General features: G+C 42.3%; 1 protein-coding gene and 4 pseudogenes across 6 annotated transcripts, besides 5 other annotated features; 3 read left to right on the plus strand and 2 right to left on the minus strand.

Annotated features, from left to right (window-relative positions):
• Positions 1–49449: 49449 nt before the first annotated feature.
• Positions 49450–78245, minus strand: ZNF724 (zinc finger protein 724). Of its 4 annotated transcripts, NM_001355406.2 has the most exons (5): positions 78091–78245; positions 70440–70561; positions 60018–60144; positions 59117–59212; positions 49450–51869 (listed from the first exon to the last, which is right to left on the minus strand). In NM_001355406.2, exons 3-5 carry the CDS (start codon positions 60127–60129, stop codon positions 50236–50238), a joined length of 1842 nt encoding a protein of 613 aa, NP_001342335.1. In that variant the 5' UTR covers positions 60130–60144; positions 70440–70561; positions 78091–78245; the 3' UTR covers positions 49450–50235. The 4 variants fall into 4 exon arrangements, with proteins under 4 accessions (NP_001342335.1, NP_001342333.1, NP_001342334.1 ...); NM_001355404.2 differs by lacking the exon at positions 70440–70561; NM_001355405.2 differs by lacking the exon at positions 60018–60144.
• BNIP3P38 (BCL2 interacting protein 3 pseudogene 38) lies at positions 64169–64702 on the plus strand (annotated as a pseudogene).
• Positions 69325–69525: a silencer, noted in NCBI's record as "peak3415 fragment used in MPRA reporter construct". NCBI's record gives its function as "represses an SCP1 promoter by STARR-seq MPRAs in K562 erythroleukemia cells {active_cell/tissue: K562}" and the evidence as "EXISTENCE:reporter gene assay evidence [ECO:0000049][PMID:32103011]".
• Positions 77866–78155: an enhancer, noted in NCBI's record as "active region_14391". NCBI's record gives its function as "activates an Ori minimal core promoter by ATAC-STARR-seq in GM12878 lymphoblastoid cells {active_cell/tissue: GM12878}" and the evidence as "EXISTENCE:reporter gene assay evidence [ECO:0000049][PMID:35858748]".
• Positions 78286–78345: a silencer, noted in NCBI's record as "silent region_10459". NCBI's record gives its function as "represses an Ori minimal core promoter by ATAC-STARR-seq in GM12878 lymphoblastoid cells {active_cell/tissue: GM12878}" and the evidence as "EXISTENCE:reporter gene assay evidence [ECO:0000049][PMID:35858748]".
• On the minus strand, positions 82904–102102 carry IPO5P1 (importin 5 pseudogene 1; annotated as a pseudogene). Of its 2 annotated transcripts, NR_103741.1 has the most exons (5): positions 101927–102102; positions 98069–98143; positions 89471–89595; positions 88715–88785; positions 82904–87967 (listed from the first exon to the last, which is right to left on the minus strand). The product of NR_103741.1 is annotated as an importin 5 pseudogene 1, transcript variant 1 (transcript). The 2 variants fall into 2 exon arrangements; NR_103742.1 differs by lacking the exon at positions 98069–98143.
• Positions 101577–101796: a silencer, noted in NCBI's record as "silent region_10460". NCBI's record gives its function as "represses an Ori minimal core promoter by ATAC-STARR-seq in GM12878 lymphoblastoid cells {active_cell/tissue: GM12878}" and the evidence as "EXISTENCE:reporter gene assay evidence [ECO:0000049][PMID:35858748]".
• Positions 102107–102166: a silencer, noted in NCBI's record as "silent region_10461". NCBI's record gives its function as "represses an Ori minimal core promoter by ATAC-STARR-seq in GM12878 lymphoblastoid cells {active_cell/tissue: GM12878}" and the evidence as "EXISTENCE:reporter gene assay evidence [ECO:0000049][PMID:35858748]".
• VN1R90P (vomeronasal 1 receptor 90 pseudogene) lies at positions 116465–117209 on the plus strand (annotated as a pseudogene).
• On the plus strand, positions 117980–118868 carry VN1R91P (vomeronasal 1 receptor 91 pseudogene; annotated as a pseudogene).

Here is a 119917-nt window from a genome sequence, read left to right on the forward strand (position 1 = left end):
AGCATGACCATAAACCACAAATAACATCTCTGACCAGATACTCTCCAAACCCCTCTATAACCAGAAACAAGCCAGCCCTGAGATAACCTCCCCCCTGGCTGGAGAGATGTCAGCCCCAAAATAACCTCCCCTCTGACCAGAGACATTCTAACCCCGCCATAAACTTCTCCCCCACACAGAAACATTTCAAACCTGTGATAAGCTGTCTCACCTTGAACGCTTAAATAATCTTAGTCTGTAAGAGAAAGTGCTCCTGAACAAAACCAGCCAGAAGCCCCTCTCAGACCTGTCTTTGACTGTTGAGCTGCTTTTCATGTTTCTTTCCTCTTTCTTTAACTCTTACAGTGACTAATATAAATTATTAAAATAGGTTAGGAACATTTTTTTGGCTCTCCCTCTCCCTCTCCCTCTCCTTCTCCCGACGGTCTCCCTCTCCCTCTCTTTCCACGGTCTCCCTCTGATGCCAAGCTGAAGCTGGACTGTACTGCTGCCATCTCGGCTCACTGCAACCTCCCTGCCTGATTCTCCTGCCTCAGCCTGCCGAGTGCCTGCGATTGCAGGCGCGTGCCGCCACGCCTGACTGGTTTTCGTATTTTTTGGTGGAGACGGGGTTTCGTGTGTTGGCCGGGCTGGTTTCCTGCTCCTAACCACGAGTGATCTGCCAGCCTCGGCCTCCTGAGGTGCCGGGATTGCAGACGGAGTCTTGTTCACTCAGTGCTCAATGGTGCCCAGGCTAGAGTGCAGTGGCGTGATCTCGGCTGGCTACAACCTCCACCTCCCAGCCGCCTGCCTTGGCCTCCCAAAGTGCCGAGATTGCAGCCTCTGCCTGGCCGCCACCCCGTCTGGGAAGTGAGGAGCGTCTCTGCCTGGCCGCCCATGGTCTGGGATGTGAGGAGCCCCTCTGCCTGGCTGCCCAGTCTGGAAAGTGAGGAGCACCTCTTCCCGGCTGCCATCCCATCTAGGAAGTGAGGAGCGTCTCTGCCCGGCTGCCCATCGTCTGAGATGTGGGGAGCGCCTCTGCCCTGCCGCCCCGTCTGGGATGTGAGGAGCATCTCTGCCCGGCTGCCCTGTGTGAGAAGTGAGGAGACCCTCTGCCTGGCAACCGCCCTGTCTGAGAAGTGAGGAGCCCCTCCGCCCAGCAGCTGCCCCGTCTGAGAAGTGAGGAGCCCCTCCACCCGGCAGCCACCCCGTCTGGGAAGTGAGGAGCGTCTCCACCCGGCAGCCACCCCGTCCGGGAGGGAGGTGGGGGGGTCAGCCCCCCGCCCGGCCAGCCGCCCCATCTGGGAGGTGAGGGGCGCCTCTGCCCGGCCGCCCCTACTGGGAAGTGGGGAGCCCCTCTGCCCGGCCACCACCCCATCTGGGAGGTGTACCCAACAGCTCATTGAGAACGGGCCATGATGACAATGGCGGTTTTGTGGAATAGAAAGGCGGGAAAGGTGGGGAAAAGATTGAGAAATCGGATGGTTGCCGTGTCTGTGTAGAAAGAGGTAGACATGGGAGACTTTTCATTTTGTTCTGTACTAAGAAAAATTCTTCTGCCTTGGGATGCTGTTGATCTATGACCTTACCCCCAACCCTGTGCTCTCTGAAACATGTGCTGTGTCCACTCAGGGTTAAATGGATTAAGGGCGGTGCAAGATGTGCTTTGTTAAACAGATGCTTGAAGGCAGCATGCTCGTTAAGAGTCATCACCACTCCCTAATCTCAAGTACCCAGGGACACAAACACTGCGGAAGGCCGCAGGGTCCTCTGCCTAGGAAAACCAGAGACCTTTGTTCACTTGTTTATCTGCTGACTTTCCCTCCACTATTGTCCTGTGACCCTGCCAAATCCCCCTCTGTGAGAAACACCCAAGAATGATCAATAAAAAGAAAAAAAAGAAAAAAAGAACTTTCCAACTATAAAAAATAAATAAATAAATAAATAAAAAATAAAAAAAAGAACTTTTTTTGTACAACATATAATCCTGAGAAGACAATCAAAACTTTATGTACATTTTGGCTACCTGAAGGGCCATCTAAACATTTATACAGAAACATTTATTTAACTGTCACTGTGTTTTTTGTTTCTTGTTTGAGATGGAGTCTCACTTTGTCACCCAGGCTAGAGTGCAGTGGTGCAATCTCAGCTCACTGCAACCTCTGCATCTCCAGTTCAAGTGATTCTCCTGTCTCAGCTTCCTGAGTAGCTGAGATTACTAGTGCATGCTACCATTCCCAGCTAGTTTTTGTATTTTTAGTAGAGACAGAGTTTCACCATCTTTGCCAGGCTGGTCTCGACTCAAGTTCTGCCAGGCCAAACTCCACCCACCTCAGCCTCCCAAAATGCTGGGATTACAGGCGTGAGCCACCATGCCTGGCCAATTGTTACTTTTAATGCATGTCTTCTGTTAGTATAAAAGCTTTCTCATGCAAGAAGTTTGATGTTACAACAATAGCTAAAAGAATATTAGAAAATATGTTTTCCTCATGGAACATTTCTGAAAAAGTCTCATAGGATAAAGATACTCATTTCACTAGACAAGTCGTAAAACTGTTAAATAAGGCATTAAAGATACAATATTATTGAGCAAAACTAAATTGACTGGATTGCCTTTGTAGTTGCAGATTGATGACAATCAGATCTATTAAGAGTGGAAAAAATGTGTTGACCCTTCTAAAATAGTTACTGGAAAGCCTATGCATGTAATAATAGAACCTCATGTATCTTCTGCTACTGAAGTCTATTATTACTAAATGCAGCAAGTCCTTAATCCATTATGACAAAGCATATTTTCACAAGGTAAATAAAGCTTTGCTTTTTTTTTTACAGTCTCACTCTGGCACCCAGGGTGCAGTGGCATGATCTCGACTAACTGCATCTTCCACCTCCCAGGTTCAGTGATTCTCATTCCTCAGCCTCCAGAGTAGCTGGGATTACATACATGCACCACCACTCCTGTCTATTTTTTGTATTTTTAGTAGAGACAGGGTTTCTCCATGTTGGCCAGGCTAGGCTGGTTTCAAACTCCTGGCCTCCAGGGATCCACCCACCTTGGCCACCAAAAGTGCAGGGATTATAGTCATGAGCCACTACACCTGGCCACTACTTACTCAGGGTAGTAAAACCTTTTATAATCTAAAATCAAGACATTGAGTCTGCTTGCCATCTACACTGCAGCAAGACTTGGACCCTTGAAATTTGGGTTTATAATGTCACAACTCAGAAGAACCCCTCTAAACTCTTGCGATTGTATACCCTTTGGAGATCTTAAGGGAAAGCTAACCAGAGAAGTTTATCTTTAAAAACAAATGGCAACTTTGATATAGATAGCTTTTTTTACAAGATCAAAAATGAAGACATGTCTGCTATTATGACACTCTTAGTTGACAAATTTTTTTCTCATGGCTCCACAAACAACAGAAATCAAAAAGAAATCTCTCATGTGCACTCATGGGGGTATTCTTTTATATGTAGAGAATTTTGCAGCCAGCTTTACATATGAGGTTTCTTACCCACATTAAGAAAGAAATTTTAATGAGACATTTGCTGCCTCATAATATCAGAAACAAAATATTGGTCTACTGCTCTTAACCTACTTCATAACTTAAAGGGAACTTCTTCAGAATAGGTTAAAGAGCATTGCCAAGGGCCATTCGACTTCTGAATGGGCATTGTTTGTTAGGTTCTCCCCACACCCCGCATGGAGTAGAGTAAATGAGGCAATGATTAGAAATGTATTTTCCATAATAGGCTCTATAACAGATTTTACTGCAAAGGCTATGGTTATACAATAGACTTTAAATTTTCTTACTAAAGTTTTGCTAAATAATAGAATTTCTCTAAATTACTGAATAAACAGAAAAGTATCTGTGCAGTTGCTAATATTTGTAGTTGCACATGGAGAAATACATTAGGTACTACATAGATTAAATTGCAGGGGATTAATAAAGAGGCTGCTTTGTTTAAATGAATAGAACATTTATCTAACTAATTATTTGATCTATTTAATTTTAGTTGGTTTGTTCATGGGGACCCTGGCTAAAAACATACTTCAAACTCTTGGTGTTATCCTCTTTATAGTAAAAATGGTAGTTTCTCTGCCACACTCTATTCTCTCAAAAGTTATAAATGTTTGAATGCAGTCATCTGTACAATATCAGATGGTCTATGTTTAACTGGAATGAAAAAACCTCAAAGGCACATACGACCATGAGGACACCATAACCTATGAATGACATGGTATAAAAAAAAAAAAAAACTCAAAATAATGAAAACTGAGAGTGGCACTACGGCCCTGAATTTTGGTCACACTCTTACCTACATGAGAACTTAACCAAAATGGGAGGAGGGGATATCTAAAATAAAATTACTGGAGGCCTTCATTCTGAACTAAGCTTGTGCACTAGGCACAGAGCAAACCAAAATGGAGTCACTTATGCTAAATGTGATGTAATCAAACTTAAAATTTAAGAAAATAGATTCTAAAACAGGCCAAGTTTTGTTTTCTGTAAACAGCAGATGTAAACACAAGGAGGTCCCCTCTATTGTAATTATTTAAAAAAATAATAACCTGAAGTCGTTGTTTCCACTTAAAAAACCCACAGTTCTGGTATTTCACAGTGGAATTTGAGACTAAATAAGTACATTTTTGATGGTGACAGAGAAATATCAATGTCTAAAGTTTGGATCTGTTTCTCAAAATTGAGAAAATAACTAAAAAAGAGAAAATGTTAATTATAGCCTAATGCTGCCCCCTTTCATGTTTAATTTTGGTCAATAGGTCATTTTGTACACAGTATACTAAAACCACACCGTATATGTAAGTAGACTGTAACCCATTCTTGTACCTGTCAGGCCTCTGAGCCCAAGCTAAGCCATCATAACCCCTGTGACCTGCACGTATACATCCAGATGTCCTGGAGTAACTGAAGAACCACAAAAGATGACATTCCACCATTGTGATTTGTGCCTGTTCCACCCCAACTAATCAACTGACCTTGTGACATTCTCCCCTGGACAATGAGTCTCATGATCTCCCAACCCTGCACCCTGTGACCCCCGCCCCTGCTCACAAGATATAACCACCTTTAACTGTAATTTTCCACTACCTACCCAAATCCTATAAAACTGCCCCACGCCTATCTCCCTTTGCTGACTCTCTTTTTGGACTCAGCCCACTTGTACCCAAGTGAAATAAACAGCCTTGTTGCTCACACAAAGCCTGTTGGTGGACTCTGTTCACACGAACTCATGTGACATTTGGTGTTGAAGACCTGGGACAGGGGGACTCCTTTGGGAGACTGGTCCCCTGTCCTCACCCTCACTCCATGAGGAGTTCCACCTATTACCTCAAGTCCTCAGACCAACCCAGGGAACATCTCACCAATTTTAAATCGGGTAAGCGGCCTCTTTTTATTCTCTTCTCCAACCTCTCTCACTATCCCTCCACCCTTCAACCCCTCCCTTCCTTAATTTCGGTTCCTTTCCCTTTCTGGTAGAGACAGAGGAGACATGTTTTATCTGCGAACTCAAAACACTGGCGCCCGTCATGGAGTCGGAAAGATAGTCTTCCCTTGGTGTCTAATTACTGAGGGGGCGCTTGCCTGATTATTCACCCACATTCCAGAGGTGTCTGATCACCTCAGGGACTCCTGCCTTGATCCTTCACCTTGGTGGCAAGTACCACCTCCCTTACAATTTGACTTCCTCTTTTCCTAATTGAATACACTTTATTTCCTTCTCCTGCCTAATTGCCCTGGCCAGAACTTCCAACACTATGTTGAATAAGAGTGGTGAGACAGGGCATCCCTGTCTTGTGCCAGTTTTCAAAGGGAATGCTTCCGGTTTTTGCCCATTCAGTATGATATTGGCTGTGGGTTTGTCATAAATAGCTCTTATTACTTTGAGATACATCCCATCAATACCTAATTTATTGAGAGTTTTTAGCATGAAGGGCTGTTGAATTTTGTCAAAGGCCTTTTCTGCATCTATTGAGATAATCATGTGGTTTTTGTCTTTGGTTCTGCTTATATGCTGGATTACGTTTATTGATTTGCATATGTTGAACCAGCCTTGCATCCCAGGGATGAAGCCCACTTGATCATGGTGGATAAGCTTTTTGATGTGCTGCTGGATTGGGTTTGCCAGTATTTTATTGAGGATTTTTGCATCGATGTTCATCAGGGATATTGGTCTAAAATTGTCTTTTTTTGTTGTGCTTCTGTCAGGCTTTGGTATCAGGATGATGCCGGCCTCATAAAATGAGTTAGGGAGGATTCCCTCTTTTTCTATTGATGGGAATAGTTTCAGAAGGAATGGTACCAGCAACTCCTTGTACCTCAGGTAGAATTCAGCTGTGAATCCATCTAGTCCTGGACTTTTTTTGGTTGGTAAGCTATTAATTATTGCCTCAATTTCAGAGCCTGTTATTGGTCTATTCAGGGATTCAACTTCTTCCTCGTTTAGTCTTGGGAGGGTGTATGTGTCCAGGAATTTATCCATTTCTTCTAGATTTTTTAGTTTATTTACATACAGGTGTTTATAGTATTCTCTGATGGTAGTTTGTATTTCTGTGGGATGGGTGGTGTTATCCCCTTTGTCATTTTTTATTGTGTCTATTTGATTCTTCTCTCTTTTCTTCTTTATTAGTCTTGCTAGGGACAACATTCTTTTATGCAGTCCTTTTCAGTTATCCCCACCTTCCCAGTTGCCTTATGAGGTTGAGACGTTTTAACAAAATTATCTGCTACACTGACTATTCCTGTACTGCAGCCCATCTCATTGCTGCTCTTCTCCCCAACTCAAAGCCTCCTTCATGTCTTCCTCTTGTATCACCCCCACCTTAACCCACAAGTGTGGGACACCTCTACTCCCTCTCTGGCAACAAATCACACACCCATTACTATCCCATTAAAACCTAATCACACTTACCCCACTCAATGCCAGTATCCCATCCCACAACAGACTTTGAAGGGACTAAAGCCTGTCCAGAATCTTCACCTTATCAACAAAATTGTCTTTCCTATCCACCTGGTGGTGCCAAACCCATATACTCTCCTATCCTCAATACCTCCCTCCACAACCCATTATTCTGTTCTGGATCTCAAAGATGCTTTCTTTATTACTCCTTTACACCCTTCATCCCAGCCTCTTTTCACTTTCACTTGGACTGGCCCTGACACCCATCGGTCTCAGCAACTTACCTGGGCTGTACCGCTGCAAGGCTTCAGGCACAGCCCCCATTACTTCAGTCAAGCCTTTCTTCATGATTTACTTTCTTTCCATCCATCTGCTTCTCACCTTATTCAATATTTTGATGACCTTCTACTTTATAGCCCCTCCTGCGAATGGTCTCAACAAGACACCCTCCTGCTCCTTCAACATTTATTCTCCAAGGGATATTGGGTATTCCCCTCCAAAGCTCAAATTTCTTCTCCATCTGTTACCTACCTCAGCATAATTCTTCATGAGAACACGTGTGCTCTCCCTGCCAATTGTGTCCAGCTGATCTCTCAAACCCCAGCCCCTTCTACAAAGCAACAACTCCTTTCCTTCCTGGGCATAGTTGTATACTTTCACCTTTGGATACCTGGTTTTGCCATCCTAACAAAGCTGTTGTACCTGAGCGAGTTAGAGAAAATGTCACACTTTGAGATGAATTAAGAGTCCATTTATTTAGCCAGCGGCCAACAGATGGCTAATGCTCAAAATTCTCTCAGCCCTGAAGAAGGGGCTAGATTTTCTTTTATACTTTGGTTTAGAAAGGGGAGGGGGCTCTAGTTAAAACAATTTTACAGAAATAAAGTAGGCAAAAAGTTAAAAGGATAAATGGTTACAGGAAAGTAAGCAGTTCCAGGTGCAGGGGCTTTAAGACTATTACAAGGTGATAGACCCAGGGCTTTGGGCGTTATCAATGGGACGAATTCCTGGGAATTGTGGATATAGCTTGCCACAGTATCTTATCAGTTAATTGCATTCTTGGATGTGCTGGGAGTCAGCTTGCACAAGTTAAGTCCTTGAGGAAGGGGGTGCCAGTGAAAGAGCCAAGATGGAGTATGTCTGGCTCTCTTAGCAAAGGGAGAGTCAATTCAGGTGGAAAAAGGCTAGGTGATTAAAGGAAAAGGGAGAGTCTAAAAACAGTGTTAGTAAAAACAAGGTTGGGCATTACATTCCTCACTTGTGTTTTTGGGGAATCAAATCGTTGATTCCTCAGTTATAGCAAGGGGGTTATACTGAGTCTTAAGATACATAAGTTTGACAGAAGCTATGCATTGTTTTACAAAATGAAGAAACTAATTTAATATGCAAGGCCCAAAAATTAGACTTAATAATAGGATGGGGAGGGGTCCGGCTAACTTAGTGATTAGAGTAGTTATCCCTGGGTTCTAGTTGAACATGCTTTGATACTAGGGGATGTTATTTTCTCATTTTTGTTGGTGCCTATCTAGATTTTCTCACACCTTTTGGAGTGTATCTTTTATGACTAAGAATGGTGGAGGAACAGTTAAATCAACTTTGTCAGGGTGTTTCTGGAACATAAGGTTACTTAGATCAGTTAAAGGCCTAATTGACTTAGGTGGGCTCTATGAGACTAAAATTTTCTTTTGGATGGTGAACATAGTTCTAACATCGAATCCTGGGATATAAAGTCTTAATCTTTATGACATGCCATAATACTATTGAACTGAATTAGGGTCATGAACTGTTATAGTAAGAGGATTACAATTTTTTTAGTACATGATTTAGGACAAGAAGCTTTAGTTATGGAATGAAGATCTGGTTGATCCTCTAGAGTAGGTGGCTAAAGTTACACATGTCTAATCAGGGCAGAAAAACTGATAAGTATATTGACAGCTAGCGTCAGGGTGATTTCTAGGACAGAGGTAAAAGTCAACATTTTGGAGTCTTTTTTTCTGCACTTTTGGAGCTTCTACATCTAGTTTGGCTCTTGGAGCGCTTAAATCTTGCTGCAAGGTCAACACTTCCTGCTCCTGGGACTGGCAGATTGTGTTGCTCTTCATGGGTACCGGCTGGCTCTGGGAAGAGTACACATAAATCAACTGCAAAGGAGACTTCTTTGGAGGTACCAGCCTTCTAAGTGGTGTTTGCAAATACACGTCCTGTTGTGAAAGAGGTGAGGAGAAAGGAGTAGGAAGATACAGAGGATTTAAAGGGCAAAAACAAACAAGTGAGGTAGATAAAAAGAATTAACCTAATGGCTTCACTTGACTTAGGCACAGTTTTAAGGGGCCTGACCTAGGCCTGGAGACCTATGTTTCTAGTTGGGCTGTGTTGGTCTTTTTGATGCAGGAGTGATGAATCTAAGCAGGAGTACCATCCACCTTCAGAGCCATTGGCATCGTGAGGATAGTGGTGTGAGGTCTTTTCTAAGCAGGAGTGAGTCCTTCTTTTTGGAACTTTTTAACAAACACTAGGTCTCCTGGCTGGAACAAATGGCAGGAACCTGTCTGGTCAGGAATTGGATTGGGATGGGCTCCTCGAACAAGTGGCAGGATGATATCTTGTACTTGTTGGAGAGACTGTAGGTACTGTAATAAATTAGCTTGTGATATTTCTGCCAATTGGGCATCTCTTAGCTTAGGCAACATAGTCAGTGCCTTCCTATACATGACTTCAAAAAGTGAGAACCTAGCCTAGTAAGGGGTGCATCTTACTTTAAGTAGGGCTAAAAGAAGGAGACTTACCTAATTTTCACCGGTTTTTAAGATTAATTTTGTAAGAGTGTTTTTTAGGGTGTGGTTCATGCGTTCTACTTACCTAGAGCTCTGGGGTCGATAGGCACCATGGAGCTTCCATTGAATGTTAAACACCTTACTGACCGACTGAGCTATGGACGAGGTGAAGGCCGGTCCATTATCAGACCTTATGGCAGCAGGCAGCCTATGTCAAGGGATGATTTCATTGAGTAAAAACTATTGCGCTGGCAGTTTCGTTTTTGGTAGCAAATGCCTCAGTGCATCCGGAGAAGGTGTCTGCTAGTACTAGAAGGTATCTGTACTTATCCTGGCGTGGTTTTACTTCTGTAAAGCCGATTTCATACTTTTCTTCTGGTGAGTTTTCTCAGAGATGGTGGCCTGGGCTGGGATTAGGACCTTGCTTGGCATTTACCTGGGCGTAGGTTGTGCACCGGAGAGCTGCTTGATCTGTTAGGCTTTGAAGACAGGGCATTCTTCTTTGTTTTTGATAGCCTTTCCTGCTGAGGTGAGTAGCCTGCACTCCTGGTAGATGGCTCCATGAACATGCACAGTAGCAAAGGCGTACCTGCTGTCAGTGTAAACGTTAATATCCTTACCCCATCGGAGAACCTGAGTGAGGGCGATCAATTCAGCTTTTTGCGCTGACGTGTTTGCTGGTAAAGCCTGAGCCTACGACACATTTGTCTCCGTGGTAACAGCTGCACCGGCCTTTCGTACTCCCTGCTCGAGAAAGCTGCTACCGTCTGTGAACACAGTGGCGTCCGCCTTCTCTAGGGCCACATCTTGAAGGTCAAGTCGGCCAGTTTCAGTAGTTTCTAACAGTTCCTGACAGTCATGAATAGTAGCTGGATTTAAACACCTTGTGGGAGAGAAAGTCAAACGAGGCTGATCTAACAGTAAACTCTGATACTGCAGGATGCGAGCATTTGACATCTATTCACCAGAAGCACTTTAAAGTAAAGTCTCTACAGCATGAGGAGCCGTAAGAGTTAAATTTTGGCCTAGAATCAACTTATCAGCCGCTTGGACTAGGCTTGCTGTAGCCGCTACAGCTCGCAGATGACTTGGCTATCCGGAGGCCACAGGATCCAGTCTCTTAGATAAATAGGCCACTGGGCATCTCCAGAGTCTTAAAGTCTGTAGTCTTAAGCTTTTTTAGCAACTTCCTGGCTTTCATGGACAAACAGGTGAAACGGCTTTGAGATATTAGGGAGGGCTAAAGCAGGGGCTTCAGTTAATGTCTTTTTCAGGTTTTGAAAAGTCTGTTCTTTTGTGTCTGTCCAAATTAATGGGCCATTTCATCCTGTACTTCTTGGATAGCCACTATTAAGATTTTTGTTTGTCTTTTGAATGCTTTATCAGTGGCCTTTTCAGCTGCCTGTGTTGCTTATTTCTGTTTTTCAAACTCTCGATTGTCAAAAACCTTTTGGGCTATTTCTAAAAGCTGACTGATATTCATTCCAGCAAATCCTTCCAGTTTTTGGAGTTTTCTTTTTAATATCTGGGGCTGCCTGAGCCACAAATGCTAAATTAGGAGGACGGCTATTTTCGGGGGCCGTTGGGTCAAAAGCTGTGTAAATCCGATAAGCCTCCTGGAGGCGCTCTAAAAACGCTCCTGGTGACTCATCGGGCCTCTGGACGACTTCAGTCACCTTAGATAAGTTTATGGGTTTCTGAGCAGCTCCTTTAATACCCGCTAGGGGATACCAGTGGAAATTGTCTAAAGCTTTCCCTCCACTTGAGGAATTTGGGTCTTAATTAGGCCGGGTAGAGGGGAAACCCTCCTCCAGGAGGTCTCTAGCTTCCTCCTCTGGCTATTGGCTGATGTGAGGTTGACAATCATCCTAGGTGGGCCGATGTGTCTGGAGTATGGACTCCATCAGTGAGGTCAAAGCCTGGGGCTTTTCAGAGAAGGGAGGATTATGGGTTTTCTAATTATACAAGTCAGAATTAGAAAGAAGGGACATAAACTAAGAAGGGGGCTGAGCGCTTGTCACCTGGAGGGACTTGTGCCTCTCTTAGTGGTAGTAGAGGGGCTACTTCCTCCTGCTGTGGCTTCAGTTGAGGGGCAATGGGTGGTGAGCCTACAGGAGGTGTCGTCGAGAAGACATGGGATGACCTTAAGGGAGCAGGCTGGTTGTAAGGCGGTGCGACTTGGTGAGGGAGACTCTCCTCTTCTTCAGAGGGAGGCAGTACAGGGGGAGCCAACCAGCCGAGGGTCGAGGCAAAAACGTGGTCTGGCTCAGGAGGACTTTGGAGGTAGAATTATTAATGGCGCATGAATGGAGCCATGGAAGAGGGCTCCTGACCAAACTCAGCCATTGATCAATGTGATCAGGGTGGCTGGGAGTTTCGGTAACAACCTGCCACACAGCTTGAACAATTGTAGGATTCAGTGACCTTTCAGGGGGCCACCTAACTCTAAACTTTGGCTATTCTATCTTGCAGAGTGTCCAGAGCTTGCCTTTTTTAAGGCAGACTGCATAATCTTTGGAAAAACTGAGAAAAATTCTGTAGCATACATTGGAGAGGGCTCTAACTTTTACAAGGCCGGGAGGAAGTGTTTCTTTTTTTTCTTTTCTTTTTTTTTTTTTTTTAAAAAGGCAATTTAACAGAATTTGAGCAGAGATATCAGATCTAACATGGACAGAGACACTCACTCCCTGGGGGGCTGGAGTATCGGAAAAACAGAATTAACATAACTAGAAAGAACAGAAAAACTACAACAGCTAATACTACTTGTCACATTGCTGTAGCTTTAAGATTGAGGGAAGGGGACTAGAGGCTAGTCTGAGGTCTCCTGGGTTGGTTGGATCTAGGCGTTCTCCTCCTTTTTCTTCTAGACCTGTACCTTAAATACCTTTGATGTCTCCACAACTCAAAGGCAAATAGCTCAAATTCAGCTCTTTCTTTTAAGGGTTCAAGGAGTGAGAGCAGAGCCAAGTCCTGGAAATGCTGAACTTGTTGTCACACCAGAAAATGAGATGTGCAGCATAGGGGGCAGGGATGAGGAGGAAAAGGACCACTCAGATCATCCTTAAGATGAGAGAGTAGCCACAGAGGAACAGAGTAGGAATCTAAACGAAGTAAAGCAGTACGGGCATAGGTTTCCTTAGACAGTGTTCTATTTAAGAGCACAGGAAAAGTTACAGAATGACAAAAGAGGTTAGCAAGGAAATCTGCAGGGTGGCTATTTTGAACCTACTACAAATTTAATCTAGAGGAGGTCTAATCACTTGGATGTGGGGTATGACAATCTAAATGCCTACAACCTCCATGGTGCCAGAAATCTTAATCTGATGAATGTTCTTCACACTTGTTCCTGTAACAACACTTGACTTGCCTCTGGCAGAAAAGACAGGACTGTGGTGGCCAGCCTAAATGATTGATGAGAAACTTAACCTCTTGTGACAAAAAATCAGCACTAAGGACCTTGAAGAAGTTTTTACCTAGACGTCTTGGGCAATACTTACATCTTGACATGCAAAACCTTGACGACTACTAAACAAGACAATAGACACTGAACAAAACAATAAACATAAAACAAACAATTGACTTTAGGGCATGTAAACAGTTATAACAGTTTTCCTATTTATTTTTTATTAGACAGACAAGGGGAGGGGGTCCTGTGATGGGATCATTCAGATGTCTGCCTGGCCTCTCTTGCTGAGGGGACTTGGGCTCCTGTTATAATTGGCAGGCCGGTGTAAACCTCTGGCTCGGATCGAGCTATGCCTGATGCTGCCTTAAGCCTTATGAGGTCACCACGGAACTGCAGGTGAGGACCCACTCAAACTCCATAGCTTTTGCTGTGGAGCTACAAACTGGAAGACAAACGCAAGCCCTTGTCTTCCCCACTCACTCACCATTCACACAGAGTTTATAACAATTTTTTTCTCTTTTCTTTTTTTCCTTCTTGGAGATTCTCCAAGAAACTTGAACAAGAGAAAGACGAGAGATGAAAAAAGAGAGAGAGAGACTGGTCTGCCAGAAACTAAGGTTCAGTTCCCCAGCATCCTGGGACGTGAACTCAGTCAAGGGAGGGCCCCCATCAGGACCACTTCCTACCTAAACCAAGACACAAAGGCACCTACGAGAAAACCAAGGCTCAACCTTTTAGCATCCTGGAGTAACGGGCTGAGTCAAAAGAGGGACGCCTTTGTCAGGGCTGCTTCCTTCTTACCAGAATCGAAGTCAAATCTGACCTACCTGAACCTGGGGTCAGAAGCTGAGGACTCAGATGTTGAATTTTAGGGCACCCACACGGTAGTTGATCCGCTCTCCTCCGGAAGACAGTCACCCTTCAGGGACCTGAAAAAAATTTTTCAGGTGGCACCTCCCCCTATAAGCCAGCCATCTGTCCTGGGGAGCCCAGAGCGAGAAAGGCTCTCGCCCAGTGGCGTTAATATCTCACTGGGGCCTCCAAATCTTGTACCTGAGTAAGTTAGAGAAAACACCACACTTTGAGAAGAATTAAGAGTCCGTTTATTTAGCCAGCGGCCAAGAGACAGCTAACGCTCAAAATTCTCTTGGCCCTGAAGAAGGGGCTAGATTTTCTTTTATACTTTGGTTTAGAAAGGGGAGGGGGTTCTAGTTAAAACAATTTTACAGAAATAAAGTAGGCAAAAAGTTAAAAGGATAAATGGTTACAGGAAAGTAAGCAGTTCCAGGTGCAGGGGCTTTAAGACTATTACAAAGTGATAGACTCGGGGCTTTGGGCGTTATCAATCAGATGAATTCCTGGGAATTGCGGACATAGCTTGCCACAGTATCTTATCAGTTAATTGCATTATTGGATGTGCTGGGAGTCAGCCTGCACAAGTTAAGTCCTTGAGGAAGGGGCTGCCAGTGAAAGAGCCAAGATGGAGTCTGTCTGGCTCTCTTAGCTAAAGTAGAGTCAATTCAGGTATAAACAAGGCTAAGTGATTAAAGGAAAAAGGAGAATCTAAAAACAAGGTTAGTAAAAACAAAGTTAGGCATTACAAAACCATTATATAAACTCACAAATGGAAACCTAGCTGACCTCAAAGATCCCAAATCCTTTCCCCACTCCTCTTTCCGTTCCTTGAAAACAGCTCTAGAGATTGCTCCCACACTAGCTCTCCCTGACTCATCCCAACATTTTTTATTACACACAGCCAAAGTGCAGAGCTGTGCAGTCAGAATTCTTACACAAGGACCAGGACTGCATCCTGTAGGCTTTTTGTCGAAACAACTTGACCTTACTGTTTTAGGCTGTCTTTCATGTCTGCATGCAGTGGCTGTTGCCACTCTAATACTTTTAGAGGCCCTCAAAATCACAAACTATGCTCAACTCACTCTCTACAGTTCTCATAACTTCCAAAATCTATTTTCTTACACTTATTGCATATACTTTCTGCCCCCCCCCCACCCCCTACCCCAGCTCCTTCAGCTGTACTCACTCTTTGTTGAGTCCTACAATTACCATTGTTCCTGGCCCAGACTTCAATCCGGCCTCCCACATTATTCCTGATACCACACCTGACCCCCATGACTGTCTCTCTCTGATCCACCTGGCATTAACTCCATTTCCCCATATTTCCTTCTTTCCTGTTCCTCACCCTGATCACATTTTGTTTATTAATGGCAGTTCCACCAGGCCTAATCACCACTCACCAGCAAAAGCAGGCTATGCTATAGTATCTTCCACATTTATCATTGAAGCTACTGCTCTGCCCCACCTCCACTACCTCTCAGCAAGCCAAACTCATTACCTTAATTCAAGCCCTCACTCTTGCAAAAGGACTGCATGTGAATATTTATATTGATTCTAAATATGCCTTTCATATCCTGCACCACCATGCTGTTATATGGGTTGGAAGAGGTTTCCTCACTATGCGAAGGTCCTACATCATTAATGCATCTTTCATAATAACACTTCCAAAGGAAGATGGAGTCCTTCACTGCAAAGGCCATCAAAGGGCCTCAGACCCCATTGCTCAAGGCAACAATTATGCTGATAAGACAGCTAAGGAAGCAGCCAGTATTCCTACTTCTGTCCCTCATGGCCAGTTTTTCTCCTTCTCATCTGTCATTCCTACTTACTCTCCCACTGAAGTTTCCACCTATCAATCCCTCCCCACTCAAGGCAAATGGTTCTTGGACCAAGGAAAATATCTCCTTCCAGCATCACAGGCCCATTCTATTCTGTCTGTCATCATTTCTTTCTTTTTTTTTTTTTTTTTTTTTTTGAGATGGAGTCTCGCTCTGTCACCTAGGCTGGAGTTCAGTGGCACGATCTCAGCTCATTGCAAGCTCCACCTCCGGGGTTCATGCCATTCTCCTGCCTCAGCCTCCCAAGTAGCTGGGACTACAGGTGCCTGCCACCATGCCTGGCTAAGTGATTCTCCTGCCTGAGCCTCTCAAGTAGCTGGGATTACAGGCATGCACCACAGGTTGTAGAGTTTGAGGGGTCAGATTCTTAACAAGAACTGATTGTTCAGCTATGGTGTCTTCATATGGCTGGGAATCTGAAGTAGGCAAGAGAAGATTAGCAGCCTGGCAAATTTCCTGTCTAGCTTGCTAGAGGATTGGAACATAGACGCCTAGAGGGCTGGTGTCTGGGATGAGGTCGGGGCCAAGCAAGAAAGTGCATCCATATAAAAGTTCAAATGGACTGTACCCTTTAGCATCTCAAGGACAGGCTCTAATTCTGAGAAGGGCAAGAGGTAAAAGTACTGTCCATTCTGTTTTAAGTTGGTGGCTGAGCTTGGTGAGGTGTGTCTTTAAAAGACCATTAGTCCGTTCTACCTTTCCAGAGGATTGAGGACGGTAAGAGGTATGAAGGTTCCACTGAATATCAAGAGCCTGAGAAACTACTGGGGTGATTTGACTAATAAAGGCCTGTCCCTTTTCAGACTGTATAGAGGTGGGAAGGCCAAACCAAGGAACTATGTCTGACAGAAGGGAAGAAATGACGGCAGTGGCCTTCTCAGACCCTGTGGGAAAGGCCTCTACCCATCCAGTGAAAGTGTCTACCCAGACCATAAGGTATTTTAGTTTCCTGACTCAGGGCATGTGAGTAAAGTCAATTTGCCAGTCCTGGGCAGGGGCAAATCCCAAGCTTGATGTGTAGGGAAGGGAGAGGGCCTGAACAATCCCTGAGAGTAGTAGAATAGCAGATGGAACACTGAGAAGTGATTTCCTTGAGGATAGCAATTTCAATTGCTCTTTTTTATTCGTGGCCAGGCATGGTGGCTCATGCCTGTAATCCCAGCACTTTGGGAGGCTAAGGCGGGCAGATCATGAGATCAGGAGATCGAGACCATCCTGACTAACATGGTGAAACCCCATCTCTACTAAAAATGCAAAAAAAATGGCGTGAACCTGGGAGGCGGAGCTTGCAGTGAGCCGAGATCATGCCACTGCACTCCAGCCTAGGCGACAGAGAGAGACTCCATCTAAAAAAATATTAAAAAAAAAAGACATTGTAGCCAACAAATACATGCAATGATTATATTTTGATTAAAAACATAATCTTTTAAAAGGAGCAATTATTTTTTATTCAATGAATCTTTGATACAGTCACTTTAAATTCTTAGGTGTTAAGCCTATAAATGTTCAATGGCTTAGGTAATGTCTTATACTGCATATCCTACATGCTAATCACTGTGACTATCAGATTCTCTTTTGTTCATAGCATTTTTTAAATATAATATTTTGTTTTTCTTATTAAAATTTATTTTTCTGTCATGCCTAAATCTTGATAAAAATAAAGAGGATGGGTTTGCCTGATTTATTCCAAAGTCAAATAGCAGTTTTGCTTTTTTCTTTTTAGTCAGTAACTCATTTGTTTCACACAATAAACATGAGAATTAAATAATTCAATTATAGTTATATCCTCATGCTAACAATGGAGAAATATTTGAGTTATTTTTTGATAGGGCTAAAATCTTATTTTATATTTTTATTACAGATTATTTCATGTCAAGTGACTAGAATATGAATTTTAATAATATACTATGAAATTAGAAAATGTGATAGTCACAGATTATGGAAGTACAGTGAAGAAATAGATTATATTAAGAGGTGATTTATTATATCTATAATAAAATGGAGTATATAAATAGCCATATAACAAGTAAAGTAAAAAGGTTACTTAAAATGTTTTTACATAAAAAGCTCAGTGTCAAGTTGCTTAAATTTTAAATTTTACCAACACTTAATGAAAAGTTGATACCAATTTCCCACAAAAACTGTGAGCAATAGAAGAGGTAACATTTCCCAATTCATCTATTAGCCAGGATTACCATGACCCCGAAACCAGACAAAAGAATCAGAAATAATGAAGACTATGGAACAACGTCCCATATAAATATAGATGCAGAAATTTTCAGAAACACTAGCAAATTAAATCCAGCAACATATGAAAATGAGTTCATACCATGAACAGGTAATATTTTTTCACAAATTTAGTGTTGACTTAATATTTAAAAAATCAACTAACATATTACAAAATAGTAATTACTCACAGGTTTTGTCCTGGTCGCTTCACCTGTGCAGGACCCAAGAATCTGCTCTGCTCTTGTTGCTCTAAGAAGCCAGGTGCTTAACCATGAGAACCAGGAGAAAGAAAGCTGAGGGAGCCAGAAGAGGAAGCGAGCTACAGAAAGAGGGGTGACAGGACCTCCAGGCGCAGGGTGCTTCGGGCAGGGAGGCGGGCAGGGCTGGCGGCTGCCTGGGTCAGGTAGCATGAGGTGGATCTGAGGGTACTCACGGACAGGATGTTCCAGCAACGAAAAGAGCAGAAGCTCCAGCTTTTAGTTGCATGGCCATTACCACGACCAAACAATGGGAAAAGGACTGACTCTCCAACAAATGGCACCAGAGAACTTCATGTTTAAATTAAAAAAAAAAAAAACAAAACTTGGGTCTGGGCGCGGTGGCTCACGCCTGTGATCCTAGCACTTTGGGAGGCCGAGGCGGGCGGAACACTGGAGATCAGGAGTTCGAGACCAACCTGACCAACATGACGAAAACCCTGTCTCTACTAAAAATACAACATTAGCTGGGCGTGGTGGCAAGTACCTGTAATCCCAGCTACTCGGGAGGCTGAGTCAGGCGAATCGCTTGAACCCAGGAGGCAGAAGTTGCAGTGAGCCGAGATCGTGCCACTGCACTGCAGCCTGGGTAACAGAGCAAGACTCTGTCTCAAAACAAAAAAACAAAAACCTTGGACCCTTTTTTTTTTGCATATTATACAAAAAATGTCTATGTATGCAAAGCAGAAACTGGAAGTAACATTTGCATACTCATGTTGATAATCATATTATTCACAAAACCAAAACTTGGAAGCTTCTTAAATGATTTTTGATGTATAATTTTTTTTTTTTAAATTGAAACAGGGTCTCACTCTGTCGTCCAAGTTGAAGTGCAGCGGCGCCATCTCGGCTCACTGCAACCTCCGCCTCCGGGGTTCAAGTGATTCTCCTGCCTCAGCCTCTGGAGTAGCTGGGATTACAGGCGTGTGCCGCCACACCCGGATAATTTTTGTAATTTTAGTAGAGACGGGGTTTCACCATGTTGGCCAGGCTGGTCTGGAACTCCCGACCTCAGGTGATCTGCCCACCTCTGCCTTCCAAAGTGCTGGGGATTACAGGCTTGAGCTCTCACACCGAGCCGTATAAATGGATTTTTAAAATGGCATATACATGCGATGGAATATAATTATACCTTATAAAAGGAAATTACGTCACATGCTACAATGAAGATAAACCTTTAGGGCCAGTGTGGTGGCTCACTCGTGTAATTCAGTTTGAGAGGGTGAGGCAAAAAAATGTTTTGAGCACAGGAGTTTATGACTAGCCGGGCAACACACACACACGCACGCACACACACACACACACACACACACACACACAAAGGATAAACCTTTAGGACATTATGTTAAGTGAATTATGCCAGGAACAAAATAACAAAGAGCATATAATTTGATTTACATGAGATATCTTCAGTAGTCAAATTAATAAAAATTGAAAGTAGAATGGTGCTTGTCAACAACTGGGGTAGGGGGTAAAAGGGGAAGTTCTTGCTTAATGGGTTTGAATTTTGAGTTTTACTTTTGCAAAATGTAAAAGTTCTAAAGGTCTTTTGCATAACTTTTTTTTTTTTTTGATACTGAGTCTTGCTATGTCGCCCAGGCTGGAGTGCAGTAGCATGATATCGGCTCACTGCAACCTCCACCTCCCGGGTTCAAGCAATTCTCCTGCCTCAGCCTCCTGAGTAGCGGAAATTACAGGCACCTGCCACCATGCCTGGCTAATTTTTTTATTGCATAACAATTTTAATACACTTAATACTACTAAACTATAAACTTCATGGTCAAATATATGTAATAACATTTTAAAAAGCATAATTATTAAAAGTATACAATTTTTAATTAAATAGGATTGACTTTGCATCTTCTTTGCTTTATGATTATGTAAAAGTTTTACTTCCATTATCATGCCAATTTTCTACCTTCTCTTTCTTTTTTTTTTTTTGTTTTTTTGAGATGGAGTCTCACTCTGTCCCCCAGGCTGAAGTGCAGAGGCATGATCTCAGCTCACTGGAAACTTTGCCTCCCGGGTTCAAGCAATTCTCCTGCCTCAGCCTCCAAGTAGTTGGGACTACAGGCACGTGCCACCATGCCCGGCTAATTTTTGTATTTTTAGTAAAGACGGGGTTTCACCATATTGGCCAGGCTGGTCTCGAGCTCCTGACCTTGTGATCCATCCTCCTAGGCCTCCCAAAGTGCCACCAATCCCGGCCATTCTACCTTCTCTTTCTAATCCTACTGAGATTTTCTTAACTCTTTTCTATTCTTGCATAATTAATAAATTCAATGCATTTCTCTGAGATTTATTGTAACAATGAAATTTTTACTTTTACTTTTTTTTTTTCTTGAGACGGAGTCTCGCTCTGTCGCCCAGGCTGGAGTGCAGTGGTGCAATCTCGGCTCACTGCAAGCTCCGCCTCCCGGGTTCACGCCATTCTCCTGCCTCAGCCTCCCGAGTAGCTGGGACCACAGGTGCCCGCCACCACGCCCGGCTAATTTTTTGTATTTTTAGTAGAGATGGGGTTTCCATGTTAGCCAGGATGGTCTCGATCTCCTGACCTCGTGATCCACCCGCCTTGGCCTCCCAAAGTGCTGGGATTACAGGTGTGAGCCACGGCGCCCAGCTAAGATTTGTTTCTTGTTCATAGAATTGTTACACAGATTAACTGCATTTTTACTAGTTTTTGTCTTTATTCCAAAATCCAGGCTGGTGAAGCGGCTTCTCTCTACATTTTACTGATTTTCATGGCTTAGAGAAAAGAAGCAGTTGGCCGGGCGCAGACGCTCACGCCTGCAATCCCAGCATTTTGGGAGGCTGAGGAGGGCAGATCCCGAGGTCAGGAGTTCAAGACCAGCCTGGCCAACATGGTGAAACACCATCTCTAGTAAAGATACAAAAAATTAGCCGAGCATGGTGGCGTGTGCCTGTAGTCCCAGCTACTTGGAAGGCTGAGGCATGAGAATTGCTTGAACCTGGGAGGTGGAGGTTGCAGTGAGGTGAGATGGCACCACTGCACTCCAGCCTGGGTGACAGGGTGAGACTCCATCTCAAAAAAATAAATAAATAAATAAAAAGAAGCGGTCAACCACACATTGACTCTTAAAATTTATGCTCAGAAGGGACACACCTTACTTTAGTCTATTTTCACTGGCCAAATAAAGTTAAATAGCCAAGTCTGATGTCTATGGGGTAAGAAAATATAATTCTCTTGGGAGGGTCATCAAATATCAGGAAACAATAATACAACTTACCACAAAACCTTCCTACTCAGCTGAATATTAAATTATAATATAGTCATTCATAAACAAAGGAACTTTGCATTTAATACTATTTATTAGTAATAATATTTAATATCTATTGTTTGCTTATTTTCTGCTAGAATCAATGATATGCATTTTATTTTTTTAATTTTTTTAGATAGGGTCTCACTCTTTTATCCAGGCTGGAGGGCAGTGGTGTAATCACAGCTCATGGCAGTCTCAATCTCTTGCTGAAATGATCCTCCCACCTCAGCTTCCTAGGTAGCTGAGATTACAGGCATGCACCACTGCACCTGGCTAATTTGTTTCATTTTTTTTTTTTGGACAGATGGGGTGTAGCTATGTTGCCCAGGATGCTATCCAACTCCTTTGCTCCAGCAGTCTACCTGTCTTGGCCTATCAGTGCTGGCATAGGCTGCTGTGCCCAGCCAATGATAAGTGGGTTTTTTTTTGTTTGTTTTTGTTTTGTTTTGTGTTGTTTTGAGACGGAGTCTCGCTCTGTGGCCCAGGCTGGAGTGCAGTGGCATGATCTTGGCTCACTGCAACCTCTGCCTCCCGGGTTCAAGTGATTCTTCTGCCTCAGACTCCCGAGTAGCTGGGACTACAGGTGCCCGTCACCACACCTGGCTAATTTTTGTATTTTTAGTAGAGACCAGGTTTCACCATATTGGCCAGGCTGGTCTCGAACTCCTGACCTCCAGTGATCTGCCTGCCTCGGCCTCCCAAAGTGCTGGGATTACAGGCATGAGCCACTACACCTGGCCCATCATAAGTATTTTATATGTGCTATTTCATTTAAATGTAAGAGGCTGGTATATAATTATCCCTATTTTAAAGATGAAGCTAGTAAAATGTAGTGAAGTTTTGAGTTGCATAAATAATGAAGTAGAGCTGCCTCTAATCCTTAGTAAATTGCCATACGCACACTAATAGTAACAATGTGTCAGTTTATAAATGCGCATGAAGTTGTACCCAAAGCTACTGATATTTTTCTTTACTAATTTGGATTATCCTTGGAGCTGCCATGAATAAAATATCCATCTAGAGCCCACAAGAGAGCAGCACATCTGAGAACAAACATGAAAACAATGAAGCAGCCACTTTTAGTGAGCTCAGCAGAACCATGGGTTCAAACTCTACTGACCATACTTATAAACCATCCAGGGCTCCAGGACAACTAAAACTGTGGCTTCTAATAATGGAGAACCACCTATGACATTTAAGGTGTGACTTTTTAAAACTGAAAAGAACAAATATGATTACTGCTAACGTTTTTATTCTGTTTATTTGACTTTGAGGATGAATGAGTAGATGTAAGAGAGGGCAATGATATGTCTTAATAGTCTTCTGAAGTAATAAATAATTTGATTTGGTCTGTCAGAAGTCTATTGGCTACTACCAAACAAACCACAGTTATCCCGCGTTCAAGCGATTCTCCTGCCTCAGCCTCCTAAGTAGCTGGGACTACAGGCGCCTGGCTAATTTTTTGTATTTTTAGTGGAGACGGGGTTTCACCATGTTGTCCAGGATTGTCTTGATCACCTGACCTCATGATCCGCCTGCCTCGGCTGGCGTGAGCCACCGCGCCTGGTTGGCTGGAGTGCAGTGGCGCGATCTCAGCTCACTGCAACCTGCGCCTCCTGCGTTCAAGCGATTCTCCTGCCTCAGCCTCCCGAGTAGTTGGGATTACAGGTGCGCAACGCCACGCACAGATACTTTTTTTTTGTATTTTTAGTAGAGACGGGGTTTCACCATGATGGCCGGGATGGTCTCGATCACTTGACCTCGTGATCCGCCTGCCTCGGCCTCCCAAAGTGCTGGGATCACATGTGAGCCACCGTGCCTAGCCCAACAGCATCATTTTTATCTAAAGCTGTAGTTCAGCAAATGCTATAAGGTGAATAATTAAATATTATTTACTACAGACCCAAGCAGTCTACTATGATTTTATTACCCTTTAATACAAATTTATTTCTTGAATTAAATAATTATTTCTCTATTTTAGTTGTATTTTCTTTGTGTCTGTTGCTAAGTTTTGCTGAAATACTACCATTTTACTTAAACTTGCCCCACAGTTTTTTATTTGTTTAAAAAACTTCAAAAAAAATATTGTAAACATGACAGCTTGCATTGGTAGTCCCAGCTACTCAGGAGGCTGAGGAAGGATAATTTCTTGAACCCGGGCAGTGGAGGTTTCAGTGAGCTGAGATGTCGCCATTGCACTCCAGCCTGGGCAGCAAGAGTGAAACTCCATCTCAAACTAAAAAAAAAAAAAAAAAAAAAGAAAAAGAAAAATGTAGAATTCAATATGCTAAAACAACTTTTTTATATCAAATATATACATCATATTGATGGTTGTCTGATACGAATATTAAGTGTTCTGTATTAGATTTTGCAAAATATATAATTTTTTTGCACGAGTCATGAGCAAAAGCCCAACTATTCAAATGGCCATAAAAAATGATTTTTTTGAAAAATAATATATGATTTTAAAAAGTTTGGGCCGGGCGTGGTACCTCGCACCTGTAATCTCAGCACTTTTAGAGGCCGAGATGAGCCGATCACCTGAGGTCAGGAGTTCAAGACCGGCCTGGCCAACATGGTGAAGCCCTGTCTCTACTAAAAATAGAAAAATTAGCCAGGCGCTGTAGCATGTGCCTGTAATTGCAACTACTCGGGAGGCTGAGGCAGCAGAGTTGCTTGAACCCAGGAGGTGGAGGTTGCAGTGATCCAAGGTCGTACCACTGCACTCCAGCCTGGGCAACAGAGAGAGACTCCATCTCAAAAAATAAATAAATAAATAAATAAATAAATAAATAAATAATAAAGAGCAAAACACCATCTCAAAAAAAGAAAATTACCATTCTCTGCTCTTTTTTTTTGGTTCGTTTTTTGGGTTTGTTTGTTTGTTTTGAGACAGAATCTCTCTCTGTTACTCAGGCTGGAGTGCAGTGGCACAATCTCAGCTCACTGCAACCTCCACCTCCCGGGTTCAAGCAATTCTCCTGCCTCGGCCTCCCGAGTAGCTGGGATTACAGCCATGTGCCACGACACCTGGCTAATTTTTGTATTTTTAGTAGAGACAGGGTTTCACCATGTTGGCCAGGCTGGCCTCGAACTTCTGACCTTGTGATCCACCCACCTCGGCCTCCCAAAGTGCTGGGATTACAGGCGTGAGCCACCACGCCTGGCCAACGGTTTTCTTTTTTACAGATGAGGGTTTGCTACATTGCCTAGGCTGTTCTCAAAGTCATTGGCTCAAGCAATGAGGCTCCTGCCTCAGCCTCCCAAAATGCTCGCTGTAATATTTAATAATACTTATATGAGTCAAGTGTGCTGGCTCATGCCTGTAATCTCAACACTTTGGAGGCTGAGGGGAAAAAATAGTTTGAGTTCAGGAGATTAAGACGAGTCTTGGCAACATCGTGAAACCTCATCTCGACTACAAATAAAAAAATAGTAAGTGGACATGGTGATACATACTACAGTACTAGCTACTTGAGAGGCTTATGTGGAAAGACCCCTTGAGCCCTGGAGATCGAGGTTGCAGTGAGCTATAATCACACCACTGCACTCCAGCCTGGGCAACAGAGTGAGACTCTATCTCAAAAATACTTATAGACAGAATGCATTTATATAATTTTGTTATTCACTGTATTGGATTAACTTATAAACAAAAAATATAATACAGTCAAAGGCGGAATCATCCCTTTCTAGTCTTTCTTTTGCCTTTCATGTTAGCTCCTCACTCCCAAAGCAACCCAGCCTGTAGGGCTAGATGTTGCCATGCTGCCAACTGTTTACATTCTTACTCTGATACCACATTAGCTTTTCTGAGCATATCTCTCAGAGAAGAATTTTGCTTTATATTTGTGTATGTAAGAGACTATAAGGTTGGCTTTCTTACTACTTCTTTTTCAATGATTAAAAACAAATCCTGGGGCCGGGCGCGGTGGCTCACGCTTGTAATCCCAGCACTTTGGGAGGCCGAGGCAGGCGGATCACGAGGTCAGGAGATCGAGACCACGGTGAAACCCCGTCTCTACTAAAAATACAAAAAATTAGCCGGGCGTGGTGGCGGGCGCCTGTAGTCCCAGCTACTCGGGAGGCTGAGGCAGGAGAATGGCGTGAACCCGGGAGGCGGAGCTTGCAGTGAGCCAAGATCACGCCACTGCACTCCAGCCTGGGTGACAGAACGAGACTCCGTCTCAAAAAAAATAAAAATAAAATAAAATAAAAAAACAAAAAAAAAAACAAATCCTGGGCCAGACGCAGTGGCTCACGGCTGTAATCCCGGTACTTTGGGAGGCCGAGGTGAGTGGATCACCCGAGATCAGGAGGTCAAGACCAGCCTTGCCAACATGGTAAAACCCCGTCTCTACTAAAAATACAAAAATTAGCCAGGCGTGGTTGGTGGCCGGCACCTGTAATCCCAGCTACTTGGCAGGAGAATTGGTTGAACCCGGGAGGAGGAGGTTGCAGTGAGCCCAGATCGCACCATTGTGCTCCAGACTAGGTGACAAGAGTGAGACTCTGTTTCACAAACAAACACACAAACAAACAAACACACAAAATCTTGGCTGCTGGCAACCAGGCACAGCCAAGTAAGGTGAGGGCAGAAAGCAGATACTTGCAATCCATGGTGCATCAGCTTTTTTAACATATTTTTTCTCCCCAACTACATAGAAAATATCCTAAGTGATCTCATGCATCTTTGAATCCAAACATCTCATTTTTTGCCTTATCCATATTACAAACGTATTCACAATTTATAATGCATAATCAATCTATTGGAAAATATTCAAAACAAATGCATTCTCTTCATGGAACCAAGTAGTACACCTGAATTAAAATTTGTATTGAGAATTATTAGTATAATAATTTTTTAAAAAATTATTAAGTACTTTTAGATGTTTAGCACTTGGAAAATATTATAAAAACCCTCTCAAAATTAACCTGGGACTCCAAAAGACATGTATGGTCCAAACAGTTCTTTTCTTCACAACACCGAGGAATGGCATACAAGGCTGTCTCCAAGAGGTCACATCTCTTCCAGACCTTAACGAACCTTAAAAATAATTTTTCATGTGCAGTGACTAGCAAGAAATCAAAGATGACAAAGCTCACAATAAATAAGACAGTGTGAAATACACCAGAAAAAAAATAACTGAAGCAAATTTGCAAAGACATCTAATATTAGAATTATCAGATACGAAAATATTAAAAACAACTACGCCTACCATATTACAAGAAGATAAAGTATTGGCAGGAAAAAAAATATTAAAAGTTTTAAAAATAACTAAGTTGTGGCTGGGCGCGGTGGCTCACATCTGTAATTCCAGCACTTCGGTAGGCTGAGGTGGATCACCTGAGATCAGGGGTTCAAAACCAGCCTGGCCAACATGATAAAACCTCATCTCAGGCCGGGCATGGTGGCTCACGCCTGTAATCCCAGCACTTTGGGAGGCCAAGGCAGGCGGATCACGAGGTCAGGAGATCGAGACCATCCTAGCTAACACGGTGAAACCCCGTCTCTACTAAAAATACAAAAAAAAATTAGCCGGGCGTGGTGGCGGGTGCCTGTAGTCCCAGCTATTTGGGAAACTGAAGCAGGAGAATTGCTTGAACCTGGGAGGCAGAGGTTGCAGTGAGCCAAGATTGCGCCACTGCACTCCAGCCTGGGGAACAAGTGTGAAACTCCATCTCAAATAAAATAAAATGACCAAGTTGTAGAATGAATAATACAATAACTAAAATGAAAAACTCGCTAGTCACATTTGAACTTATGTGCACAAGACAGAACCAGTAAACTAGATGCTAGATCAGAAGAAATTAACACATAGGCAACAAATGTCAGTCTCAGAAAACTTTTCTGGTAAGTTTTCCAGACATTCAAAATTTAAAACTGAAAAGCATAATGTTGATATTATTTAGCCTCTTCCAAAAAATAGAGTAAGTAAAAAACCCTGCATAACTTAATTCCTGAGTTAATACCAAAGCTTGACAGAAACAAAATGAGAGCAACTATAGACAATCTCATTAAGACAAATAGAAAAAAATGTTAAAGCAATTGCTAACAAACTAAATTTTGCTCTGTAAAAAATAAATAAAACCATAAGTAAGTTTGGTACAGTATAAGTTGAAATTGTAAAATCTACATGTCTATATATAATAGGCACAGAAAAAGAGTTTGGTAAAAACTTTTTAGCAAACTAGAAATAAAAGAAAATTTCATTTTATTTTCTAAATATACAAGGTATCTAAAATAAACTACAGCAAATGTAAATGTACAACTATTGAAAGCTTGTCTTTTGATGTCATAAACATGATAATGATGCTGCTGTCGACGTTTTTATTAAACATTGCATGTATGGCTCCAGCCAACAAAATAAAATGAGAAATTAGTATTACAATTATATTGGCAAAGCAGAACTAGTCAATAAACTAGTACCTAAACAACTGTTCTACCTAGGTAGATTGCATCTCTGCAAAGCAACTCACACAAAAATTGTTCACATAGATCGAGGATTTAAAACTTTTGGGAGAAAATAGAGGATAACATTGTTTTTATTAAAGGAGGAGACCACCCCTCATATTGTCTTATGCCCAATTTCTGCCTCCAAAGAAAGAAGAAGTAAAAACTAAAAGGCAGAAATGAAATCCACAGGCAGACAGCCCGGCGCCATGCCCTGGGCCTGGTTAAAGATTGACCCCTGACCTAACCGGTTATGTTATCTATAGATTCCAGACATTGTATGGAAAAGCATTGTGAAAATCCCTGTCCTGTTCTGTTCCGTTCTGATTACCGGTGCATGCAGCCCCCAGTCATGTACCCCCTGCTTGCTCAATCGATCAGGACCCCCTCACGTGGACCCCCTTAGAGTTGTAAGCCCTTAAAAGCGACAGGAATTGCTCACTCAGGGAGCTCGGTTTTTGGAGACGTGAGTCTTGCTGAAGCTCCTGGCCAAATAAAGCCCTTCCTTCTTTAACTCGGTGTCTGAGGGGTTTTGTCTGCGGCTTGTCCTGCTACATTATAACTGTGGGGTAAAAAGACTTATTAAACATATAGAAATAGTGCATAGGCTGGGCACAGTTGCTGATGCCTGTAATATCAGCACTTTGTGAGCTCCAGGTGGGTGGATTACTTCTGGTCAGAAGTTCAAGACCAGCCAGGCCAAAATGGTGAAACCCCATCTCTACTAAAAACACAAAAATTAGCGAAGTGTGGTGGCACATGTCTGTAGTCTCAGTTACTACTCAGAAGGCTGAGGCATGAGCATCACTTGAAGCAGGAAAGCAGAGGTTGCAGTGAGCTGAGATTGTGCCATTGCACTCCACCCTGAGCGACAGAGTGAGACTTCGTCTCAAAAAAAAAAAAAGCATGAAAATATGTATAAATTAGACTATATCAATTTTAAGAATGTTTAATTATCAAAATCTTATAAAAACATGTTTTAGTAAAAATAGTGGAAAAAGCACATAGTGGAAAATGTTTTAAAAACACCTATTACAGGCTGGGCCCAGTGGCTCACACCTGTAATCCCAGCACTTTGGGAGGCCGAGGCGGGTGGATCACCTGAGGTCAGGAGTTCAAGACCAGCCTGGCCAATATAGTGAAACCCCATCTCTACTAAAAATACAAAAACTTAGCAGGCGTGGTAGTGGGAGTCTGTAGTCCCAGCTACTCGGGAGGTTGAGGCAGGAGAATCGCTTGAACCCAGGAAGCGGAGGTTGCAGTGAGCCAAGATCGTGCCACTGCACTCCAGCCTGAGCGACAGAGCGAGCCTCCATCTAAAAAAAAAACAAAACAAACATGTTAAAAATATCAGCATTTAGAAAATATATATTACAGAATATGTGTGCATAAACAAGGAAATGACAAACATTTAAAATAGGACAGATGGCAAATCTTAAAACAAGAACTTATAAAAATTGCTAACTCTATTAGTAAGCATGGAAATGCTAATTGAAACTACAAATGATACACTTTCTTTTTTTTTTTTTTTTTTTGAGACGGAGTCTTGTTCTGTCTCCCAGGCTGGAGTGCAGTGGCGTGATCTCGGCTCACTACAACCTCTGCCTCCTGGGTTCATGCCTTTCTCCTGCCTCAGCCTCCCGAGTAGCTGGACTACAGGCGCCGGCCACCATGTCTGGCTAATTTTTTTTTTTTTTTTTTTTTTTTTTTTTTGAGACGGAGTCTCGCTCTGTCACCCAGGCTGGAGTGCAATGGCGCAATCTCGGCTCACTGCAAGCTCCGCCTCCCGGGTTCACGCCATTCTCCTGCCTCAGCCTCCCGAGTAGCTGGGACTACAGGCGCCCGCCACCACGCCCGGCTAATTTTTTGTATTTTTAGTAGAGATGGGGTTTCACCGTGTTAGCTAGGATGGTCTCGATTTCCTGACCTCGTGATCTGCCCCCCTCGGCCTCCCAAAGTACTGGGATTACAGGCGTGAGCCACTGCGCCCGGCCAAATTTTTTATATTTTTAGTAGAGACGGGGGTTTCACCATGTTAGCCAGGATGGTCTCGATCTCCTGACCTCGTGATCCGCCCACCTCGGCCTCCCAAAGTGCTGAGATTACAGGCTTGAGCCACCGCGCCCGGCAGATACACCTTTCTAATTTACCATTTTGTCAAATAATTATGTCTAGTAGTTTTAAGAGTTGATAAAAATGTGAAGTAATTCAAATATCCACTGGCAATAGACGTGGTTTATAAATTGATGTATGTTTGCATTATGCAACAGTAAAAATACAGAACTAAAGGCCGGGCACGGTGGCTCACTCCTGTAATCCCAGCACTTTGGGAGACCAAGGCAGGCAGATCACGAGGTCAAGAGATCGAGACCATCCTGGCCAACATGGTGAAACCCCGTCTCTACTAAAAATACAAAACTTAGCTGGGCGTGGTGGCACGCACCTGTAATCCCAGCTACTCGGGAGGCTGAGGTAGGAGAATCGCTTAAACCCGGGAAGCGAAGGTTGCAGGGAGCGGAGATTGCCACTGCACTCCAGTCTGGGCAACAGAGCCAGACTCTGTCTCAAAAAAAAAAAAAAAAAAAAAAGAGACCTATAGCTATGCAAAGCAACATGAAAAAATAGAAAAACAACATAAATAAGCAAGTCACAGATGAAAAGTTATGCTAGAATATACATACAGGCAAAAAATAGGCAACACTGAAATGTATATTGTTTATACTTAAAATTGCATAAAGTAAATGGTAACAGAGGCCGGGCGCGGTGGCTCATGCCTGTAATCCCAGCACTATGGGAGGCCGAGGCAGGCGGATCACCAGGTCAGGAGATCAGTACCATCCTGGCTAATATGATGAAACCCCATCTCTACTAAAAATACAAAAAACATTAGCCGGGCGTGGTGGCACGCGCCTGTAATCCCAGCTACTCCGGAGGCTGAGGCAGGAGAATTGCTTGAACCCGGGAGGCGGAGGTTGCAGTGAGCCGAGATCCCGCCACTGCACTCCCGCCTGGGCGATTTCAAAGCGAGACTCTGTCTCAAAAAAAAAAAAAAAAAAAAAAAAAGGGAAATAACACAAAATTCAGGTAGTGGTCACTTTGGGGTAGGAGGTTAATAGAAGACTATAGAGGTATTGACTTTACAGGAGTGTGTGACGATTTTATGCAGCAAGACTGAAAGTTTTAAAAGAGTAAAGACCAATACTTTTATTTTTTTCATTTTATTTCCTAAGGCTAGCAAAAAGTATGGCACAAAGTGTGTGCTCCACACACATTTCTAGGTTAAATGAATGAATACATCCCCTTTGTAAGCTGTCAAGCTATGCAAACCAAGACTTTATTATTATTAGTTACTATAGATTAGTTTATAGAATCAAATGAAAGGTAATGAACTGTGGGATTCAGAAAGCACTATTGAAAGTTCAATGTTACCCCAGCATTCTTAGGTAAAATAAATTAAAATTTTTAGTTTCTAAATTTGCGACCATTATAATTACATTTAATTTGCCACGTGTAGATGGAACATGAAATCTTACTTCAGGCGAGCATAATTTGAGATGAAAAGGCAAAAAGGAAAAAAATTTAAAAAGAATAAAAACTTGATTGAGTCAAATCTGCAAGTTCTACTTTATACTTAAAAAAAAAATTGTTTCCTTCTCTCCTGACCCAGAGTGAGGCTGGCTGGGGAGCCTGGGTCCCTCTGTCCTTCCCGCGGTGGCAGTGGCTGATCTCTGCTCCGGCGTGAGAGGCGCCGCCCTGCGCTAGGCCGGAGTCTGCCCGGCCCAGCCCCTCCTCACTCCCTTGGACTCTTCACGGTGTCTCCGGGCCCCTGCACAATCCTGAGCGTCCCTCACATGGAAGCCGAGGTGGTAGCAGGAAGCTGGTGGAAGGAACTGGCTCCGCAGGCAGGGAGGTCTCGCCCAGGAAATGCTCTGTTGGCCTCGGCTTCCTGCGCACGCAGCTGGGCCCGGACCCAGGGTTGGAGTCGAGACGTACCCGGGCTGGACGACCCCGGGCGTTGGCGCGCCCGCTGCTGCGGTTCGTGCTGTGCTCGGCTCGGCTGTGGAGGAAGGTTGGATCGAGGCTGGAGGCCAGAAGTGCAGGAGCCGCCTCGCAGGCGGGAGGAGTCGGTAGCCATGGTCTCTGAAAACTGGGCCCTGTAAACAATTTTCAGGCGCCAGGAACAGAAGAACCGGCAGAAACAGCCCTAGAGCTTGAGCCAAATGGACGGACTGTTGGCGCTGCTGAGGGCGAAGGTGCCCAAACTCCTCAAAGTGGAGCAGCAAAGCAACCACCAGAGATGGACAAGAAAAATGAAAAGTCAAAGAAAATTAGCAGAAATCAAAGGCAGTTGCTAAAGCAGTGAGAAACCGTTCACGCCACGATGGAAACCGAGTTGATGAAGGAGTCTGGGAAACGAATCTTTTTTTTTTTGAGACAGAGTCTCACTCTGTCACCCAGGCTGGAGTGCAATGGCGTGGTCTCGGCTCACTGCAACCTCCGCCTCCGGGGTTCAAGCGATTCTCCCGCCTCAGCATCCCGAGTAGCTGGGACTACAGGCGCGTGCCAACACACCCGGCTAATTTTTGTATTTTTAGTAGAGACAGGGTTTCACTATGTTGGCCAGGCCAACATACAGGGCAACTCACTTCTTTGGTTCCTCCAAACTGAGGCCTCACGAAGGCTCAAATATGGAGTGAGAAGGACTCAACAACAGAGCATGCAAAACAAAAAGGATGAGGTAGGATGGTCAGCTCTAAGGCTTAGGGAGTGCCTGGGGGATGCCAACATAATGATTGCAGCTATAAAGCTTACTGGGTAGAAATAAACATAAAAAGCTGAAAACACAATGGCTTGAATTTGGTAAAAAAACAGTCTCTGGAATTGTAGCAGTTGTGCCAAAATAATTGAGCAAGAATGACATGCATCTAAGGATTATTAAGGGGAATGTTTACAAGCACACAAAAATTTGTTCCCAAATCTTATTACAGTGGTAATATTATTTTCCGTAATGACAGTTTCCCCAAGCTAAAGATGCCATAGAGAGACTAAGGCAAGTGCCTAATATGTTGTAGGCAGTTAGTTTCAAAATTTAACAAACTTACAATGATTTTATGAATTCAATTGAACTGTTTCATGTATAAATTTCACTAAAAGGCACTGTCTAGTAGCTATTTCTCTCAGTTTTTCTGGAATTTTTCTGTTTCTTGATTCCAAATCAACCTTACTTGATTCCAAATCAATCTTACTTGAATCCCAGTCATTTCTAAAGCCTCAGATGTAAGAACAGAAAAACAGCAGAAATGAAGCCAAGTTACCGCAAACAGTCCACGTCTAATACATTTGGCTTCCCACATGAACCAAAAACCCCCACAAGCTAAACAACAGTGGGTTTAAAATTCAACCTAAATTCAACAATAGCAGTCACAGCCATATGTAAAAATTAGCAAATCACAATGTAGAAAACTTTAGTCTGTTATTGCATTGTTATTCTTAAATATCTACTATATTTAGACAAGACTTTCAATAAAAAGTACTTATAGCTACCATGTATGAATTAAAACAGCCCTGGGGGAAATAGTATTTTTTATTAATGATGAAGACTGAAGCTCCAAGGATGTAAAATAATTTCTACTAGGCACACAGCTAATGACCCAAATCAAGCTCATATATGTTTGATTTTAAAATTTTTAATGCTCTCACTGTTGACAATGTTGGCAAAACTTTTCAATCATAGTTTCAGTGTTGGTGCTTGGGAATAAATCACAAGTACTACTGAGGGAGGATGGGTAGTCAAGAAAGTGATCATGTCCTTGGGATGCAGCAACCACGGCGATTGCATGGTGACTGTATATTGTCAACACAATAAGTCCCAGCATTTGCTTCGTATTCCAGCTCAATCAAGCAAAGCTCTCTCCAATAGGAAAATTTTCCTGTAAAGAGCATGCACATTTTTATTTTACTTGTCCTCAGACTGACCTGACCTCTTACTCATTATTAATAGTAAAAAACCATGCCCATGGGTAGAGATTTAGAATGTCATCGAGACATGTGACATATGAAGAAGCATGTACAGCCACTGTGTATGTGCTCCAAGAGGAACACCCAGAACATGCTTACTAGTAACACCTCTCCCCTTATAAATAATTGTGTAAGGCTCCCGTAAGTGGAGTCTCCCTAGTTCCTTTCTTTCCTGTCTCATTCTTACAGCCTGTCTTGAATCCCTTTCTTTCAGGGTGTACTGGCTATTCTGCATCTAACTTTTTTTTTTTTTTTTGAGGTGGAGTCATGCTCTGTCGCCCAGGCTGGAGTGCAGTGGCATGAACTCGGCTCACTGCAACCTCCGCCTCCCGGGTTCAAGTGATTCTCCTGCCTCCGCCTCCTGAGTAGTTGGGACTACAGGCGTGTGCCACCACGTCAGGCTAATTTTTTTTTTTTTTTTTTTTTTTTTTTAGTAGAGAAGGTATTTCACCATGTTAGCCAGGCTGGTCCTGAACTCCTGACCTCAAGCAATCTGCCTGCCTCGCCCTCCCAAAGTGCTGGGGTTACAGGTGTGAGCCACCACACCTAGCCTGCACCTAACTTTTAAAAGTCTTTGTTTCGCAATAAATTACCCTATGCTGCATCTCCTTTGTTGTGTGTCTCATGTTTTTTTGTTTTTTAACTTAGAAGACAAAAACTGAGGTCTCACAACAGCCATTAACACTATCGCACTTTGTTTTGTATTTTTTATTATAAACATTTTATTCTCTGATATGTCAACATTCACATTTCAAACAGCCAACTTATATTGAAGTCTACTATATAACAATGCTAAATTGAAAATTTAAATGATCAGGTAGGGCGCGGTGGCTCAGGCCTGTAATCCCAGCACTTTGGGAGGCCGAGGCGGGCGGATCACGAGGTCAGGAGATCGAGACCATCCTGGCTAACATAGTGAAACCCCGTCTCTACTAAAGATAGAAAAAATTAGCCGGGCGTGGTGGTGGGTGCCTATAGTCCCAGCTACTCCGGTGGCTGAGGCAGGAGAATGGCGCGAACCCGGGAGGCGGAGCTTGCAGTGAGTCGAGATTGCGCCACTGCACTCCAGCCTGGGCAACAGAGCGAGACTCCGTTTCAAAAAAAAAGAAAAGAAAATTTAAATGATCACAAAATGATTTGTCATAAAAGCATGTATATTTTACAAGTTTCAGCTTTATCACACTATTCAATTTCTTAAAACAATTTCTGACACAAATAATCAAATATTTAATGATTTGGATTCAATTCCAAAATAATTTACATTCGTTTATTGTTATATGTACTTTTGACAAAGGTGGATTTGAAAACTAAGAAAAAACTAAAGCATGTTCTTATTTTTTTTTTTTTTTTTTTTTTTGAGACGGAGACTCACTCTTGTTGCCCAGGCTGGAGTGCAGTGGGGTAATCTCTGCTCACTGCAACCTCCGCCTCCCAGGTTCAAGCAATTCTCCTGCCTCAGCCTCCTGAGTAGCTGGAATTACAGGCAGACGCCACCACGCCTGGCTGATTTTTGTGTTTTTAGTAGAGACGGGGTTTCACCATGATGGCCAGGCTGGTCTCGAACTCCTGACCTCGTGTTTCACCCGCCTTGGCCTCCCAAAGTGCTGGGATTACAAGTGTGAGCCACCGCGCCCTGCTAAACCATGTTTTTAAAGGTTCAAGGGACTTAAGCTTAGAGACACAAATGCTCTGTAGTAAAATAAATAAAGCCTCATCTTTTTATCAATAATATTTTAATAGTTTTATGTCTGAGCACTTAAGCATCAAGAACACGACTCTGGATGATGTTGAGGGAATACTTAAATGGATAAAATAGAAAGTGATCATCGGAGTCTAATAAGTGATGGATACAGCAACATAATACTTGACAAAACCATTCAGGGTGTGTTTGACAAACACGGTTACATAGGAGCTGCACTGCATGATTAATGTAAAGTGTTTTGTCCCTAACTTTAGTCTTTATTCTCAATCTTACAAATATCACATACTCACATACACAGAATAATTAACTTTTTTTTCCTGGAAGGCAGTGTTTCATCTTTTATTATGTCTGTTTCACATTGCTGTAATGATGCTGTTGAAGTACACTCTTTCACCAGAAGATTACCTGTGTGAATTTGAATAGACTGACACTGGATAGGACCAGCTCAGCACACTCACTTGAACTGTCTTGCTTTTCAGGCAGTTAAAATGCCTTTGAAGAGTGAAAATATACTGACTGCTGATTATGCAGAAAGTTTTACATTAGGCCGGGCGCGGTGGCTCACGCCTGTAATCCCAGCACTTTGGGAGGCCGAGGCGGGTGGATCATGAGGTCAGGAGATCGAGACCATCCTGGCTAACAAGGTGAAACCCCGTCTCTACTAAAAATACAAAAAATTAGCCGGGCGCGGTGGCGGGCGCTTGTAGTCCCAGCTACTCGGGAGGCTGAGGCAGGAGAATGGCGTGAACCCGGGAAGCGGAGCTTGCAGTGAGCCGAGATTGCGCCACTGCAGTCCGCAGTCCGGCCTGGGCGACAGAGCGAGACTCCGTCTCAAAAAAAAAAAAAAAAAAAAAAAAAAAAGAAAGTTTTACATTAAAAAAGCTTGTCAATTGTTTGAAAATTACATCGCATGGCCTACAACTTTTAAAATGTAAAATGCATAAAAATACTGCACAACAAAATAGAAATGATGGAGTTGGCCACAAAGGACAGCCAAATCTGTATATAGCAATATAGAAATGTATCTACTGTCAGAGTGAGGTAACTTGAAGTATTTGAGAGATGTTCTCTAAGAATCTAAAATTAATTTTAGTTTCAGTGTCCATGTTTTTTAAGGATTTTTAATTTTCAAAAAATGTTTAAATGTGTCCATTGTTTTATTCCTAGAAATAAAAACGGAAGGAAAAAAGAGGTATAAAAACAAATGAAATAGAAGGAAGAAAGTGGATTACTCACAATAGCTAAGGTATAGAATCAACCTGTGTCCATCAACCAGTGAATGAATAAAGAAATTATAGTATATTTACCGAATGGAATGATATCCATTTCTTTAAAATAGAAAGCCTTGTTATTTGCAACAACATTGATAAACCTAGAGAACATTATGCTAAGGAAAATAAGGCAGCACAGAATAAAAGTATATCACATGATCTCATTTCTATGTAGAGTGTAAAAAAGTTTAAATTCATAGAAGCAGAAAGTAGAATGATAATTGCCTGGGGCTGGAGGAGATGTTGATCAAAAATAATAGGTCTTGTCTACATCTCTTAAGTTAACAAATAAGTTATTCTCCTCTCAAATTGGATTAACCAGGGAATTCAATCATACACTGAAGAATCAATACTGAAGAAATAACACATTTGTTATAGCAATGATGGTTGTATACCGAAATTTCAGAGGCTTAGCAAAATAATATATTCTCTGCTTAGATCACCATGCCCTGATGGTTTTCTTTTTCTGGTTAAGAGGACGTCTTCATGATCTTTCACGAATAATATTTTCTTTCATCTTCTATCTGCATTCTCCTTTCTTCAGCGAATGGATGAAAAAAAAACGATGCAGAGAAGACACATTTGCATCTTACCCACACATCACTTTTACTATTAGGCAAAGTGGGTAAGCAAAATAGGCATATACATGAATAAAGTGCTTGTGGTAAAATAATCATTTTGTTGATTTCTATGGAGCTCAGGTTATAGATCAAAAGCTACCAAATATAAGCAGAAAAGAGTATTATTTCAAATAAGAATACTGTGAATGACATTATTCTGTCAATAGAAAACCATAACCTTATCCTAATAGTCTCACCTATATTTGTACATCAAATTCTTTTTATTAAAAATTGTATTTCATATAAATATGCAAGTTATATCACCTTTTTTTTTTACCATTTCAATGTCTTCTTCACTCTATGTTAGTGGAAAACAGGCCAGCTGGTCCCAGGAATGATAAAGAGCACTTGTTTGGGTGATACTCCTGTGCCAAACACCGTTATTTGGCCCAAGGTACTGGTTTTCTATTTTTCTCTACATTTAGTAATAAAATAAAATTCTTAGCTAAGAAGACTTGATCTCATTCAAATATGGTTTATGGAATATGGCTGACATTTAAGAGTCTCTGACTTATCTTGAATATTGACTTTTTTATGAATTCAAATTGAGTACTATAAATAATCTTTTACTAAAAGCCTTTGCAGAGTAAGATTAATAAAATTTCTTTATAATATAAAAGGAATATGTTAACCATGCTTCCAGTAATCACTCTGACCACAGCATTCTCAATTTCCAGTATTCACCCTGAGTCACTCAGGGGAAATTGGTATTTGTAAACAGGCAGAATAAGGTGCTGTTGAGTGGAGGTGAACCACACTGCACATAATGCTTTCTACATGCACCTCTTAGGCTCTTAATTTAATTGGACTGTCATTTATATGGCTAGATACCTACTCAACCTAATCATACTATTTTTTAGCAGCTAATGACATGTGTTACCCATTAGTCCTGTACAACTATTTGACTGGCTGAAAAATATTTTGTTAATTTACTTTAAATTGAGAGACTAGATTTGCGATCTTCAATCTTTCAGTGTTAAAGCAAATCAGAGAAGCGCAATGCACATAGAATGCTCCTTCTCTTCCTTTTCCTTTTGTTGTTGTTGTTGTTGTTGTTGAGACGGACTCTCGCGCTGTGCAATGGCGCGATCTCGGCTCACTGCAACCTTTGCCTCCCGGGTTCAAGGGATTCTCCTGCCTCAGCCTCCCGAGTAGCTGGGATTACAGGTGCCTGCCACCACGCCTAATTTTTTAATTTTTTGTAGAGACAGGGTTTCACTATGTTGGCCAGGCTGGTCTTGGACTCCTGACCTCGTGATCTGCCCGCCTAGGCCTCCCAAAGTGCTGGGATTACAGGGGTGATAGAACGCATTTTCCTGCCCAACATACTTCTTCTTTACATAGAATATATTCCATTCAAACTATTTAGCCAGGATTTTAGATTTCAAAAGGTCAAGAACTTAATAATTGAGTGAAGCCAAAATATTGTCTTTGCTTCTTGTTAGCAATCTAGCCATTTCAAAAAGCACAGCAATTATGCCAAGCCATTGAAAGCATGCAGTTAACTTTATCCCATTTCAAAAATTGTTACTTTTATGTTAATTTAAGAGGAACTATCTACATAACTTTACATGCATTCAAGGAATATATATATTTGCTGGATGCAGTAGCTCACACCTGTAATCCCAGCACTTTGGGGGCCGAGGAGGTAGGATCATGAGGTCAGGAGTTCGAGACCAGCCTGGCTGACATGGAAAAGCTCCGTATCTACTAAAACGACAAAAATTATCTGGGCATAATGATGCACCTCTTTAATCCCAGCTACTCAGGAGGCTGAGGCATGAGATTCTCTTGAACCTGAGGCAGAGGTTGCAGTGAGCCAAGATTGCACCACTGCACTCTAGCCTGAGCAACAGAGCAAGACTCTGTCTCAAATAAATTTTCATATTAAGGTATTTAATATTCAATATTGTATGACAGTATAGTGGAATCCTCAAAAATGAGCATAAGTTTATTATTAATAAATTTATTAGGCCAGGTGCAGTGGCTCAAGTCTGTAATCCCAGCACTTTGGGAGGCCGAAGCGGGTGGATCACAAGGTCAGGAGTTCAAGACCAGCCTGGCCAACATGGCGAAACCCTGTCTTTACTAAAAATACAAAAATTAGCTAGGTGTGGTGGCACACCTGTAATCCCAGCTACTCAGGAGGCTGAAGCAGAAGAATCACTTGAGCCTGGTAGGTGGAGGCTGCAGTAAGCTGAGATTGCACCACTGCACTCCAGCCTGGGCAACAGAGTGAGGCTCTGTCTCAAAATACATAAAATAAATCAATCGATAAAATTATTTTTTCAAAGTTTTTCAATTGTTAAAGAATCAGGTATGCTTTTCACGATAAGTTCAATTTTAGGAGGGTACCCACTGGTCTCCATGTTATTTCTGTAATGGATAGTATAAAACTGGGTCACCAGAATTATGCAGACATGCTCATTTAATCAGAATGAGTTCAGCCTTTGTGCTGTATTGGTATCTCAGGAGCTGATCATTCACTACAACTTAGTAAATATTGCTCCATAATCCCAGCAAATTCTTTCAACCACGTTTCCTTTTTTCTCTCATTGATGTGGTCATGTTGTGGTCTCCTCTGTTTATCTTCAGCTATCCCTGATGAGAGGTGATTATTTATTGCATGAATGAGACCCCCTTTTTTTCCTCTTCCTTGGGATCCTCCTGCCCTCCCTACTGGAAGCAACATGTGAGAGGCAGGAATTATGACAATATACAAACATATTTCCTGCCAGGGGACCACTATAAGAAGCTTACAACATGACCCATCTAGAAGTCACTTACTTCCAGGCCAGCAGGGGTGTTTTTCTATGATGTGTCTTTTTCTCTTAAAAGCATCTCTAATTAAGTTTAGTCCAGTCAGGATAATCTCCCTTTTGGTAAACACAAAGTCAAAATAACCTAATTTCATGAGCAATTAATTTCCTACCACAGTAAATCACTTTTTTTTTTTTGAGATGGAGTCTCACTCTGTGGTCCAGGCTGGAGTGCAGTGGCATGATCTCGGCTCACTGCAACCTTCACCTCACAGGTTCAAGTGATTCTCCTGCCTCAGCCTCCAGAGTAGCTGGGATTGCAGGTGCCTTCCACCATGCTTGGCTAATTTTGTATTTTCAGTACAGATGGGGTTTCACCGTGTTGGCCAGGCTGGTCTCGAACTCCTGACCTCAGGTGATCCACCTGTCTCTGCCTCCCAAAGTGTTGGGATTACAGGCGTGAGCCACCGCGCCCAGCCAGTCACACTTTTTTACACTAAAAAGATAACACCGCAGGTATGCAACAGTTGGGAATCCTGGGGATCATCTTCGAATTTTGCTTATCCACCTGAACAGACTTTTCTTTTTTTTGAGATGGAGTTTCACTCTTGTCGCCCAGGTTGGAGTGCAATAGTGTGATATTGGCTCACTGCAACCTCCACCTCTCGGGTTCAAGCGATTCTCCTGCGTCAGCCTCCTGAGTAGCTGGGATTACAGGCGCCCACGACCACACCCGGCGGTTTTGCCACGTTGGCCAGGCTGGTCTCGAACTCCTGACCTCAGGTGATCCACCCGCCTGGGCCTCCCAAACTGCTGGGATTACAGGTGTGAGCCACCACACCCAGACCTGAATAGACTTTTCAAATTCTTTCAGTTGCTTTTGTTATCTAAGTAAACAAAGATATCTGCAAATAATATTAACTACTTCCCAATTTAATTCATTACAAATATCTTTTTTCTGGCTTAATTTCTTCATGTACCATTTTATAGATTCACACACACACATATATAACAATGAAAATGTATCCAATTATTCTATTTTTGTTAATTTGTATTATAAATGAGTATTAAAATAATTCTTTTTTGTTTGAAGGGTTTGTTTGTTATTGTTTTTTTTTTTTTGAGACAGAGTCTCGCCCTGTTCCCCAGGCTGGAATGCAGTGGCGGGATCTCGGCTCACTGCAACGTCCACCTCCTGAGTTCAAGCGATTCTCCTGCCTCAGCCTCCTGGGTAGCTGGGATTACAGGCGCCTGCCACCACACCCGGCTGACTTTTGGGTTTTTAGTAGAGACAGGGTTACACCATGTTGGCCAGGCTGGTCTCAACCTCCTGATCTCAGGTGATCCACCCACCTCGCCCTCCCAAAGTGCTGGGATTATAGGCGTGAGCCACTGCGCCCAGCAACACAGAACTATTTTTATAACATACAAGTCTTTCAACCAATAAATATTTAAATTATCTCTTAAAATGTGGTACAAATACACAATGGAGTACTATTCAGCCTTAGAAAGGGGTAAATCCTGTCATTTGAAATATACATTTGAAGACATTATGCTAGATGGAATAAGCCTGACACAGAAAGACAAATACTGCATAATCTCATTTATATGTAGAATCTAATAAAGTTTAACTCAAAAAAAATAGAAAGTGAAATAATGGTTACCAGAGGCTTGATGTGGTGGGAAGAAATTAGAGTTTTTGATTGAAGGGTACAAAGTTTCAAATAGACAAGGTAAGTAGTTTTTGAGATCTATTTTACAGCAGCGTGACTATAGTAAACCACAATGTAATTGTATTTTAAAATGACTAAGTAAATTTCAAATGTCTTACCACAAAGAATGATAGGTAAGCGAGTTGATAGATGTTATTTAACTCAACTCAATCATTCCATATTACATACATATATTCAAATGTCACATTTTACCCCATAAATTCATTCAACTTTGATTTGCCAATCAAAAATACTATCCATACTTTAAAGAGAAATAAACTTTAAGAAATTTGATGAGAAAAGTGTTCTTTAAAGAGAAATAAACTTTAAGAAATTTGATGAGAAAAGTGTTCATTTTAAAATCTTAGAATACATACTTTTGCATATATATATATTTCAAATGGCTTGCTCCTTTAATGATGTAAGTAAACTTTTTTTTTTTTTTTTGAGACGGAGTCTCACTGTCACCCAGGCTAGAGTTCAGTGGCATGGTCTCTCACTGCAACCTCCGCCTCCCAGGTTCAAGTGATTCTCCTGCCTCAGCCTCCCGAGTAGCTGTGATTACAGGCGCCCGCCATCATGCCCAGCTAATTTTTGTAATTTTAGTAGAAACTGGGTTTCACCATGTTGGCCAGGCTGTTCTTGAGCTCCTGACCTCAGGTGATCCACCTGCCTCGGCCTCCCAAAGTGCTGGGTTTACAGGCATGAGCCACCGTGCCCAGCCGTAAGTAAACTTTTAATATAATGAATAGTCTAAACCCAACACTCAGAAATAAAATGTTTATTTTTAATGTTCAAAATACAATACTATAAAAGACTCTAAAGCAACTGCTTACAGTACCATTATTTCTACGTTTCTAAATAAATTATTCCTTCACTTGTTAGTTATTTGAATATATATTTTAAACTACATTTCAACGTATTAAATCAAATGAACATACGTACTTGGCAATAAAAAATTTATTAAACAGGTAGACAAGAAAACAACTTGCCTTCTTTTCTAATTTTAAAACTGACAAACACTCGGCATTTAGGTGCTTATTTGTCTAGTGTTACTGGAGTGCTAAAGAGAAGTACTCAATGGGAAATCTTTCCGTATTTATATCCATGCTGGGTGTGAATATATGGGAATTTTCCAAGGGTAGTACTATAAACATTCAACTACTATTATATATAGCCCCAGATTGACTGATTAGAATAAACATGGGTTACAAACCACTGATGTGGCCACCTTGTTTTTAGGCTTAACATTGATCATGATCTAACAGAATCAACAAATGAGAGCTATATGCTGGGTGCTCTTCGGGCACCTTTATTTGCATTAATTGCTTTAATTTTACCAAAATCCTAAAGTTGGGGATGCAATCAGTAACCAGCTGACACCGAGTTTCAATCTAACCATTACGCCCAACACCCTGTCACCCAATGCTTGTTTTAAATCCTGACCTAACATTTTGGCTTTAAATTTTTTAATTTAGTAAAAATAAAGATAAATTTACAAACCACTTCTTTTTATCCATAGATAGTATGTAGAACTTAATTTTTGGTTTAAAGTATTCATTACAAAGTCTGAGACAAACACTTCAGTAAGTGAATTATAACATTATTCCTCTTATGACTTAAAAGAACCATTAATTTTACTTTTGAAATAATGAGTGTTTATATTTAAAGTTAAAATGAGCCTATTATTATATAGAAAATTTGTTGTCAGCATGAACCTTGTCATCCACTGAGTGGTCTACAGTTGCTTTCAGAAACACTAATAAGAATACTGTTTCTGATTGAATAATTAAAGAATGTTATGCTTTTTCAGTGACTAAAATAAAATAGATTGAAATTACTGATTAGTAACTTACCATGTGGTTTAAGTGTTATTTAATAAATACATGTGAAGTTTCTCTTAAACTCATTTTAACAAATGACTTCTGTTTTTCACTTCTATTAGAAAAAAGTATTAAAATTTGTTATTACAAGCCTATCAATTTTATTCAGATCTAAATATAGCGCTAATCTTAAAAGATCTGTATGCTTAGGATTATAAAAAGCCTATTCTCCATTCACACATATAAGATAAATAACTGCTTTTCAGTAAACCCAATGGGGCAACTGTGACTCACAATTATAAGCTATTAAAATATTAATACTATCACCTAGATGACACTTTTAGGTATCTGCATGTTCAAGTTGTTTAACTTATAATTCAAAAATAATTTTTTATAAACTATAAAAAATAAAAAGAATTTTATTTCTTAAATATTGTCATTATTTCTAGTTGACTTAACATTCAATTTTAGAGGCTGTGGCTTTAGAAACAAGAAATGTCATGGTTGACTCCACTTTACTTCCTGCCTTATTTCACACAAACACAGCAGCACAAAAAAGGCCAGAAATGCTACAACTTGACTGGAAATACACCAGTACCTTTCTAGGGAGAATATATGTGGGAGCATATTTACTTGAAATTAATGACATCTTTTGTTGAAGTACAGGCTTCTATATGGCAAGTAATAAATACAAAAATTTTACAGGGCAAAAGAGTAAGAGATATACTCTAAAATTACCTTCTAACCCATTATTTCTTTTTTCACTAGCATGGTTGTGACGGAATGAGCATTTGCAGCAGCTTTTTTTTTTTTTTTTTGAGATAGAATCTTGCTCTGTCGACCAGACTGGAGTGCAATGGCATGATCTCAGCTCACTGCAACCTCTGCCTCCCGGGTTCAAGTGATTCTTCTGCCTCAGCCTCCTGAGTAGCTGGATTACAGGCACGTGCCACCACACCCTGCTAATTTTTGTTATTTTTAGTAGAGATGAGGTTTCACCATGTTGGTCAGGCTGGTCTCAAACTCCTGACCTCGTGATCTGCCCGCCTCGGCCTCCCAAAGTGCTGGGATTACAGGTGTGAGCCACGGTGCCCGGCCTGCAGCACAGTCTTAAATAACCTACACTCTCTGCTTCATCATTTTTGAGATATGGCCATAAGACATTTATGATTTTATTAGAAAAAAATGTTTCCTTTTTCTAATTCAGAAATTTAGCAAAATTTCACAGGTGGATCATGAGGTCAGGAGTTTGAGACCAGCCTGACCAACATGGTGAAACCTAGTCTCTACTAAAAATACAAAAATTAGCCGGATGTGGTGGCACGTGCCTGTAGTCCCAGCTACTTAGGAGGCTGAGGCAGAGTGCAATTGTGCCACTGCACTCCAGCCTGAGCAGCAGAGAGACTCCATCTCAAAAAAAAAAAAAAAAAAAAAGAAAATTGAATCTACAATAACTGTAGTAATTATACTTTGAAATAAATTTAACCAAAAAGTGGAAAAACCTGTGCATTATAATCTAAACAATATTGAAGTACAAAATTAAATAATACACAAATGGAAAAATATTACCTATAAATGAATTAGCATTATTATTGTTAAATATCTGTATTACACAAAATAATCTACAGACATAATGCAACCTCTATGAAAATACCAGTGACACACTGGTATAAATTTTAAAACATACATCTAAAATTTATATTGTACCACAGAAGACCCAAAGTAGCCAAAGCAATAAAGAAAAAAAAAAAGTGTGCTTTGGGAGGCCAAGGCGGGTGGATCACGAGGTCAGGAGATTGAAACCATCCTGACTAACACGGTGAAACCCCGTCTCTACTAAAAATACAAAAATTTATCTGGGCGTGGTGTCGGGCGCCTGTAGTCCCAGCTACTCGGGCGGCTGAGGCAGAATGGCGTGAACCTGGGAGGCGGAGCCGATTGTGCCACTGCACTCCAGCCTGGGAGAAAGTGCGAAACTTCGTCTTAAAACAAAAAAACAAAGAACAAAACAAAAAAGGGTGAAGATATCACCCTACCTGACTTTGAAATATACTAAAAAAGCTATATTAGCTAAAACAGTATGGTAATTGAAGAAAAACAGACACATACTCCAATGGAGCAGGAACCAAAAAAAAGACAAGAAACGGCTGATTTGAAGTTACAACTAAGCCCAGCAGTAATATTTATGGCTTATTACGGAGCATCAGTTACGCAGCAAACACTCTCATGTTTCTTTTTTTTTTTTTTGAGAAGGAGTCTCGCTTTGTCACCCAGGCTGGAATGCGGTGGAGCCATCTCAGCTCACTGCAACCTCCGCCTCCTGGGATTAAGCAATTCTCCTGCTGCAGCCTCCCGAATAGCTGAGATTTCAGGCACGTGTCACCACACAGCTAATTTTTGTATTTTTAGTAGAGATGGGGTTGTGCCATGTTTGCCAGGCTGGTCTTGAACTCCTGACCTCAGGTGATCTGCCCACCTTGGCCTCCCAAAGTGCAGGGATTACAAGCATGAGCCACCATACCTGGCCTCACTGCCATGTTTCTTTTGATACATTTATATATATAAACATTCTCATGACTTATGAAACTTCCCTAGTACTTACCTAAAAAAAAAAAAAGACTCAATAAATAAGTAAATTCACTTATGTCATCTATAAAAAGTAAAAGGACAATAACTAAAGAAAAGTAGGCTTATATAGGCATCTGCAACTAAAAGAACAAAATGGAATGTTCTAAATAAAATACATTAATTATGGAATTACTTCTAAAAATTATGTGCACTACTGAATTTTATAAAAAACATTCTTATAATCACGACCAACTCATGTAATGGATACTTCATAAACTATAAAACAAAAAATTATAACAAGAAAATTATAGGTCTGGCATGAGTGCCAGGCAAAGAGTTTGTATGGCGAGATTCTGAACCTTAAGCCATAAGGTTTTACAGTAATGAATTTAATACAAAGCTGAGAGCATAAATTTGCTTTCAGCATTTTTGAGGTTTTTACTAGCTAGCAAATTAATCACCTTATTAAAATGATTTGTTCCGATATTGCTCTATTCTTCTGAAAATAGGTACAAACTCATGCTCATACAAACACACTCACTCCATAATTTTCTTTCCTAAGGTTTAGAGTAATACATGCATATTTTTAACTTTATGTAAATCAAAATTAAAAGTCTGTGTGTTTGCAGGCAGAGAGGCCACATGTTCAAATAAAAATATATAAGAAATTTATTAAAATACGTATTCAAGACTCACAAATGTATGCATTTTATTCATACTTCTAAATAATATAATCATAGAAATTACCCTGTAGTCAATGTCTATTTATTTATTCATTTTGAGACAAAGTCTCGCTCTGCCACCCAGGCTGGAGTGCAGTGGCACGATCTCAGCTCACCACAACCTCCACCTCCCAAGTTCAAGAGATTCTCCTGCCTCAGACTCCTGAGTAACTGGGATTACAGGCACTCACCACCGTGCCTGGCTAACTTTTCTATTTATAGTACAGACACTGTTTCAACATGTTGGCAACGCTGGTCTTGAACTCCTGACCTCAGGTGATCCACCTGTCTCAGCCTCCCAAAGTGCTAGGATTACTGACATGAGCCACGGTGTCCGGCCGTCAGTAACAGTTTAGTTGTACATTTTAAACTAACAAAAAGTGTAAAATTAAATTTTCTGTAATACAAAGGATAAATGCTAGAGGTGAGGCAGTCAGTAACAGTTTAGTCGTACATTTTAAAGTAACAAAAAGTGTAAAATTAAATTTTCTGTAATACAAAGGATAAATGCTAGAGGTGATAGATACCTAATTTACCATGAGGTGATTATTATATATTGTATGTATGTATCAAAATATGCCATATGTGGTTTAAATATATACACATACTATGTACCCAAAAATATTAAGTAAATTTAAATGAGAAAGAAAAAATAAAAACTTAACATACAGGAACAACATTCTTTAACTTCTTTGCAGTTTAAAGCCACTAGCAAAAAAGATTACTACAAATACTACTTTATTATGTTAACAAATAATATATTGTTACCATCTTTTACCTACACTCTAAGGTGGAATGGGTTAAGGTTAGCGGCAAAATAATGCTTCATTGAATGCACAATAGTATTTAACGTGTTAAAAACGTTAAATTAAAAAGTTAAGTCTACACATAATTTCAAAGTTTTAAAATGTACTGGATTGTATCACATAAAAGTACAATTAGTAAAATAATACACTATTAAATTTTAACTAAAATTAAAAATATTTTTCTCTCATAATGTAGAGTATTAAACTGAACACCTACTTCATGCATTGCTCAATATTATAAGTTAATCACAAAGAGCATCCCTACTTAGATTTTCATCATACATCTTACATTTTAATGTCTTTACTCTTTCATAGAAGAGAGAATATATAACGCCCACCTAATAAAAAAGAATCTCTCATATCTTTCATGCAGGAACAATTCATCACATACTTTCACATGTGAATACAATAGGAATAAAGAAACAGCATGAATTTGAGAGTTGAATTACATCATTATTCACGTATTTAAAAAGTCTATAAAATTTTTTCAAGAAAAAAGTATACTTTGGTGGACACAGTGGCTCACGCCTGTAATCCCAGCACTTTGGGAGGCTGAGCCAGGTGGATCACCTGAGGTCAGGGGTTCAAGACAACCTGCCCAATGGCCAAGACCCCATCTCTACTAAAAATACAAAAATTAGCCAGGCATGGTAGCTCATGCCTGTCATCCCAGCTACTTGGGAGGCTGAAGCAGGAGAGTCACTTGAACTGGGAGGCGGAGGCTGCACTCCAACCTGGGTGACAGAGCAAGACTTTGTCTAAAAAAAAAAAAAAAAAAAAAAAAAACAAAAGTAAAGCCTGACCAACATGGTGAAACCGTCTCTACTAAAAATACTAAAAATTAGCAAGGCATGGTGGTGCACGCCTGTAATCCCAGCTACTCAGAAGGCTGAGGCAGGAGAATCACCTGAACCTGGGAGGTGGAGGTTGCAGTGAGCCGAGATAGCACCACTGCACTCCATCCTGCACGATGGGAACAAGACTCCATCTCAAAAAAAAAAAAAAATGTAATTTGAATGTAATAACTCTCCAAAATATCTTATACACTTTTTAAAGTTATATACAAAATATTTATGTACAAACTTCAGTTCTCAATTATTTTCTAAACTCAGCCCTCTGATTTAGTGTACTGTCTGAAGTGTCAGTTCCTTAGATATACCTACTCTGAATTGACATTTACAGACTTAATTTTTTCAAATAATTTTTTATATTACTGCATCTGCAAAAACATATTTTAGTATGAACTCTCTGGTGTTTCCTAGGCTGTAGTTTGTAAAAAAATGTTTTTCCAAATTTACTACCTTTGCAGAGATTTTCTTCAAGATAAATTATCTGATGTTGAAGAAAGCTGGAGCAACTACTTCAGGGTTTTCCTCTAGAACAAAATGTGTAAAATAAGATCTGTAATACAAGTAATGGTACCACAACACTCTTCATATTAGTTTTTTTTTTTCTTTGAGATGGAGTGCAGCTGGAGTGCCCAGGCTGGAGTGTGGTGGCACAAACTCAGCTCACTGCAACCTCTGCCTCCCAGGTTCAAGCGATTCTCCTGTCTCAACCACCGAGTAGCTGGGATTAGTCATGCACTACCACACCCACCTAATTTTTGTATTTTGGGTAGAGATGGAGTTTCACCATGTTGGCCAGGCTGGTCTTGAACTTCTGACCTCAAGTAAACCACCTGCCTTGGCCTCCAAAGTGCTGAAATTACAGGCCTGAGCCACCATGCCCAGCTTACACTCTTGATATTTTAATGCTTGTCTTCAAAATAAATACTCTTCTTCACTTTAAAGGCTTATATTTTCTGAAAAATCTATTGACAGTAATTTCATCTTTAATGCTTCTATTAAGTATGAACTCTCTGATATTGAATAAGATGTGAACAGATATTAATGGCTTCTTCACATTCTTTACATTTGCATAATTTTTCTCAAGTATACATCATTTCCTGTCCAATAAAGTGTCAGCATTGGTTAAAAGTTTTGCCACATTCTTCACACTTGTAGAGGTTTCCTCTACTATATTTTACCTACAATCAAGTATGACAACCATTTAAAGGTGTTTAGAAATATTGAGGTGTTGTCAACTGCACTGTTATATCTTTCAGGTTTGTACGGTTTCTCTCCAGTAATTCTCTTCGTTGGCCAGGATGGTCTCAATCTCTTGATCTTGTGATCCACCCGCCTTGGCCTCCCAAAGTGCTGGGATTACAGGTGTGAGCCACCACGCCTGGTCCATTTTTCTTATTTGTCAGATTTTTCTACAGCATGAATTTTCTTGTGTGTAGTAAGGTTTGAGCATTGGTTAAAAGCTTTGCCACATTCTTTACATTTGTAGGGTTTCTCTCCAGTATGAATTACCTTATGTTTAGTCAGAGTTGAGGACCAATTAAAGGCTTTGCCACATTCTTCACATTTGTAGGGTTTCTCTCCAGTATGAATTATCTTATGTTGAGTAAGGTTTGAGTATTGGTAAAAAGCTTTGCCACATTCTTCACATTTGTAGGGTTTCTCTCCAGCATGAATTATCTTATGTCTAGCAAGTGTCGAGGATTGGTTAAAAGCTTTGCCACATTCTTTACATTTGTAGGGTTTCTCTCCAGTATGAATTTTCTTATGTGTTGTAAGGTGTGAGGATAGGTTAAAAGCTTTGCCACATTCTTCACATTTGTAGGGTTTCTCTCCAGTATGAATTATCCTATGTTCAGTAAGGTTTGAGGACCGCTTAAAAGCTTTGCCACATTCTTTACATTTGTAGGGTTTCTCTCCAGTATGAATTATCTTATGTGTAGTAAGTTGTGAGAACTGGTTAAAGGCTTTGCCACATTCTTCACATTTGTAGGGTTTCTCTCCGGTATGAATTCTTTTATGTGTGGTGAGGTGTGAGGATGTGTTAAAGGCTTTGCCACATTCTTCACATTTGTATGGTTTTTCTCCAGTATGAATTCTCTTATGTTGAGTAAGAGTTGAGGACACGTTAAAGGCTTTGCCACACTCTTCACATTTGTAAGGTTTCTCTCCAGTATGAATTCTCTTATGTTGAGTAAGGGTTGAGGACACATTAAAGGCTTTGCCACATTCTTCACATTTATAAGGTTTATCACCAGTATGAATTCTCTTATGTTTAGTAAGGTTCGAGGATTGGTTAAAAGCTCTGCCACAATGTTCACATATGTAGGGCTTCTCTCCAGCATGAATTATCTTATGTCTAGTAAGGGTTGATGATTGGTTAAAAGCTTTGCCACATTCTTTACATTTGTAGGCATTCTCTCCAGTATGAATTATCTTATGTGTAGTAAGGTGTGAGGATATGTTAAAAGCTTTTCCACATTCTTCACGTTTGTAGGATTTCTCTCCAGTATGAATTATCTTATGTGTGTTAAGGTGTGAGGACTTGTTAAAGGCTATGCCACATTCTTCACATTTGTAGTGTTTTTGTCCTGTATGAATTCTCTTATGTTGAGAAAGGGTTGAGGACACATTAAAGGCCTTGCCACATTCTTCAAGTTTGTAGGAATTGACAGTAGTGTGAATTCTTTTATGTTGAGTTAGGTGTGAAAGAACACAAAATGACTTGCCACATTCTTTACATTTGAAAGGATTCTTTTCAGTCTTATGTCTATTTGAATTTGAAAATTTATGAAAGTCTTTCACATATTTATCACACTGAAATATTTTGCTCTGGGTAGTTGTCAAACACTGGTTAAATCCATTATAACTTCCTTTGTGCACCTTGTACTCATCCACACTTTTATAGCCTTTTTTTAACTGTAAATTGTGATGTCCACATTTTTCATATTTTCTCAGTATTATTCTTTGCAAAGAAGCTTTTATGCTCTGCTCTGGCCGAAGGTCTTGGGCAAAATAACAACACATACCTGAAAGAAATAAAAATAACAACTTACTCCACATACTAGACTCAGATACATATTCTTTACACATCTAACCTACAAAACTATACAAACTACATAAACAAGATTGCATAAGAAGGCCAGGCATGGTAGCTAATGCCTGTACTCCCAGCACGTTGAAAGGCTGAGATGGGCAGATCACCTGAAGTCAGGAGTTTGAGACCAGTCTGGCCAACTGGTGAGACCCATCTTTACTAAAAAATACAAAAAAATTAGCCGGGCATGATAGCATGCACCTGTAATCCCAGCTACTCAGGAGGCTGAGGCAGAAGAATCGCTTGAACCTGAGCGGCAGAAGTTGCAGTGAGCTGATATCACACCAAGGCACTCCACGCTGGAGAACAGAGCAAGACTTTGACTCAAAAAACAAACAAACAAACAAAAAACTGCATAACAAAATACCAAAGACCCTAATTTCCTTATAGACATATAAATATAAGAAAAATACACAGACCAAAATACATTTGTGAAAAATTTATAAATGAGTTAAGTGTGTACAGTGCCCCAGGAGGTGAGTACAATGCAAAGAGCCACAAAGAAAAAGAGAAAAGTCTGTTATATTTACCTAACACAGCTCATCCCTCTCCCCAATATAATATAGTGCCTTTAGAAGTGAACACCCAGCCAGGCAGGGTGGCTCAGGCCTGTAATCCCAACACTTTGGCGTGCCGGGTGGGCCGATCACCTGAGGTCAGGAGTTTGGAACCACCCCGGCCAATATGGCGAAACCCCGTCTCTACTAAAAACACAAAAATTAGCCAGGTGTGGTGGTGGGCACCTGTAGTCCCAGCTACTTGGGAGGCTAAGGCAGGAGAATCGCTTGAACCTGGGAGGCAGATGTTGCAGTGAGCCGAGATCACACCACTGCACTCCAGCCTGGGCAACAGAGCAAGACTCCGTCTCAAACAAAAAAACAAACAAACAACAACAACAAAAAAAAAACCCCACCAAATCTGTTGACAATGCTATGAAAATGAAACTTATGTTGATTGTTGATGGAAACCAAGGATGCAGCCATTATTTTAAAATGTTATGTTTCACACATAATTAAAAATAGAATTATAATTAAATACAGCAATCCCATTTATTAATCTATATCCAAAGTATGCAACACAGGACCTAGAAGAGATATGTAAACATCTATCTTTATTGTACCAGCATTCACAAAAGCCAAAAGGCTGAAGTAACCCAGATGTCTTTTGATTCATAAACGTATCAAAAAATGTGACATATACATACAATGGAATTTTATTCAGCCTTAAAAAAATCGTGGCCGTGCATAGTGGCTCACATTTGTAATCCTAGCACTTTGGGAGGCAGAAGCGGGTGGATCACCTGAGGTCAGGAGTTCCAGACCAGCCCGGGCAACATGGTGAAACCCCATTTCTATAGGATACAAAAAAATTTATCCGGGCATGATGGTGGGTGCCTGTATTCCCCACTACTCAGGAGGCTGAGGTGGCAGAATTGCCTGAACCTGGGAGGCGGAGGTTCCAATGAGCCGAGATAGCACCATTGCACTCCAGCCTGGGCAACAAAGCAAGACTCCGTCTCAAAAAACAAAAAACAAACAAAAACCACTTGTAAAATTCTAAGATAAACTTTGAGAATATTTTATCACCTAAAATAAGACAGTAACAGAATGATGCATACTATATGATTCCACTTATATGAGATATGTTATAAAGAGTCACACTCATAAAAACAAAGTAGAAGAGTGTTTGTCAAGGGCTGAGGAGAGGGGAAAATGGGCAGTTGTTACTTAATGGATATTGAGTTTTCATTTTACAGATGAAAAATTTCTAGAAGTGTTTTGCATAACCAGGTGAATATACTGTCACCCAAGCTGAAATACAGTGGCAAGATTATGGCTTACTGTAGCCTCAAACTCCCAGCCTCAAGTAATCCTACCCCTTCAATTCCCCAAGCTGCTAGGACCACAGGCGCACCCCACCCCATGCCTGGTTATTTTTGAAAAAAATTTTCTAGAGAGAGGGTCTTTTTTTTTTTTTTTTTTTGAGATGGAGTCTCGCTCTGTCCCCCAGGCTGGAGTGCAGTGGCTGAATCTCGGCTCACTGCAAGCTCTACCTCCTGGGTTCACGCCATTCTCCTGCCTCAGCCTCCCAAAAAGCTGGGACTACAGGCGCCCTCCACCATGCCAGGCTAGTTTTTTGTATTTTTAGTAGAGACAAGGTTTCACTGTGTTAGCCACAATGGTCTCGACCTCCTGACCTCGTGATCTGCCCACCTCGGCCTCCCAAAGTGCTGGGATTACAGGCGTGAGCCACCACGCCCAGCCCGAGAGAGGGTCTTTACGGGTGGGCCAGGCTTGTCTCAAACTTTTGGGCTAAAGTGATTCTCTTGTCTTGGCCTCTCAAAATCCTGGAATTACAGATGTGAGCCACCACCATGCATAGTCCTAATATGTACACTTAAATAGATTTAAGATGGTAAATTTTATGTCATCTGTTTTTACAACAATTTTGTAGAAGAAGAACCGAAAAAAGTAAAGAATTATGAATCTTTTCAAAAATTAACTTCAAATAACAAAAGTGATCTGAAAGGAACACAAAGGAAATGTACATTCATTATTAAACACAGTGTAGAAATAAGATTATTTTCACAACTACTCACTTATATAAGACAAAACAACCACTGAAAACAGCTAAGAAAAAATATATACAAGATAGGCCATAACCATAATTAGGGTCATATTTATAAATAAAAAACACACACATATATAATCTGATTGTGATAGACATATAGCTCATTTATTTCTTAATTAAGCCCTATGTTGACTTAAAGTGTACAGAGTTACAAATTGTCTAAAATTTTAATATGTAAGTAAAACCAAAAACACAATAGATTCATTTTAAGAAACCAACACTAAAAAAAACACATAAAGAACTGCAAAATAATAAGGGAAATGTTTACTCAAACTCTGGTAAGCAACATTAATGGACCATTAAAAAAGAATTTGTCTAGATAACTACAATATTTGACTGTAACTGTGTACTCATGGAAGGCAGGTATTATGAATCACTGGCATTAACTATATGGTAGTTAAAATTTCAGAGAAAATGCAGTATAACCATAAATAGAAGACTCTAATGAGAAACTTTTAATAAATAAGCATTATAAAAACTAGAGGTAGTTTTCATGTTTTAAATGTATGTTATTCTTATACAAAATGAAACTGCTGTAATTCAAATTTAGAAGCAGGCCAGGCGTGGTGGCTCACGCCTGTAATCCCAGCACTTTGGGAGGCCAAGGCAGGTGGATCACTTGAGGTCAGGAGTTCGAGACCAGCCTGGCCAACATGATGAAACCCCATCTCTACTAAAAATACAAAAAACTAGCCAGGCGTGGTGGTGCATGTCTGTAATCCCAGCTACTTGGGAGGCTGAGGCAGAAGAATCACTTGAACCCAGGAGGTGGAGGTTGCAGTGAGCCGAGATCATGCCATTGCACTCCAGCCTGGGCAACAGAGTGAGGCTCCATCTCAAAAAAAAAAAAAAACAAAAAAAAACAAGTTAAATTATATTGCTAAATTAAAAAGAAATAAATATATTTTTGCAGAATATAATTAAAGCCTCTGATATATAAAACAAATATTTGGGAATAAATTATGTTTTTATTTAGATATAGTCTGAAGAAAGTGGGTGCAAATCCTGTAATTCCTATTTGCCTGCAGCAAACAAATGTATAAGTAACTATTTTAGTAAATATGGAGTGCCTACTAAGTATCTAATTTACTTCAGGCATAACATTTAAATTCTGACATATGTGTCAATCTAAAATTAATTCTGACATATGTGTCAATCTAAAATTACAGACAAATTTGAAATAGAAAATAGAAAAATGAATAGAGTGACATTAGTTTGACGGAAAAATAAAAGGTGACCTATTTTCTTAACCCGACAGCAAGAAAATTTGTCAGGAATTCCTGACAAAAATGCCTTTATGAGAGAGCCAAGCATCATGTCTCACACCTGTAATGACAGCTATATGGTACACTGAGGTTGGAGAATTTCTTCAGGCCAAAATTTCAAGACCAGCTTGGGGTATATAGCAAGTCCTCATCTCCAAAATAAGTGCCTTTAAGAGAGCTTTAAAGGCCGAGTGTGGTGGCTCACGCCTGTAATTCCAGCACTTTGGGAGGCTGAGACAGGTGGGTCACCTGAGGTCAGGAGTTCGAGACCAGCCTGGCCAACATGGTGAAACACTTTCCCTACTAAAAATACAAAAATTAGCCAGGCGTGGTGGCGCATGCCTGTAATCCCAGCTACTCGGGAGGCTGAGACAGCAGAATTGATCGAACCCAGCCGGGAGGCAGAGGTTGCAGTGAGCCAAGATCGGGCCACTGCACTCCAGCCTGGGTGACAGAGATGAGACTTCGTCTCAAAAAAAAAAAAAAAGGCTGGGCGCAGTGGCTTATGCCTGTAATCTCAGCACTTTGGGGGACTGAGGCGGGTGTCGATCATCTGAGGTCAAGGAATTCGAGACCAGCCTGGCCAACATGGCGAAACCCTGTCTCTACTAAAAATACAAAAATTATCCAGGCATGGCCGGGCACGATGGCTCACACCTGTAATCCCAGCACTTTGGGAGGCTAAGGCGGGAGGATCACCTGAGGTCAGGAGTTTGAGACCAGCTGGCCAACATCGTGAAACCCCGTCTCTACTAAAAATACAAAAATTAGCCAGGTGTGGTAGCATGTACCAGCTGCTTGGGAGGCTGAGGCAGGAGAATCGCTTGAACCTGGGAGGAGGACGTTGCAGTGAGCTGCGATTGAGCCACTGCACTCCAGCCTGGGCGACAGAGCGAGACTCCAAGCCCCACTTCCAAAAAAAAAAAAAAAAATTTTCCGGGCATGGTGGCGCGTGCTTATAATCCCAGCTACTGGGGGGCTGAGGTAGGAGGATCACCTGAACCTGGGAGGCGGAGGTTACAGTGAGTTGAGATGGTGCCACTGCACTCCAGTCTGAGGAACAGAGTGAGACTCCGTCTCAAAAGAAAAAAAAAAAGAGAGATTGAGAGAGAGAGCTTTGAGATCCAGGGAGGGAGTTGTGAAACTCTGATAATGCCCAAGACTGAGGAGCATCCTTTTCAGAAGGCAGGCATTCATTCAGGTGGTAAACTACAGGACCTCTGTTCTTGGCTACAGACTGAAAAATAGCCTACCCAACTTGGTCCCACTGAGAATACTGAACTTACCCCGTAACCATCTCAAACTCCTCCCAGTCACAGTCTGGGAGAGGTCCTGCCCTTCCAGAGGCCTGGAGGAAGACACCCATTTATAGCCATGCAGGCAGGTTTGCAAGACCTTAGCCTTTACTGTGGTCCCTGAAGCAGTTCCATGACTCAGTTCAAGGCCAGTTCTGCCTACACAGAAACCTACACAGTGACCTGGCAAAATCCTCTTTGATACTAAGTGAAAGCCATACTCATTCACATCCTGATGTAAGGCTCACCATATGCAGACCTGACTACAGAAACCTGCCTAGTGTCTGCCCTACAGATCAAAGTCCTGAAGGATATTCAGCCTGTCCAAAAATAAAATGCAAATTACAACTACACAATCCCCTTGTAACAAGGCAACTAAAGGTAAACCCTTGTGCAGACATAGCAGCCTTGTGAGCAACCTACAACCCCTCTTCATTACAAACCCATAGGGCATCCCATTATCCTGGGTGCCCAACAAAAGATCTTTTACCTCCTGTAACCAGTTTATAAAAACTTGAAGAGGTGTTTGTTTCTTGAAATTCACAGACACCAGTGCAAAACTATATTGTGCCCAGTGTCAATGCTTCTATTTTAAAATAGCACTGGAAGTATGTAGCAGAATAATTAGAACAACTTTTAAAAAGCCATTAAAATTGAAGACAAATAGGTAAAAAGTTGCTGTTTGTAGATCATATAATCTCATATATAAAAAATCATACACAGTACATTTAAACAGGTCTAAACTAATTAATATACTCAGTAAATTAGCAAAATATAAAATTAACATACATTTATAAGATACGGTTCCATAAACTTAAACTATCTGATAAAATAAAGGAGGAAAACAATCTTATTGATAATAGCATTAAAATAATAAATTTCTTAGAACAAATTTAACCAAGGATCTAAAAAGCCTTTACAATAAATGATGTATCAATGGAGGAAATTAGAAAAGACACAAATTTTAAAATATTTTGTGTGTATGGATTGAAAGAATAAATATTGTTAAAGTGCCATATTATCCAAAGTGATCTACAGATTTAATAAACTCCCTATCAAAATTCCAGTGGTATTTGTTTTCATAGTAATGAAAAACACAATCATAAAATTTACTTGAAACTTCAATAAACTCTGAATAATGAAAGCAATCTTGAGGAAAAAGAACAAAGGATGAGGACAACGTACTTTATAATTTCAAACTATATTTCAAGACTATAGTATAAAAACAGGAAGGAATGTGCAGAAAAAATGAACAAAAAAAATGAAACAGAAACCACTACTCTCACATATTTCAGACATGATGTAGAAAGAAAACTTAATAGTTTAACACAGAGTTTCTTAAAATTTCACAGATATTTATGTGTCCACCAAAACATTAAAAAAGCAGATTTTGTAGTCTTGTATATGCCAAAAAGGGGACTTTGGTTCTCACTGAAAACTTGAAGAAAGATAACGGAAGGGAAAGTATATTCCTTAGAAAAGTTAGAAGGATAAGACAAAAGATACCCCTATGTAAGAGAAAAAATAAAATAAACTATTTTATTTTCCCAGAAACTATTTTCCTTGGAGCACAACTCCCAAATTGTATTTCTTATTTTTATTCGTTTATTTATTTATTTATCTGAGACGGAGTTTCGCTCTTGTTGCCCAGGCTGCAGTGCAATGGCGCGATCTCAGCTCACCACAACCTCTGCCTCCCAGGTTCAAGCGATTCTCCTGCCTCAGCCTCCCAAGTAGCTGGGACTACAGGCATGCGCCACCACACCCAGCTAATTTTGTATTTTTAGTAAAGACGGGGTTTCTCCATGTTGGTCAGGCTGGTCTCGAACACCCGACCTTAGGTCATCTGCCCGCCTTAGCCTCTCCAAGTGCTGGGATTACAGGCATGAGCCACCACACCTGGCCCCAAATCGTATTTCAAAAACTGACTTTCTCCTTGACATTTGGACCTCTCATCTGTGTCATCTGTCATATTCACTCTCACCTACCTGGGGGTTTGGCCACCATCTCATGTCTCTCCATATTCCAGGGCTCTTTGCCTTGCTCCAGACAGGTGATCAGGTCTGGCTTAGAGACAGCAATACCTGTTTTATTAAAAATAAATAACATGAATGTTGCTCATATTCTTTAAATAATGTGCTCAGTAAAAAGGGTGTAATTAATAGAATACTAAATTAATTACAAAATACAAATTTAAAACAAATTTCTAAATATTTAGACACTATTTTAAATTTGTAGGTCCTTAATTTTACTACTTAGTAGTACTGAATCAAAAACTGGAGATGACAATTAGATTTTAAGGTATAGAAAACAATATTTTATGCCACTAAATTTCTGGAATTACCACTAATTTAGAGTGAAGGATACAGATCAGCTCAGGAATATAAAAAGTCCAGATCACAATGAAACATCTTGAATTTTTTTTTTTCTACATTGACAAATCCCCAAGATTTTCTTTCTCTCCCTTTTTTTTTGAGATGGAGTCTCACTCTGCCACCCAGGCTGGAGTACAGTGGTACGATCTCGGCTCACTGCAACCTCCATCTCCCGGGTTCAAGTGATTCTCCTGCCTCAGCCTCCCAAGTAGCTGGGACTACAGGCGTGCACCACTACACCTGGCTAATTTTTTTATTTTTTTAAGTAGAGGTGGGGTTTCACCATGTTGGCCAGGCTGGTCTTGAACTCCTGACCTCAGGTGATCCACCCGCCTTGGCCACCCAAAGTGCTAGGATTACAGGCATAAGCCACCACGCTTGGCCCCCAAGATTTTCTTAGAAATAGAGATCTGATACTCATTTATGCAAAGATCAATTACCAAAAAACATCCTACAAAAAAACAAACGAAATATTTAGGGTAGATTAGGAATTGTGTATTGAAGTTATTCTCACCCAGGAAGACCAGGTTTCTGTAGTTCTCTAACATCACGTTCCTATATAAATTCTGCTGTGCAGTGTCCAGGCATTGCCACTCCTCCACAGAGAATTCTATGGCCACATCCATAAATGTCAATGGTCCCTGAAAAGTACACACACACATATTTACGAAGTGGCCATGGGCAAAATTTTTAATTTGATTCAAGTTGAAATGAAAGACTAAGGAGTACTCATTCTGACTTATAAAAGTGAATGAAATTATCCAAATGAAGTAATTTTAAAGACAGAAATATTCTCTGATGTACTCTCTAACTCTGAGAAAAGACTAGAATAAGATCCACAACATCAATTTATATATGATACTTTTCTGGATAATAAAATATAAAATTAAGGACATGAACACAGGCATGTACATTCTGGAGTGCTATATTCACACTATAAAGAATGAGTTCTGTTGAGATGAAAGACATGTCGAGTTACAAGGTACATCTCAAATTTTAATGTGTACAATAAACTGGAAATCTTGTTATGCTTTTTTTTTTTTTGCAGAAGATCTGGAATAAAGTCTGAGTTGCTGAATTTTTAATAAGCTCACAAGTAATGCCAATGATTTTGCCCCAAAGAAAAATATTTTATCAAACATCCAACAAGTGAAATAACCTGTTTTTCCCCCCAGTTTTTATGGCCTATAAGAGAGAGATGACAGCCTTCATTTTCCAAAAACAGATATATGCAAAGAAACCCTAAGAAAGAAGAGCAGCTGTCAGATTACATTTGATAATTTATACAAATCAGCTGCACAAAGATACTTAATAATGAAGAAAAAATAATTAACTGTATAGTGAAAAAATCTGTCAGACAGCTCTTTAACCAAGTGAATCATTAGCCTCAACTGCACTAGGACAAATTTTTACGGTGTGCTAAAACACACAGAAGGACACACAGCATCACTGCTGGAATATTGTTCCCAATAAGTAAATTATAGTCTAAATTCAACCATATGGAAACATCAGTTTTATGCAAAGTTCAAGATACAGGTATCTTCTATCTTGATACAGGATATCTTAAGATACAGGAATCTTCTATTCAAGATACCTGTATCTTCTATGTTCTGTAATTTTTAATAGTGATTTTAAGTAGTCTTTCTTTAGCACCCTAGAGAACAGGTATCTCCTGATAATTTTTTTCAGAACTTTCTGAGTAATAAATGCCATCCTGTTTAAATAAGCATTTTCTTAATTCGGTTCTGCATAGGGCTAATAGCAAACACAAATGGAACTTCAACATTACATGTTCTCCATCTTTACTAAGGATCCCAGCTTTTCCCCAATAGTAATCTTGAGTATCCACACTTTTCTAAGTTCAACAGCCACAAAAAGAACACTTTTAATACTGCAGATCATAAATTAATGGTGATAATTTTGCAAGGCATATAAAAAGCCAAAATGTAAAAAATTTAGAGAAGGCTCTGGTATATAGGAAAGAAATATTTTTCTTGATTATCATAAGAATTTTAAAAAGTAGTTAAAACAAACTCATTAGGGAGAAAAAAACACAAGTATAGAAGTCAAGGTTTGCAAGTACTAAACACACAGCATTCCGGAGGCAGGGCGGATACAGCTCTTGATCCGAGACATGTTTAGCTGAAAAAAAAAAAAATGCCACTTTTTCCTCTATCTCCTCCTTCTCTTGGATTTATTTTCAGATGAGATTTTCTGGACAAATTACACCTGCATCTTGAGAAAATGCCACCTGTTTACATGCTACGACCACACCCACAGGCAGAAGGACCAAGACCCTCAGAAAAAGTCCACCCATTTCTGGGTGAATCTTCAGAAAAGATTCAGAAACAATGAAGAGAAAAATAGAAGTTTCTCCTTTCCTGTCCTTAGGTACCCTCCCCACCAAAGACACCAGCAATTTCTGCTACAATAATGGAAATATGGGCCACGCTGCCCTGTCTTTACCAAACCCAAACAGAACAGGCCCTGTGACCATCCTTCAGTGGAAAAGTAAAACTTAACTCTCATGAATGTATCTTGAACCCCTCATAGTTGATTCTGGCCTTACCTTAGAGTCACATGAGGCACTTAATTAAAACAACATAAATGTGTCCACACAAAACAATAAACAGAACCTGTGAAGAAGGCACAAGTAAAGGGATTTCTAATAATTAGCCATGTAATTTGAGTGCCTACACCTAAGTAATCCAAGTTACTTAGAATGGCAAAAACGTCAATTAACTTTTCCACCAACCTAATAGAAGTCCAGCTGATAACCATTTAGCTAAGCATTGCCTTGCAATTTTTTTTTTTTTTAGACGGTGTTTTGCTCTTGTCATCCAGGCTGGAGTGCAATGGCACAATCTCTGCTCACCACAACCTCCACCTCCTGGGTTAAAGAGATTCTCCAGCCTCAGCCTCCCAAGTAGCTGAGATTACAGGCATCTGCCACCATGCCCAGCTAATTTTTGTACTTTTAGTAGAGACGGGATTTTACCATGTTGGACAGGCTGCTCTGGAACTCCTGACATCAGGTGATCCACCCACCTCGGTCTCCCAAAGTGCTGGGATTACAGGCATAAGCCACCACGCCCAGCTGCCTTGTAATATTTAATAAGCTTATAAATCACTTGGTAACTTTGGACCTTCCCTATGTATTTTGATTCTGCAGGTTTTCAAAGGGTTCATGAATGTGCGTTTTAAATAAGTCCCCTGTCAATGCTGATGTTGCTTCTTCTAGGCTCATCATTAGAATTGGTTAGAGAAGCAGGCACAGTACAGAGTCCCTTACACTCAGCACTCTTGTCACAACACAAATACTTCCGGCACAAATGAAGACAACAAATCTCCATCTTTAAGTATCATATTCTTTGCTGGTTCTTTAAAGTTTACAGAGGCAACAGAAAGTAGCAATGCCTGAATAAGTCTGCACTTCGAAAACAACATGTACTATTGAAATGTTTATAAAGCAGGTACTATGTGCTCAAGAGTATGTTACAGAGCACTGTGCTTGGAATAACACATTATGTGATTTAATTCTCATAACAAACTGGGAGTCAGCACAGCTGTTTAATAATTCCCAGGATTTAGATTAAGGCTTAGCATTTTTATTTCATCTTCTGTTTCTCTGTCCTTGGTTTTTTTAAAAAATGTATAGAACACTAAATATAGACAGATGACAGGGATACAGAAAGGAAGAATTTAATGTAGTTTAAAGAAATTTTTATTGTGTTCATATTTACTTGTTTGTGACTTGTGGAGCAACTACTGGATCTGCAGAATAGAAAACAAGTTGCTAAATGTCCCTGCAAGCACTGGTTTAATAGAAAATTTAAAAATTAAGATGCTAAAATACATACTTTATTTTTCCAATTTTATCTGCTTTTGGGTTTCAGAAAATTGTGAGCACCAGCTCTAAAAATTTAACAGACTCACTAGTCAAAACTTCCAATCAGTTCTGTGAGGCCAGACTTCAAGGTGGGGCCAGACCGAAATAAGAAGTAAAATAGCTGATTGCTACCCTGTGAAGTTTGTAGAAATCTGAAGTGACTGGAAGCCTGAGAGGAAAAGGCCCCTCTAGAGTAAAGTTTGGCTGGAACCATATGTGTTCATATCACCTCTAGTAATTCTAGACAGTGTTTGGAAAATATAATTAAAAGAAAAAATTTCTCCAGCCCTAGAGAAACTCCAAAATGATAGAACAGAAAGTAAACTGTTTCATTACACAATTAAACCAGAATGTGACATGCATCACAGTCAATCTTCTTAAGAGATTGCAAAGACAAAAAGACACTCCCATAATTAGTCCACAAGTAAAAGAATTTATAGCACCATGTAATACATGGTTCATCCTAAATTCACCTGGTAATGGGGGAGGTGATCCATGTATGCTAATTGGTTATAATCAATGACAAAATTAACTTTTCACATCCTCATGACAGGAGGTAATTTTGCAACTTAGGGAGTTATCTTTTTGGCTATTTACATTTTAAGCAATCAATGGCTCTGTACTCCCTGAGCACTATACTCTGCTTGCCCTTTCCTGATAGCCAGTGTCCTTTCTTGACTCCTACCACAGGGCTCACAGCTGGCAGCTCACATCTTACACGAACCCCAACTGCCAGAGCAGCACTCCAGTCCCACATCAGGTAATGAAGCCTGAGCCAGCCCTCCTGGCTGAAATTGCACCTTCACGATAATGGGAATGGGAGCAGTGTTTCAGCTTCAGTTTCTATTTATAATAGTGACATGAAAAAAATACTGCTGGATTTTCAGCATCAGTCCGCATAGAGATACCTCTAAGAGTTCTCCCTGTGACAGCCCAACTCATTCATGACACCATGGGATAGTAATAGAGCTTCTGAAACAGACACCCAAAGCATTGGAGAGAAAAATCGCTCTTCATCTTAGTAAAATTATACTCAGTAAAAAAGAAGAACATCTTAAAAAAACACTCAGATTAGATATAAGATTGATCATGTTGGCCAGAAAATGTTCCCCTAAAATAAACGTCTCTCTAAACACCCAAACTGCACAGCTACTCTCAGCATGAGAAGCATGAGCATTATGAAGAAAGGGGACATATTCTCAGCAAAATTTTATAAAGTTTCTCTTTTATCTCTGTTGCTCTCTCGTCTCCTAGCCATTAAATGGAGGATTTATATTGGAATACATCTGACAATTTCCAACAGCTCCTTTTTATTTTTATTTTTTTTTTGAGACAGAGTCTTGCTTTCTCACATATGCTGGAGTGCAGTGGCATGACCTTAGCTCACTGCAATCTCCACCTTCCAAGTTTAAGCGATTCTCCTTCCTCAGTCTCCTGAGTAGCTAGAATTACAGGCACCCACCACCACCCCCCGCTAATTTTTGTATTTTTAGTAGAGACAGGGTTTCACCATATTAGCCAGGCTGGTCTCAAACTCCTGACCTCAAGTGATCTGTCCACCTTGGCCTCCCAAAGTGCTGGGATTACAGAGGTGAGCCACAGCACCCAGCCTTCACCAACGTTTTTTGATGAAGAATCAGAATCTGACTTTGTTTATATAGTAAAATATATTTGAGCTTACAACACAGCTAACTTAAAAGCTATTATATTTCTTGCATGGTCACATCACCCATCACATTTATTTGTACTGTAATAGCAGTATTCGAGTTTAGTAAAATAAAAGATACTGAAATCATGCTTACCTATATCTATTGGGTAAATTAATATGCATGTCAGGCTAATATCTACTGTAACAATTTTGTAGTGAATTTTTTTGGATATTAGATATAAATATCTAAGCATAAATAATTTTAATGTACTAGTAATAATGTAGAATTTTAAAAAATTTTCTGTAACCATAATTTAGTTATAATACTTTATATTTCAAAAGTATGACGAATATTAAAATGACTAAGACATTCATCCAAAATAAATATTGTGGTCTTATATTCATAATATTGTAGAAAATACCGTATAATTTAGGTCGGGCGCAGTGGCTCATGCCCGTAATCCCAGCTACTCAGCCGAGATCACGCCACTGCACTCCAGCATGGGCAACAGAGCAAGAACCCGTCTTAAAAAAAAAAAAAAAAGAAAATACTGTATAATTCACACAAATGCAAGTTGTCTACAAACACTACACATAACCATGCTAATTGTTTTGAAGCAGTAAATAGGAACCAAAGCATAACCAAAGACTCCACTGTTGAGTTTATACACTGAACTGTTCTTTCTTTTGCAGTGTAAGTACTTCAGCCTGCAAATATTGGATAATTACACTGGATAATCAGTTTTTTGTCAAAGAAACTTCCTCTGCATCTTTTAGTCTTTATCATTCTGTATTGCTAAGTTTAATCCTATCTTTGTGCTCCACTTTTTGTGTGCTCTTAAAATGAGCTTTAATCTAGACAAATCTGTATCTACTTTAAGAGACTGAAAACAACAACAACAACAACAACAAAACCTTGTAATCCCAGCACTTTGGGAGGCCGAGGTGGGCGGATCACGAGGTCAGGAGATGGAGACCATCCTGGCTAACACGGTGAAACCCCATCTCTACTAAAAATACAAAAAATTAGCCGCATGTGGTGGTGGGCGCCTGTAGTACCAGCTGCTTGGGAGGCTGAGGCAGGAGAATGGCGTGAACCCGGGAGGCAGAGCTTGCAATGAGCCCAGATCACGCCAATGCACTCCAGCCTGGAAGCGAGACTCCACCTCAAAAAACAAAAAACAAAAAAACCTTTGCCAAAGCAAAAACACTGCAATGGTTCTGAGGTCCTAGATAAAGACAATCCTGAGTCAGAAAGAATGACAAAAGGTTTCTTTAGCTGTAAATATGATTTACATATATTTCAGAAAAGCAGAGAATATCTACATATAAGCAAAATGCTTCAATAAAGAGAGATGAACAAAATATCCTCCCTTTTTATAAGGTAAGAAAATAAAGACTCTTATTTCTAATTTATATTTTCTCCTATAAAAGCCAAATCTCGACCAGGCATGGTAGCTCATGCCTGTAATCTCTGCACTCTACGAGGCCGAGGTGGTTAGATCACTTGAGGTCAGAAGACCAGCCTGGCCATCATGGCGAAACCCTGTCTCTACTAAAAATAAAAAATTAGCCGGGCGTGGTGGCATGCACCTGTAATCCCACTACTCAGGAGGCTGAGGCAGAAGAATCACTTGAACCCAGGAGGCAGAGGTTGCAGTGAGCTGAGATCGTGCCACTGCACTCCAGCCTGGGCGTCAGAGTGAGACTCCATCTCAAAAAACAAAAACAGCTAAATCTCTGGACAAGTTCTTGATCTCTTGGACATCTGAATTTCAGCAGACTGTAGGTTCAGGCATCTAAGGAGTAGCCTTGGGCACACTAAAGAAAAAAGCAGAAGAGAGAAAGGTGTTCTAAAAAAATCCATGAGTGCATATGAATAAAGCAAGTTCTTACGGAGAGCTATGAAGAGAGTTGGATTCTGACACAATAATAGTGGGAGACTACAACACCCCACAGACACTATTACATCATTGAAGCAAAAAAATTAACAAAGATATCAGGACCTAAACTCAACATTTGACCAAATAGTCCTAACTGGCATCTATAGAACTGTCCAACTGAAATCAACATAGTATACATTCTTCTCATCACCACGTCACATACTCTAAAATTGACCACACAATCAGAAATAAAACAATCCTCAGCAAATTCAATTTTCCCAAAGTCATACCAAACACACACTTAGGCCACAGCTTTGTAACGATATAATTCAATACAAAGAAAACCACTTCAAATTATCCAATTACATGGAAATTTAAAAACCTTCACCTGAATGACTTTTGGGTAAATAATAAAATTAAGCAGAAATCAATAAGTTCTTTGAAACAAATAAGAAGAACAAAGATACACAAACCAGAATCGCTACAACACAGCCAAGGCAGTGTTAAGAAGGAAATTTATAGCACTAACTACTCACATCAAAAACTTAGAAATCAATTTAAATACCTAACTCTACTAAAAATACAAAAATTAGCCAGTCATGGGGGCACTCGCCTGTAATCTCAGCTACTCGGGAGGCTGAGGCAGGAGAATCCCTTGAACCCAGGAGACAGAGGTTGCAGCGAGCCAAGATTGTTCCATTGTACTCCAGGCTAGGCAACGCAGCGAGACTGTTTCAATCAATCAATAAAGCAAGAGAAAACCAATTCCCAAGCTAGCAGAAGACAAGAAATAACCAAAATTAGATCTGAACTGAAGGAGATTTAGAAATGAAAAGTCATAGAAAATATCAAGTAATCCAGGAGTTAAATATTTGAAAAAAATTAAGAAGATAAACCGCTAGCAAGATTAGCAAAGAAAGAAGATCCAAATAAGCACAATTAAAAATGACAACAGGGGGCCAGGTGCCGTGACTCATGCCTGTAATCCTAGCACTTTGGAAGGCCAAGGAAGGTGGATCACCTGAGGTCAGGAGTTTGAGACCAACCAGCCTGGTCAACATGGTGAAACCCCCTCTGTACTAAAAATACAAAAATTACCCAGGCGAGGTGGTGCATGCCTGTAGTCCCACCTACCTGGGAGGCTGAGGCAAGCCAATTACTTGAACGCAGGAGGTGGAGGCTGCCTGGGCAACAGAGCGAGACTCTGTCAAAAAAAAAAAAAAAAAAAGATAAGGACAAAACCCAAAAAGGATGAAAACTGAGAATGGCACTAAGGCCCAGAGTTTTGGTCGCACTCTGACCAAAAAATGAGAATGGCACTAAGGCCCAGAGTTTTGGTCGCACTCTGACCAAAAAAGGAGACAGTTTTAAACAAAATTATTGGACGACATTATTCTGGACTGAGCTTGTGCACTAGGTCCAAACAGACAAACCTAACCAAAATGGAGTCACTGATGCTTAAATGTGACATAATGGAACTGAACATTTAAGGAAAGTGGTAGATGCTAAAACAGGCCAGGTTTTGTCTGTCTTTTGTAAACAGCAGATTTAAGCACATAATTGCTTAAACCAGGAAGGCGAAGGTTGCGGTAATCTGAGATCATTCCACCGCACTCCAGCCTAGGTGACAGAGTGGATTCCACCTAAAAAAAAAAAAAAAAAAAAAATGGCAACAGAGGCCAAGCACAGTGGTTCATGCCTGTAATCCCAGCACTTTGGGAGGCCGAGGCAGGTGGATCACCTGAGGTCAGGAGTTCAAAACCAGCCTGACCAACATGGTGAAACCCTGTATCTACTAAAAATACAAAAATTAGGCCAGGTGTGGCGGCATATGCCTGTAATCCCAGCTACTTGAAAGGCTGAGGTAGGAAAATTGCTTAAACCCCGGAGGCAGAGGTTGCAGTGAGCCAAGATCACGCCAGTGCACTCCAACCTGGGCAACAGAGCAAGACTCCATCTCAACAACAACAACAACAACAACAAAAAAAAAAGACTACAGAGACATTACCTCTGACCCCACAAAAATACAAATAGCTATTGAAGTTTACTATAGACACCTCTGTACACAAAAACTAGAAAATCTAAAGGAAGTGGATAAATTTCTAGACAAACAAATTCTCTCAAGACCAAACAAGTTGAAGCCCTAAATAGATCAATAACAAGCTCCAAAATTAAGTTAGTAGTAAATAGGCTACCAACTAAAAAAACCCAAGACCAGAAGGTTCACAGCTGAATTCTACCAAGTATAAAAAGAAAAGCTGATATAATGCCTTTTAAAACTATTACAAAAAATTAAGAAGGGACTTCTCCCCAGCTCATTATATAATAGCATCATTCTGATACCAAAACCTGGCAGAGACAAAACAACCCAGAAGAAAACCTCAGGCTAATATCCTTGATGAACATTGCTGCAAAAATCCTCAACAAAATATGGGCAAACCAAATCCAGCAGCACATCAAAAAGCTAATCTACTATAACCAAGTAGGCTTTATCGCTGGAATGCAAGGTTGGTTCAACATACAAAAATATCAATAAATCTGATTCACATAAACAGAACTAAAGAACCACAAAATTATCTCAATAGATGCAGAAAAAACTTCCAATAAAATGTAACATTGTTCATGCATAAAACCCTCAACAAACTAAGCATTGAAGATACATACTTCAAAATAATGAGTTATCTATGACAAATCCAAAGCCAACATACTAAATGGACACAAGCTGGAAGCATTCCTTCTGAAAACTGGCACAAGATAAGGATGCCTTTTCTTACCGCTCTTATTCAACAGAGAATTGGAAGTCCTGGCTAGAGAAATCAGGCAAGAGAAAGAAAGAAAATGCACCCAAACAGGAAGGGAGGAAATCAAACTATCCCTGTTTTCAGATGACATGATTCAGTATCTAGAAAACCCTAGTTTTGGCAGAAATGCTCTATAAACTGACAACTTCTGCAAAGTTTCAAAATACAAAACAAAGGTGCAGAAATAAGTAGCACCTCTATACATCAACATACAAGCCAAAAGCCAAATCAAAAACACAATCACATTCAAAAATGCCACAAAAAGAATAAGGTATCTAGGAATACAGCTAACCAGGGAAGTGAAAGATCTCTACGACAACAATTACAAAACACTGCTCAAAGAAGTCAGAGATGACACAAACAAATGCAAACTATTTGATGGTCATGGACAGAGAAGATCAATATCATTAAAATGGCCATACTGACCAGGCATGATGACTCACGCCTATAATCCCAGAACTTTGGGAGGCTGAGGCAGGCAGATTGCCTGAGCTCAGGAGTTTGAGACCAGTCAGGACAACATAAAGAAACCCAATTTCTACAAAAAAAATACTAAAAGAAAAATTAGCTGGGCACGGTGGCGTGTAATCCCAGCACTTTGGGAGGCTGAGTCGGGTGGATCACGAGGTCAGGAGTTTGAGACCAGCCTGGCCAACATGGTGAAACCCCCTCTCTACTAAAAACACAAAAATTAGCTGGGCTTGGTGGCACGTACCTGTAATCCCAGCTACTTGGGAGGCTGAGGCAGGAGAATCACTTGAACCCAGAAGGCAGAGGTTGCAGTGAGCCAAGATCACGCCATTGCACTCCAGCCTGGGTGACAGAGCGAGACTCCGTCTGAAAAAAGAAAAAGTAATAATAATAATAATAATAATAATAATACAGGCCGGGCGTGGTGGCTCACACCTGTAATCCCAGCACTTTGGGAGGCTGAAGCGGGTGGATCATCTGAGGTCAGGAGTTTGAGACCAGCCTGACCAACATGATGAAACTCCAGCTCTACTAAAAATACAAAATTAGCCAGGTGTGGTGGCACATGCCTGTAATCTCAGCTACTAGGGAGGCTGAGGCAGGAGAATAGCTTGAACTCGGAAGGCGGAAGTTGCAGTGAGCCAAGATCGTGCCATTGCACTCCAGCCTGGGCAACAAGAGCAAAACTCCATCTCAAAAAAAAAAAAAAAAAAAGAAAGAAAGAAAGAAAGAAAATATAATATGTAAATATCATGGAATACTGTATGACCATAAAAAAGGAACAAGATCATTTCATTTGCAGTCACATGGATGAAATTGAAGCCCATTATTCTTAGACAACTAATGCAGAAAGGCCAGCCATGGTGGCCCACACCTGTAATCCAAGTACTTTTGGAGGCAAGGAGGGCAGCTTCCTTGAGGTCAGGAGCTCCAGACCAGCCTGGCCAACATGGTGAAACGCCGTCTCTACCAAAAATACAAAAACTAGCCAGGCGTGGTGGCTTGCCTGTAATCCCAGCTATTCAGGAGGCTGAGGCAGGAGAATCACTTGAACCTGGGAGGCAGAGGTTGCAGTGAGCTGAGATCGCGCCACTGCACTCCAGCCTGAGTGACAGAGCGAGAGTCCATCTCAAAAAAAAAAAAAAAAAAAAAAAAAAGGTAAACTGATGCAGAAAGAGAAAAACAAATGCACTATCTCATTTATAAGTAAGAGCTAAATAATAAGAACCCATGGATGCAAAGAGGGGAAAAACAGACACAGGCCTAGTTGAGGTTGGCAGGACAAAGACCTGTTTGGGCCGGGCGCGGTGGCTCATTCCTGTAATACCAGCACTTTTGGAGGCTGAGTTGGGCAGATCACCTGAGGTCAGGAGTTCGAGACCAGCCTGGTCCACATGATGAAACCTCGTCTCTACTAAAAATATAAAAATTAGCCGGGCATGGTGGCAGGCACCTGTAATCCCAACTACTTGGGAGGCTGATGCAGGAGAATCACTTGAACCCAGGAAGCGGAGGCTGCAGTGAGCCGAGATCATACCATTGCACTCCAGCCTGGACAACAAGAGTGAAACTCCATCTCAAAAAAAAAAAAAATTAAATTAAATAAATAAAAAAAAAAAAATACCTGTTTGGTGCTATGCTTAGTATCTTGGTGAAAAAATAATCTACATCAAACTTTCATGACACAATCTTACCTATGTAATAAACCTGCATGTGTACCTCTGAACTAAAATTAAAAGTTGAAAGGAAAAAACTCGACGGGTGGGGGTAAGTGCAATATGTAAACTGAAAGATTGGTTTGTGCTATTTATTTCTGGGTCCATGCAGGCACGTGAGATTATGAACAAGTGGCCCAGAACCCTAAGTTGGTGGGGAGAACAGGTTGCTGCTGCAGATTCGGTGTCTGGGGAACAGGAATATGCCGGGAGACTCGTAGACACTTTTGAAGGATTTTTGCAAGAAATGCTAAATCAAAAATGCTGTGGTGAAGTTCCTGAGGGTGGTGCCTTGTCCTGAGAGGGGTGTGGATGCATCAGTGTCTAGTGGGCATGATTGTGAGTCGGTGGGAATCCTGTGGTGGCAACTGTGGAAAGAGAAGGTCTGTCATCAGAGATTCTTTCCTCTAAGTTTTCAGTCCTCTCTCACTCTAAGAGAAGACCTGGAATCAGAAAACAATGGGCAGTGTGACAGCCAGTACATAGGAGCAGAGCCTCCCATTCCCAGACACTCAGTTTTATTCCAGGCTAGACCTTTTATGGTATTTTTATTCTGGCACAAAATCTATAGAGTTTGCTGAACACCAAGCAACTCTCCAACACCAATTCTTTATCTAACATTTAAATTCTGACACCACCCAGAGTCAGCACAGATGCTGATTCAGGGCTTGGTCTCAAAATATTGTTCTTACTACAGTTGCCAGTAACAAACCCCATGGGCCCATTTATGCTTCTAAATTATGAGCCCATTATGAGCTACTGTTTAAAAATTCAGGACTCCCATAAACTTGCTCAAGTTCAATAACTTAATAGTGCTATACACAGTACTTAGAAAAACACTGTAGTTATGTTGACCGGATTATTATAAAAGATACAACCCAGGAAAAGTCAAATGAAAGAAATGTGTAAGACAAAGAAAAGAGGTGGGGAGAGATGAAGCACGTAGGTAATCCTGGTAAATGGCTATAATTAATAAAATTCTCCATCTTTTGTGTGCTCCAGAAACAGTTTATGGAAAGAAACACACATCCCATTATGACTTAGATGATGCACTCTTTTCTTACCTATCACATAGCCAGACATAGATTCTGCCCATTTTCTTCTTATTCTCTTAGAAAACCCAGCTGAATTTGTCTTCAGTGGTCAAAATAAAATACTACTTAATCAAACAAGTTTATCTCCTTCCCACAGCTCCTGAACTTTTGAGCTACCCTCAGTCTAAGCCAACATACAACCCCATTATATGCTCCTCCTAAGAACATTCTCTGATTTAGCCAGGTGCGGTGGCTCACGCCTGTAATCCCAGCACTTTGGGAGGCCAAGGCAGGTGGATCACGAGGTCAGGAGATCGAGACCATCCTGGCTAATATGGGGAAACCCCATCTCTATTAAAAATACAAAAAATTAGCCAGGCGTGGTGGCGGGCGCCAGTAGTCCCAGCTACTCAGGAGGCTGAGGCAAGAGAATGGCGTGAACCCAGGAGGCGGGGCTTGCAGTGAGCAGAGATCGCGCCACTGCACTCCAGACCTGGGCAGCAGAGCAAGACTCCATCTCAAAAAAAAAAAAAATTATCTGATTTAGAATCTGATTTTTTCACCCTTCATTTGCCATTCCCCTCCCACCTTGTTTCTCATCTTGGTTGCTCCTTAATATGAAAAAAACCCACCCTTGTCTGCCTAACCTTTGAGATCCTTAAAGACCTTATAATTGGTACTTCCTCCTGTTCCAATACTCCTTTGGAACTTAATTTTTTAAATATAAATCTAACTTTATATTTAAAAGTCTAGAAACGCCTCAAAGCAAGAACAACTTTATCTTCAGTAAGATCCTTTCAGTCCCATTCCATCTTAACTGCATCTGTCTGTGGGTCCTCAGCTTTCCATGGCTCTATAGCTTCTCTTCAGATAAAAGGCTTCTTCCATGGCTGGAGTGAGCAGGCTAGGAAATCTGCAGGGGAGGCTCCCCAGGAAGAACTAACTGGGCCTTTAATAACCTTCTTTTGCAGGATCAATATGAGCCTTTAGCTTGGAGTCACTGGGCTCAAGCTTTACTTTTCCAGTAAGAGTTATTCACTCAGGTTTTGAAACTCAGTGTTTGAAAAATCAAGTAAAATTACTCAAACACAGTGCTCATATAAAAGAAAAAAAATTTAAGGTGCTTAAGTTTTATACCTCAATAAGAAAAGCAAAAGAATCTAAACTTTCTTTCAGACAATAAATACTTTATTATCTCCATTATAAATCATGTAGTAAACAATTAGTCATATGGGGACACCTCTAGGAGGTACCAAGTTTTGTCTTATAAAATTTAGCATCGGCCGGGCGCAGTGGATCACACCTGTAATCTCAGCACTTTGGGAGGCCGAGGCGGGCAGATCACGAGGTCAGGAGTTCAAGAACAGCCTGGCCAACCTGGTGAAACACTGTCTCTACTAAAAATACAAAAATTAGCTGGGCGTGGTGGCATGCACCTGTAATCCCAGGTACGCTGGAGGCTGAGAGAGGAGAATTGCTTAAACCCGGAGTCGGAGGTTGCAGTGAGCCAAGATCGCACCATTGCACTCCAGCCTGGGCGACAGAGCAAGACTCTGTCTCAGGGGAAAAAAAAAAAAGAATTAGCATTAAACTCATACATCAAGATTACAGGATATAGAACAGAGATATTCACTCTCAGAAATTTACCCTGCAATAAGAGGAACTGATGTTTTTATCAATCTATGTAACTCAGCAATTATCTACCACATTTTCTTGTGAACATGTATTCATTTTCTACAGCCAAAATGGAAGAGAAATTTTCCTTATTCTTTTCCTTGATAGCTCTCTAAAAGCTAATGCTTGAAATTGTGTTTGAAAACACTCAGGCAAAAAAACACACCTGAGAAGGCTGGGCACGGTGACTCACGCCTGTAATCCCAGCACTTTGGGAGGCCGAGGTGGGCGGATCACCTGAGGTCAGGAGTTCAAGACCAGCCTGGCCAACATGGCGAAACCCCGTGTCTACTAAAAATACAAAAATTAGCTGGGCATGGTGGTGTGCACCTGTAATCCCAGCTACTCAGGAGGCTGAGGAAGGAGAATCGCTTGAACCTGGTAGTCAGAGGCTGCAGTGAGCTGAGAACATGCCACTGCACTCCAGCCTTGGCAACAAAATGAGTGAGACTCCATTTCAAAAAATAAAAAATGTACCTGAGAAAATTTCTAAACTCACAGTGGGGAAAAAAAAGTAAATGAGAATTTTTAACAATGGAATATATGAGTAGGTATTTTTTGAAACCTGTCTATTTTATGTTTTTGTAAATATTTTCTCACCTTTCAAGCTCTACTAATAAAATACAATTTACAGTTTAAAAGAGTCAATATAAGTGAACAAATCTTTTCAAGGTGACAAAACAAAGGAGTGGCAGTGCTGATTAGAAAACAGATGTGTCTGACTCATTCGTCAAGTCAGGCCATCCAATCCCTGGAGAGATTTTCCCACCCCATCCTGCTCACTTAAGTGTCCAATGACCACCTTCTCAGGAGACACTGCATTACGCCCCAATGAGTGCCCCAAGTGCATTTTACTTGGCAAGTTCTTGTACTAGCTCACTGAGATGAGGTTTTTATCTGTCTTTGGGGATACAATTTTTTTTCACAAATCTTGGAGAATCCAGCTGGCAGAAATTATTTCTGTTTTCCCCTCAATACCAGCGTCTGATCGCTGACCAGCAATATGTCTCCAAGAAATGGAAAATGGCTTGGATAAAAACAATCTTAATGTCTCAAAGGGTTAGCTTTTCAAAGGAAGAATACACCAGGAGATCCCTCTAAGCCCCAGGGCATTCACCTTCTTCTTGAGAGGCTACACTCCATACCTCAGCTTGTTCTATAAGAGAAAATGACCCAAGAGCTGATATTAACTCTAGCAGATAGACATGGTGGGTATCTTGGTTTATTCAGATAGTACAGGACCAGGAAAAAACTAAAGGGTAGCTGAGGACACATCACCCCATAAAGTTTACAAAAAACACTGACCCCCAAAGCATTATGATCTCTGTGCTTAGGGAAGATAAAAGAAAAAGAGGCACAGATATTTTTTAAAATACAGTGTCAGGGGATTACTCTTTGCTTTCTTCTCATGGAAAATATTTAAAAACAGAAAACAAATTTTTAAAATGTTTTCAATGTGTTGTCAGTAAATAATTAAAATACAGTATGAAAAATATACACTAAAGGACAAATAGTTCATAATGTGAATTAGGGAAAGAAAGTTGACAGTTCCTTGAAGTAAAGTACTAAATTTTCAGTTCTCGAGATTGTCAGAACTGGAAATTTAGTATGTATTTTTACTTCAAGCCAGAGTTAGGCTGGAGGTAAGGAGAACTGGGGGATACACGGGAGACCCTGCTTGGAACACACGTAAAAAATGCGGGGAAAATCAGTCCTCTGTGGAGTGTGAAAATAGTTAAGTGCCAGGCAATTAGTCTGAGGTGGAAATCTAGGCCCTGGATTCTTGCTTTGAAAAAAAATCTAACTCAAATGCATTTTTTTTTTTTTTGTAAATTACTACATTAGAGGAAACAAAATTCAGGCTTAACCGACTATAAACTGTCAATTAAGCTCCAATTACACAACCAGGAAATTTGTACGTTCAAGGTGGAAAATAAGAAACTGAGGCAGGGAGCACTGACTCATGCCTGTAATCCTACCACTTAGGGAGGCTGAGGCCGGTGGATCACCTGAGGTCAAAAGGTCGAGACCAGCCTGGCCAACATACTGAAACTCTGTCTCTACTAAAAATACAAAAATTAGCCGGGCATGGTGGTGGGCGCCTGTAATTCCAGCTACTTGGGAGGCTGAGGCAGGAGAATCACTTGAACCCGGGAGGTGGAGGTTGCAGATCGTGCCACTGCACTCCAGCTTGGGCGTCAGTGCAGGACTCCGTCTCAAAAAAACAAAACAAACAAACAAACAAAAAAAACTAAGAAGAAGAAAAGAGGAGAGAAACAAACAAACAAAGACAGGAAGACAGAAAGAATATAACTGTACCTAACCAATTATTGAATTTGGGATTTTTGCATCATGCACCTTATCAAAGTCCTTCAAGCCCCTCTTATAAACCAAAAACTACAACCCATAGGGGTGCTCTAAAATTTTTGAACCACTCTTTGATTAAATTATTTAATATTTTTGCAGAGACTGCCTTTTTTTTTTTTTTTTCTAGACAGAGTCTTCTTACTCTGTCGCCCAGGCTGGAGTGCAGTGGCGCGATCTTGGCTCACTGCAACCTCCTCCCAGGTTCAAGCGATTGTCCCGCCTCAGCCTCCCGAGTGGCTGGGATTACAAGCATGCGCCACTATGCCCGGCTTTTTTTTTTTGAGACAGAGTCAAGCTCTGTCACCCAAGCTGGACAGCAAATGGCGTCAGCTCGCCTCACTGCAACCTCCGCCTCCCGGGTTCAAGCGATTTTTCTGCGTCAGCCTCCTGAGTAGCTGGGATTACAGGACCGCGCCACCACGCCCGGCTAATTTTTTGTATTTCTAGTAGAAACGGGGGTTTCACCATGTTGGTCAGGCTGGTCTCGAACTCCTGACCTCGTAATCCGCCCACCTCGGCCTCCCAAAGTGCTAGCATTATAGGCGCAGGCCACTGTGCCAGACTAATTTTTATATTTTTAGTAGAGATGGGGTTTCGCCATGTTGGCCAGGCTGGTCTCGAACTCCTGGCCTCGGGTGATCCGCCCGCCTCGGCCTCTCGAAGTGCTGGGATTACAGGCGTGAACCAAAGCGCCCGGCCTGCCATAAATTTTTAATAGGGGGAAAGATGAACTGGAAACGCAGCGGACTAAAGCCCTTCCCATTCATGAACCCGCTCCCCGAGTCAGGATTCTCCCCTGACTACCCTCCCTTGGTCCCTGCACAATCTGGGAGAGACGCTGCGCTGCGGGAGCAGAGCTGCCCAGAGAGGGCTCCAGGTCAGGGCACAGTCACTGGGCGGGGAAGAGACAAGACGCCCGGGGGCCGGCTGTCAGCGAAGCCGCCATCTTATGGCTGAAGGGGACTGAGGCCCAGCTGGGCAAGGAGAACTCAGGGCGCAGTTTGTGGAGATGACTGCGGGGAGGCCCGAGTCCGCCACAGCCACTTCCCACAGGTTTCAACCAGCCCCTCCCTCTCTCTCCGGATGTCGGAGCCGCCACTCTCACCATTTCTAGGCTTCCAGGGGAGGCCCTGGCGTCTTAGCTGTGGATCTCCCAATGCTTGCAGGTCAGAGGGCCACAGAGGCTGGGCCTCTAAGAGCAGGGGACACAAAGCAGGGAAGACGAGACCAAGCGCTCCAGCTGCAGCGAGAGACAAAGGCCCCGCCAAATCCCGGAAGCCGCCCTGTCCGCTCCAGTTGCGTGCCTGATTGGACGGTCCCCAGCTCAGGGTCCCTGATTGGAAAACGTCTAAGGCCCAGCCCCTTCAGGCCTTAAGTGACAGAAGACCTGACCAAACGCTGGACTGAATGAAGAAAGAGTGACAGCCTAAGCTGCAGCGTTTTCAGGCAGGGCTTCCTCCCTGAGCTTAGCCCACCCCGGAGGGTATTTGCATTTGACCTCGTGTATGAGGTTTCATGTATTTATAAATAACATACTATACGGCTATTCACAAATGAAAAATATATAATAACAATAATTTTAAAATTTCAGTTTTTATGATCTTCCTGGCTTCTGGCATTTGAGCAAGCAGCCTGAGACTTTTTTAAAAAGGCAATCCTCTGAAATAAAATATAAGCCACATGTGAATTTTGAATTTTCTAGTAGCCAACTTTAAAAAGAAACAAGAAAAAGGTGGAGTTGATTGTAACAATTTAACTTACCCAATATATCCAAAATATTATCAGTTTAATATGTGAGCAATAATTATATATGTATATACATGTATATGTATGTATATATGTATATATGTGTGTATATATGTATATATGTATGTGTGTATATATGTATATATATGTGTGTGTGTATATATATATACATATATATATATATATATATATATATATATATATATATCACTAAATCTTTGAAACTCACTCTGTATTTTACCATTCCAGCACATCGCAGTTTAGACCAGCGACATTCCAGGCACCCAGGAGCCACACGTGGCCAATAGCTGCCATATTGAAGTGCAGCTGCGATGTCAGCTGAGTGAAGGGCCTGGACATCAGAGGTGGGGGAAAGCCTCTTCCTACCAACATCTCTTCAGTTCCCAGGGTGGAACAGATAGTGGCCATAAAAGAGCAGAAGGCAGCAAGAATAAAATAACCACACATAGACCACTGCTGGCCACCTGTTGACCACCTTCCTTCCAGATTAAACAGTGAACAACAAGTGATGGGGTGACAGGAGAAGTAAACTCTATGTCTTCATATCTGTCCAGTCTTTTTTGAGACAGACTTTCACTCTTATTGCCCAGGCTGGAGTGCAGTGAAGTGCAATGGCAGGATCGCGGCTCACCACAACCTCCACCTCCCAGGTCCAAGCAATTCTCCTACCTCAGCCTCCCAAGTAGCTGGGATTACAGGCACGTGCCACCACACCCAGCTAATCTTTTGTATTTTTATTAGAGACAGGGTTTCTCCATGTTGGTCAGGCTGGTCTTGAACTCCCGACTTCCGGTGATCTGCCGGCTCCCACCTCCCAAAGTGCTGGAATTACAGACGTGACCCACCACGCCCGGCCTTTTTTTTTTTTTTTTGAGACAGACTTGCTCTGTCACCCAGGCTGGAGTGCAGTGGCACGATCTTGGCTCACTGCAACTTCCACCTCTTGGGTTCAAGCAATTCCCTGCCTCAGTCTCCTGAGTAGCTGACATTACAGGCGCCCACCACCACGCCGAGCTAATTTTTGTATTTTTAGTAGAGACAGAATTTCTCCATCTTGGCCAGGCTGGTCTTGAACTACCGACCTCATGATCCACCCGCCTCAGCCTCCCAAAGTGCTGGGATTACAGGCATGAGCCCAGCCTTGTCCACAGTCTTGACCTCCAATGTTTATATATGAAGAAAACAGATTAAAGGCAAACTTATTTTGCTATTTGACCTTGGCCCTAATGGTCAGGCTGTGGTTATCTGTTTTATTTTGTGGTGTGGGGGGGTCTGTGTAAGTACAAATCACATGCATAAATGTCTACGTGTATTTCTGCATTACTCAGCATTATCTTACAAGACATCCAACTTTCTTTTTATTTATTTATTTTGAGACAGAGTCTCACTCTGTTACCCAGGCTGGAGTGCAGCAGCGCAATGCGACCTTGGCTCACTGCAACCTCCACCTCCCGGGTTCAAGCTATTCTCCTACTTCTGCCTCCCCAGTAGCTGGGATTATGGGTGCGTGCCACCACGCCCAGCTGATTTTTTTTGTATTTTTAGTAGAGACAGTGTTTCACCATGTTAACCAGGATGGTCTTCATCTCCGGACCTCGTGATCTGCCCACCTCGGCCTCCCAAAGTGAGCCACCGTGCCCGGCCAAGACATCCAACTTTAAATCAGAAATAAAAAATTAGAGGCTGGGCACGGTGGTTCAGGCCTGTAATCCCAGCACTTTGGGAGGCAAGGCAGGTGGATCACGAGGTCAGAAGATCAAGACCATCCTGACTAACACGACGAAACCCCGTCTCTACTAAAAATACAAAAAATTAGCTGGGCGAGGTGGTGGGCGCCTGTAGTCCCAGCTACTCAGGAGGCTGAAGCAGGAGAATGGCGTGAACCCAGGAGGCGGAGCTTGCAGTGAGCCGAGATGGTGCCACTGCACTCCAGCCTGGGCGAGACTGTGAGACTCCATCTCAAAAAAAAAAAAAAAAAAAAAGTTTGTGACTTATGTATAATCTTTAATAAGGCGACTTTAAAATTATTGGTAAAGTAGTATCAGCAATGTCTTAAATATTGTTAGCATTTTGTTAACTTTTTTGAGATGTAGTCTCACTCTGCCGCTCAGGCTGGAGTGCAGTGGCGCGATCTTGGCTCACTGCAAGCTCCCCCTCCCGGGTTCAAGCAGTTCTCTGCCTCAGCCTCCCGAGTAGCTGGTATTACAGACGCCTGCCACCATGCCTGGCTAATTTTTGTATTTTTAGTAGAGACGGAGTTTCACCATCTTGGCCAGGCTGGTCTTGAACTCCCGACCTTGGGACCCACCCGCCTCGGCATCCCAAAGTGCTGGGATTACAGGTGTGAGCCACTGCGTCTGGAACATTTTTTTAATCAAGGGGTTTTTGGCCAGGCTCAGTGGCTCATGTCTATAATCCCAGCACTTTGGGAGGCCAAGGTGGGTGGATCACTTGAAGTCAGGAGTTCGAAACCAGACTGGACAACATGATGAAACCCTGTCTCTACTAAAAATACCAAAAGTTGGCCAGGTACCATTGTGCATGACTGTAATCCCAGCTACTCAGGAAGCTGAGGGAGGAGAATGGCTTTAACCCAGGAAGCAGAGGTTGCAGTGAGCCGAGATTGCACCACTGTACTCTACCCTCACTGACAGAGTGAGATTCTGTCTCAAAAAAAAATCAAGTGGTTTTATGATTCCTCCAACAATACTATAAGATTTGCCCTAAGGGTTACAAATGATAAAGCCCAGCACATGACAGAATAACCTTTGCTTGCATATGCTTATAAAATATTGTTGGCTTAATGAAAACAGCTAAATTGTACACTTTTGGTATAAACTTTTTTTTTTTTTTAGAATGGTATGAGGTCACAGGTTGGTTTAAGAGTGTGCCCTTTCTTAAGGATGATATGCATGGAAAGGCCAAAAGCAATTTCAGGATACCAAAAAAACTTCCCCTAATTGGCACTTTAACTAGTGAGGCTGGGGTGGAAGAGCTTTTCATTGACATTCCCCTTTATTTAACAATTTATTTAGTTGAATCAAATAAGGTACTCCTTTTACTTTTACAAAGCCCGGATGGCTTCTCTACCATCCAAGGAGGTAAGAAGTTAAACTGAGAGTTTTGATTGTTTTTGTTTTTTGAGATGGAATCTTGCTCTGTCACCCAGGCTGGAGTGCAGTTGCTTGATCTCGCCTTACTGCAGCCTCTGCCTCCCAGGTTCCAGCGATTCTCTTGCTTCAGCCTCCTGAGTAGCTGGGATTACAGATGCTCACCTCCACACCCAGCTAATTTGTGTATTTTTAGTAGGGACGGGGTTTCACCATTTTGGCTGGGCTGGTCTTGAACTCCTGACCTTAGGCGATCTGCCTCCCAAAGTGCTGGGATTACAGGGATGAGCCACCACGCCCAGCCAGCTGAGAGTTTTAATCCTCTATTACACAATTGGTTTCTCTGGCAATCAATCCTGGTCCTGAGGCTGTCCAGAAGCCTCCAGCCAGAAATCATCTCATTAACATACAAAAGATGCTTCTCTTTTCAGACATTCTAAAGATTTTAGGGGCTGCATACAAAGAAACTGAGACAAACTAAATACTGACATTGATAAGAGCCTCCAGACCTGGCTCAGCTCTGGCAGTCTCTGGAAAGCTTTGCTTTACTCACCTCCTTTTAATTAGAACCTACCCCCAATAACCCTGTGGACATTCTTTATAGCAGCGGCATGTTCTGGCATTTCACATCTTTGATATAATCTTGGTGTTTGTTGTTTACTTCCTTATACTTTTGTTCCGGGGAGCTATGTCTTGTTTACACTATATTCCCAGTGCCAATCACAGGCCTCAGCCCATGGCAGGTGCTCAATGAATAGTTGTTTAATCAATGCACAATGGCATTGTCTGTAAAAGGGAAGCAAGGAGTAGGTTAGAGCACAGTTTAGCTCAGCCACTTCCTATCTGGCTGACTTTGGGCAAGTTCCTGAATTTTTTCTTCTTTCAGTCACCTTGTCTGTGACACGAGGAATCATTAAACTTACCTACAGAGTTTCTGCTGATGAAGATTTAATGAGCAAAAATATCTAAATGGCTTTGAAACACTGGCTGGCACAGCAAGAGTGCTCCACACATCAACTGTGTCGACTAAGGGTCAAACTCTTTAAAATATTTGAAGAAATTTATTGAGTCAAATATGAGTGACCATGCCCCATGACACAGCCCTCAGAAGGTCCTGAGGACATGTGGCAAAGGTGTTCTTCAAAGTGTTCATTATTAAGGCATCCATCTCCCATAACTTCAATGCACTTTGCTAAACAATGCATTATTTCTGAGGACATCTGAATCTGTTTCTGTACCAATGGTCTTAATCAGAACATCACATAAATTGCCACATCTGTGTGAGATACTCAGGACCACGGACTCTCACACACTCCAGAAGAAAAGGCACGGATTCTGCTGCTGCCCCTCCAACACCATTGTGGAAATAAAATTTCAGTAAAGGGACCACCAGTTTGACAACCTGCTTGGTGTACTCCACAAAGCAGTCAAATCAGCTATGTGCTGCAAAAGGTCACTTTTTTTTTCTTTGAGATGGAGTCTCCCTGTCACCCAGGCTGGAGTGCAGTGGCGCAATCTCGGCTCACTGCAATCTCCGCCTACCTGGTTCAAGCGATTCTCCTGCCTCAGCCTCGTGGGTGGCTGGAACTACAGGCGCCTGCCACCACGCCCAGCTAATTTTTGTGTTTTAAGTAAGATGGGGGTTTCACCATGTTGGCCAGGCTGGTCTCGAACTCCTGACCTCAGGTATCCACTCGCCTCGGCCTCCCAAAGTGCTATGATTACAGGTGTGAGCCACCGAGCCTGGCCAAGGTCACAATTCTTCCTGTGAGCAGAGACCAGGTAACAGAAGAAAATCACATCACCTGTGTGAGTGGTGCAAAGACAATGTCCTCTGGTGCCAGGACCCAGGCATAAAAGTTACATCACCTGGATGTTGGACCCAGCAATATGTCACAATGGCCCAAGTAGGCAGAGACAGAAGAGTCAGATAATGTCAGTGCAGGGCCCAGCAATGTCACAAAGTCTCCTGCAGGCAAAACCTAAAAGAAGAGAAAAGTGCTGGGCATAGCAATATGCTACAATGTTCCTGTAAGCAGGGACCAGGCAGAAGAAGACAGTCACATCGCCTAGATGCTGGGCCTAGTGATATGTCAACCATCTTTTCTGTAATAAAGACCCAAGCAGGAGAAACACATCACCTGGTTGCTGGCCACAGAAATGTGCCACAATTTTCCCTGTAAGCAGGGTGCTGGCAAAAGAGGAGAGTCACATCTCCTAGGTAATAACTGTGACATACCTGTGCAGAAGTATGTCACAATGCCCCCTTCAGGAAGGGGCCAGGTAGAGAACTCCCGTCCCTTAGGTGTTGAGCCCAGTGTCACATTTGGGTATGTCACAATACCCAAATATGTGGGGCCTGAGAAAAAGAGGAGAGTCACATCACCAAGATGCTAGGCCAATGGTATGTCACAATTTCCCTGTGAGCAGAGACCAGGCAGGAGAAGAGTAACATTACCATGGTTATGGGCATTCAGTTATGTCACAAAGCCCCCTGTAGTCAAGGCCCAGGAAAATGTTACATCACTTGGGTGTTGAGCCCAGCAATATGTAATGATGTCTAATGTGACACATTGTGCTGCAATATGGCACAACATGCAGGACATAGGTTGGAGAGTCACATAACATGGGTACAGGATCCAGCAATATTTGACAATACCCAAAATTTGTGGTGTCCAAAAAGAAGAGTCACATCACTGAGATGCTGGGTCCAGTGACACATCACAATCTTCACTTTGGGTTGAACCAAGGCAGGAACATCAAACCACTCAGGTGTGTAACAAAGACATATGTCACAATCACACCTGCAGGAAGGTCCAGTAATTAAAAATCCTGCACATGTCCCAGTTCTAGGTATCAGAGTATGTTGGGTCTAAGTATGCTAGTGACAATCTCACCAACTGGATCTGTGCATGAGAGCTGAGAGCCTTCATCCCTTCCATGAACTGTTTGGCCCTAAGCCCAGGTAGGAGAGTCAACATGTCCCCCAGCCAATTAGGGACATGTTGACTATCCTACCTAGGCTTAGACAGGTAGAATTCTCACCTATGAACTGGATTTAGAAATAAGTCATTATTTCAACTCTAGCCAGATGTTCACATATGACAGTCACAATTTTAACTGTAGACTGTGTGTGTGTGTGAGATTCAGGGCCTCACCAGTGGGCTCTGTCCATGTGTGAGGGTGACAATTCTAACAGTTGGTGGGGAGTGTATATGAGAAACAATCTCATCTGTATGCTGAACCCTGTAATGACACTCTCTGTACCACAAGAGATTTATACAGTATGCAAGAAAGTGGCAATTCTTCATGACCTTTGTACAAGGAGACCCAGAATCATATTCATGACTCTAGGCCTAGCTGTTAAGAGACAGCATCTTGGGCTGGGCACAGTGGTTCATGCCTGTAACCCCAGCACTTTGGAAGGCCGAGGTGGGCAGATCACCTGAGGTTGGGAGTTCGAGACCAGCCTAACCAACATAGAGAAACCCCATCTCTACTAAAAATACAAAATTAGCTGGGCGTGGTGGCACATGCCTGTAATCTCAGCTACGTGGGAGGCTGAGGCAGGAGAATCGCTTGAACCTGGGAGGCAGAGGTTGTGGTGGGCAGAGATCACGCCATTGCACTGCAGCCTGGGTAACAAGAACAAAACTGTCTCAAAAAAAAAAAAAAAGAAAAAAGAGAGCGAGAGCAAGAGAGAGCATCTCTCCTATTAAATACTGTGAGGTATGAGAGTAATCATTGCATCTGTGATCTAGGTCAAGATATATTTTACAGGCCAGGCGCAGTCACTCACACCTGTAATCCCAGCACTTTGGGAGGCTGAGGCAGGTGCATCACCTGAGGTCAAGAGTTTGAGATCAGCCTCACCAACATTGGGAAACCCTATCTCTAATAGAAATACAAAAATTAGCCAGGTGTGGTGGCTAGCTACTAAGGAGGCTGAGGCAAGAGAATTGCTTGAACCCAGGAAGCGGAGGTTGCAGTGAGCCAAGATCATGCCACTGCACTCCAGCCTGGGTGACAAAATGAAACTGTCTCAAAAAAAAAAAGATATATTTTACAATCCTGCCTATGAATAGGGAGAGAGGAGAGTCACATCATCTGGGTTTTTAGCCAGGAATATGACACAACCTTTTTTTTTTTTTTTTTTTTTTTGAGATGGAGTTTTGCTCTTGTTGCCCAGGCTGGAGTGCAATGGCACAGTCTTGGCTCACTGCAACCTCCGCCTCCTAAGTTCAAGTGACTGCTGTGCCTCAGCCTCTCAAGTAGCTGGGACTACAGGTGCATACCACCACGCCTGGCTAATTTTTGTAATTTTTTTCCCAAGATGGAATCTTGCTCTGCTGCCCAGGCTGGAGTGCAGTGGCATGATCTTGGCTCACTGCAACCTCCACCTCCCGGGTTCAAGCAATTCTCCTGCCTCAGGCTCCCGAATAGCTGAGTTTACAGGTGCCCGCCACCACACCCGATTAATTTTTGTATTTTTAGTAGAGACGGGGTTTCACCATGTTGGCCATCTGGTCTCAAACTCCTCAGGCGATCCACCCACCTCGGTCTCCCTAAGTGCTGGGGATTACTGGCATGAGCCACCGGGCCCGGCTTGACACAACCTTTTCTGAGGGCAGAGATCAGTCAGGAGTGTGACTGCATACTCAGCCAGGAATAAGTTACAACCTTCTCCTGAAAGCAGCACACAGGCAGCAGAGTCACATCACCTGGGTGCTGAGCCCAGCAATCAGTAACAATGCTCTCTGTGGTCCAGGCCCAGGCAGCAGAGACACATCACCTGGTACCTGGGCCAGCCACAATTTTTTCTGTGGGGCACGTACAGGCAAAAATGGAGCATCACATCTCCTAGGTTATTGATGCAGAGGTATGTCACAAGGCCCTCTGTAGAAAGAGCCCAGGTGGTAGTCTCCCATTTTATAGGTGTTGGACCTAGTAATATGTCTTAACATGAAAAATATTCAGGGCCTAAGCAAAAAAGGAGAGTCACATAACCTGAGTGCAGGGCTTAGGAATATGTCACAATGCAACATGTGGGCAGCTCCAAGGCTGGAAAAAAGAGTCACATCTTGGAGGTTCAGAGTCAAGCCATATGTCACAATCTCATTTGTGTGCTTGGCCAAGGCAGGAGAGTCAAATCACTAAGGTGCTTTGCAATGCACACAATCACACCTGCAGGAAAGTCCAGGGATTAGATTAGAAATTCCAAACATGTCCAGGTTCTAAAGGTATGAAAGTCAACACCTCCTGTATGTTGGGTCTAAGTACATGAGTCGCAATCACAATGATTGACAGAATGTGTGCAAAAGAGCCACAGTTTCTTCTGCAGACTGTATCTTCTTAGTGTAGTCACAGCCTTACATGTGCGCTGAACCTTGGTCTGGAAGTCACTAACCCACCTGTGGACCAGATCCACACATGAGAGGCAATTATCCAACTTTTGACAGCCTCTGTGAAATTCAGAACTTCAACAGTGGGATGTGTTTATGTGGGAGAATGACAATCTTTACTGTTGCCTGGGTGTGCATTCGAGAGACACTCTGTGTCACCTGAGGACTTTATACAATATGCAAGATTGATAATCCTCTATGACCTTTGCACAAGGAGCTCCAGAATCTTTCCTGTGGTTCTAAGCCCAGATATGAGAGTCAACATCTCTCTCACCAACTGAGTCCAGATAGGAGAGTCTTCACCTTCCTATGAGCTGGATTTAGAAATGAGTCACCATCCCAACTGTAGCCAGATGTTCACATATGACAGTCACAATTCCAACTGCGGACTGTGTTCACATGTAATTCAGAACCTCACTAGCAGACTCTGTCAATGGGTCAGGGTGACAACTGTAAAGGTTGGTGTAGTGTGCATAGGACAAACACAATCTCACTTGTGTGCTGGGCCCTGTTATGACATTCTCTGTAACACACTAGGGCGTAATATATGTGAGAGAGTAGTAATTCTTTATGACTTTTGTACAGAAAGACTTCCTCATTTTCCTAAGCCTGAGAGCAACATTCTCTCTGCTATTGGCTTCTTCAAGGTATGACAGTCATCATTACATCTGTACGCTTGGCCAGATATATGTCACAATCCTACCTGTATGTAAAGAGCAAATTCAAGAGTTACATGAACTGTGTGTTGGGCCAGGGCTATGTCACAATCCTCCCTGAGGGCAGGCATCAAACAGGAGAATCACATCACTGGGGGCTTGACCAGGGATGTTACAATCCCTCCTGAAAGCAGGGCACAGGTAGAAGAGTGAGATCCCTTGGGTGCTGGGCCCAGATATGACAGACAAAACGACTGGTTGCTGGGCCCAACAATATGTCAAAATCTTCCCTGTGGGCAGAATGCAGGCAAAAATACAGAGTTTTATCTCCTGCATGATGGATGCAGAAATACATCACAAAGCTGGGTGCAGTGGCTCACAACTGTAATCCCAGCATTTTGGGAGGCCAAGGCAGGTGGATCACCTGATTTCAGGAGTTTGAGACCAGCCTGACCAACATGGAGAAACCCCGTCTCTATTAAAAATAGAAAATTAGCCGGGCATGGTGGCAGATGCCTGTAATCCCAGCTACTCGGGAGGTTGAGGCAGGAGAACTGCTTGAACCCGGGAGGCGGAGGTTGCGGTGAGCCAAGGTTGCGCCACCGCATGCCAGTCTGGGCAACAATAACAAAACTCCATCTCAAAGAAAACAAAAAACAAACAAAAAAACATCACAAGGCCTCCTGTGGGAGGGACTCAGGCAGGAGCCTTCCAACCCCTAGGTGTTTGTTCCAGTTGTATATCACAATGTCTAAAATATGCAGGTCTCAGGCAAATGAGGAGAGTCATATCACCTAGGTGCTGGGTCCAGTGATCTGTCACAATCTTTTCTTTTGGCAGGCCTGAAGCAGAAGAGTCACGTTACCTAGATAATGAATAAAGAGATGTGTTATTTCCGTGGGAGCATCCATGCAGGACAGTCACATCACCTTGGTGTTGGACCCAGAGACATGTTGCAACACACAATGTATGCAGGTCCCAAGCAGAAGAGGAGAGTCATATCACCTAGGTTCTTGGTCCAGAAATATTTCATGATATTTCTGGAGGGGAGGGCCTAGGCAAAGAAGTCACATTACCTAAGTGAGAGGCCTAAAGATATGTCACAATGCCTCCTGCGGGTAGGGCTCATAAACAAGAGGAGAGTCACATAACGTAGGTGCTGGGCTCAGCTTTATGTTACAATCATCCCAGTAGGAAGGGCCCAAGCATGAAAGAAAAGTCACATCACATAAGAGCTACGTCAAGCGATGTATCACAATTCCCACTGTGGACCCCAGAAGAGGAGTCACATCATCTAGGTGATGGGCCCAAACATATATCACAGTGACTTGTGTGTGCAAGGACCAAGCAGAATAATTACATCACTGGTGTGCTTGGTCCAGTGATAAGTCACTCTCTATTCTGTGGGCACGGCCCAGGCAGTAGAGGAGTGTCAAATCACGTAGGTAAAAGAGGGCATTTATCTGTGCTTTTCCCACAGGAGAGATTGCAGTGGGTCAACAGATAGGTCACAATGCTTCCTGTGATCAGGGTTCAGGCAGGGAACTCACATCATCTTGGTGCTGGGCACAGCAGTATGTCTCAATGCCTTCCAAGGGCACAGCCAAAGCAAATAACTAACATCACCTTAGTGTTAGGCCCAGCAATATGTCACAATCTCCTTTGTTGTCAGAACCTAGAATAAAGAAAAGTCACATCAGCTAGGTGCTGGGCCCAATATGTCCCAATACCCCCTGTGAGTACAGAACAGGGAGGAATAAAAAGTCACATTTCCTGGGTGATTGGTGAAGACATATATTACAATGCCCTCTGTAGACAGGTCCAGGGTGAAGCGTTACATCACCTGGGTGTTGCACTCAGCAATGTTACAATGGCCTATGTGTTTAGGGCACAAGCAAGAGTCACATAACATACGCCCAGCAATATGTCACAATACACCTGTGGGCAGCACCAAGGCAGAAGAGGAGACTCAAATCACCTAGGTGCAATGCCCAGCGATGTCACAATGACCCCTGTGGGCTGTATCAAGGCAGAATAGAATCACATTACCAAGGGTCTGGATCCAGTGATATGGCACTGTGAGCTGGACCCAGGAAACAACAAATAACTCAGATGCTAGGCCAAGGTATATGTCACAATTACACTTGTCAAAAGGCCTTGCGATGACATTAACAATTACACACATGTCCTGAGTCAAGGGATGAGAGTCAACACCTCCTGCATGTTGGGTGTAAGTACAGGGTGGACTGGATTTGTGCGAGAGCCTCAATTTCCTTTGCAAATTGTGTGCCTTAGACTGGGCACGGTGGCTCACACCTGTAATCTCAGCATTTTGGGAGGCCGAGGTGGGCGGATCACTTGAGGTCAGGAGTTCAAGACCAGCCTGACCAACATGGTAAAGCCCCATCTCTACTAAAAATACAAAAAATTAGCCAACATGGTAGTGAGCACCTGTAATCCCAGCTACTTGGGAGAATCAGGCAGGAGAATCGCTTGAACCCAGTAGGCAGAGGTTGCAGTGAGCGGAGATCACGCCACCGCACTCCAGCCTGGGTTACAAGAATGAAACTTCATCTCTAAATAAATAAAGCTCCTTAGTGAAGTTACAGTCACAAAGGTGTGCTGAATTTTGATTAAAGAGTCACCCAAATGTGGACAAAATCCACACAAATGAGAGTCAATTTTCCAACATTCAACTGCCTCCAAAAGTGAGATTCAGAACCTCAAAAGTAGGGTGTGTTTAAGTAAATGACAATCTTTGCTATTGACTGGGTGTGAATGTAAGTTTGACAATCTCACCTGTGTGCTTGGCCCTGTAAGGGCACTCTCTTGAGGACTGTATGAGTTGCAACCTACTCTGAGAACTTTGCGCTGCTTTGGACCCATGATCTTATGTGGTCCTAAGTCTAGGTATGGGTCAACATCTCTTCAATTGGCTGGGTCCAGAGAGGAGAGTCCTCACTCACCTATGAGCTGGGTTTAGAAATGAGTCACCATCTCAACTGTGGCCACGTTTACATATGATAGTTACAATTTTAACTGTGGACTGCATCTGTGCATGAGAATTATGACCTCATCAGTGGACTTTCACCATGTGTGACGATGACAATTCTAAAAATTGTCAGGGAGCGCTTACATGAAACATGATCTAACCTGTTTGCTGGGTCCTATGATGACATGCTCTGTATCATCTGAGTGCTTTATACAATATATGAGAGTGGTGATTCGCTATAACCTTCATGCAGAGAGGAGACCTGAGATTTTACTCCTTTTTCTAAGCCTAGCTGTGAGAGACACTATCTCTTCTATTGACTGGTATGAAGTATTAGAGTCATCATCAAACCTGTGAGCTGGGATGAGATATATGTTACCAATCAACTTGTTGGCAGAAAGCACCCAGGAGAGTCGCATCACCTGGATGCTGGGCCACTGATATGTAAATTTTTTCCCTGAGGGCTGTGAAAAGCCAGGAGAGTCACATCATCTGGGTTTTCAACCAGTGACATGTTACAACTTTCTCCTGAAAGTTATGTACATTCAGGTGAGACACAACAGCTGGCGGCCAGGCCCTGCAGTGTCACAATCTTTCCTGTGGGCAGGGTACAGGCAGAAAAGGTATCACATGTTTTATGTAATGGATGCAGATATATGTCCAGATATATGTGGACAGGGCTGAGGCAGGAGCCTCCCATTTTTTAGGTGTTTGGCCCAGTGAAATGTCACAATACCCAAAATAAGTGGTTGCTAGACAGAAGAGTCTCATCACCTAAGTTCTGGTTTAAGTGATATGTCACAATCTTTCTTTTTGACAGGGTTCAGGGAGGAAAGGAGTCATATCACTGAGATGAACAAAAATAAATGTCCTAATAACCCCATGCTCAAGGTCCATGTGAGAGAGTTGAATCACCCATGTGTTGAACCCAGTGACATGTCAAAATATACAATTTATGCAGGGCCCAGGCAGGAGAAGACAGTACCTTCACCTAGGTGTCAGGCCCAGTGATACATCACAATACCTTCTGTGACAGAGTCCAAGCAGTGGAGAAGAGTCACATTACCTAGGTGCTGAGTCAAAAAATATGTCACAAAAATCACTGAAGGGAGGGCCCAGGCAGGAGTCAAACTACGTAAATTAGGGGCTCAGAGATATGTTGCAATGACCTCTGTGGGTTGGACTCAGGAGAAACAGGAGAGACACATAACCTAGGAGCTGAGTACAGCTATATGACATAATCACCCAATTTGATAAGCCCAGGCAAAAGAAGAGAGTCATATCACATAAGTGCTGGGCCAAGTGATGTGTCACAATCCTCATTATGGACAGTTCCCAGAAAGAAAAGGAGAGTTACATCATCTAGGTGATGGGTCTAGATATGTCACAATAAGCCATGTGGGCTGGGATCATGCAGAAGAATCGAATCACTTGTGTGTTAAGCCTAGTGATAAGTCACTCTTTTCTGTGGGCATGGACCAGGCAGGGTAGGACAGTCATAATATCTAGGTGCTGGGCCCAGAGATAGGTCACAATCTCTACTATTAGCAAAGCCCACGTAAGAAAAGAGTCGCCGGGCACAGTGGCTGATGCCTGTAATCCCAGCACTTTGGGAGGCCGAGGCAGGCAGATCACCTGAGGTCAGAAGTTTGAGACCAGCCTGACCAACATGGAGGAATCCTTCTCTACTAAAAATACAAAAAATTAGCTGGGCATGGTGGCAGGCACCTGTAATCCCAGCTACTTGGGAGGCTGAAGCAAGAGAATTGATTGAACCCGGGAGGCGGAGGTTGTGGTGAGCCAAGATCATGCCACTGCACTGCAGCCCAGGCGACAGTGCAAGACTCTGTCTCAATTAAAAAAAAACAAACAAAACAAAAAACCCCAAAAAAACACAAAGGAAAAAAAAACAACAAAGCTCTACTGTGTACTAAATATTTCACAAAATATTTTTTCTTTTTTTTTTTTTTTGTTTTTTTTTGAGATGGAGTTTTACTCGTTGCCCAGGCTGGAGTGCAATAGTGTGATCTCGGCTCACTACAACCTCTGCCTCTCAGGTTCAAGCGATTCTCCTGACTCAGCCTCCCGAGTAGCTGGGACTAGAGGCACCCACCACCATGCCCAGCTAATTTTTATATTTTTAGTAGAGACAGGGTTTCACAATGTTGGCCAGGCTGGTCTTGAACTCCTGACCTTGTGATCCACCCACCTCAGCCTCCCAAAGTGCTGGGATTACAGGCATGAGCCACTGCATCTGGCCCAGAAAATTTTCATAAACAGGGGCAAATATTATTACTTCTCATAAATTATTGTTGTATTGTGCATTAATATATAAAAAATTGCTAGGATAAAATTTAGTAGTCAATATAGCCCAAGAAAGATTGTTGCCAGGCATGGTGGCTCATGCCTGTAATCTCAGCAATTTGGGACTCCAAATGATCCCAAAGGATCACTTAAAGTGAGGAGTTCCAGACCAGCCTGGCCAACATGGTGAAACGTCTCTATTTAAAAAAAAAAAAAAAAAAAAAAAAAAAAAAAAAAAAAATCAGCCAGGCGCAGTGGCTCACGCCTATAATACCAGCACTTTGGGAGGCCGAGGCGGGTGGATCACAAGGTCAGGAGATCGAGACCATCCTGGCTAACAAGGTGAAACCCCGTCTCTACTAAAAATACAAAAAATTAGCCGGGCGTGGTGGCGCCTGTAGTCCCAGCTACTCAGGAGGCTGAGGCAGGAGAATGGCATGAACCTGGGAGGCAGAGCTTGCAGTGAGCCGAGATGGTGCCACCGCACTGCAGCCTGGGCGACAGAGCGAGACTCCGTCTCAAAAAAACAAAAACAGAAACAAAAACAAACAGAAAAAACATTAGCCAGGCTTTGTGGCGCGTACCTGTAATCCCAGCTACTCAAAATGCTGAGGCAGAAGAATCACTAAAACCTGGGAGACAGCAGTTGCAGTGAGCCAAGATCGCGCCACTGCACCCCATCTTGGGTGACAGAAGATGACTGTCTCAAAAAAAAAAAAAAAAAATTGTTGCCATTCTTGCTATAATGCTATAAACCTGTAAATTCTATAAAACTCTCAATTTCATATTCTCCATGAATTCTTACAGGCACACACCTGTAATCCCAGCTACTTGAAAAGCTGAGACAGAAGTATTGCTTGAACCCTGAAGACAGAGGTTTGCAGTGAGCCGAAATTGTGCCACTGCACTCCAGCGTGGGGAATAGGCAAGACTCTTTCCCAAAAAAAAAAAAAAAAAAAAAAAAACACAGAAACATAAGCCCAACCCCGGATCTCTTGAATGAGAATCTGCATCTCAAGATGATCTCCAGTTTATTGTTGCACATGATACAATTTGCAAAGTGTGCTTCTAAATCACTGACTTTTCTACCTGATAATTATACACAGCTGATTCTGGATGATTTAAAATAGCACTCAGGCCAGGTGCGGTGGCTCACACCTGTAATCCCAGCACTTTGGGAGGCCGTGGTGGGCAGATCACAAGGTCAAGAGATCAAGACCATCCCGGCCAACATGGTGAAACCCTGTCTCTACTAAAAATACAAAAATTAGCTGGGTGTGGTGGCCTGCGCCTGTAGTCCCAGCTACCTGGGAGGCTGAGGCAGGAGAATGGCTTGAACCCGGGAGGCTATGTTGCAGTGAGCCGAGATCACGCCACTGCACTCCAGCCTGGTGACAGAGCGAGACTCTGTCTCAAAAAAAAAACGTAAAAATAAATTTAAAAATATAAAAAATTAGCCAGGTGTGCTGTTGCACATGTAATCCCAGATACTCGGGAGGCTGAGGTAAGAGAATTGCCTGAACCTGGGAGGTGGAGGCTGCAGTGAGCTGAGACTGTGCCACTGCACTCCAGCCTAGGCAACAGGGCAAAGACCTCGTCTCAAACAAACCAACAAACCAACAAACAAACCAGGCTGACTTCTGCGTAAAATATTCCCTGATCTAGCATCTACTTTCACCATGTTCTATCCCTCCCCTTCCCACTTTTTTTCTGACTTTGTTTTCTCTTCCTTATGAAAGAAAGTCCTTTTCTCTCTAACCTTTAAAATTCTCCAACATCTTATAATTGGTGCTTTCCCCTTGTTGCAATACTCCTTTAAAATTAAGTAACTTCATTAGCTGGGCATGATGGCGGGTGCCTGTAATCCCAGCTACTTGGGAGACTGAGGCAGGAGAATTGCTTGAACCCGGGAGGCGGAGGTTGCAATGAGCCAAGATCACCCCATTGGACTCGAGCCTAGGGAACTGAGCGAAATGCCATCTCAAAAAAAAAAAAACAAAAAATTAAGTAACTTCTTACCAAGCACAGTGGCTCACACCTGTAATTTCAGCACTTTGGGAGGCTGAGGTGGGTGGATCACCTGAGGTCCAGAGTTTGAGAACAGCCTGACCAACATGGTGAAACCCCATCTCTACTAAAAATACAAAAATTAGCCAGGCATCAGGGCGCCTGTTTGTAGTCCTAGCTACTAGGGAGGCTGTGGCAAGAAGATCGCTTGAATCTAGGAGACAGAGGTTGCAGTGAGCCGAGATTGCACCACTGTACTACATCCTGGGTGAGAGAATGAGACTCAAAAAATTAAGTAACTTCTTACCTAAATCTAAATTTGTCATATTTTACAAAATCTAGAAACAACCTCAGAATAATAACAACTCTATTCCCAGAAAGAGCTTCCCAACCCCACTTTTGTGCCAATCCCAACTGCATCTGCCTGTGGATTTCGAGGTTTTCAGGGCTCCGTGGCTTCTCTAAGTATAAATGCTCTGTCCATGGCTATTGTGAGCAGGCCAGAACATCTGCAGGGGAGGCTCCTCAGGCAGAACTGGCTGCTCCTTCAATGATCTCACTTTACAGGCAAAGCTGTCCTTAGCTTGCAGTCACTGAGTTCAGGCTTCTACTTACCAGTCAGGGTTACTCACTTAGTTTTAAATAAGAAAATGACCAATGTAAGGCCAGGTGCGGTGGTTCAATGCCTGTAATCCCAGCACTTTGGGAGGCTGAGGCAGGAGGATCACTTAAGGTCAGGAGTTCGAGACCATCCTGACCAATTTGGTGAACCCCATCTCTACTAGAAATACAAAAATTAGCCGGGCGTAGTGGCATGCACCTGTAATCCCAGCTATCCATAAGGCTGAGGCATGAGAATCCCTTGAACCCGGGAGGCGCAGGTTGCAATAAGCCAAGATCGCACCACTGCACTCCAGCCTGGGCGATAGAGCAAGACTCAGTCTCAAAAAAAAAACAACAAAAAAAGTCAAAAAACGAAAATGACCAACGTTTCAAGAAAAGAGTAAAATCACTCCAACACATTGTTTATAGAATATTGTAAGGAAATTGTAAGACTTAAATTTTCTACTACAATATAAAAAGCTTAAGTAGGTTTGGGCACAGTGGCTCACACCTGTAATCCCAGCAATTTGGGAGGCTGAGGTGGGTGGATCACCTAAGGTCAGGAGTTCAAGACCAGCCTGGCCAACATGGTGAAACCCGTCTCTACTAAAAATACAAAAATTAGCTGGGCGTGGTGGTGCTTGCCTATAGTCCCAGCTACTTGGGAGGCTGAGGCAGGAGGATCGCTTGAACCCGGGAGGTGGAGGTTGTAGTGAGCCGAGATCATGCCACTGCACTCAAGCCTGGGTAACACAGTGAGGCTCCATCTCAAAAAAAAAAAAAAAAAGAAAAGCATAAGTATCTGTCCTTTTCAGACAATAACATGTTATTTAAATATTTCCCTGATAGACAATTTAATAAACAACTATATGTGAACATTTCTAGAAGGTGTCAAGTTCCATCTCATAAAATTTAGCATTAAACTTGGACATTCAGACAACAGAATACAGAACAGAGATACCCATCGTTACAAATTCTAGACCCTGCAAAAAAGAGGAGTTGATGGTTTGAGAAATATATACAATGCACCAATTAATCTATCACATTTGCTTGTAGAAATGTATTCACTTTCTATAGCTTTAATGGAAAAAAGATTTTTCCATTTCTCTTCTCTGACAGCATTCCCCAAAGCAAAGCCCTGGGGTTCTATTTAAAATCTTGCAACCGGCCGGGCACAGTGGCTCATGCCTGTAATCCCAACACTTTGGGAGGCTGAGGCGGGTGGATCACGAGGTCAGGAGATCAAGACCATCCTGGCCAACATGGTGAGACCCCGTCTCTACTAAAAATACAAAAAATTAGCCGGGCATGGTGGCGGGCGCCTGTAGTCCCAGCTGCTCGGGAGGCTGAGGCAGGAGAATGGCATGAACCCGGGAGGCAGAGCTTGCAGTGAACCGAGATTGCACCACTACACTCCAGCCTGGGTGACAGAGCGAGACTCCATCTCAAAAAAAAAAAAAAAAAAAAAATCATGCAACCAGAAAAAACAGACATGAGAAACTTACTACATTCACTCTGGGGAAGATAAAGGTAAATAAGAATCTGTAACAAATAACATATATGACTAGATTTTTCTGAAATATACCTTTCAAAGTCTTTGACTTTTTAAACATCATTTAAGCTCTTTTGATGAAATGTAACTTACAGTTATTAAAAAACTGAAATCAAAATAAGTGAAAAAATCTTTCCAAGGTGACAAACTCAGGAAGTGGCAGTGCTGATTGGAACACAAACATGTCTGACTCCACTGTCAAGTCAGACCATAATATCACTCAAAACATTCTCCCATCCCCACCCTGCCCATTAAATTAGTGACCACCTTCCCAGGAGACACTGTACTGTACCCCACTGTAAGCCTCAGGTGCATTTTGCTTCAGGTTCTTGCATTGCCTTACTGGGATGGGAGCTTCTTGTCCTTTGGAAAAAATTTTATTTCAAGAATCAACAGAAATCATTTCTGCTTTTTCTCATCAATAACAACATCTGATTGGCTCACCACCAACGTGTCTACTAAGAATAAAAATTAGGTTGATAGGTTGAGAGGCCGGGCGTGGTGGCTCACACCTGTAATCCCTGCACTTTGGGAAGTGGGTGGATCGCCTGAGGTCAGGAGTTCGAGACCAGCCTGGCCAACATGATGAAACCCCATCTCTACTAAAAATACAAAAAATTAGCCGGGTGTGGTGGCAGGTGCTTGTAATCCCAGCTACTCAGGAGGCTGAGGTAGGAGAATCACTTGAACCTGGGAGGCGGAGGTTGTAGTAAGCCGAGATTGGGATAATGCACTCCAGCCTGGGCAACAAGAGTGAAACTCCATCTAAAAAAAAAAAAAAAAAAAATAGGTTGAGAAGAAACTTTTTAACTGTTTACACACTTGTTCATTTTTATGTCATCAGGGAAGACCCCTCAATATATTTCAGAGTCAACGGGTAACATTTTATTTTTAATAATTTTTTTTGAGACAGAGTCTCGCTCTGTCACCCAGGCTGGAGTGCAGTGGCATGATCTCAGCTCACTGCAACCTCCGCCTCCCAGGTTCAAGCGATTCTCCTGCCTCAGCCTCCCGGGTAGCTGGAACTACAGGTGCCCGCCACCACGCCCAGCGAATTTTTGTATTTTTAGTAGACACAGGGTTTCACCATATTGGCTAGGCTGCTCTTAAACTCCTGACTTTGTGATCCGTCCACCTCCAACCTCCCAAAGTGCTGGGATTACAGGCATGAGCCACCACGCCCAGGCTTTTTTTTGTTTTGTTTTATTTTTTGAGATGGAGTCTTGTTCTATTGCCCAGGCAGGAGTGCAGTGGTGATCTTGGCTCACTGCAACCTCTGCCTCCCGGGTTCAAGCAATTCTCCTGCCTCAGCCTCCTGAGTATCTGGGATTACAGGCACATGCCACAACGCCCAGCTAATTTTTTGTATTTTTAGTAGAGACAGGGTTTCACCATGTTGGCCAGGCTGGAAATAATTTTTTACTCTGGGACTGGGTGCAGTGGCTCATGCCTGTAATCCCAGCTACTTGGGAAGCTGAGGTGGGAGCATCACTTGAATCTGGGAGGCTGAGGTTGCAGTGAGCCGAGATCGCACCACTGCACTCCAGCCTGGGCAACAGAGCGGGATTCTGTCTCAAAAAAAAAAAAAAAGGTATACTCTGCACCAGCAGCATTAACACAAAAAGTTCTATTAAACCCTGACACCCACTCAAATGTCACCTCCTTTATAAAGCTCTGATTTTCCCTCTATGTCAGTGGCACAATTGATCACTATTACCATTCAGCTCAATACCTTATGTCTTTTTATGTGCAAGTATTATTCTCCAGAATAAATTAATCATTTACACATCTATCCATGCTAATGAACTATAAACTCCTACAGGGCAGGTATGTTGAACCCTGTTCATCTGTGTAATCAAAATGTCTTATACATAATAGGTATCATATACAAGCAAAATCCCTGTCAGGGAATTATTGGAAAAGCTACCAAATTCTTTTAAGTTCAAGGGTACATGTGCAAATTTTTTACATAGATAAATGTGTGTCATGGCGATTTTTTGTGCAGATTATTTCACCACCCAAGTATTAAGCCTACTACCCATTAGTTATTTTTCCTGATCCTCTCCCACGTCCGATAGGCCCCAGTATGTGTTGTTCCCCTCTATGGGTCCATGTGTTCCCATCACTTAACTCCCACTTGTAAGTGAGAACATGCGGTAGTTTTCTATTCCTGTGTTAGTTTCCTAAGAATAATGGCTTACAGCTCTGTCCACGTTCCTGCAAAAGATATGATCTCATTTTTTGTATGGGTGCACAGTGGCATGGTGTATATGTACAACATTTTCTTTATCCAGTCTATCACTGATAGGCATTTAGGTTGATTCCATGTCTTTGCTATTGTGAATTGTGCTGCAGTGCACATACGCATGCATGAGTCTTTATAATAGAATGATTCACATTGCTTTGGGTAAATACCCAATAATGGATTGCTGGGTCAAATGGTATTTCTGTCTTTAGGTCTTTGAGGAGTTGTCACACTGTCTTCCATAATGGTTGAACTAATTTACACTCCCACCAACAGTTCATAAGGGTTCCTTTGTGAAAAAATAATTTTAATTTTCTAAGAGGTTAGCTTTTTAGACAAATAGTATACAAGAAAATTTTCCACAGGCCTAGGCCATCCAGCTGCTCTTCTGAGAGGCTACACTCTTACTCCTCAGGCTGTTCTCCAAGAGATGACCCAGGGGATGATATTCATTAGACACTCCAAGAGATATGGCCACTGTGGGTATCTTGGATTATCCCAGACCATTCTGAAACTCATGACCAAAAAAAGACTGGAGGGCTGCTGTAAAGGGCTCTGTAATTTCTCCAAAGCAAAGCTTCAACCCAAAGATTTACTAAGGTGTGTGTGCCTAGAAAAGATAAAAGGAAGAGAGGCACAGATTTTTTTTTTTCCCAGTGGAATTTCAGAGGATTATTTTCTACTTTTTTCTCACGTAAAATGTTTACAGACTTGGGAGGCTGAGGCGGGTGGATCACCTGAGGTCAGGAGTTCGAGACCTGCCTGGCAAACAAGACAAAAGCCTGTCTCTACTAAAAATACAAAAATTAGCCAGTCATGGTGGCAGAAGCCTGTAATCCCACCTACTTGGGAGGCTGAGGCAGGAGAATCCCTTGAACCTGGGAGGTGGAGGTTGTAGTGAGCTGAGATCACGCCATTGCACTCCAGCCTGGGCAACGAGAGTGAAACTGCCTCAAAAAAAAAAAAAAATGTTTACAGACAGAAAACAAATCTTTAAAAACCTGCCATTCACTGCTGTGTAAAAACATGATTAACAATTAAAACACTGTGTTTGAAATGTACAATAAAGGACAAATAGTTGATAGTGTTGTAAATTGGAGAGAGGAAGCTGTCCTCATTTCCTACATTTGAGAATGTAGGAATGAAAGCGGACATTTATAATTTTACTGCAAGCCTGAGTTAAGCTAGGAGAAAAGGTGGATTTGAAGTCCTGCTTGCCATACATTAGGAAGTCACAGAGGTAAACCAGTCCTGTGGAGTGTTGAGATAACTAAAAAGCAGGAAATTAGACTGAAGTGGCTCTAGTGCCCTGTGTTCATAAGTAAAAAATGAAAAACCTAACTCAAATTCACTTCTTATAAATTACTATTTTAGGCAGAAACAAAATTCAGGCTTAACCAATCATAAACCTGCAATTAACCTCTGATTACATAACCAGGAAATTTCCACCTGAATCATACAAATAAGGTGACTACATAACTGTAACCAATTCTCCAATTTGGTTTGCCTTCTCACACGCCCTTTATAAAACCCTTTCCTTTATGTCTCTCAGGTGGGCCACATATTATGGCTGGGTGTTTTCCATTTCACCAATCACTGCTCAAATAAACTCGTTAACGTTTTAACATTGACTCCCTTTAATATTTAATAGAAGCGGCTGGGCGCGGTGGCTCATGCTTGTAATCTTAGCACTTTGGGAGGCCATGGCGGGCGTATCACTTGAGGCCAGGAGTTCCAGACCACCTTCCACCATGGTGAAACCACTTCTCTACTAGAAATACAAAAATTTGCCAGGCGTAGTGGCGCAGGTCTGTAATCCCAGCTTCTCGGGGGCCGGGGGGGGGGGCGCTGAGGCACGGGAATCGCTTGAGCCTGAGAGGCAGAGGTTGCAGTGATCACGCCACTGCACTCCAGCCTGGGCAACAAAGCAAGACTCCGTCTCAAACAAACAAACATGTTTAACAAGAGACTGGGAGTCTCACCTGCCACAGCTCCTTCTACGCACACACGAGTCGGAATTCTGCCCTAATGACCCGCCTGGCATCCCTGAACAATCCGGGAAATACTCGGCGCTGCGTGCAGAGCTGCCCAGGGAGCTCCAGACACGGCGCCGCAGGGTCCGGGCGGGACGCCGGGGTCCCGGCTGCGGGCCCAGCCGCCATCTTACGGCGAGAGGGGTCTGGGGCGGAGCTCCGCCAGCGGAGACTCAGGTTGGCGACCCGGGAGCGGACTGTGGGGAGGCCGGTCCCGCCGGTTTCACAGCTCGCTCTCCCCTCTCGGGATGCCCAGCCCCGCACACTCACCTTTTCCCAGCTTCCAGGATGTCCTGGCATCTTAGCTGTGCGTCTCCCAGAACCTGCAGATCACAGGGCAAGAGGCTGTGACAGTCACCGGGGGCTCCCGAGGTGGAGGACGTAAAACAGCAGAGACCGATCCCAAGCTGTGGCGGGAGTGAGATACAAAGGCCCCACCAAATGCCGGAAGCCACGCCCTCCTCTCCAACTGGGCGGTTCCTGCGCTAGCGCCACTGATTGGATAAAGCACCAGCACTCTCTCTCCATACCAACCCCCTCCTCTCAGCATTAGTGCATTTTACTGACAGGAAAACAGGCTAAAGTAGGTAGGGTAAGGTGCACAGGGAATTACAGCTAATAAAGAAGTGAGCTGAGACTTGAAATGCACTTGCTCTTTCCCTTACCTGGGTTTGCTTGTATAATGCATCTTATTTACTACTTAAGGGTAAGAAAAAAACATTTGGACTTTTTTTTTTTTTTGTACCTAGTTTCGCTCTTATTGCCCAGGCTGGAGTGCAATGGTGCAATCTTGGCTCACTGCAACCTCCGCCTCCCGGGTTCAAGCGATTCTCCTGCCTCAGCCTTCCGAGTAACTGGGATTACAGGCGCATGCCACCACGCCCGGCTACTTTTTGCATTTTTAGTAGAGACAGGGTTTTGCCGTGTTGGCCAGGCTGATCTCGAACTCCTGACCTCAGGTGATTTGCCCCCCTCAGCCTCCCAAAGTGCTGAGATTACAGGCGTGAGCCACCGTTCCCGGCCCATTTGGACTTTTTTTTTGAGACGGAGTATCGCTCTGTCTCCCAGGCTGGAGTGCAGTGGCACGATCTCGGCTCACTGCAAGCTCCGCCTCCCGGGTTCAGGCCATTCCCCTGCCTCAGCCTTCCAAGTACCTGGGACTACAGGCGCCCGCCACCACGCTTGGCTAATTTTTTTTTTTTTTTTTTTTTTTTTTTTTTTTTTTTTTTTTTTTTTTTTTTTGTATTTTTAGTAGAGACAGGGTTTCACTGTGTTAGCCAGGATGATCTCGATCTCTTGACCTCGTGATCCGCCCGCCTCGGCCTCTCAAAGTGCTGGGATTACAGGCGTGAGCCACCGCGCCCAGCCCCATTTGGACATTTTAAAACAACTTTTTAATCATTTTGATAATGCAGAAAAAACCCAGCACTTTGGGAGGCTGAGGCGGGCGGATCACGAGGTCAGGAGATCCAGACCATTCTGGCCAACATGGTGAAACCCCATCTCTATTAAAAACACAAAAATTAGCTGGGTGTGGTGGTGTGCGCCTGTAATCCCAGCTACTGGGGAGGCTGAGGCAGGAGAATCACTTGAACCAGGGAGTCAGAGGTTGCAGTGAGCTGAGATCGTGCCATTGCACTCCAGCCTGGCTATAGGGCGAGACTGCGTCTCAAAAAAAAGAAAAGAAAAGAAAAGAAAACAAAACAAAAATCCTGAGATGGTGCTGCTGGATATGAGTGCTGGAAAGGGGGAGGGAATTAAGAGCTGACCAGATCCCTCCTGACTGCCCCGCAGAACAAGTGGGGGGTGGTGCTGCACTAAATGATGCCCTCCCACAGAAGATGTATTTGCATTGGTTCAATGAATATACAATGCAGAGACCTAAATGAAGACACGTGAATGGGTGTATGTGGACATCAGATTGCAGCTGGGAAACAGGTGCCTCTCATTCTCCCCAGCAAGTGTGGAAGGTGTCCATGCCCATGAGGGTATAGATCTGTCATTCTTAACTTGTATACAACTCTAGGTCAGTTCTGACTCAATGACGTGCAGATGAGATTTCTCAGATCATTTGTATGTTTGACATTGTGGCTGCTGCTTTTGCTGCCACCATCCCCAGGCCCAACCTGGCTTAAAGTCCAGGCTTTAGGTCAAAACAATGGAGGGCTTCCTGTGTTCTGGGATGGGAAGTTGGAGATCTGTGGTAGGGCTGGGGGTTGGGGTACACTTTAGTTTTGTGCAGAATGAGAGCTGCAGTGGTTTTATTAATCGTGATGATTGGCCTGGCCTGGTTGTAACTCTGGGCGGGGGGAAGGAATCAGCATTGGTTGTTCCCCAGATATTCATGTGTCCAGCCCTGGCCTTCCTGCCCTCAGACCCAGCAAAAAGTACCACCACAGACTCTGACTTGCCTGCCTACTCCCTGCACCCCAGATGGGAATACCTTGGAGGCCAGACTCTGAATGTATTATTCTCCCCATTCTAACCAGACCTGCCTAACACACAGTGAGGGAGTGAAGATAGGCAGGGTGAGGGACCTGGGGAGAACCAGAGTGGAATCACAAATCCTTGGGAAAAGTTAAAGATACAGCAGTGGGCTGGGCTCAGTGGCTCACGCCTGTAATCCCGGCACTTTGGGAGGCCGAGGCAGGCAGATCACCTGAGGTCAGGAGTTCAAGACCAGCCTGGGCAACATGGTGAAACCCGGTCTCTACTAAAAATACAAAAATTAGCCGGGCATGGTGGCGCACACCTATCGTCCCAGCTACTCAAGTGGCTGAGGCAGGAGAATTGCTTGAACCCGGAAGGCAGAGGTTGCAGTGAGCCGAGATCATGCCACTGGGTGACAGAGCGAAACTCTGTCTCAAAAAGAAAAAAAAAATTGTTCTATCTCTCAAAATTGAGAAGATGACCAATAGGGAGAAATTGTTAAATTAATTATACCCTAAAGCTGCTCCCTTTCCTGTTTAATTTTAGTCAATAGTTGTTTTTTGTTTTACATAGTAAACTGAAAACTAACTGGACATGTAAATAGACTGTACCCATTCTTGTACCAACCACTGTGGTTTGGCCAATAAAAGGATGTCAACTGTTCAAACCATGTTCAAATAAGGCAAACCCCAAGCTGTAATCAATCTGGCTGTTTCTGTACCTCACTGCCATTTTCTGTATGTCATTTTGCTTTTTCTATCCATAAGTCTTTTTCCACCTTGTGGCTGTGCTTGAAGGGGGCCTGCCCCTCCACACCTGTGGGTATTTCTCGAAAGGTGGAAATGAGAGACTGAGAAAAAAAAATAAGACACAGAGACAAAGTATAGAGGAAGAAAAGTGGGCCCGGGGGACCAGCGCTCAGCATATGGAGGACCTGCACCGGCACCAGTCTCTGAGTTCCCTCAGTATTTATTGATCACTGTCTCTACCATCTCGGTGAAGGGGATGTGGCAGGACTATAGGGTAATGGTGGGGAGAGGGTCAGCAGGAAAACATGTGAGCAAAGGACTCTGTGTCATAAATAAGTTTAAGGAAAGGTGCTGTGCCTTGATGTGCACATAGGCCAGATTTATGTTTGACTTTACACAAACATCTCAGTGCAGTAAAGAGCAATATTGCCACTAGCATGTCTCACCTCCAGCCTTATGGCGTTTTTCTCCTATTGTTGTAACCGAGCGAGTTATAGAGAAATGCCACACTCTGAGACTAATTCAGGAGTCCTTTATTGCCAGCAACTGAGAGACGGCTAGCGCTCAAAATTCTCTCAACCCCGAAGAAGGGGCTAGATTTCTTTTTATACCTTGGTCTAAAAGGGGAGGGGGAGTCTAGCTGAAGCAATTTTTACAGAAGCAAAACAGGCAAAAAGTTAAAAAATTGATGGTTACAGAGATAGTTACAGAAAAATAAACAGTTCCAGGTGCAGGGGCTTAAACTATCACAAAGAGATAATGCAGGGGCTTTGGGTACCATCCACCGAGCGCATCCCCAGGAGCTGCTGGTTCAGCTTGCCTCTATATCTTATCAGTAAGTGCATTCCTGGACGTGCTTGGAGTCAGCTTGCACTAGTTATGTCCTTAAGGGAGGGGGATAAGGGGGGCTGCAAGTGAAGAAACAAAAATGGAGTCTGTCTGGCTCTCTCAGCTAAAAGAGAGTCAATCCGGTTAAAACAAGGTAGGGTATCACACTATCTTAGTAAATAGAATGTACGATTGGGTTTTACACCGAGACATTCGAATCCTAGGGACGAGCAGGAGACAGATGCCTTCCTCTTATCTCAACTGCAAAGAGGCCTTCCTCTCTCACTAATCCTCCTAAGCACAGACCGTTTACAGGTGTTGGGCTAGGGGACGGTCAGGTCTTTCCCTTCCCATGAGGCCATATCTCAGGCTGTCTCAGTTGGGGGAAACCTTGGACAATGCACAGGCTTTCTTAGGAAGAGGTCCCTGTGGCCTTCTGCAGTGCATTGTGTCCCTGGGTACTCGAGACTGGAGAATGGTGATGACTTTTACCAAGCATACTGCCTGCAAACATATTTTTAACAAAGCACATCCTGCACAGCCCTAAATCCATTAAACCTTGAGTCAATACAGCACATGTTTCTGCAAGCACAGGGTTGGGGCTAGGGTTACAGATTAACAGCATCTCAAGGCAGAAGAATTTTTCTTAGTACAGATCAAAATGGAGTTTTTATGTCTTCCTTTTTCTACATAGACACAATAACAATCTGATCTATCTTTCTTTCCCCCACAATGCTGAAATCTCTCTGAGCCTACTCTGGCTTCACAGGCTACTCGATTTGCAAATCACTCTTTGTTCAATTAAACTCTGTTGAATTTAATTTCTCCAAAGTTTTTGTTTTATTTTAAACATTTTCCTCAAATTTTTTCTATCATTAAAATGAATAATGTGCTCTTGGGCTTTGATTTTCTAAATTCATCCCTCAGCTATTTTCCCAAATTATTTTGTCCTTTCATAATGCTTCTGCAATTTTTTTTTTTTTTTTTTTTTTTTGAGACAGTCTCACTCTGTCGCCCAGGCTGGACTGCAGTGGTGCAATCTTGGCTCACTGCAACCTCCACCTCCCAGGTTCAAGCCATTCTCCTGCCTCAGCCTTCTGAGTAGCTGGGACTACAGGCACGTGCCACCATGCCCGGCTAATGTTTTGTATTTTTATTAAAGATGGGGTTTCACCGTGTTAGCCAGGATGGTCTCCATCTCCTGACCTGGTGATTTGCCCGCCTTGGCCCAAGAGTGCTGGCGTGAGCCACCGCACCTGGCTACATCTGTTTTCTAATCAGTACTGCCACTCCCTGGGTTTGTCACCTTGAAAAGATTTGTTCACTTATATTAACATCAGTTTTTTAACTGTAAATTGCATTTTATTAGTAGAGTTTGAAAGGTAAAGTATTTACAAGGACATAAAGGCGGTGAGTTTCAGAAAAATCTAATAATATATTTCTTTGGTTAAAAATTCTCATTTACCTATTTCTTTCTTTCTTTCTTTTTTTTTTTTGAGACAAAGTCTCACTCTGTCACCCAGGCTGGAGTGCAGTGGCGTGATCTCGGCTCATGGCTGCCTCCGCCTCCCGAGTTCAAGCAATTCTCCTGCCTCAGCCTCTGCAGTAGCTGGGATTACAGGCACCTGCCACCATGCCCGGCTAATTTTTGTTTTTGTTTTTGTTTTTGTTTTTTTTTAGTAGAGATGGGTTTCACCATGTTGGCCAGGCTGGTCTCGAACTCCTGACTTCAGGTGATCCCCCCACTTCGGCCTCCCAAAGTGCTGGGATTACAGGCATGAGCCACCACACCTGGCCTACTTTTTTTCTTTCTTTCTTTTTTTTTTTTTTTTTTTGAGACAAAGGCTCACTCTGTCGCCCAGGCTGGAGTGCAGTGGGGCAATCTCGGTTCACTGTAATCTCTACCTCCCAGGTTCAAGCGATTCTCCTGCCTCAGCCCCCTGAGTAGCTGGGATTGCTGGTGCACATCACCACGCCTGGGTAATTTTTGTATTTTTAGTAGAGATGGGCTTTCACCATGTTGGCCAGGCTGGTCTTGAACTCCTGACCTCAGTGATCTGCCCACCTCGGCCTCCCAAAGTGCTGGGATTACAGGTGTGAGCCATGGCACCCGGCCTTGCCTGGATAATTTTTTAATTTTTAATAGAGACGGGGTTTTGCCATGTGGGTCAGGCTGATCCCAGACTCCTGACCTCAGGTAATCCATTTGCCTCAATCTCCCAGAGTGCTGGGATTACAGGCATGAGCCATGGTGCCCAGACTAAAAATTCTCATTTTTGCTTTCCCTGGGTGAATTTAGAAATTTTCTCAGATGTGTTTTTTTTATGGCTGGGTGATTTCCAACAGAATTCCAAGGCATAGCTATTAGAATGCTAGCTACCAAGGATAAAATAAGGGAAATCTCTCTTCTATTTTGGCTGCAGAAAATAAATACATTTCCACAAGAAAATGTGGTAGGTAATTAGTGAGTCACATAGATTCATTAAAACATCAGTTTCTCTTTTTACAAGGTAAATTCGTGACAGTGAATATTTTTGTTGTATATCCTGTGATTTTTATTTCTGAGCTTCATGCTAAATTTTATGAGATAAAACTTGAGGCCAGGCACAGTGGCTTACGCCTGCAATCCTAGCACTTTGGGAGTCCGAGGCCGGCAGATCGCCTGAGCTCAGGAGTTCGAGACCAGCCTGGGCAACATGGTGAAACCCCGTCTCTACTAAAGTATAAAAGAATTAGGCGGGTGTGGCATCATGTGCCTGTAGTCGCATCTACTGGGGAGGCTGAGGCAGGAGAATTGCTTGAACCTGGGAGGCGGAAGTTGCAGTGAGCTGAGATTGCACCACTACACTCCAGCCTGGGTGACAGAGCGAGACTCCGTCTCCAAAAAACAAACAAACAAACAAAAACTTGGTACCTCCTAGAAATGTTCACATATGACTAATTGTTTACTACATGATTTTTCATGAAAATAATGCAATAATACATTTATTATCTGAAGGGAATAGATGCTTTTGCTTTCCTTGTTGAGGTATGAAATATAAGCACCTTAAAATTTCCTTTCGGTGGGGCATGGTGGCTCACGCCTGTAATCCCAGCACTTTGGGAGGCCGAGGCGGGCGGATCACGAGGACAGGAGATTGAGATCATCCTGGCTAACATGGTGAAACCCTGTAATAAAAATACAAAAAATATTAGCCGGGTGTGGTGGCACGTGCCTGTAGTCTCAGCTACTCAGGAGGCTGAGGCAGGAGAATCACTTGAACCCGGGAGGCAGAGGTTGCAGTAAGCCAAGATCGTGCCACTGCACTCCAGCCTGGGTGACAGAGCATGACTCCATCTCAAAAAAAAAAAAAAAAAAATTCCTTTTTTTACATGAAAATAGTGTTTGAGTAATTTTGCTAGATTTTTCAAAGATTTTCAAAAACCAAGTGAGTGGCTGGGCATGGTGGCTCATGCCTGTAATCTCAGCACTTTGAGAGGCTGAGGCAGGCGGATCACCTGAGGTCAGGAGTTCAAGATCAGCCTGGCCAACATGGTGAAACCCCGTCCCTACTAAAAATACAAAACAGCCAGGCATGGTGGAAGGTACCTGTAATCCCAGCTACTCGGGAGGCTGAGGCGGGAGAATTGTTTGAACCCAGGAAGCGGTGGTAGCAGTGGCTGAGATTGTGCCACTGCACTCCAGCCTGAGCAAAAGAGTGAGACTCCATCTCAAAAAAAAAAAAAAAAAAAACCCTCTCTCTCTCTTTGATTGTCACACCCAGGCTGGAGTGTGACAAAAACAAAACTAATAGGTCAAATTCAGCATGCAGGAAGAAGCACAGGAAAATAGAGAGAGAAAAGAAAAAAGAAGAAAAACAACACCAAGTTACTCTAAGTACTGTGGAAATAAACTGAAAGTGGGGTTAGAGAAAAAAAGAAAGAAGAAGGTCCAAGTAGTTCCAGGTACTTGGGAGGCTGAGATGGGAAGACCAACTGGACGTGACCAGTGAATCACAGTCTGCATGGACCTGAATGGTACAGGCGCCAGTGAGAGCCATCTGGTCGACCTTAGACATGGCAAGCTGACAGCCAGGTCCAAAGCTCATGGCCAACATCTCTCTCAAAATAAATAAACAAAAAACCAACAGTAAATTTTAACAATAACAAAGAAATAATAACAAGCAATAAGACCAATAAATAAGTAGAAGTAAACAAACGTAAAAGGTAATTAATATCACAATTAGTTGTTCTCTCTCTGTTTCTCAGTTTCTGTCTTTCTGTTTCTCTGTCTCTCTCTCCCTTGATCTCTGTGTGTCACACTATCACACCCAGGCTAGAGTGCAGGTGTATGGTTACAGCTCACTGTTGATTGCACACCTGCACTCAAGCCATGATGTGACAGAGTGAGAAGACCTAGCTAAATAGAAATATATATAACATCAACTTCAGCATCTAGGAAGGAGCATAAAAGATTTTAAAAAGAGAGAGAGAGAACAAAGGACACAAAAGAAAAACTACGGCAACTCTCTCTAAGTACTGTTGAAGCCAACTGAAAGTGGGGCTAGAAAAAAAACAGAGGAAGAAGGTTTGAGTAGTTTTACATACTTAGGAGGCTGAATGGAAAGACCACCAGGGTGAGACTGGGGAGATCAAGGCTATAGGGAATCACAATCACATCCTTCCTTTGGACCTGAAAAGTACTGCCACTGGTTATAGCTATCTGGTCCACCTGAGACATGGCAAGCTGGCGGCCAAGTCCAATGCTCATGGCTGAAGTCTGTCTCAAAATAAATAAACTAACAACAGTAAATATTCAACAATAAAGAAATAATAAAAAACAATAATAAGACAAATAAGTGGGAGGGAACAAAGATAAAAGGTAATTAATATCACAATTAATTGTCTCTCTTTCTGTCTCTCTCTCCCTTGATCTCCATGTGTCACAGTTTCACACCCAGGCTGGAGTGCACATGTGTGGTCACAGCTCATTGCTGATCACTCACCTGCACTCCAGCCAGGGCGTGACAGAGTGAGAAGACCCAGCTAAAAAAAAAAAAAAGAAATCTAAAACATCAGTTTCAGCGTGCAGAAAGGAGTGTAAGGAAATGAAACAAAGAGAGCAAAGAACAAAGGAGAAAAACCACAGCAACTCCCTCTAAGTTCTGTGGAAGCAAACTGAAAGTGGAGTTGGAAAAAGAACAGAGGAAGATCCAAGCAGTTTCAGGTACTTAGGAGGCCGAGATGGATGGGAAGACCACCTGGGCAAGACCAGGGAGATCAATGCCACAATGAATCACAGTTGCATCTCTTTCCAGCCATGCTCAGTGGCTCACGCTTGTAATCCTGGTACTTTGGGAGGCCGAGGCGGGTGGATCACGAGATCAGGAGATCAAGACCAGCCTGACCAACATGGTGAAACCCCATCTCTACTAAAAATAAAAAAAAAATTAGCTGGGCGTGGTGGCGGGTGCCTGTAATCTCAGCTACTTGGGAGGCTGAAGCAGGAGAATCATTTGAAACTGGAAGGGGGAGGTTGCAGTGAGCCGAGATTGCGCCACTGCACTCTAGCCTGGGCAACAAGAGCAAAACTCCATCTAAAAAAAAAAAAAATTGCATCCCTCTGCCTTACCTGAGTAATATGAGCAATACTGCTGCCGGTGAGAGCTATCTGGCTGACCTTAGACAAGGCAAGCTGGCGGCCAGGTCCAATGCTCGCAGCTGACAACTGCCTCAAAATTAATAAACAAATGACCAACAGTAAATAATAATAACAGAGAAATGATAATGAACAATAATATGACCAATCAATAAATAAATAAATGGGAGTGAACAAAGGTAAAAGGTAATTAATATCACAATTTATTGTTGTCTCTCTCTGTCTCTATTTCTCTGTCTGTTTCTGTCTGTCTGTGTCTCTGTCTGTCTTTCTGTCTCTCTCTTTGATCTCTGTATGTCACACTGTCAAACCCAGGCTGAGGTGAAGGTGTGCAGTCACAGCTCACTGCTGGTCATGCACCTGCACTCCAGCCAGGGTGTGACAGAGTGAGAAGACCTAGCTAAAAAATTATATATGTGTATAAAACATCAACTTCTGCATGCAGGAAAGAGCGTAAAAAAAATTAAAAAAAAAAGAGAGACAGCAAAGAACAAAAAGAAAAACTACAGCAACTCTCTCAAAGTACTGTGGAAGCAAACTGAAAGTGGGGTTAGAAATAAAGCAGAGGAAGAAGGTCTGAGTAGTCCCAGGTACTCGGGAGGCCAAGATGGGAAGATCAGCCCCGTGAGACTGGGGAGATGCAGGCTGCAGTGAATCATGATCGCATCCCTCTGCTGGACCTGAATGGTACTGCTGCCAGCAAGAGCCAAATGGTCGACCTTAGACATGGCAAGCTGGCGACCAAGTCCAACACTCGTGGCTGACATCTGTCATAAAATGTATAAACAAGAAAACCAACAATATATATATTTTTTGAGACAGAGTCTTGCCCTCATTGCCCAGGCTGGAGTGCAATAGTGCAATTTTGTCTTTCCGCAACCTCTGCCTCCTGGGTTCAAGCGATTCTCCTGTCTCAGCCTCCCAAGTAGCTGGGATTACAGGCATGCGCCACCACGCCTGGCTAATTTTGTAGTTTTAGTAGAGATGGGGTTTCTCCATGTTGGTCTGGCTGGTCTCGAACTCCCGACCTCAGTTCATCCACCTGCCTCGGCCTCCCAAAGTGCTGAGATTACAGGCATGAGCCACCTCGCTCAGCCCATAAATATTTAAAAATAACAAAGAAATAACAATAACAAGACCAATAAATAAGTAAGTGGGAGTGAACAAAGGTAAAATGGAATTAATATCACAACTAATTGTTGTCTTTCTGTCTGTCTCTGTTTTGGTCTCTCTGCCACTGTCTGTGTCTCTGTCTCTCTGTCTATCCCTCTCTCCATCAATCTCTGTGTGTCACACTGTCACACACAGGCTGGAGGGCAAGGTCACGGTAATGACTCACTGCTGATTGAACACCTACACTCCAGCCAGGGTGTGACAGAGTTAGAAGACCTACAAAAAATAAAATTAAATTAAACATCCATGTCAGTGTGGAGGAAAGAAGGTAGCAAAAAATAAAAGAAAAAAAGAAACAGAGCAAAGAACAAAGAATAAAGGCCACAGCAACTCCCCCTAAATACTGTGGAAGCAAAATGAAAGTGGGGGTAGAAAAAAAAAAGTAGGAAGATGGACTGTGTAGTCCCAGGTAAATGGGAGGCTGAGATGGGAAAACCTTCCGGATGAGACCACGAAGATCGTTGCTGCATTGAATCATGATTGTATCCCTCTGCTGGGCCTGAACAATAGTGCTGCCAATGAGAGCCATGTGGTCAACCTTGACACCAGCAAGAGCCATCAGTTTGACCTTAGACATGGTGAGCTGGCGACTAAGTCCAACACTCGCAGCCGACATATGTCACAAAATAAATATACAAAAAAAAACAACAGTAAATATTTAACAATAACTAAGAAATAATAACAAACAATATTAAAGACTGTTGGGAACAGGCTCCCAAATCTGGCCATAAACAGGCCCCAAAACTGGCCATAAACAAAATCTCTGCAGCACTGTGACATGCTTGTGATGGCTATGATGCCCATGCTGAAGGTTTTTGGTTTACCAGAATGAGGGCAAGGAACACCTGGCCAACCCAGGGTGGAAAGCCGCTTAAGGCATTCCTAAACCATGAACAATAGCATGAGCAATCTGTGCCTTAAGGACATGTTCCTGCAGCAGATAACTAGCCAGAGCCCATCCCTTTGTTTCCCATAAGGAATGCTTTTAGTTAATCTATAATCTATAGAAACAATGCTTATCACTGGCTTGCTGTCAATAAATATGTGGGTAGCACTCTGTTTGTGGCGGTCAGCTCTGAAGGCTATCAGCCCCCTGATTCCCACTCTGCACTCTGTATCTGTGTCTGTGTCTTTAATTCCTCTAGCGCCACTGGGTTAGGGTCTCCACGACTGAGCTGGTCTCGGTAAAAGACCAATAAATAAATGAGAGTGAACAAGGGTAAAAAATAATTAATATCACAATTAAGATATTCTTCTCTCTCTCTCTCTGATTATCACACTCAAGCTGGAGTGTGACAAAAATAAAAAAAATCTAAGAGGTCAACTTCAGCATGCAGAAAGGAACATAGAAAAATAGAGAAAACAACAAAGATTTAAAACAACAGCAAGTCACTCTAACTACTGTGGAACAAACTGAAAGTGGGGTTAGAACAAAAACAGAGGAAGTAGGTCCTAGTAGTTGCAGGGACTCTAGAGGCTGAGATGGAAAGATCACCCATGTGAGAACAAGACTGAGGCTACAGAGAGTCATAATCACATCACTCTGCTGGACCTGAAACAGTATGGCCACCAGCGAGAACCATCTGGTCAACCTTAGACATGGCAAGCTGGCAGCTAAGCCCAATGCTCATGGCTGATATCCATCAGAAAATATATAAGCAAAAAAACCAACAGTAAATATTTAACAATATCAAAGAAATAATAACAAACAATACTAAACACCAGTAAATCAATAAGCAGGAGTCAACAAAGATAAAAAGTAATTAATATTACAAGTAAGATCTTCTTCACTCTCTCTCTCTCTCTCTCTTCATTTGTCACACCCAGCTGGAGTGTGACAAAAAAATCTAAAAGGTAAACTTAAGCATGTAGAAAGGTATGTAGAATAGAGAGAGAAAGAAAACAAGTAAAATAACAGCAAGTCATTCTAAGTACTCTGGAAACAAACTGAAAGTGGGGTTAGAAAAAAAAAAAGGAAGAAGGTCTGAGTAGTCCCAGGTACTCATGAGGCCGAGATGGGAAGACCACCCAGGCAAGACTGGGGAGATCTCGATCACATCCCTCTACTGGACCTGAAGGGTACTGCCACAGGTGAGAACCATCTGGTCAACCTTAGACATGGCAAGCTGGTGGCTAAGACCAAGGGTCATGGCTGGCATCTGTCTCAAAATTAATAAACAAAAATACCAACATTACACATTTAACAATAACAAAGAAATAACAATATTAAGGACCAATAAATAAATAAGTGGGAGTGAAAAAAATAAAAGGTAATTAATATCACAGTTAAGATTTCCTCTCTCTCTCTCTCTCTCCTTTTGTCACACCCAGGCTGGAGTGTGACAAATAAAAAATAACCTAAAAATTCAACTGCAATGTGCGCAAAGGACTATAGGAAAATAGAGAAAAGAACAAACAAGAAAAACAACAGCAAGTCACTCTAAGTACTGTGGGACAAACTGAAAGTGGGGTTAGGAAAAAAAAAAGGAAGAAGGTCTGAGTAGTCCAAGGTACTCAGGAGGCTGAGATGGGAAAACCACCTGGGTGAGACTGGAAAGATCAAGGCTGCAGTGAATCAGGATGGCATCCGTCTGCTGGATCTAAGTGGGACTGCTGCTTGCAAGAGCCATCTGGTTGACCTTAGACATGGTGAAACATGAGGCATCTGGAGGACCTTAGACATGGCAAGGCAAGAGCCATCTGGTTGGCCATAGACATGGCAATCTGGTGGCTAAGCCCAATGCTCACAGCCGACAGCTGTCTCAAAATAAATAAACAAAAAACCCAACAATAAATATTTAACAATAACAAAGAAATAATAACAAACAATATTAAGGAAAATAAATGAGTGAAAAAGGTAAAGAGGATAATAAATATCACAATCAATATTATCCCCTCTTTTTTTCTCTCTTTCTCCATTTGTCACACCCACGCTGGAGTGTGACAAAAAAAAATAGTTAACTTCAGCTTATAGGAAGGAGTGTAGGAAAATAGATAGAGAAAGAACAAAGAAGAAAAACAACAGCAAGTCACTAGAAATACTGTGGAAACAAACCGAAAGTGGCTTTAGAAAAAAAGAGAAAGAAGTTCCGAGTAGTCCCAGGTACTCAGGAGGCTGAGATGGGAAGACCACGCAGGTGGGACCAGGAAGACTGAGGCTGCAGAGAATCATGATCACATCCTTCTGCTGGACCTGAATGGTATTGCCACTTGGCAAGAGCCATGTGGTGAATCTTAGACATGGCAATGGAGGAGCCATCTTGTTGACCTCAGACATGTCAGGGCAAGAACCTTCTGGTCCTGCCTCCAGTTTCCCTCTCCAAAATGGATTTATGTTTTAATATATTTAATAATTCTAATATTGAAATAACTTTATTTAGTTTTTATTCATCAAAAATACTAATTTTCTGTATAATTAATGGTTAGATTTAATTTAATTAGATTTAAATGAGAAATTGCCACAATCAAAACTTTTTAAAAGTACAACTGTATTTTATAGTTATAAAATGTACAAAATATGCAAAAATTAAAAATAAATTTGTGACATATTAAAGTGTATCTGTGTCTGTAAGATTGAGAAACATAGTGGATAAGCACATTGTCTACTCCTGAAACTTTCTTTTTATAATGAGGTGACTTTAGAAATGTCATTCAGCCTTCTTTTGTTTAATATCTCCTCACCTGTAAAAAGGGAACAATAAAGCACGTTGTAGATTTATGATAAAAATACATGTAAAACTTGTTATAGTATTCTAGAGTAGTACTATAATATAGTGGGAATATATGTTTTTCTTTTTAGAACAAAACTGTTACAAAAAAAGGGGTTCAATAAAATATTTCTGAGTTGGAAACAATGGCAAGTATACGGCAGAATGTTTTGGTTTCCTCCATAAAGCAGACGTCATCTGTCCATGAAAGATCTCCTCACTTGGAATGAAATTATAAGTCACTTGAAAATAACAGATTGTCTCCAGTAATATAGCAGTAGGAATGATCTTATCTCAGACCATAGTTAAATAGCTGGGATTTTTTGTTTCTTGGCATCAGAGTTTTCTTTATTTACCACATGCACATTATGATCCACAGATTTGATTCTCAAGCACCTGACTATGGCCAACTCCTTGGTACTCTCTAAAAAAAGTCCTTTAGATGATGACTGATTTGGAGTTGAAATATTTTCTCAGTAATATTAAATAGAAAGTGTTTTCTATGTTCAGAGAGTGGCCAGAGCATGTGCATTGACACCATCTGCCTCTTGAGTATCTCCCAGGCCATCACCATCAGCCCCAAAAACCTCATGTGGGCATAGCTTAAACTACATGATTCCAAATATATTTGAATCTCTAATATCCAAATTATGTGCTGAATTCTGAATAGGCTTATAAATGTCATTTTTCCTATGTATGTTACTGGCAAATGGAACACAATAAACAACACAAAAATTATTTAAAACACTGTTCTGGAGTAGTTAATAACAGAATTCCACATTTATCACATGTTGTGCTTTTATTATTTTTTAATGTTTTGTGTTTGGAACTTTTAACCTGGGCCAGCAGCTCCATGACTTTTATCCTGTTCAACACAAGTAGTGGGGTCCAACACATTCATAGGTCCAACACCACTCCTAAATTCTCACCTGAGTCCACAGTCACCCAAAACATCTTTGTCCTAAGGAGCACCTTTGTATTATTTTACACTCTCTTCTACATCTTTTCAGTATATACGTTTTTTTTAATTTTTTTATTTTTTTATTTTTTAGTATTTATTGATCATTCTTGGGTGTTTCTCAGAGAGGGGGATTTGGCAGGGTCATAGGACAATAGTGGAGGGAAGGTCAGCAGATAAACATGTGAACAAGGGTCTCTGGTTTTCCTAGGCAGAGGGCCCTGCTGCCTTCCGCAGTGTTTGTGTCCCTGGGTACTTGAGATTAGGGAGTGGTGATGACTCTTAACAAGCATGCTGCCTTCAAGCATCTGTTTCACAAAGCACATCTTGCACCGCCCTTAATCCATTTAACCCTGAGTGGACATAGCACATGTTTCAGAGCACGGGGTTGGGGGTAAGGTTATAGATTAACAGCATCCCAAGGCAGAAGAATTTTTCTTAGTACAGAACAAAATGGAGTCTCCTATGTGTACTTCTTTCTATACAGGCACAGTAACAATCTGATCTCTTTCTTTTCCCCACATTTCCCCCTTTTCTATTAGACAAAACCGCCATCGTCATCATGGCCCTTTCTCAATGAGCTGTTGGGTACACCTCCCAGACGGGGTGGCGGCCGGGCAGAGGGGCTCCTCACCTCCCAGACGGGGCGGCTGGGCAGAGGCGCCCCCCATCTCCGGGACAGGGTGGCAGCCAGGCGGGGGCTGCCCCCACCTCCCTCCCGGACTGGGCAGCTGCTGGGCGGAGACGCTCCTCACTTCCCAGATGGGGCGGCTGCCGGATGGAGGGGCTCCTCACTTCCCCGACGGGGCGGCTGCCGGGTGGAGGGGCTCCTCACTTCTCAGACGGGGTGGCCGGGCAGAGACGCTCCTCACCTCCCAGACGGGGTGGCGGTCGGGCAGGGACACTCCTCACCTCCCAGATGGGGTGGCGGTCGGGCAGAGGTGCTCCTCACATCCCAGACGGGGCGGCCGGGCAGAGACGCTCCTCACTTCCTAGACAGGATGGCAGCCGGGAAGAGGCGCTCCTCACTTCCCAGACTGGGCAGCCGGGCAGAGGGGCTCCTCACATTCCAGACGATGGGTGGCCAGGCAGAGACGGTCCTCACTTCCCAGACGGGGTGGCGACCGGGCAGAGGCTGCAATCTCAGCACTTTGGGAGGCCAAGGCAGGCGGCTGGGAGGTGGAGGTTGTAGCGAGCGGAGATCACGCCACTGCACTCCAGCCTGGTCAAGATTGAGCACTGAGTGAGCGAGACTCCGTCTGCAATCCCGGCACCCGGGGAGGCCCAGGCGGGCAGATCACTCGCGGTCAGGAGCTGGAGACCAGCCCGGCCAACATGGTGAAACCCCATCTCCACCAAAAAATACAAAAACCAGTCAGGCGTGGCGGTGCGCGCCTGCAATCCCAGGCACTGGCAGGCTGAGGCAGGAGAATGAGGCAGGGAGGTTGCAGTGAGCCGAGATGGCGGCAGTACAGTCCAGCCTCCACTCGGCATCAGAGGGAGACCATGGAAAGTGGGAGACGGGAGAGGGGGAGGGGGAGGGGGAGGGGGAAGGGGAGGGTTCTTTTTTATAATCCAAGTTGTTGGCTTATGAAAAACTCTAAACTGATCACTGCTTGTTTTTTCTATAGTCAGGTCCATTGTTCTCATAAGCCATGACCCCAGAATATCCAGGATAACCTCTTCCTGCTATGGAAGGAATATACAGTTTCCTAAGATGATCACATAGATCTACATTTTATGTGGAATTATTTTTTTAATGTGCAGACCTTCATTCATTATTTTATGCAGAGGTTTAATTACCACAAAGAGCAGTCACATATCAGAGAACCCATGAGTCACCGACTGAGTCCCTGCCCTCATAGAATTTATTATATGGTAGCAATGACAGTTACAGACTAAATGTTTTGAATAGTTCTTTGATAATTTTCTATTTACTAAATGTTATAATAAAGAAATTTAGAGGCCAAAATTTTATTTTAAAATGGGGCCTCTAGTAATTTGGAGACATTGGAAAACTTATATGGGTATGTAGCTTTAAACTAATTAATTTAAAACGTCCACTGGGAGCTGTGGCTCATGCCTGTTATCTCAACACTTTGGGAGTCTGAGGCAGGTGGATCACCTGGGGTCAGGAGTTTGAGACCAGCCTGGCCAACATGGCGAAACCCTGTCTCTACTAAAAATATAAAAATTAGGTGTAGTGGTGTGTGCTTCTAATCCCAGCTACTCTGGAGGCTGAGGCAGAAGAATTGTTTGATCCCGGGAGGTGGAGGTTGCAGTGAGCCAAGATAGTGCCACTGCACTCCAGCCTGGGTGACAGAGCAAGGCTCTGTCTCAAAAAAAAAAAAAAAAAGCCATAACCGGTTCATAGGTACATCAAGATGGTAGAATAGAAGGCTTCACCAACCTTCCCCCCTGTAAGGACACCAATTTAACAACAACCTACATTTAAAATCACCTTCATAAGAAACAAAAATCAGGTGAGCACTCATGGTACCTGGTTTTAACTTCATATTGCTGAAAGAGGCACTGAACGGGTAGGAAAAACAGTCTTGAATCTCTTACACTATTTCTCCCACATCCCCCAACAATGGTGGCATGGTGCAGAAAGGGAGAGTTCAGCAATTGTGAGGCATTGAATTCAGTGCTTTCATGTTATAACAGAAAGAAAAACCAAACAAAACTCAGCTTACACCTGCTGATGGAGGAATTATTTAAACCACATAGTTAAATACAGTTGCTGGTAATAGTAAGTACACAGAAAATCAAATAATA

Source organism: Homo sapiens, chromosome 19 (genome assembly GCF_000001405.40).
Source record: "Homo sapiens chromosome 19, GRCh38.p14 Primary Assembly".
NCBI classification, from domain to species: domain Eukaryota; kingdom Metazoa; phylum Chordata; class Mammalia; order Primates; family Hominidae; genus Homo; species Homo sapiens.

What these genes read in the sequence shown, in the direction of transcription:
- ZNF724 (NM_001355404.2), bottom strand. An exon ending in CAGAAACCTGGTCTTCCTGG is followed by an intron (nt 59,213 to 60,017) that starts GTGAGAATAACT and finishes TTAATAAAACAG; the next exon opens with GTATTGCTGTCTCTAAGCCA. An exon ending in GATGGTGGCCAAACCCCCAG is followed by an intron (nt 51,870 to 59,116) that starts GTAGGTGAGAGT and finishes TATTTCTTTCAG; the next exon opens with GTATGTGTTGTTATTTTGCC.